Source organism: Brachyistius frenatus, unplaced genomic scaffold (genome assembly GCF_029030835.1).
Source record: "Brachyistius frenatus isolate BFR_SWC_R1_liver_20210118 unplaced genomic scaffold, ASM2903083v1 Contig_59, whole genome shotgun sequence".
NCBI classification, from domain to species: Eukaryota; Metazoa; Chordata; class Actinopteri; family Embiotocidae; genus Brachyistius; species Brachyistius frenatus.
The window spans coordinates 371,529-515,707 of NW_027210658.1; the positions used below are offsets into that span (position 1 = coordinate 371,529).

At 42.0% G+C, this 144,179-nt stretch overlaps 5 protein-coding genes across 13 annotated transcripts in view; 1 reads left to right on the forward strand and 4 right to left on the reverse strand.

Annotated features, from left to right (window-relative positions):
• Positions 1 to 7,973, reverse strand: part of fynb (FYN proto-oncogene, Src family tyrosine kinase b) — a 74,225-nt gene extending 66,252 nt beyond the window's left edge. For 2 of the 5 annotated variants that reach the window (XM_069705804.1, XM_069705801.1), the window contains exon 1: positions 7,820 to 7,969. The gene's annotated coding sequence lies outside the window, so the exon portion shown is untranslated. Of the gene's footprint in view, positions 1 to 7,542; positions 7,677 to 7,819 lie in introns of those variants that run through there. The other 3 variants (XM_069705807.1, XM_069705806.1, XM_069705802.1) reach the window with 3 other exon arrangements.
• Positions 7,974 to 12,289: 4,316 nt separating this feature from the next.
• On the reverse strand, positions 12,290 to 27,942 carry LOC138625091 (organic cation transporter protein). Of its 2 annotated transcripts, XM_069705780.1 has the most exons (10): positions 27,010 to 27,942; positions 26,249 to 26,352; positions 25,198 to 25,352; positions 24,284 to 24,452; positions 22,128 to 22,251; positions 19,266 to 19,372; positions 17,167 to 17,378; positions 15,698 to 15,806; positions 13,733 to 13,945; positions 12,290 to 13,464 (listed from the first exon to the last, which is right to left on the reverse strand). In XM_069705780.1, the coding sequence occupies exons 1-10, from the start codon at positions 27,355 to 27,357 to the stop codon at positions 13,383 to 13,385; spliced, it is 1,623 nt and encodes a 540-aa protein (XP_069561881.1). In that variant the 5' UTR covers positions 27,358 to 27,942; the 3' UTR covers positions 12,290 to 13,382. The 2 variants fall into 2 exon arrangements, with proteins under 2 accessions (XP_069561881.1, XP_069561880.1); XM_069705779.1 differs by having other exon boundaries at positions 13,372 to 13,945.
• Positions 27,250 to 50,360, reverse strand: tube1 (tubulin, epsilon 1). 3 transcript variants are annotated; one of them, XM_069705784.1, is made up of 13 exons: positions 50,272 to 50,360; positions 49,982 to 50,055; positions 48,403 to 48,455; positions 48,246 to 48,303; positions 46,834 to 46,949; positions 44,165 to 44,286; positions 43,619 to 43,806; positions 43,337 to 43,509; positions 41,783 to 41,923; positions 40,667 to 40,807; positions 39,915 to 40,089; positions 38,487 to 38,647; positions 27,250 to 27,273 (listed from the first exon to the last, which is right to left on the reverse strand). In XM_069705784.1, exons 1-12 carry the CDS (start codon positions 50,294 to 50,296, stop codon positions 38,489 to 38,491), a joined length of 1,425 nt encoding a protein of 474 aa, XP_069561885.1. In that variant the 5' UTR covers positions 50,297 to 50,360; the 3' UTR covers positions 27,250 to 27,273; positions 38,487 to 38,488. The 3 variants fall into 3 exon arrangements, with proteins under 3 accessions (XP_069561885.1, XP_069561884.1, XP_069561882.1); XM_069705783.1 differs by lacking the exon at positions 27,250 to 27,273 and adding an exon at positions 36,898 to 38,048; XM_069705781.1 differs by lacking the exon at positions 27,250 to 27,273 and having other exon boundaries at positions 36,898 to 38,647.
• ccn6 (cellular communication network factor 6) lies at positions 31,669 to 38,008 on the forward strand. The gene is made up of 5 exons (XM_069705785.1): positions 31,669 to 31,733; positions 34,743 to 35,022; positions 36,115 to 36,351; positions 37,433 to 37,626; positions 37,727 to 38,008. The coding sequence occupies exons 1-5, from the start codon at positions 31,686 to 31,688 to the stop codon at positions 38,006 to 38,008; spliced, it is 1,041 nt and encodes a 346-aa protein (XP_069561886.1). The 5' UTR covers positions 31,669 to 31,685.
• Positions 50,361 to 51,425: 1,065 nt separating the features above from the next.
• Positions 51,426 to 87,698, reverse strand: lama4 (laminin, alpha 4). Of its 2 annotated transcripts, none has more exons than XM_069705791.1 (40): positions 87,426 to 87,698; positions 80,403 to 80,504; positions 80,193 to 80,320; positions 80,017 to 80,097; positions 77,223 to 77,437; positions 76,550 to 76,650; positions 74,219 to 74,399; positions 73,700 to 73,783; positions 73,471 to 73,622; positions 72,733 to 72,843; positions 72,353 to 72,464; positions 71,397 to 71,561; positions 70,377 to 70,570; positions 66,150 to 66,266; positions 65,467 to 65,615; positions 65,060 to 65,201; positions 64,872 to 64,965; positions 64,657 to 64,773; positions 63,799 to 63,984; positions 63,511 to 63,650; positions 62,391 to 62,555; positions 61,681 to 61,826; positions 60,679 to 60,841; positions 60,436 to 60,573; positions 60,115 to 60,282; positions 59,655 to 59,786; positions 59,423 to 59,565; positions 58,079 to 58,208; positions 57,611 to 57,748; positions 57,334 to 57,467; positions 56,669 to 56,833; positions 56,259 to 56,412; positions 55,951 to 56,144; positions 55,657 to 55,846; positions 55,404 to 55,559; positions 54,136 to 54,295; positions 53,570 to 53,697; positions 52,642 to 52,735; positions 52,017 to 52,136; positions 51,426 to 51,930 (listed from the first exon to the last, which is right to left on the reverse strand). In XM_069705791.1, exons 1-40 carry the CDS (start codon positions 87,531 to 87,533, stop codon positions 51,785 to 51,787), a joined length of 5,643 nt encoding a protein of 1,880 aa, XP_069561892.1. In that variant the 5' UTR covers positions 87,534 to 87,698; the 3' UTR covers positions 51,426 to 51,784. The 2 variants fall into 2 exon arrangements, with proteins under 2 accessions (XP_069561892.1, XP_069561891.1); XM_069705790.1 differs by having other exon boundaries at positions 55,942 to 56,144.
• Between the last annotated feature and the right edge of the window lie 56,481 nt (positions 87,699 to 144,179).

Here is a 144,179-nt window from a genome sequence, read left to right on the forward strand (position 1 = left end):
TTCTGTTCAACATGAAAATCAAGTTACAGGGATGTGAAACCGAACAGAAGATTCTCAGAGCCGAGTCATTGTTTATTGATCTGATGATTAGTGTTGATTCATCCAGGGAAAACTAAATGTCAGAAAATAGCAACAGAGATATTTAATTTTCAATCACAAAAAGATTTCTAAAAGCATGAAATATTCACATTTTTTAAAGGCATTGATTTTTAAGCATTTTTAATTTAGAAAACATGCGGACAATAAATTACAATAAAATACTCTCATTGTAATTTTGTCTGTTGCCTTTCCATCTGCTTTTACTTTTTCCAAAAGCACAGCATTCAAAAAGTCTGAACACATAATCGTGCAGTGAAATAACTGCAAAGCAAACGCAGCTGGAAAGATGGAGCAGATTTCAAAAAGCACTAAATGCTCCTTCATGCTTCGTCAGTAGTGATCACGGAGTCCGTTGGACCGCTGGCCGCTCGGTTGCCCGTTTAATGGCTGAAAAGTGTCACAGGAACCTCCCGTTTGTATTCCTCGACTTGTGCAGCAGTATAAACTTTCAGGTCGGGGCGGTGGAATTAAAAGATTTCTGCTGGATTTATTCAGCGGTGAGGTTTTTAAATATAGACGAGGCGCTCCAGTGCACTGTTGAACTCCTGAATAAAGGCTAAATGGACTCGAGAGCTAAATGGAATTGGAGAGATTAAGAAAAAAAAAAAAAAAAAAAAAAAAAGTGAGGGAGATTAAAAATGGAAAATGTGGAGCAGGATGTGAGAGGCTGGCTGGGCTCTCGTCGCCTGCACTCCACATGTAAATGAGCAACTGATTCCTTTCAGAGGAAATGTAGCCACGCGACCGCTGACTGACTTCGCGCCGTTGTGAGCAAAACACAAAGACGGTCAGCGGCAGGAAGTGGAGGCCGTACGGGATTGTACGCGATGCGATCGGCGTGATAGGACGCGCATTACCCCGCCTGCTTGAAACGGCACAAACAACTCCTCCTAATTGAATTCCTCGGCAGAGGCACCCTCAGACGGACGTCTCCACCGGCCCTGCTTTGACACGCTTTCATGCGAGTGTCACACATCACTTCCTGCCTTCACTGCTGCAGCGACCCGGTGGCATCGCCCGGTAACCGACCCCCTCCTTATTCTAAATGAGGCTGATGTATGCAATGTGAGAAAGAAGTCCATCCTCTGTTTTTAACGAGCGGCTGGGGAGATGCTGGAGGGACTGCAGCCGCTCGGAGGTGATCACATGATGTGGAGCTGTAGTACGTCCTCACCGGCTCCGTCACACTGCATTCATCCGCGGCTCAACATGTACTCATCTGGAACAATAACTTCGTTTGAGCCCGCGAGAACGTCACGACTCAGCTACCGAAGCAGGGAAAAAAAAAAAAAAAAAAAGGCAGAGAGAGAAAAGAGAGATTTCATCTCTGGACTGGAAGTGGGACTGAAAGGGCAGCATTGTTGAAGGGTCCTCCTGACCTCGGAGGGTTCGGCTGACTGAACCCGCGGTCCAAAACGTACGAGCCGGGTCATCTGACCCACCGCCGGCTTCCAGTGACGACATCACCTCCGGGACGCCACACACATCGGGCGCAGCTACATTTCATCACTTGTGGGTTTTTTTCAATGTAATTAAATGCATGTAGCACCAAATCACAACACCAATGGCATTTAACAAATCAAGTCCTTACAACTGAATTTTCCAGCATTATACAGAGAAACCCAACGATTCCTTTTGAACAGGAAGACGATTTTACTTTGTGCTCAACAAGTCTGGAAAGCTCTAATATATACTGAGTCTGTACAGTAGATGGACATAAACCACATTACATACAAGACAAGCTCGACCTTTACAGAACAAGACCAATGCAGACCACAGCGTTGCAGACACGCCGCTCATATATGTTATATGTACAACAGGTGCTTTATGTACCAACGCATTCACTCAGCGTTCAAGTCTGTGAGAGAGCCACATGGATTTCTGTATTTTAATAAGTCCATATAAATTCAATCCAAACTGGTGATGTATTTCTAAACCTTCCCAGTAGTTTGTTCCCAAAACTAACTGCGTGGTTCTGGTGGCGAAAACCTAAAGCTGCTCTTCCATGTCGCGGCCAAACGTCACACCGACACGGCATCCTGACTGACGGGTGGATGACGAGCTTTCACAGGATTTTGGTATAAAAATCATACTTGTGGAACCATAATAATAATGTTTGACCCATAAAACATTATCGTTAACAGTCAACTAGTTTAGAACAATTTCCAAATAGTATTTTAGTACGATTTCAACATGAGAACTGTGACAAAATGTTTGACACCACTTGTCAAAGAATACTAAAATAATTGACGAACCTCTAAGATGAACAAATGGGCCGAACATCGAAATCATATTTCAGTGCGTCTTCGGTGAGCTGCAGCATCTCCTCCGTCATTCGAACTATCTTTTGTCTAGAAGCAGATTCGGCTGCTTCACCTGTTGTACTGCTGATAATAAGATCAAATTCAGAAACACAGAATCAGCGGAAACAGAACAGCTGATACCAACGAGGTGCTCAGTGAGCAGCTCTGTTCGAACAGCCACCGAGTGGAAGTCAGAAGGTTCAGATCAGAGACCTGGGACAGTGTGTGTGTGTGTGTGTGTGTGTGTGTGTGTGTGTGTGTGTGTGTGTGTGTGTGTGTGTGTGTGTGTGTGTGTGTGTGTGTGTGTGTGTGTGTGTGTCAACAAGTAAACTGCACTTTACTCGTAAACAGAATAGAATAACGCCTGTAACCATGGCAACCCTGCATAAAAATGCAGACAGCTTTTGCTTCAAAATGCTTCAAACACCTAAATATAAAAAATGAAGCAAAAAAATTGTATGTCCATTTTTAGGAAGTGAAAGCAGCAAAAGTCAAATGCCTCCAATTTAAAAACATTTTTTTAAATGAAATCAACATCAGGTGGCGAAACTAACAGGTTGAAAGGTCGTGCCAAGCAGAAGTCCAACCAGTTCTGATAGAACACAAATATAATGACCAGAAAAGTGTTTTTACAGAATGTTGTGATGTCACAGGGACGTTGACCTTCGACTTCAAGGATATAAAATCCCATCATGTGTGAAATATTGTCATAATCTGCACACGTCCTCTTGAGTTCTGTTCACGAAAGTGTTTCGTGAGGTCACGGTCACCTTTGACCTTTGGTCACCATAATCTAATCACTTCATCTTTGAGTCCAACACGTTCATAAGAATGAGACGGACGGACGGACAGACGGGCCACCTGAAGACAAACCGCCTTCAGACACGGCGTCGAGGTGACGACTGACTCGTTTCTTTTTCAAGCTCTCTTAGTTACCGAGTATCAATATATTGATCACGACTGACAGCCACAGACACATTTCTTGACATATTTGGTGAATCAACTGGTGTTTCTGCTGAAACTCTGAAACCACTGAGTCCTGCTCACTGCAAAAACATTAGTTTGATTATAAGGCTGCGACTAATGATTATATCCATCACGCAGAATATTTTCCCAATTAGTCCTTCGGTAAAAGAAAATGTCAAATAAAATCCCATTTTACACTTGCGACTGTGGGGATGTGAAAAATTCATATTCTCAACAATCCAAATTGCCGACAGGACGAAGAGAAGCAGCGCATAAGAAAGACAAACAGAGAGAAGAGAGCAGAGACAGAAAGTTCCAGAAACCTCGCAGGGCTTAATATTTTGTTGTTGATGTGCTTTTCCAAAAAGGTTTTAAGATTGAACCTCCATATTTAGTTTCAGTCTGACAGCAACCAACACTTCCTCATGCAAGTCATTTATCTAACAAACATGGACTAACAAACCAGGAGAACCGAAGACAGCATTTTTCTCTACTCTTCTGAAGATAAATATTATTTCCAGCTGCAGATCTCGTTGCCACGTGTCTGAGGTGGACTATTAAATAGCGTTTCCAGGCAGGAAGGTGTGTAAGTGTCGAGTTAGAGAGACGAGCGGCTACGCAGGGTTACAGAAGGAGGATTAGAGCGGTAGGACGGCTGCTGCCTCTCCGCCGACGACCAAAACCTGCTCCGAACGGTTCAAAACCACGGGTGAGCGGTGACAAGGCGGCCAGCGACAGGACTGATGTAACCACGGCGATAGCACCCCGCCGGGCCAGCAGCTGTTTGCTACCTCCGTCTCAGCTTGGGCACGCTGCACAATGGGACCACATCATCAGCGTACAGTAGAGAACACGGCGGCGCCGTGAGCTCCAGAACCGGGATGAGTGATTCGGAGTGGATCCGGCGGCGGACGCTTTCCAGGTCCAGGCGAGTCTAAAGTGGGTCAAACAACGCAGAGCCGGGCCGAGGCGCAGCGCTCGGACAATACACCTCATCTGCATCTGGATTCTGATACTTACACACAGTGACGCACGTTGTTTTCATTAAACACAGAGAAATACATATATATTTTTTAAAACATCTCACACCAAACACAAGGTGGACCTTCAGCTGCTAAAGCTGTGGTTCCAAAGCTCGGGCTCTCGACCCTTGAATTGGTCATAAGATAGAAAAAAACCTCAAATCAGTCCCATAAAATAATGATTCTTCTTTTCTAATGTGCACTCAAAAAGCTGCGTCATACAGACATATCTATGATATGTCCAGCTTCTGAAGCCTGTGAGATGCTTCACAATCAATCTGAGAAGAGAATGTTGCAGCCTCATGTTTGTCCTGATGATGAGGGAAAAAAAGGCCTTTCTACAATAAGATCAATTCTACTAAATTTTGAAGGGATCTGAATAGTTTCTGAATTCACGGTGGAACTGAAAGCAAAACGTCCTCAGCAAGAGAAAACAACACTAAAACAGACACGGGGGTGGGCATGATAATTCAAAAGTATGTGATGTTGAAAATGACATTTTCAAATTTGCTTTTTAAAAATATAACTTTTTGGAAAATATATATTTTAGGAGCAACAAAGGAAACAAGTCAAAAGAAAAAATAAGCTGATATTTTCCACAATAAACAACTTTTTTTTGTTATATATTTGGAGTTGATGCCTCCGCTGAGCTGAACATTATTTCCTCACTGAGCTGACTGACATATCGATCACGCTCTACTTCTATGTGTATTGTCTACCACCCAGTAACAAGGCTTATGACTGGATGAGAGAGAGCCAACGTGGCTGCCAGCAATTTCACTCACCAGAACAATAAAGAGCTATTTGTAGAGTTGACATTAGATGAAGAGTTACAACTGTCTCTTTTACAATAAAAAAAAAAAAAAAAAGAAGAAAGAAAAAAAGATGAAGATAATAAGAAAGAGTTGAATCTCATGGTCGCTCTGTTTGTTCTGTGAGACAACCACATCATGTTCACAAAAACGCCTCCACGCAAACATGTCAACACGGTGGGACGATTCTCATCAAGAGGAGGAACTATACGGCTACGACATGCTGTGCTGTATGTTAACAACATGTTAAAGGGAGACGTTCACCAGTGCAGAGAAGCTTCTTCACCATTAAACTAAAGCAAGTTGATGGTTTTGACTAATAATTCGACAAAGGTCCGAGGAACAGTGAAGTTCTGGTACAGAAGGTTGGAGGAGAAAAACCTTTGGGGGGAGTTGAGTCGAGTACAAAGACGACCACAAAGCAGGGAACTGAGCTCCAATCGTACTGTTGGAACTAATAGTCACTGTTAAACAACATTAGGGGCGGAGCTTATGGCCCTGAAGGTGGTCCCGTTATGTTTCAGAGTCCTCTGTCTGGAAGAAGGTTCATATCAAGGGACAATATTTCTATCATCAAACCCGTGTTGTGTATATGTACATACACTATTTGAAGTTCATTTAAAAATTCAACATGGCAACAGTGATGGGCAACCCAGTATCACGCCTTCACAGCGAAAAGCGTGGCTATCTCACGTGTCGTCTCCATTTCACACGTTGCCGTGGTACCGGGTTGTAATGGGGGCTGCTTAGTAAGCAATCCACAAATAAAAAAAAAAAAAACTAAACGAAACCATGAGATCAGAAACTGACTGCAGACTAAAATTGTCCAAGTTTATATTTATGAACATGACACCTTTACCAGCGTCAGATTTCCTGTGTTCTTTACTTCCCGTGTCTGATCAGGTCTGTCAGCCGGTGACGGAGCTTCGGCAGCGTTTCACCACCGTCTAGAAGACGAGAGGCGGTTTTAAGATGTCCGTCTTAAATGGGCCTCCACACTGAAGGGACTCTGGCTGGTGATGCTCTCAGTGCTTCGCCCTATTGTATGCGAGAAGAAAAAGGAGCAGCCCTGAACTCATAACTCATCCTGACAACACAAGGCTTTTTCTCTGCAAAAGCCACGAGTCAGAGGAGGACATCTGCAGAACAGAACTTCACCGCAAAAACGCCAGATTAAACACGCTCTCTTTCGACATCTGTCATTTCATAGGATAAACTCTGACTTCCATACAACAAATGATTGAGATTTCTGTGTCGCTGCTACAACATTTTATGTTTCTTAATAAACCGCCGTGCTTCCTGAGCTTGGTTTCCACGACTACTACCTCTGCACAGACGTTAGGCCTGCAGCCTGGGGACAGATCCATCCACAGATGAATATACTGCACCTGCAGCACCTGAACTCAGCATCACATGGTTGGAAAACAAGCAGCTTCTTCTTCTTCTTGCTGTAGAAATCTTCCACTGAAAGGAACCGCTCAAAACCTGAGCAAGCTGGATTTCTGAAAACATGGCGATAATAGTCCTTCAAGACGGCCTGCGAAGTTCCAGCTCTGCATTTCAGGTCGTGAGTCTCGCTGTCTGTTGTAAACAGAAGCGGCTTCATTCACAAACACTTCTTGGTCGGTTGATGGATGAGAGGAAGTGTTGGGCGCCTAATGACATAATCAATTACAGTCATTTTGCAGACACAACACGCGGAACAAATGGCGGGCCGGGTGTACGGGCCGAGGGAATAGATGGAGGGGTGCCCATCATTGTCTTCTAAAGGAAACCAAGGTGATGAGAGCATTTAACCTCAATTACAGACGCAAAGAACGGAGCAACTTCCCCTGCGGGAGGAGGAAAAGAGCCGAGGTAAACACATCCTCGCGAAGCCGGAGCTGTTATGTGAACCCTGCCACAGGCTGGACTCCTTGAGAAGAACGCAAAGTGAAGAAAGAAGAGTTTAATGTTATTGTCCAGAAATCATCACAGCCGCATATTCAGAAGGATGCAGTCAGGACAAGACTGATACTGTCATCACAGCTTCTTTTTTTTTTTTTTTAATGTCCGTGAACGCACCCTTGATGCTCAAAGTTAACAGAGAACCATGGTGTGTCTCTCCCCCCCCCCCCCCCCCCCCACACACACACAGAGAGCCTCTGAATCATGAGGTTGTGTCCTTCATCTGACTCCGCTAAGCAGCAATAGGAGATGCTGATGATGATGATGATGATGATGATGAAGAAGGGGGGGGTTATTGTAAACAACCGCGCAGAGAGGATCAGAAACGACTGCGTCAAGATGCTTTGAGGGCTGAAATGTGATGAGAAACACATTCTGCAGCCGGTAACCTACTTTCATTCGCGTTTCTTGGTTCCGGTGACCGGGCTGGACGGGAGCTGCCGTGAAAGCCTTCATATTTCTATTTCACTCAGCACACACAAAGTAAAACCAGCCGACGCCTCGCCGACAGCCTCCCCACAACAGAGGAGCCAGCAGGGCACGTTACGTTCAACAAACGGCAATAATAGTGAAATCTGGGGGGAAAAAAATCAAAGTAATTCATTCGGCTTCGGAGAAAGCAGCGAGCTCAATGAAGAGTAACATAAAAAGAGAAACCGGTGTCACTTACCGGTTCCAACGCGCCTAATAATCCGCAGCAGAGTATTCCATGTCCGGCGGAGAGCAACGATGTGACCGATCCGGACTCGCGCTGCGGTGGCCTGATGTCGCCGTGCTGCTGCTGCTGCTCGTAGCCGCTGCTGTGTGATGGCGTTACTTCTGCAGGGCCACAATGAAGCTGATGCCGCATTCAGGGGCTGTCGGAAATATGATAATAACAACCCCAACGAACACGTAGCCTACCCAACAGAAGGGGCGGAGGCCTACACAGGAGATTACTGTAATATAGGGGGGGGGGACAACAATAAAAAATAAGGAAAGCCCGTGTTTAATTTTTGAAACAGAGCTGTCAGGTGTTATATTTAAAGTACAGATGGCACAAAACAAAACAAAAAACAACAACAACAAAAAAATTCATCACAATGATTTCTTTTATTGTGAGTTAATTTAATTAAACTGCTGCCAACATTAGTAGCAGGCTATGTCTTGTAACTAGCATTAATATTGTTAAATATCAGCTCGGGTATCTTTTTGAAAATGTTTAAAAATGTCCGCTCTTATTAATGAACTTTGTTTCCTCTATTCGATACTTTGTTTTTAGTTTTCTAAATTTTCTGACAACTCAAAAATCTGAGTTTTTCAGAAGCAATCGAAGAGCACCTAACAGACCGAGTCCTTTGACTGACAGGACGCCCGACCAATCAGATGAGAGCGATGTGGGGAGGCGGGGCGGGGGAGGTGGAAATGTGTATGTGTCTATAAACAAATGTATTTGATGAAGATATCTGTTGAATGACGAAGTCCCGGGAGGATTTTAACCATAGATCACAGCAGTAGTAGTGAGTCATAGACTTTGAATAGCTTTAAAAAGGTTTTGAAGATGGAAAAAAAATAAAGTATGACAACGGCTCAGTCGAAATAAAGTTCCTCAGAGTTGAGATGTTTTTTATTTCTAAAAGGTGCAGTTTTTTTTTTTTTTTAGGAGAGAACCTGCTGTGTTTCCATGAACTGTTGGGCATCTTTAAAGTGATTAACAGCTGGATGAGCTGCAGTGCAGCTTTGGTTTGAGCGCCATCTTCTGTCTACACGCAGAAACGCACTTTGGTGGTAAACAGCAGCATTCAGACGGATCACATGTTTAAACGACACTATTGCTGGAAGCGAGCAAAGTGCGTCCTTACTAAAATATTCCAAAATATAGCCTATTTCTTCAACGATTATGCTTCATTCAAAACAGCATAAAGGGTAATTCAGTTGTTCTTAAGATCTACTTGCTTAAAAAGTCATTTATACGCTACAAAATTGTTAAGTCTGGGTTTCTATATTGTTCTAATATATTTTATAATATATCTTATAATATCTCAGCATCTTAACAGTTTTATAGAGGCCACAGTACAGAATATAATACTGCTGAAAACACGAGTGCAGATTCTGACAGGACTCGGATGTGAAGACCTTTTTCACGGCTTCCGTTTAGTCTCATGAGAGCAGAGACACAGCAGAAGCTGAAACACTGAGTGTTGCACTGAGGTGAGTCCATCTCCAGTCTGTTGGTGTCCAGATGTTCACTATAATGACTTATTGAAACTATGATTGAAGTGACCACAGTTAATGCTGTCACAGTCCTTTTCCTGCTTTGAGAATTATCGTAAGAGCTGCTCAACTTTACACCGAGGTGTCTTAGAAACCTCTCGACAAAACTGAAGGCAGTTGAAAACATTTCAACAACAATGTCATGATTTCATTTGAGTTTTTATTGCTGCTGAAAGTAAAATATGGTTTCTGAAATTTGAAGTCACACATTTTTTACATTTTGTGTTCTGAAAATACAAACATACAAAATACAAACAGTCCAATCGGTACAGTTTTTATGTTTACAGCTGCCTAGTCACACTAAATGGCAGCTACTTTGAAAAAATATATTTTATGAATTTATTTAAGCAGTGGTTGTGTTTGGCATTAACCACAGTTAATAAACCCAATCAATCATGGTTCCCCTACCCTGTAACACAGGATAGATGGTGTCTGAAGTGTTGTTCCAGCCTCTGCTGCCCCGCTGGACTCTTGAGTCGACGTGCCAGTTGCTGTGTGATGTCTGCCGGCCGGCCTCAGTGATGACAGCCATGCTGCCCTCTGCCAGCTTCCCACGGATCATCTCCTACAGCTGCTCCTGCAGGATCACCATGACCCAGGACTCACATGCTCACATGTAAGACGCTCTGTCATCATCCTAAACTCAGCGTCTTCACTCAGGGTGAAAGGATGGAGTTAAAACAGGTTCAGAGTGTCTGCATGGTCAGACCACATGATGAAGTTGGAAATGAATATTGTGAAATCAAAATTAAGGTATCTTCACACGTACAGCTGGTGTGTTTAATATTTTGTGTACATTATTGTAATTCGGTGTGAACCCAGTGTAACAGATATACTCTCAGTCCCTCAATCTCTCCATTGAAACACCTGATGTAACCCAGTTTCACTCCCAAGTGTGAATCACCCGTTAATCTATCAGATACCGTATCGGCATCACGTTTTTCCTCGCCAAGGTGTGAAAAGTAGCCTACAAGCATGTCAAAGTAGGGTTGAAGAAGGTGGTCATGTGACAGTGAGAGTTTGGATGGATGGAACATCCAGGAGACCACAGCTTCCAGTCTGAGATTCTTTCCTCCCCCTAACCACATGGTTTTGGGTGGTTTAACCTCGGGCACTTTACTTTTTTGAGGCAACAGGTGAGACTGACGTGGTATTCTGGGGTGGACTGATGGGAAACAGGTGGCTACGTGCTTTGGCAGGATTTTGGGTCGCAGCATTGAAATAACAATGAAAAATACGTTACATTTTGCCAAGTTGAAAAGTAGTAATGTTACTGTTGTTAAAAAATGTCATGAAACTATTTGAATATACAGCAGTTTTACACCTTATTTCCTCTCTGATCAAAATAATGGTATCAGTTACACCTGGTTTGAAAAGTTTACAATTAGCGAATGTTGTTGGTTACTCTTGTGTTTTGTCTGTGAAGTGCTGCGTTTAAATGTTGTCGTGTTTACCACGTACAGAGAAGAGTCCGTGTAAACGGCGCCCTCTTGTGGTATTGACAAGAAATCTCAATCTTCTATCGGTCTCGAGTTCACGAGTTGTGTAGTATTTGCTGACGTTTACAGAAAGGTCAGAGGTCATGGAAGTTCATGTTTGGTTGGATACTAAGTAATTAAAGTTATACAAATTGTTAAATTTTAGTCATGAAGAGTTTGTCTCCATAACTTAGATAAAAGTCTACGTCTGAAGAAAATGTTGATCTTCCCAACGGCCTCATCTTTTCCCTCTTTGCCTTTGCACTTCCTGCTTTACGTTACCCCCCCCCCCCCCCCCCCCCCACACACACACTGAAGGTTCAGCCTCAACCTGACTTTCACTCAGATTCTCTTCAATTATTTTAGGCCACTTCTCAAAAAACACATCCTCTTAACAAAACTTTATTGTTCAAATAAAGTCGGTAAAAACAGAATATGAACAGCTGGAGTCACAGACTTTGGTTCACACAATGTGTAAAAGTAAAAGTAAATATATATATATATATGCATGTAAAAGTCATGTAAAACATTTAAATGACGCCACATACAGTTTAATATTCCAAGTATTTGTCTGAGCTGTGAGGAAAGACGCGCTGCTCGCCGTCCACCAGCGAGTGTCAGCATTTCCCTAAACACAGCGTCTGTGGACTGATATTACTGTAAACATGCAGTTTAACACAGTTACACTTCATCTCACCACACTGGCATCCTCTGTGAAGAGACATGAGCCATAAACCAACACCAGACCCTCAGAGAGCAGAGACTCACTGCGTCAAAAGAACCGGAGGACTGTCAGTCATCTTTTGCTTCTGTTCAGTGGACATGAATGTTTCTAAATGTTACATCAGAGATTTATACGAGTACACTGCTACAACAATAGTGAGGTCCGTTGGTTAATAAGTCCTGGTTCACTGCTCAGTGTTCCAATTCATCTTCCTAAAGGAACCTGATGTGGTTGAAGTCAGCGCTCGACTTCTTTCCCTGAAGATACTACGTCCCGCCCACCGATAGCTGTAACCTGACTGCACCTCAGGCCTGTCAATCAAACAGACACGCCCCCAAAAACAGGTCTTTTTGAATCTTCTTTTCTAATGAATGAGGGATTATTTTCAGATGGACCTCCAGAAAGCTAATAAGAAGGAGTGACTTTAGCTAACAACACCGAGATAACTAATGGACACACTTGATTGACTTTGGATTTGATGAGAGAAGTTGAATGGGAGTCTATGGAGCCGGAGGCTTTTTGGAGCTGACCTCTAGTGGCACTCGCTGGTATTGCAGCTGAAGGCACTTCCGCATCGGAACCATTTTACAGACCTGAAGCTACGAACACTTTCATATCCAGTCTGTGTGATGGAGCAGTGGGAAACAATCAGCATCATGAGTAAGTACTACAAGTTCTGCAGCACACGCTGTTAGACAGTCGTAGCTTTCATCTGCTCCGTGCACGTCATGGTGCTGTACTCCATTTGCGCTCTACAGGAGCAGTCTCAGAACCTTTTGATCGCCTGTCGCGTGGTGTGTCGGGAAAGTTAAAGAAGCAGAAATCAATAGTTTCATGTCAGCAATAGATAAAATACATATAACATTAAAAGGTATTTATTATAAGGTGTGATGTATTGCACTCCTCATGAATGTAACACTCTGTATTGTCATTTCGGGTATTGTATGCATCATATGGGATTCTTGTGTGACTCCACTTCCTGCAGCTTCATGGGTGTTTGGACCGCTGAAAGTGGACCTTTTAATATGCGTTTTCTTTAATTAGATCTTGCACGTCTGTCATGACACCAGTTTCTATTTACATGGACTCATGGTGCGTTCATAAGCAACAGGGAAGTAGGAAAGTTCTGTCCTCCGAGTGGGAGGAATCCCCTGAACGCCTGTTGAACTGAGAAGTTCCAGCCAGGAAAGCCGGATGTTTTTGAGAGCCCAGAGAAGAAGAAGGTGTGACGTCACTCGACGTGGCAACGTTTGTGTGAAAGGTAGAGATATCCTTTGGCAAGCTCAAAAACAAGTCACTTCATGGTTAATTCAGGTGGTACTAAGTAGAGCAGGGTGTCGTGCCGTTAAACAAGACTAATAACTAGACTGACGGACAACGACGGTCACAGCCCTCCCGCACGGACGCTACTTTGCTGCCGTTAGTTCGCTGTTTAAACGATATCTGCTAAAAACGACACGTAGAAATGAAGTGTAGAAGTAATAATGACTCCATTTGGTCCCTGTCATGGAGGTTGTTTGTCACTTTTCTGTATTCACACAGCAGATAGAGCAGATATCCATGAGGCCGCCGTGTTGCCTCTTTGTTGTTGTTATGGGAACGCTCTCAACTGGGATTACCGAAGTTACCAAGTCTGAGCTTTCCCACTTCCCAGCTCCCTGAACGCACCATCATTAGTGTTTAGACTTCCACAAAAACAGTTGAATGGTGACTTCCACTGGAAGCAAAGACTTTCATCCTGAAACTACTGCCTGCTTCACTCCTGCTGCAACTGCTCGTCAGTCCATCCTGCTGCTGCCGACATTAACGTTCTTCAAGGAGGTGTCGTAGATGACTGGCTTCACTCCGCCGTCCTCCTCACTGACCAAGAACAAACAACAACAGCCGATCACATTTCAGTCACTACTTTTTCGCCACCACAGTGGGGTCGGCGCTTTGAACACGGATGTCAGTCACTGAGCATAGATTCACTGTTGGTCAGACAAATGCAGAGTCACCGAGTGCAGTTACATGAATCCTTTGTAAATATTCCCCGCGTCTCCGTGGAGTCGTCACTGGTTCCACAGGCACTAACGAATCAGCAGACGTAGTTCTGGACTTTGAATATTTAATAACAGCTGAGTCAGACCTGAGGTTGGATCCCTCCACGTCCTCGATGGTGTCAGGCAGAGGCTTGTCGACTGTCTCGGGCAGCAGTAGTGTGAGGGCGGAGCCTAGCAGGGGACAGAGACCGCACAGAACCATGGGAGCCTGTGGACTGATGGCCCTCAGCAGATACATCATGGGAGCCAGGACTCCCCCGAACCGAGCACACATGGAGCCCATCCCGATCCCATTTTGTCTGAAAATGAAGAGAGATGAGTAGAAAAAGGCCGCAGTGACCCGGGACCTGTGTGTGGAAGTGTTATCTGGATAATGACATCTAATCCTTCTCATTTACTGTGCTGCTTAAAGAATTTCAACACAAATAAAACATCTCATTTGATATGCTACAAAATATCATGAATAAATAAACAAATAGATAGATAATACATTTTGATGAGCAGAGGTACGTTTTTAAAAAGGTTTAATCAATGCCAGAAGGAGTCCTTGGATGGCTGGATGCAGTCAGAAGCTCTGCACCGTGTTCTGGGTCTGACGCGGCCACCGGAGCGGATCGCTGCCGTTCGGGACGCTGCTCGTGACTCCACCGTCAGGCCATCCAACCAGCTCCACCAGTTTACCAGCTGGGTTCTGCTGGTCAGTCCAAACAGCCACCTGGCCAATCAGCTGGACCAGCAGACACCAGCTCGGCCCAGCTGGGTGACCGGCAATACCAAGCTGGCCAATTCCGCTGACAGACCAGCAACACCAGCTCGACCAGTCCGGTGACCCAACCAGACCAGCAACACCAGCTAAAACCAGAAACCATCTCAGGCTGGTTTTAGCTGCACAAACCAGGCAAAAAAAAAAGAAACAATTCAACCAAGTAGACGACTTTCCCATATTTTGTGCTATATTGCAGCGCAGTGCATTTCCTGATTGCTCCTGTCCACATTACAGTGTCCTTGGGCAAGATGCTGAACCCCACGTTACAGCTTGCATGGCGGGGTTGGTGTGAGTGTGTGGGTCAGTAGTGGACAAAAATTGTAAAGTGCTTGTAGATCTCTAAGGTGAAAAGGCACGATGAAAGTGCACACAGTTTACCATTTGTTTTGTCAACAAAAACTACAACAAAATATATGAATTGCTTAATTTTTCACAGAAAAAACAACTAAAACATAAAGTAGTATTTTAATACGAGACTTTTTGTCAATAAAAAGTGACTGAACAAAAATGTTCAAGACAGACAAATGGACAAACGAACTGATCACTGTTTTAATGCCAAGTATTCTTCAGTGACCCGCAGCAACTGTGGAATCACATCCTGAGAAGTAAGAGTTTCTTCAGCAAAGACAAATATCTTCTGTTCAGATGTAGATTTAGCTGCTAAACCTGTTGTATTGATGTGGATATGAAGAAGTTCACATTCAGTAAAGATCATGTGTCTGTTAGTAAGTTTGTCCGATGTTACAGTTCTTGGAAAAAAAATATTTGTGAACTTAACTCATGAAAATGTCAGTAAGAATATGTCATGAAACACCAAGAGAACAGCTCAGAAAGCTACGAGCATGCAGGCAGCACCCAGACATTTATTAAAAGGTAATCAACCCTGTGATATAAATATACTGTAACGTTACATGTCACATGTTACAGTCAACCTGAGTCATCAAGACATACACTAAAGAAACATCAGTTACTAATGATTCAGCATCTCTTCTCAAGCGGGTACATGTCTTTTTTTGTGTAATGACAAAATCAAGCCAGAAACAGGTTGCCAACGTGTTATCTGGCTGACTGCCCAATCAAATGGCTTTTTTGGCATCATATTTCATTTACAACACAATCACAGCTGACCGGTTTTCAAAATGAACTCCAAACACAGTCATAATACCATGAAAATCCAATATCCTGCTACAAAGTCAATCATCACCAGCAAGAACAGGTTTGGTTTTTATCAAAGCTGGCACAGGAAGGTTTTGTTTGGTAATCTGTTTGGGAGAGGAGCACTCACCTGATAACGGTGGGGAACACTTCAGCTGAGTAGACGTAAATAATGGAGAGGGAAGCTGTGATGCCGAACTTTCCAATCATGGCCAGGACTGTTTTGATGATGTACAAATCTATAAGAAAGATCACAGAAAGGTGAAGTAACAGGTTTTGAGAAAACCTGAAAGCATTGAACATGAAAACCAGCCATGGATATTTTACATTACAGACATAGAGCAAAGATCTGCCACCGTTTTACAGCAGCAGTTACAGTTCATTTCACATTTTGTACAAAAAAGTGTAAAATGTAAATAAAAACAGAATGTGATGCTTTGCAAATCCCATAAACACATATCTAATTAAAAATAGACCAAAGACAACATAGCAAATATTGAAACGGAGAAATGTTATTGTTTTATAAAAAAAATGTATGCCTATTTTAAATTTAATGGCAGCAACATGTCTCCAAAAAGTTGGTCCAGGATAATGTTGACCACTGTGCTGCATCACCTCTTCTAACAGCACTGGAAACATCTAGGTTTAAGAAGGAACCTGTTTCTGGAGTTTTGAAAGTGAAATGTAGTCCCATTCTTGCCTGGTAGAGGATTTGAGCTGCTCAACAGTTCAGGGTCTCCTTTGTTGTATTGTTCATGTCCTGATGCTCCAGATGTTTTCAATGATTGACAGGTCTGGACTGCAGGAGGCCAGTTTATCAGCGGACTCTTCTACTACGGAGCCATGCTGTTGGAATACGTGCAGAATGTGGTTGGACGTTGTTCTGCTGAAATAAACAAGACCTTCCCTGAAAGAGACGTTGTCTGGATGGCAGCATATGTTGCTCCAAAACCTGAATATATCATTCAGCATTAATGCTTCCTTCCAGATGTTCAAGCTACCCATGCCATGTGCACTCCCTGTACCATCACAGATGCTGGCTTTAGGACTGAGCTGATAACAAGCTGATCCTCTTTAACCTGGAGGATGCAGCGTCCATGATTTCCAAACAGAATCTCAGATTGTGATCCATCAGACCTCAGGACAGTTTTCCACTTCACCTCAGTCCATCTTCAATGATCTCAGTCCAGAGAAGGCGGCGGTGTTTCTGGATCATGTTTATATTTGGTTTCTTCTTTGGAGAGTTTTAACAGCATTTGTGGATGCAGCGATGAACTGTGTTCACAGACGATGGTTTTCACAAGTGTTCCTGAGCCCATGCAGTGATTTCCACTCCAGAATAGTGTGTTTTTAATGCAGTGCTGCCTGAGGGCCCGAAGATCACCACCATCCAATATTGGTTTCCAGCCTTGTCCCTTGTGTTCAGAGATTTCTCCAGATTCTCTGAATCTTTTAATGATATTATGACCCATAGACGATGAAACCCACCAATTCTTAGATCTTATTCTGTTTCTATTTACATTTTACACATTTTTGGAAGCAGGGTTGTGTATGAGGATGTCTGCAGCCTGCAGTTGAGTTGTACATGTGTGTCCATACCGCTGGGGATGAAGATGGTCAACAGGCAGGCAGTTCCACCCACCGCTAGGAAAGCTAGCTGGGAGATCTTTCGGGAGTGGTTAAGGGTGAACAGGGTAATGGTGCGCGCAGGCATCTCTACCAGACCAAAGATCAACTGCGTCAGATAGATGTTCATTCCGAAGTCAGAAATGTTGAGGGACAGACCGTAGTACACGAGGACATTGACGAACCTGAAACGTACGCCGAAGAAAGACAGAGAAGATTGCATCATCATTGAGGAATGCTTAATTCCTTGTGCAACTTGGCTGTTATGACTGGCTGACTCTCACGTTCTACATAAAAACACTTGTTTTGATGGAGTATATTTTTGTTTGTGAAAAACTGAGACAATCTTGGTGCAAATGACACAAAAATGAAAACAAATGCATTGCTGTTTGCTGTGTCATTCTTGATGCAACCACAGGAGGACGCCAGACGAAGGAATTTTCAAATGCTAAACACTGAGCCTTTACCAACCTTATACTATGATAAATGAACAGATCTTTCCTGTTTAATATTCAGTAACTATAAGTAACTATAACTATATTAAACAGCTGTATTTTTTTTTTTTTTTTGGTCTGTTCTTCTTTTTCTCTGGTTTTGAAAAACTCTTGATGTAAAAACTTTTCTTTTTAATAAGCCCATTTTCAAAGTTGTACTCACAAGCTAATTCACTGTAAACTGTTTGCTGTGCAGTAAACATACAAAGTCATCACAAATCCATAAAACATCCATAAAAAAAAGAGCATATTGTGTCTTCATTAACTAACACTATATTGTTATGACTATACTGCTGCAATGAAACCACTTTTACAGACCCCAGAGCAGCCAAAGGTTGTATCACTAAACTAAAGTTTGTGGTACGTAGGGAAGCTTCAGGCTGCACAAGGACAAGAACACTTTGATAACAACCTCTGAATATCAATGAATAATATAGAATCCCCAACACGGCTGACTCCTCTTCAGTGTCTATAAAAATCAAACAGCCCTCTTTGACTGTTTTACTATTTTATAACATCACGTCATTGTAGTTTCAAATCCTGAGCAGAAAGTATCAAAGTTCTTCAGTCAGCATTACATCAGCTTTTTGGTTTAAACACAATCATCATCTTCATCTTCATCATCATCATCATCATCATCATCATCATCATCATCATCATCATCATCATCATCATCATCATCATCACTGCCGTATCTCAGGCAGCCTGATATACTTAAATCCAGTGTCGGAAGAAGCATTGACTGGTAGCGGTGCCCCACAGCACACACATTTACTTGTGGCTGTGACTTCTGTTTTTAGTGTTTTACAATGACAAACCCAAACAGCAGAACTTCTCTGGCTCCTCTATAAAACTGAACAATTCAAGTCCAACATTCCTGACAGTCTGTGCCCTCCCGTTTCCATTTCACTCTTTGTGGCCAAGCGTTTTAAAAAAACTCAACATGTTTACGATAATCCATTGAAAATGGCCATAAACCAGACAGGAGGTTTTTAATACACCTTCACAAAAACAGAGAGAAAAAGAAATGAGAGAAATCCTCTGAGCGCCACTATGATAAATGTAACACTCTGAGGGGTGATTTTACATAATGAGCACTCACGTATGTTTTTCTGCTAATACTTATAATGGGGTGTTTCTCCAGTGTTTCTCCAGTCAATTCTTCTTCCAACACTGGATGTTACCATGGAGATGTGTTCTGTGCAGCGGTTCCGGACCAGGACAACCGCCAGGCCTGATTAATCAGTTATTAATAACCCTAACCCACGCAGTCAGCAGTCACTCCAATCAGAAACCAATCTCGTAAAGATTTATCGTGACTTAATGTTAGGCTATTTGAGCCTCCATCAAAATAAGTTCATATTTATAAAGACTGCTGTTCATATTGTTGTTTGAGGTTTGATGAATATTTTGTTGCAATTGTTGAGATGATTAAAAACGACAGATGAAGTCAGAAAGTTCTTTAAATAACTTTACTGATGAAGACAATAAATAAAGTACATGGAAACGTGTGTTGTAAAGAGAAGTTCAAAATAAAAGACATAAAAATGATAGAAAAGGAGTTCTGCTAATACTCACCAGAGATAAAAGACAATCAGAGACTGCTTCCTCATTTTGGGGGTTCGAACGAGGTCAAAGAACGAGTGATTTTTCTTCAACACAGTTTTCTCTTCAGTTTTATAGACCTGGTGGAACATGAGTGGGACAGTTAACAGTCAAGTTCTCCAAAAACAGTTACGCAAAGTAATAATGGCTGCTTCCGAGTGAGTATTTCATATTTATTTATCATCAGATATATTTGTTGTTTCCAACGTGTTTACAAGATATGCTCCAAGAAGTTAGCATGCTCAGCTAACGAGCTGACTGCGGCTGATTGTAACGCCCTGTCTCCCATCAGGCTCGGCACGAGGAGCAGAGCCGCTCCAGAGCTGTCTGTGCACTCAGCACCGATGTCAGCAGCATTCCTGCAACATTTTTAGGCCCATAAAACCCCCCAAAAACAATAAGAACAGTCTTTTGGGTTGATGTGGAAGTTATTTGGTGGAAGAGTGCTTGGTTCTGATGTTGATTGTGATGTTGGTTCTGTTGTTGTTCTGAACCTCCAGTTTGCAGCACGTGTTGTGTGAAACAATGTTCAGTTGAATCCAACTAGATTAAACCTGATAAACCTGATAGTTTATATAAATAGTGTTTTATGTAAATAATGAAAGTCTGATTTCTTGGATTGTAATAACAGCCCAGAACAGAAAGTACATGCAAACAACACGACGCTCTGTTGTGTGTAAGCTTGTTTTTTTTTACATCATAACCTGTGTTTGAAACTGAAATAAAAACTACATTTCCAATAATGTACAAAATGTCTTCTGGATAAATATCTTACCAAAAAAACACGAGATCCTTGAACTGTATGTTTCAGTGTTAAATTCAGGGATATCTGTGAGCTGCCAGCACAGTAATTCAAGTTATTTCAGTACTGAGAGACAGACGACTGAAGATCAGTTCCTGTAAAGAATCTGATACCTCGAAGGCCACAGAGCTCATCCTTCACTAACAACATTAGTTTATTTGTTTAAAGATGAGAAGAAAGGTCTGGTTTCCTACTTTGAGCTGTAGGCTACAGACAAAGTTAATAAAGTTTGTTGTCTTTCAAAAAAACATTGATGTGGTGTTGTTGTATATGATCAGGAGTCTGCACAGGATGTTTTATTGTGAAAATACACCAGATTCTTTATGGCGTTCCTCTGAACATCCTCAAATATAGACTGGAAGCATATTTCTATCTTCTGGGATGCTGATAAAAACGCAGCACAGCACATCTGGTGGAATCACAAGGCTTATGTGGAAAGGCAGTGATCAGCTGTGGTGGTCGTGTCGGAGCTGGAGGGCAACACAACCAGTTCCAGTACAACGCAGCCAGATGTCCGACGCGTGTCTATAAACGCAGACTTGTGGTGAAATCTGGAAAGTTCTGTTTCGGAGGGTGAACGTCCTGAACTGGAGGACCAGGCTGCTTCTGAAGACAGTTCTCTGGTATTCAGATGAAGCGTTGCTGTGCTTTGTCTCTGGTGCATCACATTTGGTCGTGCAGTCACTGACTCGTTGTTATACTTTTTAAATTCTCTCTCTGGCCCGGTGATGGGGACAGGGGCATTTACTCTATTTTAAATTCCTCCCCAGCGTCTCTCATGCAGTCTGAGGTGGTTCATTTGTGGATGTTGTTTTCAAGTGGACATTTCAAAAAAGAACCGAGCGCTTCAGGTTCAAAAATAGACGTTTTTGAAATCTTTACTTCAATGACAGCTGTGAACTTTTGACTGACCAAGGATATGATCAAAATTTTAGCTATTAAACAGCTACTGAATGGATCTTTTGTTGAGATGTTTTTGTCAATAAAAAAACAAAAACTTCAAGTTGTAATTTCTTCCTAATTCTTGGTATCACTCATGGACACGTGAGCAGCATGTTAATGCTGCCATTGGGGAGCTATTTTTAACACATGACACTGTTGAAGCATCTAATCTATGTATATTAATGCATATATAAAAACTGATCATATATTTTAGGCATTAAATATTGATCTGAAAAGTAGTAACTATAGCTGTCAGAAATATTTGGTGGAGTAGAAAGTAAGAAATATTTCTTTCAAATAAAGTGCAGTGGAAGTATAAAGTAGTATCACATGGTAAAACTGAAGTGAAGTACAAGTACCTCACTTGAATTCTACGACTACAGTACTTCAGTAAATGTACTGAGTTACTTCACAGTTACTTTCACTTTCATTTTGTGGTAACAGCAATATGTTTGCAGAATGTTTTGTTTTATGAGTCCAGGTTTTGGTCTGACGCCTCCCTGCTGGTATTGTGTGAATGAAAAGAATCTAAACCTCGTCGATCATTTGCAGGTTTGTGTGACAGTGAGGCCGAACATGCAGCGACAGATGGGATAGTTTTCAACAGAAGCCTCCGTTTACCATGTGTGCCGCCACCAAGAGAACATTTCAGGACATTTTATGGAGTTCTCGTTTACAAGCCCGTCAAGAACATTAACATGTCAAACAGTTAAAAGGGGGTTTTCAAAAAATTCTAAGATCTGATATGAATTCATAATTAATTAAAAATTAGCTATAGCGGATCAAATCTACAAGCCACATTTCATTTCAGACGGCTGACTTGCAGGCTCAAAATATAAATCAGCCTTTATCCACCCAGCTGTTCAAAAATTAGTTTGAGTCTCTGGTGATAAAGCTGCCTCCATTACTGTTAACTGGATTACTGTGCAGAGGCGGAACACTTGCAACAAAGGTGACGACAACCAACAGGGAATTAATAGCACTGGTTTTGAGTATAATGAGTGTTTGTTGTTATTGTTGACATTTTAAAGATTTTACTCATTAAATAAATCAACATATCTGTAAGCTGATAAACAATGAAAGAAACACACCTGACACATGGGCAGGTCTTCAGTGAGCGGCTTCTCGTTCATCCGTGCTGCCTTCCGGATCAGTTCCCATGCTTCTTCTTTCCTGTCATTGGCCATCAACCAGCGAGCGGACTTTGGCAAAACCCTAAAAATGTCGGGACCATTTAATAATCAATAATAATAATAATAATGTGAAAATCTTACAGACACATGCACTCCCTCCAATGTGATTCATGGAGACACTTTGTTTGACAAACTGAGGTGTTCCATCATTAGGGCAGGAAATCATTTTATACCAAAACTGATAGCTCAACATTTGATACATGTTCCTGAATAATATTTTTTTCCATATTGATTTTATGAAATCCATTAAACACATTGCACATTATGGTACAAAACTTTAGTTTACATGCGATTTAGAAAGGTAGTTCAGGTTGTTTTATGCAGATATAAATAACAGGTGTCCCCAAAACGCCTCGCATGCAAGTTATCACTAGACACTATAATTTACCAACGTTCCCTTAATGTCTCTCGCGGAAGCTATAATTTAAATGTCCTCTTTAGGCTTCAAATTCTCTGAGTAGATGTAAAGTTACCGCAGCAACTCAAACAGGTATGCAGAAATAATTTGTCCTCGTGGAAGATTTACTTACATTACCTCCAACCCAGTTTCCAAAATTGGGATGCTGTGCAAAATGTGAATCAGAACAGAATGTGATGATTTGCAAATCATGTAAAACCAAATATTTAACAAAAATAGACCAAAGACAAAATATCAAATGTTGACATTTTATTGTTTTTTGAAAAACAGGTTTATTTTGAATTGGTGTTTCTGGATCATGTTTCTATCTATCTGGTTTTAACCTGCATTTGTGGACAAAGCGATGAACTGTGTTCACAGATGATGGTTTTCACAAGTGTTCCTGAGCCCATGCAGTGATTTCCACTCCAGAATTGTTTCTGTTTTTAATGCAGTGCTGCCTGAGGGACCGAAGAGCTAGTCCATGCCATCCAATATCGGCTTCTTCCTTGAATAAAGAGATTTCTCCGGATTCTGTGAATATTTTAATGATATTATGGGCAAGGCGATGAAATCTCCAAATTCTTTGCAATTTTACATTGACGAACATTATTCTTAATTTTTGCACCATTTTCCCAAACAGTCTTTCACAGAGTGTTGAACCTCTCCCCATCGTCACTGCTGAGAGACTCTGCCTCTCTGCGATGCTCTCTGTATCCCAATCATGTTACTGACCTGTTAACCAGATTAGTTAACCTAATTAGTTGTGGGACGTTCATGCAGGTGTTTTTTTTTTAATTTTTTTTTTAGCAATTCACAAGTTTTCCAGTCTTTTGTTGCCCCTGTCCCAACTGTGTTGCTGCCATCAAATTCAAAATGAGCATATATTTTCAGCTTTGATGCAGCTTTAAGTTTCAGTTTTTGATATATTGTCTTTGTTCTATTTTCAATTAAATAAGGGTTTGCATGATTTGCAAATCATTACCTTTTCTTTTTATTTACGTTTTACTCAGCGTCCCAAATTTTTTTGGAAACAGGGTCTTATGTTGAAACAAAGGGATTTTATCTAAGTGGACGTCCCGCTGAAATAGAGGGAGCATTTGTTAAACGCTGTGTCTCACTGATGCTGAGGAGATTTACTGCTGTGTTAACAGACAAAAAGTAGAGTTTTAAAAGGAAAACGTGTTAGCGTGGATGCAGCCAAGGTCTCGAAATCTGCTACCGAATGGCATTTTGTGGTACTCGACAGTGTAATAAACGTATGAAAGTTTAAAATGCAGCCCTAAACATCAGCTGATACTGGAACACCTAAATGGCCTGCAGCCAGTATTCATGTTACTAGTTCTATTTTGCTGTTAAAAATGAGTGTGATAAACGCAAGAGACAAACACTGATCTCAAGAGAGGTCAGCAAGTTTCACTGCAGTGCGACACTAAAAGTTTGAGAGGAATTTGGCATCAATTGTGCTTGACACTGGGCATTTGCTAGACTTTGTTTTTTACACAGAGGAGATGCATCTCCTTAATCACAGAATTGAACAAGTAAAATTGATATCAGTCTGTTGATGATTTGTTTAACAGTAGTGTCAGAGCCGGTTTTTTTTTTTGGAAAGAAATTAACTCTGTCTGTTTTTCTGGTCAGACTGCCGCTCGCTCACCAGATGTAGCAGATGAAGAGGAACCCAGGTGCTGATATAGCCAGCTGCAGCTTACGCCAGTCTCTAATGAGGTACGCAACTCCAGCCAGAAGAATGTAGCCAAAGCCAAAGAAGTAGTCGGTGATAATACCCGCCAGCATCCGCTGTTTGGATCCCGTCCATTCTGTGCCTGCGTGTCAGGGACATACGAATACACAGCAGAAGGTACACACAATGACAAACACATGAGTGGGTGGATTAAGGTGTCAAATCAACATATAATGCTGTTTTTAACCTGACATTTCATAATACTGCAAACAGTAGCATCTGTGTGATAACCAGCTCTGCTTGGTTGAAACAATTGTAGTCTCCAAGCTCAAGATTTTTCAAACTTGCTATAACTTGTGTGGAGCCACAGAGGTCAATGAATAAACATTTTAGTGCTTCTCTTGACAAAAATGACTAATATGTAAAACTGGTTTAGTGTCTCTTTAAGACCAGTTTATTTTAAGTTGACAGGGAACTGGGAATATTATCACACTTCTAAAATCTTAGAAATAGGTTTCCTTTCCAACCTCTAGTTGTGTCTACTAGTGCAGATAGTTGTTGTTTATTATGTGACGTTTTTGTAATATAAGAATCAATTCAACTCTAATGTATGATCATATCATATTAAATCAATCTGCCAAGATTTTATTCATAACTTTAGTAAACTTTCCCTTTAAATCAAAATAAATGATGGAATTTGACATAATTTCTTTAATTGCAAAAATGACACTAATAATGAAGATTATTAAATAAAATCCTTACAATGTTAATAAGACCTTGCAAAGAAGACAAATTGTTTGTCAGTTATCTGCCAGTTTTCTTTCTCTATTTATGTCATCATGGATTTTATGTTTCATTGCAGAGCTGAGCTCCAGGAGGCCACTGACCGAGGACAAAGGCGTTCATGATAACACCAGAGATGGATGTTCCAACCAGAAAGCGAAGGGCTGTGTAGACGTAGAAATTAGGAGCGAAAGCAGCAGCGACCCCAAAGACAGCCTGTATAGCGAGGTTGATGAGGATGATGATCCTGCGACCGTATCTGGAACAAGATAAAAGTTTCAGGACCTGATTATTGCATGCAAACTACAAGGTTGTTAAATGAGGTCTCCTGTTGCGTGTTAACGATGCGCAGCACCGTGATGTGCTCGGAGCAGGTGGAAGGTACGACCCTCATAAGTACGTGTTATAAAATCAGTAGCTTTATTAAAATCAGCACGTTTTTGTCAGCACTGATTTCTGATTTCTCCGATGGCATGACCAGAGGTCAAACTCAGGAAGCCCACAGCAATGAAGCCCAGAGCCTGCAGAGGTGTTTTGAGTGACATTCACGTTTCTTAGGGGCGGGACGTTGCAGTCCAGAACCCAAAATGATGCTTCAGGTCAGGCACACAACCAGGTGGGTCTTCTTTGACATTTGCAGGATTAAGCACCATGAGTTCGTCTCACAGGGTCCGACTGGCGACACCGAGTTCTACTGTGATGTTCTGACCTGAACTGTGGCGTCATGGCACTTTGCTTTTCAAACACAGTACAGCTTACAGTGCGTTGAAAACCCACAAGTTTCTTGCCCCCAATAAGACAATTGTCTCTCCTCACCACCTCGACTCCCCGGATTGAGTTCCCTACTCCTTCTTTCTGTTGCCCAAATAGCTTGTCACAAACTTTGATGTGCGCTCTCTGCTCAAGTTTCAGGTTAAACGTCACAGATGCACCTGAACTACTGTTTACCAAACTCGGGTGCTGATTTTCATCAGGTGACAAAACTTGGATTCTGTACTGACGAGGTTACAGCCTCTCTGGGCTCCGAGTACTCATGGTGCTGCGCCGCATCGTTCGCGCGCAACAGGAGCAGTCTCAGAACTTATTGATCCTCCCTCTCAAGAATATAATCACTTCAATAGTGTTTGGGAGATGGATGAACAATTTTTAACTTACTTATCAGCTGAGCTTCCAAACACACCAGCTCCAACAAGGAGGCCAAACATGTAGATGGAAGAAGCCACATTGTTCATGCTGGCGTTATCACAAACCAAGTCCCACTGGAAGGGAAGAAGACAGGAAGTTAGATGGAACATTTGGTGAACCTGCTCTCTGAGTCCGACGACTCTCTCAAACAGCTGAAGTACATCCTTAGATATAAAGTCCCTATTCATTCAGCTCTAGAGCTCAGAAAAATAATCATATATCTCCATATATCTATATTTATCTATATATAAATGTAAAAAAATACCACTAAGGTCCTTCATATTATCCACAGCTGGAATATTACAAAGCCTGAGACAGCTTCCTGTAACTTCCTGTCTCAAAAATCAACTGCAGATCTCTTGCCTGCTGCCCAGTTTCTGTGCTCGCTGCCACATGTGACATGGCCTTGTCCAATCACATCATTTTGGTCATGTAAAAGCTCCTGCTGCCCAGCCCTCATGTAATGTGTTACAAAACCTGGCAGGGTATGTGGAGGAGGCCTAAAAAAAAAAATACCTGCACTGCAGGAGTCCATCTGTGAACCGCCATCCTGTTCAACTGTGTCTCAGATGTCGCCAGAGCTCACTGTAAAAAACCTGCTAGGGCCCTCAACATACCGTAGTAGTAGCCTGGAGTCCTCGTGTTGGACTCATTAGAAGAAATGTCAATATTTAGTCCATTCAAATCCTGACTTCAGAGTGTGTCAGAGAGGCTGCTGGTTTTCCACTCACCTCAGTTACAATGGTGTTTTGGAATACCTCTGTGCTGTACTCCCAGCCGCCCTGGCAATGCACAGTTGGGTGTCCAGCGCCAATAGAAGCCCCGCTGAGATTCAGGGGGACTCTGCAGGACAGCTTAGGCGGGCCCTCGGGGGAGGTCAGAAGGCTGAAGTTTGAAGAGCCCGGAGCGCCTGCTGAGGGCCACGTGGAGCGGCATAAATGAGGAGGGACGGCCCCGGTGAAGACAGAGACGAGCATGTGGAATGCCAGGAAGATCTGCGGTAGACAGATCCACACATACAGGATCTTCTGGAACTTCCCAAAGCCTCCGATAAGGCAGAGAATTTCATCAAAATTCATTTCTCTAGTTGTTTGTAACTGTAACTGCTTAGGTCTGATTCAGAAGGTCCAGAAGTGCTCCTAAAATTCAGCTGCCATGGATGCACCAGTGGATAAAGGAAGAGCCCAGCGTCAGTCAAATGTCTGTGATAGAAGGTGCAGGTAGTGTCTGCGCCAGGCTGATGATTAACAGGTGGAGAAGAAAGTGTCCTCACACAGATGTAGTCACACCTGTGTTGTGCTCCACGCTGAGAGCAACCTGAGTCTATCTGGAGTGAAGTGTGGAGCTGTCTGAGAGTGATCTAACCTCCGAGTGATGGGAGTGAACCAGAGCATGAGGGAGGTGTTTTCCTGTTGTGGGAGGAGTCGCTGTGTTGGTGGCTGAGCTGCTCTGCTTTTGTCTCCCCTCCCTACTCAAAAAGTTTCATAAGATTAAATTAGGTAACTGATTTTGACTTGGTTCCAAAAGTTTGTGGACACAAACAAACCTGCTTCAGTGAAATGTTAAGGCCTGCTACAGCAGCGAGAGAATTAAACCACCGCTGCATAAAAAAAAAAAAAAAAAAAAGACTTCATAGGGCTGCTGTCTTTCTTTCTTGAATTTCAGCTGTCAAACTTCAATGTTCAGTTGTTCGGGCTGTTCAATTGTTCCCAGGGAGACTGAAAGACAGGCACATTCTTAGTGCTGTTCAGTAATTCTTCTACTATTGGATGCCGTGTGGGTGGAGTGAGTGTCTGAGCCTGTGACACAGAAGAAGCAGATAGATAGCAGGGAGAGATGAAGGCTGCTCCGAGTACTCTGCACTCACTCCCCTCATCAATAGCTCCTAATCAGGTCCTGGCTGCTGCTGCTTGAAGCACAGTTCAAACACAGGGGTTATACTCACTGGACATCACTACCAGAACCATTCACAGAACTGGAGCGCAGCTCTCGGGGGGGGGGTAATCTGAGAGGATGAGCATTCTTCCACGAGGCGTGGGGCTCCTGTGTTCACGTCTCTGTGCTAGTAGCAGTCAATGCATACAGTCTCATTCAGAGAGTTTAAACTGATAAAGCAAAAGCACAGCAGTAAAAGGGAGGGAGCTGAAGACTAGTTTCATTAAAACAGTCAAGTCGGGACAAGTCGCAACTCAAGACCGGCTCTACAATGCAACACGGGAAATATAGAGTGAGTGCAGCATGTTTCAAATCAAGAGTCCCCTGAGACCAGTCGGGTCGACGTCATCGGCCCTCATTGAAATACAGTCAAACTTGCTCTCGTCAAAAACAAACAGGAATAATGGGTTGAAAACAACTTTGAATTCATTTTCAAACCCATTAAAAGGCGTCTCCCAGTTCCATTCATCACTCGGGCCACTGTCTGTGTCACCTGCCTCCGCTCTTTAAAATTGCAGCACCATCACAATTCTTGTGGTTACATCAAACAAATCAAAGCAGCCAAAAGAAGAAAGAAGTTCCAGTTGTCCAATTGACGAGTGTTTAATCTACACGTAAATTCAAAATGCTTTTCAGGTAGATCCAGATTGCCTCCTCAACCCTGACATTTCACTTCCTCAAGGCCCCGAAACTGTAGAAGGGGAAAATTATATGTTAACAACCCCGCTGCTCTCCCAATACATCCATTTACATTCCTGAGTCCTGAAAAGGGATGCCTGGATTCTTTGTGTTTTTTTAATGCGCACATGGAAAACAAAAAACAATCAGGGACGTTTTTCCTGGAAACTCTGCAACAACTTCCTTAAAATCTGAAGAGACTCTTTCATGAGAACTGGGGTGTAAAACTAGAGGTTGACATACATGAATGCATTCTGCTTGATCTCTGTCTGGCCGTGTTGTGAGGGCAATCTGTCTATTGGAAATTGTAACGCCGAGCTAGAGAGGTTGAAATCCACAGCTTTAATCTCAAAATGCCTCTCAGACGAGCAACAGCTTCACGATCTATAAAACTAACTTAGATCACAATGTTTTTTCAGGTTCATGATGGAATTGCTTGACATTAAGACACCTTGTCTGCACTGAACAAGCTTGGGACGTCTGATAGATTTATAGGGTCGGTCAGAAAAATATCAATACATTTGGAAACATCTCCAAAAAGCATGTGGTCATTTCATAAATCACACTGGCCATAATTCATACTACAAGTTTAAGGAGCAGTGTGCTTGAAACCAACTGAACACCCCCCCACCCCTCCACCCGGCCCACCCAAGAGGGAGAATCTACGGTTAAGATGAAACATGAAAGTCCCTCTCTAAATCCGGTGGAAGGTTAATCCCTCCTGGGTTTCTATAGCAATATGACAGTGCCACTTGGCGTGCTCCATGGGAGACGACCTGCTCCCTGTGTAGATATCAAGGGCTTATCTAAAGAAAACAGCGACTCTTCGTTTGAGGCGATTAAACACTGATAAAACCATAACTATGAATGTTATATTTCATTATTTCATTTCTGCCACTAGATCAGCTAAATCCTCCACACTGAACCACTAAGGAACTCAAATGCTGCATGTTGTCGATGCTGTCAACCAAGCGTCCTTTGTTTCAGGGTTGGGACTCATTATACTCTACGTACTGTTGGACCTCTGGTTACTCTGCTAACTGTCACACAAGTACTGAAGGTAATCCGAATGTCTGAATCCAATTCCATGGCCATCCATCCAATAGTTGATGACGTTTCATTCAAAACCGCAAATTTCTGCCTCATGGCTTTACAGTGGGACTTTCTGTGCAAAGACATATCCATCTCATAGGTGTTGAAATATGTCCCACCAGTATCATATTTTGGTTTTGACCCGATGGTGCTGCCAATGGAAAAGTCAGGGATTGTATTCCATGAATGTTTAAGCCAAATTTCATAGACATTTATCCAACAGTCAATTCATTTCACTCAAAACTACCAGTGTCAGCCTCATAACGGCACTACACATAAAGCTGGGGAACCTCCAACGTGGTTGGGATTCATCCTCTGGAGACAATGAATGTCTGTTCAAAATGTCGTGCCTAACCATCTCATACATGTTGAGATATTTCCAACCATAGCACCACATGATAAGTCAACCATCAGCAAAGTGAGATGGACTCATCCTCTGGGTCCCATGAATGTCTGAGATACATTTCACAGTCACTCATCCAAAAATCAATACATTTCACCCAAAACTACCAGTGTCAGCCTCATGGTGGCAGTACAGGAAAAGCTGGGGGCTTTCAAAGGTTTTTAGGATTCATCTTCTGGGGACAATGAAAGTTTGTACAAAGACCAACCTATCTTGTAGATGTGGAGATATTTCCCACCAGGAGCACATTTTGACTTTAACATAATGGTGCTGCCACAAGAAAAGTCAATGATCGGACAAGTTATAAGGATTCATCCTCTGCAGACCATGAATGTCGGTAAAAAAAAAACCAATCAATCTCATGGATAATGAGATATTTCCCACGAGCAGCACATGATACTTCCACAGGGAAAAGCAAGGTTCGGCAGAGACACGAGGATTCATCCTCTGGGGACCAGGAAAGATCTCATAGCAACACTTTTGTCTGGCAATCCAATTATCTGCCACGCCAACACTGTCATGCTGCTATCGTGACTAAAAGTTCAACACTGGTTGATCTATTCTTCCCAGATCTTTACACTGTCTTACTGTTGGTAGGACAGTAGCCAGCAGCAGCACAATGAGGATAACTGTGTAAATAAGCGTCTTTTGTGAAGTCTTTCAATGTCAATTCTCAAGAGGACGTTGGCTTTTCAAGGATGAGGTGGAGCGTTAGCTCTGAGAAGGACCCCTTTACTCCGTGTAAATAATAAAGGAATGTGAACTCAAATACATGCGAGTCCACGTTATGTGGGGCCATGAAGCCTCAGCGCCCCATTAAACAAACAGCATACAGTGAATGTATTTACTGAGAAGAGCTCCAGTCATGAATTCAGGTTTTGTTCAACAATTCAACGATTAACTGGACATTATTTCTTGTAAAAAAAAAAAAAAAAAAAAAAAAGAAGGTACTTTTGGTGGATTTTGTGTAGCAGCCTGTCACGGACAGATTTAACTCTTGGTTACACCAGATAGATGTGAGCTCGACTTGGAATAAACACGTGGGCAGAACTTGAAAGTCTTGAAGCTGCCCAGCAGTTATAAAGACAAACATTCCCCCCTTCTGGATCAGTAAGGCGGGGAGAGGTGGTTTAGAGAGGAGACAGAGGGGTGCTTTGTCCCCGACTCCAACAGGTCAGCTCTCCCAATCTTTCTCCAGCCCACCCCTTCCTCTCCACCTCCCCTCAACCCCACCTTCCTGCTCCCTCGTCCCCCCGTGCGCTCACTCCTGGAGCTCACACAAGCCTTCACACTCAAGAGATGCTATCGCTCCTCTGCCGTTCCCTGCTGCTCATCCTTGCTCAACAGGTAAGAGGAGCGTTATCAACTTCTATTCTCACTCTGCACACAGACTGTCTCTGATAGACAACACTCGATATACCTGATATGAACCGGGACAAATGCCGGCTGAGATGCTTGGATGCTCCAGTAGCAGGAGACTGACTTGGATTTAGAATCTGCCTTTCATCAATGGGGTTTGAGGATGATTTGTATAGACTGGTTTTTACTGTGCTTGAGGTTCAGTCTTTCAAAAGTACGAGCGAGAAAAAGAAGAGCACATTCTGACGTCTTTGTATTTGAAGCTCCCACGGACCCGTTTTCACACCATGAAATGAGCTCATTCAGTAAACCTGGCAGACAGGCTTCAGATTTTTGGCATAACCCTCCGTGACCCTTGGAAGCACTGAGTTCTGAAGGGAACTGGAGCTAAAGTGGCACCATGGACGGGTTTCATCATAGCAAAGACTTCAGAGCTCACATTTCAAAACTGTTTCCACTGCTTCCAGCTACAGTCTTCCCAATTTTAGAGATAAATCTTCACTGCTGTCAGCTGGGTGCTTCAAGAAGAGTTATCGTCAGGATGTTTTTTTTGGGGGGGGTTTTAAATGTTCCTTAATCATCATGTAGATTGTGAAAAATACGAGTTGAGAAACACTGGATTGACACGAGACATCACAGGTGTAATTGTACTGTAAATTACACCCGTGATGTGGTTAGATATGTCAGAGCAGCCAAAGTGACACGAAGAAAAGAACAAATACCCACACTGAGCACAAGACACAACCTTCATACTCGGGCTGAAATTCTCCAAATCCTGCTCGAAATGAAAGTCAGAAAATAGGAGTCAAACTGAGTAAAATTAAGTTGCAAAACTTTAATTTTAAGCATTTTAGTCTGATGATTAATCACTGCTCTGGGCCTTACAAACATTACTGAAAAAAATACTTTAGCTAGACCACACTATGTTCGGACGATGTAATAAATGAAAGGGAAACAACGTGCCCTCGGTCCTTCTTCAGCGTTTGTGGTCCATGTGAACTAATGAGCTAGATTCATAGCTTAATCATTAAATACATAAAACAGATGTTTGATTTAATAGGGCTTTGCTAAGCTAGGCTAGATACCTTTTAGCAGGATTTCTCAACTGGCACTTCTTTTTTCTCCAATAAGATTTAGTCTGTTTTATTTATGAGGTAGAAAATTCTTTTTTTTTTTTAGGGTGTCAGAAAAGTTGAGTTTTCAAAAGTCAGGAAAACAGGAAAATGTGTCTAAATGACATTCCTGAGACTCAACTCTACTTTCTTTAGTGTTAATTAACAGATGTGACCATCCTACTGCGCTAAAATAAACTAGTGGTCGTTATACCTGCTAAACTTTAGCATGTTAGAATGTCATTGTGAGCGTGTCTTTACAGTTTACATCAAAACAAAGCAAATTACAGTCACTATTCAAAATGTTAGTGATTATAAAGGGTTTAGATCTGAATATAGTCTTTGTGGTAAAAGACTAAATGTAGATTATAACATTAATTCTGCTGCTTCGCATCTCTTCGCTGGGCAGGAACGTCTTCCGTCTGCATCTCGACGGGCTCCATCTATGTTGATGTGTTTTTATTCACACCACCTCTGGTCTTGCAATCAAATCAATGTGCACTGCTCTGAGCGACCACGCCAAGGCGGTTGGTCATCGTCGTGACGACATGTTTACGTTCAGGAATCAGTGTTGTGCAGCTATTAACAATTTCCAGGCCGGTTGATGGTCCTATCATCACTCAGCATGGAGCGCATCTGAACGCAGACGTGGTTTGAGGTTATGGGAACATTTGTCCTTAACTGCAGTCAGCTGATCGACACACTTGTGATCTGTTTCGCTGGTTGTGCTTTAAAATCCAATAACGCCAATCTTAATTCAAGTTATATCAAATAACTTTTCATAAAGTGTGTAATCAGAGCAATCAGCATGGAGTGGTGTTCGGGGTACACTGCCTAGTTTACATTTGTTTTACATATTTTTTTAGTGTGGGCAAACATAATACAATTAAATAATAAATACAATCCCATGTAAAGTTAATGAAGTAACTAAAGTAGTTACATTACTTATTACAACTTCAACAGGGGACCTGGTAATCTGTGACATCACATTTTAAAACTAACCGGTGGGAATGAGGAGACACAGACGCACATTCATTCTTAGTTTGGGTCTTAAGATGGGTTTTTGCTGATCAGGACTATCAGGACTCAGAGAGCAGAGCTTCTCGAACACTGTCCAGTTCTCCAAACTACCAAACTCTGCCACGTTTACAGGCATCTTTGCAAATTATTTTCATACAATTGATATTATTCATATATACAGATTGTAGAAATGATAGAAAATGCAGGTAATTCACAATTTATAAATCTTACATTGCCATTTCCTAGAAGGTCCACTGACATCAAGAAATGAGGAAATTCATTTCTCAAAGTGCCAGAAGGTTATTTTTTTTCCACTCATGGCGGAAAAGCAAACAAAAGGAACTTCTCGCTGTCCTCTCTCTCTCGCGGGCCAAAAAATATTTGACACAAAATATTGACCTTGGCTGGCAGAAGGTACCAGAGTGAAGAACAAACTCTGTTTCCCATTAAGGTGTCTGCATGAAACTAACTTCCTCACATGTGGCAGGCTCTCGCCCTCCTACTCCAACATTTTCCGCAGGAGGTAAACCTGGAGGTTCGACAAGAGTCTGTCCATCAGAAAGAGAAAGAAAAAACAAATTAGTTCGTAACCAAGCGACTACCGAGCAGTGAGGTCACCCGTCGGTTTGTGAACGGCCGTGATCAAGCCTCCAGTTCGGAATTTGACCGGCGACCTCTCGCTAGTTCGGAGGCGGTAGTGACCATATTTGGCCGTGCTGTCAATACTACGTCCCGCCCATCGATAGCTGTAACCTGACTGTCAATCAAACAGACCAGCTCAGAACAGCTGACATTTTAAAAATCCATCCCATCCCTGAGAGAAGTGGTGAGACCACCTGTCTTTGTTTTCTGTGTTTGGCCGCAGTGCTTCAGCAGGGCTCAGAACAATGGGCAGCTGCTGGGTCCTGGAGGCGGGCGGGCTGCGGCCGAGAGGCGGCAGCTCTGCCAGTGGCCCTGCAAGTGTCGGGAGAGACCTCGCTGCTCGCCGGGCGTGAGCTCCGTCCTGGACGGCTGCGGCTGCTGCAAGAGCTGCGCCCGACAGATCGGACAGCCGTGCAACGAGAGGGACGTGTGCGACCCGCACAAGGGCATGTACTGCGACTTCTCCGCGGACCAGCCCAGATACGAGGTCGGACTGTGTGCATGTGAGTCTGTCTGCTCTTCTTCTACACTTCGACACAACGACCTCATCGGGACAGTTTCTCTTTCTTACTTTGGACTTGGACAGCGTGATGAAGTGTTCAGACTCCATGTGCTGTAAACACACGAGGGTTGTTGTAGTTTTTTGTCAAACAGTGGAATATGCCATTTACTTTACAAAGTAATCTAAAGTCAAATTAATCTCCACATTTTCACAATTTCATTCCTTCAGTCCAAAAACATTTGGAAAGTCTGGAAGAGCCGTATGATGGCAACTTCATTTGTTTTTTTGTTTTTGTGCTGTCAACAAGTTGGCTGGAAATAGATTCAAAAACATGAACGTGAGGAAACCTGAAGGGTTCTGAGATGCACAGCTATAAACATCGCCAGCAAATATTCCAAGTTGGGTTGATTTATCAGAATCTGCAGTTGAGGTACAGTTGAAATATGCACATTTAAGATGTCGCCATTGACTTGAGCAAAGAGCACACAAAACATTTCTTTATGTAAAAACAGAGAAATAATCAATGGAGGCGGTCGAAATGTTTCAGGAAGCCTTCAGCGGTGAAGCAGTGAGCCAGCTGAGCTGCTCCGAGTGGCTTGTTGGGCTCTCTGCTTCTCTTTTCCCAAAAAGATTTACACAAAATTGAATGTGCGCTCTCTCTGCGCACGTTTTAGTTCCACGCTGACGTCCCAAATGCACACAAACCAGTCACAAAAAAAGTGTGTAAATCAAGTGTTATGGAGACATAACTTTGAATATGAAAGTCCCGAAAGGCTGTGCTCCATCCACGCACAACAGGAGCGGTCTCCGGAGAATCGAGGCATATTTTTACATTTCATTTATTTTCCTTCGGGCTTGTGTGTAACTACACGGACCGGTAACTACACTGTTATACAACAGCACTACAAAAGAGTTGTTATGAAAGGTTTTCAGTGAATTCTGACTCCAATGCCAGAACTGTTTGTACGCCGGTGAAAATAAGTGTGGTAAACCTCATGGGTCACCAGGAAAATAAAAAAATAGCACATAAAAAACAGTAACCTCATCAGGAGAAATTCATCAAGACTCCTGACATGTTTGCTCTACTCCTCAGACATGATGGCGGTGGGCTGTGACCTGAATGGGGCCCACTATGAGAACGGAGAAGCCTTCCAGCCCAGCCCCCTCTACAAGTGCACATGCATTGCCGGGGCCATCGGCTGCACCCCCGCTTTCATCCAGAAGCCCGCGGGTCTCTTAGGCCCCGCCCCCTTGATGGGCAGCATGCCAGCTGGCCTCCGCAGTGGCCAGAGCCCAAACAAGCAGCAGCAGGACACTACCTACATGTCAGGTGTGTGTTTAGAGAGTAAACGTGTGGTGAAGGCCGGCCTGCCTGGCCTGGAATGCTAATTGCTGTCCAGGTCAGATGGAGGGTGGGGGGGGGTGGTGGTGGGGCTTCATTAGTTCAGCAGTGTGAGGTGTGACTACCTGTGGTTAGATGGCCTCACGGAGCAAAACAAACTGATGGATTGTTCCGGTTACATGAGGAGGAGGAGGAGGAGGAGGAGGAGGAGAAGGAGGAACGAGCCTGTTTTCATTAAAAGCAGCAGTAATGTCACTTTGATGTACGGCTGGTGTTTCCAGCCTGACATGTACCTCTGCAGGAACTTATCTGGAACATGATCCGTCTGATTCACGGAGGCTCATTTTTTAGTCGAAATATATCGTTTCCAGTTTTATTGCTGTTGCACATTGTTCAAATTTAATATTTAAGAGCTGACATCCACATGTGGCAACTGAAAGCTTTTTGGAATATGTACAACAAAAAAATCGTGGCAATTCAGCTGAGGGGGAAAACGACAAATCTCAGTCCCACCAGGAAATCGCAATCTTGCAATTGATTTTTAAAAATTTTTTTATTCCCACTATTTTTCTGCAAAAAAGGTCATCAATAGAAGTTGCGCTAAAGGTAAAACAGCATAAAGTCATCTACTCAGACAAAACTGGCGTTTTTTTTCCTCGACTTGACATTTTTTCAATTCTACTGCAAAAACTCACAAAACGCTGCAAATTACATCACAAAACTGTAGAAATACTAGAAAATCTGAACAAAATCAAACATTTTGGATTGCAATGATCATAAAAAAAAAAAAACAACAACTCTGAATTCCTGGAGGGACAGAAATCTGTTGCTGCAATGTAGGCGTTCACTGAAAAGCAAACGTCTCCGTGGTGTCGGCTGAGTTGCGCGAGAAGAAGCTCAGAGGAAGCGTTTCAAGTTACGAACCGAACTCCCTCCCTCGCGGCGAGTCAAGACTTGGCGTCGGGAGGTTACGGGGTTGATTGTGATCTGTGCTCTGCTTGGCAGCACACAGGCTCGGCTCTGTGCGGGGTGTTGTTGACACGGTACCCTTTAACTGTAACACTGAAAGCTTACAGGGATCCTCCTTTAGCCTGGAAGAAGAACTGTTTGGTCCAGACCACCCCGTGGAGTCCCTGCTCCAAGACCTGCGGCCTGGGCATCTCCGCGCGCGTCAACAACGACAACAGCAAATGCGAGATGAGGAAGGACCGCCGCCTGTGTCTGCTGCGACCGTGCGAGAAAAGCGTGCTGAGGAGCGTTAAGGTGACGACTCCAATCTGTTTAAGTATCGGCGCACTTTGATGTTCACAATCAAAAACAGAAAAAAAAAAAAAAGTTACCGACCGCCGCGTCTGCCTTTCAGGTGCCAAAGGGAAAGACGTGCCGGCCCAAGTTCCAGGCAAAGAAAGCGGAGAAGCTGTCGCTGTCCGGCTGCACCAGCACCAAGAAGTTCAAGCCCACGTACTGCGGCCTGTGCAACGACAAGCGCTGCTGCGTCCCCAACAAGTCTCGCATGATCAAGGTCAACTTCACCTGCAAAGGCGGCTCCGGCACTCAGTGGAAGATGCAGTGGATATCGTCGTGCGTGTGCCAGAGGAAGTGCAGCGATCCGGGCGACATGTTCTCTGACCTGCGGTTGCTCTGATGGGTTCGTCGAAGAAGCGGAGACCCGCGGGGAACGGGTCCTGCTGGGGAAAACACTTGATCAGGTTCTCCTCGGCAGCGGCGACGTGGCGCAAGAATTCTCATAGACGGCCAAAACTTATGGCGGTGATCGTTAAATAAATGAAGAAAATTGTAGTTATGATAAGAGCTTTTGAAAAGCACGTGTTCAGGATATGTATGTGCAATAGAGACGAGGAACATGGCCAGAGAACGAGCTGCAACACCATTAATCTCACTGTGCTGCGATCAGGGAGCCTCTAAAGGCAAATCCGGTCAGACTACAGAGCTGCACTTACATGTTGTTCCTGTTTATTTTTTCACACATGGAACATTATGATCAGGTCATAAATTAGACAGTGTTGATATATGGTTTATAAAAATATGTACAAGACATTTGGCCGTGTGAAGTCGTTGCTGAAAAAGGCAAAGAAGCGGACGGCTGCACAAACAGAGCGGACCTTCATGTGGCGACGCGGAGTCGGGCTGCGTCCGGCACCAGTCGGGCTTTGGTGCGATCCAGATGATCGTATTCTTCAATCAACCAGCTGAGGGAGGCGGCAGCCTCGGAGAAGAAGCTCTGCTCTATCCCCTCGACCTGCAGGTAGTGATGCAAGTGAGCCTAAAATAAACAACAACAAAAAAGACCAAAGTTAGAGTCACTCAGTCTGAAATCAAACCAAAGCATTTTAATTTAGATTCAGTCTCTTCCCTTCTGCCAGAGGACTTTTTACTACTTTTGAGATGTGGTCTGTTCTGGCCACCGATACTGTGACACGAAGCCAAAAATGAAGGCATTCATTTTAGTCTTGGGATTAAAACGATTCCAGCTCTGCTCCCATTTCAAAATACAAAAAATAAAATACAAAAAATAGCTTACAATCATTGATATGAATGGGATGGACCAAATAAAGGAACCATCAGTCAGAGTACTGTAGTACAGTCCTACAGATCCACAAACTGCACAATCAGCACATCTTTAACAGAATTACAACAAAACCTCAAAAACCTTTTGACCTTCATGAACTGCAGGACTGTTGTATCAGTTAGTTTGAACATGATGGATGGTGTAAAGTGAGAGTGGAGAAACACAAGAAGCATTGCATTGAGTATCATGTTCATACGAGAGCTTTAAAAGAGCTTTCAGTAGTTACATACAATACATATGCACTTATCAATTCATGTATTTATCTTTTTCAATTAACTATTTAATCCATAAAATGTGAACAGCCACACAATCACCTCTTTGGGTCTGTAATTGCAATCACAATATTCGCACTAATTCAAGCAATCTCACCAATATTTGTGGGATATTTGTTGCAATTTTGCAAAGTTCCTTCAACTCTTCCATTAAAAAAAGGCATTTAAAAGCTCTGCTGAAGGTAAAACAGCTACAAGTCAGACTTTTCAAACAAAATGCTTAATCAGCAAAAATAACTCCTCATGTAAAGTTAACAAGGCGCTTCAACCTGTCATCATCAAAACCAACCACACGCCGGAAAAACCTGAAGTAACCGGGTTTATGGGAAATATGGTCTAATCACGGTAATGACGAAGATGTTAAATTAGTTTCATACTTTCACTTTGTTTTTTCACATATAGTAGGCCCATGTGTTGAAGTATTATTATTTAAAAAGGATTTAAAGCCCTTATCTTTAACAAAAGTTGATCCTTTGTATTTTATTTTAGTCAGCTACATGACTTCTATGACTGACACTTAAAAACTCCACAAATGATCTTCATCACAAGGTAGTACAGCCCAAAGCTTTAGGATCAAATTATTGTCTTACTGACTGTTAAAAACTGCCAAAGTTTCCAAAAATAGATCCAATAATAATAAATCCATTTGTTGCATCTTGTAAAAGTGTAAGAACATCGAGGTGATGCACCTTCTTCCTGTAGAGCTTGCTGAAGCGCTCTCTCAGCTCCATGAACGTGGGCTTCACACAGGTGTTGTTGGCCAGAGCCAGCAGGGAGTGGGCGTGTCCCACCGGAGGCACCGAGCACAGGCCCGTCTTCCAGCCTTCCCGGTTCCACGAGACGAAGGGCAGCGACGGCCTCAATCTGGAGCGACAAAAAGATTCGGACAATTCGATATTTAATGCAAGAGAAGGGGACTGAAAATGAAAATGTCTTGAAGTTTACGTGGCGCCAAAGAGCTGATGTCACTTCTGTTGCTGTTGTTCCTTTCACTGTGTTGTGAAGAAATTCTCTGTAATAAAATTCCCAAAGCAAACAATAAGGTCCAAAACTCAAGAGTGCTAACTTCACTGGCTTCTGTTCAGTTTTAATTGTTTTATAAAATACACACTGATGTAATCAACAGCAAAATATGAAGAGTGCCTTTGCTTTTCCTCCTGCTGCCCTCTGGTCCTCCTTCTCTTTGACACCGTGGTCACACAAACATGTGCTCTGACACCAGCTTCTGTTTCAGTTTCTCTTGACAACGTGCCGACGAAAACAAGGTCCGGGAGGAGAGGAGGGAGCTGAATGGAGCAGTCATGAATCATGCTGCCGGCTGTACTATTATAAAGGGGGTACTATTGGGAGGAGGGAGTGCGAAGGTCACTGGCTGGGCCTGTCGGTGGAGGTGAACTAACTCCCCTCCTGGTTTTAGTGCAGAAGGAGACGGAGCTCTGACCTCTCGATGTTCCTGCGGAGGTCGGACAGCTGCACGTCGCCCCTCACCATGAGGGCGCAGGCCAGGTACAGGCTGTGCTTCGGGTCGGCCCGGATCAGCTGGTGGTCTTTACTGAAGGCGTCGCTGAACATCTGATCCAGTCTGTCGGTTACAGGAGACGTAGAAAGTCAAACATGTTCACATCACACTTCGCAAGAGATGTGAGCAGCAAATTCATCTAAAATAATTAAGATTTCATCCAGCACACGATATTTAAAGGGCATTCATATCTTAACTGAAAGGCTCAAGTTCAGTCTGACAAGGGGCAACAAGATGGAGGAGAATGTTGGGACCTTTATTTATGCAGGCAAGTCCTGCCGAACAGGCAAGGTATTTTGAAGCAACGCCCCGCTCTGCATTCATTTATATTTTTACCTCTGGGAGTCACCACCCTTTCTAACCAATGAGCACATCCGCTGCAGCTCCTGAGGCCACTGTGGCTCACACAAGGCCACTTTTCAGCCAGCTGTGTTTGGGAGGAGTGCCAGGAGCACGAAACTTACCACCTTCTCACATCATTTCATGAAAGCTGGCTTTGTGGTATTTGGAAGTCATATGGCCCTTTTTTATTTTATTTATGTGACTGATTAGATTAAAAAAAAGCTACATTTTAAGTTATCAGAAGAAAAATGCATAAAATAACTTAAAAAATAAAATTGATTTTAATTAATAAAACATTTTTGGGTGTAAGATCCGGTGAGCTCATGGAAATGATATCCAGCATGTTTAAAAACTTGATTAGAGATAAGAATTCTATTCATTATGAAAAGATGAGCTGCTGAAGTTTTTCACACTAAACATCCCTTTGATAGTTGCATCAAAGTCATTTTACATTCATTCGCCATATCCTGCAGATATCCAAAACGTACTATTCACACAGTGACACCAGGCCTGTCTGTCCCACGAGGCCGCTGCCGTTTCCTCATCATCATGTTTCAAAGGGGGCAGTTTAAGTAACAGAGTAATTTAAGGAAGCAAACTTCTAATCAGTGAGGTCATCGGCAGAGTTCATGAGAGACACCGGAGCTCAGCGGGGGTCAGAACAACTGTGAGGTAAAAATAGCTGCACTGACAGACCTCCTGGTGGGGACGCTGACATCTGCCAGAGTGTAGAGAGGGGTGAGGCTGGGCACCAGGTAGTGCAGACGGGGGAAGGGCACCAGGTTCATGGCGATCTCGTTCAGGTCCATGTTGAGAGAACCCTCGAAACGGGCTGAGCTGCAACACAGAAAACTTCGGGTGATGCAACGAAAAAAAAAAAAACAGGCTGAGAAAAGAACTGTTGACTGTGTTGACCAAGGCTTCTTTCATACTCAGTCTTAAGGTCAAAGGTTTTAGGCACTTAAAAAAGGAGAGGATTTTGTAGGAATAACGAATTTATCGCCAAATTTCCTGCAAAGTGCAGAACACAGGAAATTATCAGAAATAAGTTCAGAGAAAGCTCCTGTTGTGGGCGAAAGGAGCACATCACGGGGATGTGTATGGACCAAGCGGAAACCAGCAGTGAGGTCATCAACCATCAGTTAGGTCATCAACCAGCAGTGAGGTCATCAACCAGCAGTGATGTCATCGTTGGTTTGTCAACGTTATGAAGCCTCCAGTTCAGATTCTGTCAGATCTGATTGGAAACCTGACGATACTACGTCCCGCCCACCAATCGCTGTAACCTGACTGCACCACAGGCCTGTCAATCAAACAGACACGCCCCCAGAAACAGGTCTTTTTGAATCTTCTTTTCTAATGAATGAGGGATTATTTTCAGATGGACCTCCAGAAAACTAATAAGAAGGAGTGACTTTAGCTCACAACACCGAGATAACTGATGGACACATTTTATTCACTTTGGATTTGATGAGAGAAGTTGAATGGGAGTCTACGGAGCCGGAGGCTTTTTGGAGCCGACCTCTAGTGGTACTGGGTGGTATTGCAGCTGAAGACACTTCTGCATCGGAACCATTTTATAGACCTGGAAACTACGAACTCTTTTATATCCAGTCTGTGAGTACACACAGAAAACCAGTTTGGTGCGACCACCCTTTGCCTTTTCTTCTCAAAACACTTGCACACGTTTTAGCTTCTTTGAAGGTAGGTTGTTCTGAGCATCTTGGAAAAGCTGCCTCAGTTCTTTGGTGGATTTAGTCTGAGTGTGAACTGATTGACTCCATGATGTTGACATCAGGGCTGTGTGGAAGATAGAGCATCTGTTAAAGGACTTCTTGTGGCTGAAGATTGTTCTTTTAGACCCAGACGGGACGTTTAGCTCGTTGTCATGAATTCAAGTATCGCCTGGTGTCACCGGACATTAATGGATATATGGGTCTGGCAGTGCTCCATTGGGGATCGTTTCCAGACGTTGCAACTCGTTGTGCAAGGACCTAAATATAATTGATTTTCCTCAACCTGGAATTTCTCTGTTTTTCCAAAAATAAATAAATAAATCAATAACTTTTGATCACACAATAATCCCCCCAAAATCCTGAAATCCTAGAGGGACTGTATTATATCATCATTTAGTCAATTTCCAGAGTGAATTGAAGAAGCTTCAGACTTCAGTAAACATTGCGAGCTCTGTTGCCTCTACACACAGAGGCCCTTCTGTATACGGTTGATGTGCAAACAGCAATGCTATACCTGGTGATGTTGAGCAGCAGGTTAGCCACGATGTTATTCATGGCATCAAAGGGCTTCTCGGCCCCACTCAGCCCGCCCTGCCCAGAGATCACGCTGCTGTCTCTCTTGATCATCGACCCGGGCTTCGCGCTGTGAGACATCACTTTAATCTTGTTCACAATGTCGACCAGCGACTGGAGGAGGAGAGGTGAGGGGAAACAGAAAGCCGGTCAAAGTCTCAGTTTGGATTTCTGCATTCTGCAAAGACCTCTGCAGAGATGAAATGTTTTCAGATGCACCAACCTGGTTTTCCACAGGAAGGACACAGTCAGCGTGTTCGGTGAGCTCCTTCATGGCCAGCACACTGTTGTAGGGAGACGTGATGACGTCGTCTTCCGCAGACGGATAGATGGAGGTGACGATGCGACACACGTCAGGGAACTCCTCCTCCAACAGGCTGAGCACCCTGGTCCCCAGGCCGGAGCCCGTACCTCAAAAAAACCAGTCAGGCGTTAACAGGCAGAAACGGAGGGGCTGTCGGATTACCACTGAAGCCGAATTTATTTAACGCCATGTTTCCAGAAATTAGAGAGGCCTAATGTGTTGGTTTCCACAGCTGAGCGTTACAAGAAGCATCTCCCTTGCATCATTAATACTCGAGCGTACAATCTATAAACAGTTATTGCTCAAGATAAAGAGGCTTATTGGGCTGCACTTCAGATTCAGTGTAGAAATACAGGAAAATCATCTGCTCTCCATGCGTTATTCATGAATTGAGGAACAGTGTAAGTAAGGGATCTTATTGAAGCCTGCATGGATGGATGTGATCCAGCTGTTTCCGTAGCGTACCTCCTCCCATGGAGTGAATGAGGAAGAAGCACTGCAGACAGTCACAGTGTTCTGCTGCCTTCCTCAGCTTCTCCACGATCTGCTCCCTGTAGACCGAGCCGTACGTCAGGTGTCCGACCGCCCTGCAAGAGGAGGAGGCTTCATGACGTGGCACCGGAAACGGTTATTGTAAAAAAATAATCGTTATCAATACATTCAGTGATGAATTCTCTTATTTGGGTCAGATAGGAATAGTAGAACATTTTTGATATTTCACAAGTGATGGAAAATTAAGAGGCCATCTAAAGTCTGTGTAGTATGAAGGGTTTCCAGCCTGGAAGCAACAGATTATGAAAAAGATTTTCAGAGAAAGTGTGGGATGAAAAAAACCACCATTTTCAAAAGGGATTCCAACTCTGAGTCAAACGTCAAATTCACCGACTAAAAAGCTGAAATCCCATGACCTCTAATGAACAGAAAAACATGCTGCTGTGGTGCCAAAAGACAAGAAACAGACACGTTTCTGCTAAAAACACGCCGACATGCCCCTCCGTTGGCACTGGTATCAGAATAAAATAAAAATAAAAAGTCTAAATACTGGCTGCAGAGGAAAATTATTTATCTAACAATAACTAATTAGCTTGCAAACTAATAAACTACGTGTTCAATTTCTGTCAGTGAGCACCAATGCTATCAAACACACACACACTGACAACAACTGGCTAACTAACATTAGAGATACATACATGGAAAATATTACATTTTAATAAATGGCAACTAAAATTTAAACATGCAAATACAATTTCCTGATATTCCAGGACTTGGTCTGAAAAAAAATTATGAAATTCCCTGACTGGAAAAGAGTTTTTAAAATCCCTGATATTCCCTGATCGTGGGAACCCTGCCTCATGTCGGCACTGGATGTATATTATTCACTGATGGCTCATAGTGAATGCCACAGTGTCAGAATGTAGATAGAAAGAAGGTGGAATATTAATATAATATAACGTGTCTGCAAATGTTGTGTGACGGAAGATAGAGATTATTATAAAAATTGTTAAAAGTCAGCTCTGCTTCACATTTTTCTAAACTTCAGGATTAAAGGCTGAAGGAGGATATTGTGACAGTTCTAACATTACTAAACAACATTGCTTGACATGCAGAGAGGATTTTTTTTTTTTTCTTTTTCACAACCCCATAAAGGGATTATTCACAGCGGCGCTGTCCAGTTCACCCAAAGGATACGATGCAGATGTGAGGAAAACAACACCTGACGGTTCAGGTCAGGTGTTCCCTTGTTTCTTTGCCCTTTTATATTCAACCCTGTTTCTGGAAAAGTTGGGACGCTGTGTAAAATATAAATAAAAACAGAATGCAATGATTTGCAAATCACATAAAACCTTATTTAATTGCAAATAGACTAAAGACAACATATCAAATGTTGAAGCGGAGACATTTTTACTATTTTATGAAAAATGTGTTTATTTAGAATTTGATGAGAGCAGCACGTCTCAAAAAAGTTGTGATAGGATGAACAAAAGACTGAAAAAGTTGTATAAAGATTAAAACAAACAACAACAACACCTTGTGGAACATCTCAACACTAATTAGGTTACCACGGCAACAGATCAGTAACATGATTGGGGGAAAAAAATGTGTTTTCAGAGAGGCAGAGTCTCTCAGCAATGAAGATGGGGAGAGGTTCACCACTCTGTGAAAGACTGTGTTGGAAAATAGTGCAACAATCTGAGAATAATGTTCCTCAACGTAAAACTACAAAGAATTAGTGGATTTCATCGTCTACGGGTCATAATATCATTAAAAGATTCAGAGACTCTGGAGACAAGGGACAAGGCTGGAAACCAATATTGGATGGTGGTGATCTTCGGGCCCTCAGGCAGCACTGCATTAAAAACACTATTCTGGAGTGGAAATCACTGCATGGGCTCAGGAACACGTGTGAAAACCATCGTCTGTGAACACAGTTCATCGCTGCGTCCACAAATGCAGGTTAAAACTCTCCAAAGAAGAAACCAGAAAGAAACATGATCCAGAAACACCGCCGCCTTCTCTGGACCGAGATCATTGAAGATGGACTGAGGTGAAGTGGAAAACTGTCCTGAGGTCTGATGGATCACCATCTGAGATTCTGTTTGGAAATCATGGACGCTGCATCCTCCAGGTTAAAGAGGAGAGGGACCATCCAGCTGCTTCACTTTCAAAACTCCAGAAACTGGTCTCCTCAGTTCCCAAACGTTTCCAAAGTGTTGTTAGAAGAGGTGATGCAGCTCGGTGGTGAACATGATCCTGTCAAAACCTTTTGGAGACATGTTGCTGGTATCAAATTCAAAATAAGCATATATATTATTTTAACATTTTCAACATTTGATATGTCTTTAATTTATCTGCAATTAAATATGGGTTTAATGTCATTGCGGATGAGAGATGTCATTGCATTCTGTTTTTATTTACATTTTGCACAGCGTCCCAACTTTTTTTGGAACTTGGGAAGTTGAAATAAATAATGAGCTGCGATAATCCAGTCGAGGGTCCCTGAACACATCAGACTGCTGTTTGACGTAACGGCGCGTGTGAACGAGTGAACAACAGCTACCGTGTGAAAGACGACGCCGTGCAACAGCTGCTGCCACCGTGAGCTGGAGGCGTCCTGCGACACGTCCGTCTCTTACCAGTTGTTGCCCGAACCCGACACGTCTGTGAGGAGCTGAGCGCTGTCGAACACGTCTCTCAGCGGGCCCTGCAGGATCTCGTTGACTACACCCTCCTCCATGTCGATCAGGACCGCCTGCCAATTCAGACACGGAAATCGGTGCCGTCATGTACGGAAGCACGTTCCTGCAAACCATCGCTCCATAACGGACCTTTGGGACTCGAGAAATGACAAAACTTTCATCACGCAGAATTTGACCCCGACTCTAAAATAAGATGCGAAAAGAATGTACACTTCAATCAGTCCAAGCATGTTGTTGTCCTTTTTAAAAGTCGTTTATCGTCTTCATTGGGTGGAAGTCGACCCCCGAGAGGTTAACCCGAGCAGAGGTCAAGCTGACGAGGCAGCTTCTAGTCCTGAAGGCGTCATTCATCTAACTGGAATGACTCTTAACCCCCCTCCCCCCTTCCCACACACACACACACACACACATTATGGATTATGTACAAGAACCTGTTCCTATCAAGAGATCTAAACCTCATTCTTTACCTGCTGGTCACCATTTTAAGATGTCATTCATTCAACCTTTATTTAAACTGCTAATTGAGGTTGACTCTCATCTGCAATGACATTAAGTCAAAGACAAAGCAAAAAAATTAATTCAAACAGTATCATTAAAGAAGCAATAAGACAAGCTGACAGATGAGGTTGTACCACAGTTTATCTGATAAATAACCGTTTAACCGTCAGATTATGGAAGATGAACCTGAAAGAGGAATTAGAATCAACAAAAAATATAAAAAACAAAAGCTATAAGAAGCCCTAAAATATAAAATAGGTAGTTTGAGTAGATAAAACTGAGGAAAATACAGTTTATATAAAACAATTACAAGTGTGGGTTTGGAGATTTAAAATCAATTTTCAGAAATGTGTAAATACAATAAGTGTATTGATCTTCAGGTGGTGCTGGATGTTGTTCTAGGAGTCACGCGCACTATAGCTAAAGGAAGACTTTCCCTGCCGAGTCCTGACGTGCTGAACAGGAAGTGAGGCGGTTCTGATGAGGCCCAGCCCGTCTGTGTGTGCGAGTGTTTGAGATGTAACGGAGCCGTTATCCAATCAGAGCTTCATGGATGAAGACTGTTGAAGAGGACCATCCGAGGAGGTAATGATGGGTAATGTAGTCATTACTTGTAATAAATCAGTAAATGAATGATTTGTAAAAAGAATATGGAAACTGGAGAGATGAATGTACACTATTTTTGATTTGACGCAGAATGAGTCTCCCCTGTTGGTTTCTACGCGTTTGTTTGGTGAGGACCGAGAGGCGATTCACGTCGCTCAGTTTGTTTTACGAGCAGGTTTAGATTTGGTGAACGACGTCACAGTTTTCCGTCTTTAACCCTCTGTGCTCCGCAGAGTAAAACGTACCCTGGCCTTCAAGTGTTGGATTCTCCCACCGACACCACAGAGTCCTCCGTCACCTTTCCTGGAAAACAAAAACACCAAATATAAAAAAAAATACAAAAAGGCTTCATTTGGAGCACGAGGCCCGTTTGAGCTTCTGGATGAAAGCGAGTGTCGTTACCGCGAATCCACGTTCCGGAAGAAGCTGCCGAGGGCGTCATCATACAGTCCTCTCTGAGGGGGGGGGAGGGGACACACAGAGTATCAGGTGGCTGATCAACATGGCTGCTTCACTTACAGGACAACACCAACAGGTTCACCTCAAAGAGAAAGTCAGGTTTCATTTTCAGAGTTTTGGCCATTTTTCCTGTTTGTCAGCCTTCGTGCAGGAAGTGAATCTGTTCCCACGTCTCGCTCATGATGTTGGTTGGTACCGTTTCACTAGAACTAATGGGAGTAACGGCCGGAACCAAATTCACCGGGAATTATCCTTTAAATTATGCGCTGTGGGGGTTTAACTGATTGGGCAAGAAAAACTAGATTTGACTAAATTCTCTTTTTATTTTTGTCCGTGGTTCAAATAAGAAGCAATTTTTTGATTTTCAACACATTTTACACAACATTTTCTAACAGTCTAAAACACAAAATATATTCAATTTACTCCAAAAATCAATTAGACACAATGCACAAAGGTTCACATTTGAGATACTGAGGTAATTAAAGATGAGTCAATGAAATGACTAATCAATGATCAAAATATTAAAGCACGTCCACTTTATGGGTGTTCGGATTTTATCCATCGATATTGACCCATCACAGATACATCTGTGTTTATGTTGGCCAGCATCTGCTGATAGGGGACATTTTTTTTCCCCAGAACATAATACAGGAAAAGAGACTTTAGTTAAATTGGAAATTGTTCTTTTTATGTTTTTTTGTTTTTGTTTTAATTATAAATTCCCGGTGAAATTGACTGTTTCAGTGCACTGATGGCGGTGTGGACTAAAAGCTGTAAAAAAAAAAAATTCTGCCTCCATTACATACTGTAGTCACTGGTGTCAAAAAGGGTTCAGAAACACACTTGACGGGATCATTGCAGAACATTAAAACCAATGATGGTGGAAATAATACAACAGCTAAGCAGTAAATCCTCCCTTCATATTATTATTATAATTATCACAGATTATAATATCACAGTCTCACTGCGGGAGGTTTATCTATTCAAGTGGTCATTGTGGAGAGCTGTTGAACAGGACTGGGTTACACCGAGAGGTGTTACCGATTATTTGTCCCTCTAATTCAAGGTGACTAAACTATTTGTGTTTTGCTGAAGCGTTTGTGAGGTCAGCGATGTGAGAATGTCTGAAGGGAGTCGTACAAATAGCATCGGGTGTAAGTAGGAAATATATTTTTTTATGCTTCCTTCATCCCATTCGGGTGAGGAGGCGAGTAACCCTAACCCCTGTCATATTATGGGATGTTAGCCTCCATCCTAAACCAACCCGTTTTCTCCGCCACGTCTTTTCAACCATCACCAGCTGTGTTTGGTTTAGTTCAGCAGACTGGTTTGTGATGGCAGGACAAGCACGTGTGGTGGTGGTGGTGATGATGATGATGATGATGATGGTGGTGGTGGTGGTGGTGATGATGATGATGATGATGATCCTCGTATTGTGCAGGTCGTGTGAACTCTTGAGTGAAATCTGCATCCAGTTCTTTTTTCTACGATGACAAAGTTAAAATGTGGCTCGTTAACTTACTTTATTGACGTGCGCGTGCTCTCGTAAAGCCAGATCCCAAAACCTGCAGCCCACCTGGTTGCCACACTGACCAACTGAGGAAGAGGAGGTTAAAGGTTAAAGGTTAAAGGTGAACGCTTCCAAGAAAAACATATCCCACGTTTCAACCGTGAGGAGCTTCTTTTTTTTTTTTTTTTTTTTTTAACTTTACAGGTTATAAAGCGAACTGAACACGAAACGGCTTCTTGAACGCAACGTTTAACGTAGAAAGCTTTCTGAAAGTTAAACACGTCACGTTGAGTTTTACTCACCTTGAACAACAACTGACTGCGTCATGGCAGCTGCAACGCAAACACCGACATCTCCCCGTTAACGCTTCTTTTCCCTCCTGCAGTTTATTTCTTCTTCTTCTTGTTTATTTTATTGGCGGTAGGCGAACAGCTTCCGGACCCGTCAGCGCCCCCCTCTGGTCTGGAGGCTGCAGCGTCGCTCTCTCGTGCCTCGACCGAACAATGACATACGCTCATAACAATAAACACAATTTACACAACTTAAAGAATCGATTGATTAAATGGACACAAATATATGAATCAATAAAATTACTCAAATTCTATTTATTGCTCTTGTTGACCTCAAAAACTGTCGGAGTTTCCAACACTTTTTTTTTTTTAAAAGATGATTATGAATATTTTGCCAGACTGTCTTCGTTCTGCATCTCTCTGATTTTCCCCTGATTTCCACTTTAGCTTTTGACTTTGATTAATTTAACTATTCCTACTTTTCAACGCCCTTTTTTCACACTCATCAGTTCCAATATGTATCAACACAAAACTAAGAGACACATAAATGAATACTAAATAGTGATTATAATTCAAATAATAAATCTGGTCTCCTCCATGATTTGCCTTTTTTTTTTTTAAACTCATTAAATCTGATTATTGTACGTCTCTGTTCAGCTTGCTGTCCTCTACCGGTCATTATTTCATGTACAAACACAGATAATGCTTAAATCTCTTCTTTTACTCGACCTTAAATTCAGGGACTACTGTTGCTGCTGTTCTTCTACATGTCTTAATGTCCTGAAAACGATCTGTACAAATCTGTAGTTATTTCCTCTAATGTAGGAATTAAAGATTTTTCCATTTCTCCTAGATTCATCTCTCATTAATTCAAGAAGGTTAAGCTCTTCTCTGATCTCCATCTTGACAAAAACTAACAAAGTAAGAAAACATAAAATAGTTTTTTTTGTTGGAAAATATACTTAACAGACAGTAGAGGGCACTAGTTCCATATTTTTCCTCCAAAAGAACAGGAATAAAATGTCATTTTTTAAAGTAGGTAGAAGTAGTTTTCTTTGTTAGCACAGAGACAAATACAGAAACGTGCTTCTCAGTTTTTCTTCATTTTCTAAAACATTGAAGGTGAAAAGGTCCACACTTATAATAATTTGAAAGCCAAGTGCATGTTGATGTAAAATATGATTTATTTTCAGAAATAAAACAGTCAGTACAAAAAAAAAAAACCTTTTGAACTTTTGTATAAAAACAATGTGCCTTTAAGATTATAAAGTGGGGTGATGGTACATAGGACACCGTAGAGTGCATTCAGGTCATGTTGGAGTGACTGTAAGTTAAGCAAGAAGGTTCTGTTTGGACTCGTATTTTCTTACAACTGAGGTTTCTTCTCTGATTATTTAAAGTTGGATGTTTCGGTCATATTCTTGCTGTGAGACAGAAAACAAGAAGCACCAGACAAGAACCAGGTCCGAACAGGAGGATGACGTTGTCAGCGTGTTTGTCTCGGTGGTGTGTTGGTGATGAAGAGTTATGCTGCTGGACACGTTCCCACGCTGACTGCTCCGCTCACCAGAGCAGCTTTGCTGAAGCTGGCGCGGCTGCTGTTGATGGTCAGGTTCCTCACGCAGCCCACGTAGGCCTTCTTGGTGGCGAGGCGCTCTGGGAGGAACAGATCTGGGACCAGAGAGAACAAAGACCGGGATGAGAAAGATGTGGCTTCATGGTAAAAGAGGATGATGGGAGGGTTGCTGCTGGCTTACCTGGAGCTCCGCCCACGAACACCGGGTTCCTGCTGTCGGAGGCCCCGGGGTGCAGAGGGCCCACCACATGGTTGATCTCTGAGTCCACGTCCAGCTGGACCACGTTGGCGTCCCGAATCACTGAGACCGAGTAGCACAGAATGAGTTCATCTCACCTGAAGGTCCTCTCATTTTATAACGAAAGCAGAGCACTGTGTCTAAATCATGTGAGTCTTTATTGTTTTCATCTTCTTCTCCAGTGATGAAAAAAGCATTTATACTTTACTTTAGGAATGTTGCAACAAGATAATATATTAAGTAACAATTAGCACATAATTATCTGTAAATCAATGGGCTGAAACTTCTGGCACCTCCAACAGTTTAATGTCTTGGATCACTATGCTGTATGTAGACATGATGATAAGTTAAAATATCACGTCTTAACTCAGTTTGGACCAAAAATGTAGTTAACTGTGTTCTGGTTTTGTGGGACATTATAGGTCCATTCAGCAGAAGGACTTGTTCAGACATTAAATATTAACATCTGAGCCAATAAATCCAGACTGTTTATTTTTATTACACTTTCCAAATCACAAAGTGTTTTACATGACAAGTGGTCTTGAAGTGCTGATGAGGAAACTCTCACCTGTAATTCTGTGCCAGGTTCCGTCACACACGTCCTGTCTGGGTTTCACCTTCGTAAAGAACTCGTGAGTCCCATCGTTCACAAGAACCACCACCTAAAAACACACACCAGTATCATATACTTCCTTTTTGTGTCAGATGTCGGATACTTGTATACATGCTATATCAAATTTAATATATCATATTTAACAGAATATTTGTACTGCTAACTCACAATATGCATGCCGCATACTAAAAAAAGATATGCTTCATACATTGTATACTATATTTCTTCCGTAGAATTATACTATACTGGTTATATATATATATATATATATATATATATATATATATATATATATATATATATATATATATATATATATATATACAGACACACCCTATGCACATCACTTATAGAGCCATCCATATCACTGATGTGTAATAACTATGCCATACACAATATATCCTGAGTGATTTTAATTAATTAAAATCTGTTGTTCTTTATTCAGAAATATTTTATACTAACATTTTACTGTATAGGTCAAAGTTGAATTTATTTATTTCATGCATATAACTTGTGTGTGTGTGTGTATTCATACACTGGTCAAAACATGTATTTTATTCTATTATATTCTAATCTATTTTTATTGTATGTGTATTTTTTCTTTCTGTGTACTTATCTTTCCTTCCTGTATTCTTAAACTCCTGTGACGACTACATTTCCCCACATCAGGATTAATGAAGTCTTATTGTATCTTTCCTTTCCTTTCCTTTCCTTTCCTTTCTTTTCTTTTCTTTTCTTTTCTTTTCTTTTCTTTTCTTTTCTTTTCTTTTCTTTTCTTTTCTTTTCTTTTCTTTTAGCTGCGTAGAGGAGATCTGTGCTTTTGAACATTATGTGAATCTCAGTTGACCTGAATGTGTATGTTATTTCTGTGTTGAAGTCTTACCGCTCCCCGGTGAATGTACAAGGTGAAATAGCCCTCGGCTGCACGCACATGCAGTAGCACCCCCGATGCCACACGAGGGCGCACCTCCATCGCCAGCTCAAACCTGAGCCCCAGGTCAAAGGACTCATCTGAGGGGGAGGAAGCAGACAGAGATGAAGTGACTTCTGGGTTCCTTATCTTCCCCACCTTCCCACATGAATCTGTTTCTCTACGGTGGCAACATGTGTGAAATCACTTTACTCATCCAACAGCTGCAGCGCAGTTCAGTAGTTCATTCCTTCGCCCCTCCCTCCACCCCCCCAACAACGCTAACACACTTTCACCACAGCTGCACTGCAAGTATCATGTTCCCTCACCCAGCCACACTTTCCACGCACACAGGATGGAGGGAGACGGAGAGGCTTGTGAAGCTAATGAGCCGTGTAATAGAACAGATGCTCGGTTTGTACACAGTTGCAGATACTGTCATAATGTATGTGCTGTTAGTTTTTAGGAGGAAGGCTGCACAGAATCAAGGGATTTAACATTCTTCATGAATGTGGAGGAAACACGTGACACTAACATACCCAGGACAACATATCCTCCTTCCTCTGAGAAGTACGTTCCTGCCTCAGAGAGTCCCTCGAAGCACGGAGTGACGCCATATGTCTCCGCCACAGAGGACAGCCGCTGTCCATCAAGCTGAAGGTTCTTCAAACAGCCAGTGAAGCTGTACGCAGAGTTTCTCTAAAGAGAAGCACAAGAAAATGGTCAGAAGACTTAAATAAAGAGCAGAAGACCGTCTGATAAATCACAGAAAGGAAGAAAAGCCCTCCATTGCTCAGTTCACTAATCTGGTCTGGTGTGTCCAGTAGCTGATGAAGGCTACTGTTAGCAAAGTTTAAGTAGATATTTTATGACATATGTACTTTTGTTATGTTGCGCTTCAGCAGTTACCAGTAAGTGCCACTTGTGGCCGCGACTTAGACTCCATTTAAACCTGCACTTATCAATATTTTCACATAAACAATGAGTCATCTGACTTTGTGCATTATAAAAGGGCTACCCGTAATGTCATACCGACTGAGCTGTAACGTGTCTTTCAGCATTGTTTTGATTTTATGGCTTGCAGCTTTAGTGTGGTTTACTCATGTTGATCTCTCAATAAACTGTCATCAAAAATCACTTTCAGTTGGATGCGTTTATGTAACTTGAGCTTAAGTTTATGATGAGTCATAAAGAATATCTGCTATGTTTACAGGAAGAGACGACAGAGCGATGTGATACAAAAATACACAAAAATAATTGAATGCATCGCATGTAACAGGAAATGAACTAAGATTAACTCAGGGACACGGGATTGAAACGTCTCTGTCTTAAAGAGCAGAATAATGTTGATGATGGTGGAGCCCAAAACATGATAAGAGGAGAGGGAATACATTCATTAGGTTGCCAGAAACACATCTCCACTACTGTCTGTGTAAATACTGTAGTTAGCAATAAGTTAATCGTAGAAACCTCATAACGTGAACGATATGTCAATGTTGTGTCTACAGCTTGTTTCGATGCCTCCAAGTGGCCAAAAAAGAGAATAACACCACGTTATGAACTCGAGGATGATCTTCTCTTGAGATCTGAGTCAAAAAGGTCACAGTGGTGGTTTCCTGTAGTTCGTGGGAAAGACTGAGCACAGCTGGATGTCTGCTACAGTGACCACATCTGTTCTAGACAAGCACCACACAGCTATCAATAAAGTCCTCGGTAGAATATTCACATTATTTCAATAGATACCTGCCCATATCATGTTTTAATTTTTTTTTTTAATCGCTTTCACAATAAAAACTTTGACGCGTACCTGAATGTTCTTCACGGCCGTCCCTGGAGGAACTCCTCCGATATAGACGGGGCTGCTGACGTGCCAGGAGACGTTGCTTCCCTGAGCTCTGTCTTCCAGCACTGCGAGTCCATCAATTATTAATTTCCCTGTACTCCCATCACGGATAAAAATAACCTTCAGGAGAAGAGAAGAGGTTGTCACATTAATGCATAACTAAGTGAAAATACATGCATCCTCTCATCTGTACTAACCAACCCTGAGATGAACTTACGTTGTGCCAGGCTCCGTCATTGTATTTCTCCTCGCTCCTGATTTTGACTCTTTGGTCGGCTACGTTGAAGGTGTACACAAGCTTCCCGTGGGCCAGGAAGAGAGCCATGAAGTGGTCCTCCTTGACATCAGATACATAAAAGATGAGGCCAAAGGACGACTGGGTCTTCAGGGACAAGGAGAAGTGGGACCTGGAAGGAGGAAGATGCATGCAGATGCAAAGACAAGCATGAAGTACATTTTCAGGAGCGTTGACATTGAGGTTGCTGTTAAAAGGGTTGTTGGCCTGAGCGACCTCTCAGAGAGGGAGTCTGGGAGGTCAGCGTAGTGCTGCCGGCTGTTGGCGATGCCCCCGTAGTGGAAGGCTTGGCGGGCTGCCCTTGGACTGGAGGAGAGGTAGCAGGGTTGGAGGTTTGGCTCCGGTTGCCCCTGGTGATCACTCTTCAGCTCCATCAGGCCCATAGGGAGGCTGGACTTATCTCTGGTAACCTAGGAGAGCATTTATTTAATCGATTTAGCATTGATTGCAGCTAAATTAAATAAACAGAACCCTACAAAGTCAGGATTCACTAAGCTCCCCTCCTGGCACTACTTTCATGTTACCTTCTTTGACTGGCTCTGTTTGGCTCTGGTGGTGTTGTCCCGGTGCTGTGACAGCAGGGCAGCGGGGGGGCGCTGTAATGGACAGTCCTGCAGAGAAGTCTGGACCTTCTCCGTGTACCTCTGGAAGTCCTCGGGCTCAATGTCCCGGTCTTGCCTACCAAAACACAAATAAGAGTGACAGGGCGAGAGTAACAATAACCTTAACATAGCATGTATCCGTGGCAACTCCATGTCCTCCTCACCCCCCAGCCAGCAGCTCGTTTTGTGAGTTTCTTCCTCACACAGTGTAGAGGGAGAGAAAGAAGAGGCCTCTGCAGTCATCAGCATCGAGCCAAAGCCGAGAGCTCATTTGCAAATCAATTGCAGCGTCTCAGACTGGAGGCTGCTGGTGTTGTTCACAAGGGATTTACCTGTTGATGTAGGCGTAGCTGATGCAGCCGCTGAAGTTCCTGAAGCTGCTGCTGGGAGACCCGCCATAATAAAAGCTCTTCACAGCAGAATCTGAGGAGGATCTTGTGGCTGATGACGGACGCTTCTTCTCCTGCTTGTCTTTGTCATCCACCAACAGTGAATATCTGAGGTGAACAGTTTCACACGTCAGTCAGGAACTTCAGTCATGAAACCAAAACACAGTCACGCAAGTATTCAGTTGACTGAAAACTGAATTTGTGATATTTTACCTTACCATAAAAATATCATCATGCAATAGAAAAGTATAATTTAGGAAAAAGAAAAGAGAAAAAAAGCATTTGAAAAAACAGCACTGCAGTTAAAAAAAAAAAAAAGATTTTTATATTTCACAAATAATGCAGCTGTAATATAGTAATACCCGAATCAGTAGTGCTGCTAAAGGCTACACAGCCGAGCATAATCTATAGCCGATAATCTGATTAAATCTTTGGTGGTATGAAAGCAAACTGTTCATCTCATCTGATTATAGGTTCAATAACAAACAGAAGAATCCTTCACATGGGAGTTAGAAGTTCATATGTGGAGGGTCGACCTCTCTGATCCGTCTTTGTATGAAGCTCTGCTTTATTTAAATGTCTACAATGAATGTGAAGATAAATCGTACTTCTGGTTGTTCACTGAAGCCATGACGAAGTGCATCCTTCCATCGTTGTATTGTTTCTTGTGTGATTTGACTCTGGAGCCTCTGTTGTTCAGAACCACTGCTCCGTTCTCTAGAGACAAGCTGAACTCGTCTGCCTGGAGACGCACAAAATAAATCAGCAACATGAGATCTTTAAGGTCCAAAGAAAATCCTCCTTTAATATTGGAAACAAATTGAGGAATTGCATGAAACTGCTTGCTAAAACAACATGATTGTAGGAAGACATGGAGGTGTTCACCCCTTCACTGTGGTAGAACAAGAGGCCGCTGGGCTGCAGAGTTTTGAAGTTCAGTCCTCCTTCAAAGTTGTCGAAGGGTGAAATCTTTGCTGTGGATCCCAGGTAGCTTTCTCCCGTGAAATAAGCGCGACGAGACATCTGTCAATAAACAATAAACAAAATAAACAATAAAAAACACATCTCACTTTCAGCACATATTCCTCTTCTGACAGTTCAGTGACCTTCAGAGGGAACATCTGAGCCATGAAGCTGTTGAACTACAACCAACAGTTAAAGTTAGTGTGTGTGTGTGTGTGTGTGTGTGTGTGTGTGTGTGTGTGTGTGTGTGTGTGTGTGTGTGTGTGTGTGTGTGTGTGTGTGTGTGTGTGTGTGTGTGTGTGTGTGTGTGTGTGTGTGTGTGTGTTTGACTGTTTGTGAGAGTCACACAGCGCCAGTGCTGCTGATGGTGTGTGAGGTGGAGGAACTTACGAAGGAGTCCTCGGGGCAGCCGCTGCTGATCCCGATGGTTCCCGGCTCCTCCAGCAGGTTGAAGTCCTTCTTCTGGAACTGGAAGCCTTTCACGCAGCCCTTCAGGCCGACCACAGAGGACAGCTCCGGCCTGCGGCGACATGCATGTAGTCCAATTTAAAGCTACACACGTGGTATCTATGTAAACTAAAACCCTTCTGAAAATCAAAGAGGTTCCATGTTTGCCTGCAGAATTGTGCTGTTAGTTTCAATCACAACAAGCCAAAAGGACTTTATTGATGCCACAAGGCAAAAACTATAAACCTCTAATTTATTGTTATCTTATACTGGGAAGCTGTTTCAGGTTAGCAAATATTTTCACTTTTTCACATTTGATTTGGAGTCTTCTTTCTGGACTCCTGATGAATCAAACTCTAATATGAAGCTCCCTCTCTGCTCTAGGCTGGTTTCCACTAACTCCTGAGAAAAATATCATGATGTCAGCTGCTAGCTGTTTGACATCTGGTTTGCCAGCGAGCTTGATAATTGCTGTTGTTGAGGATAAATGTTTCCTTTGCAGCACAAAGATAACGCAACTAGCCAGAGAACATCGTGAAGCATTTTTCTGTTAAAGAACAAGATATTTTTCTCAGACGTTGGTGGAAACTGTAAAAAAAACCTCATTTGAAACATGCATTTGTCACATGTCCAGACACACCTGATAAAACTGGTGCTCACAATGTTTTTTGGGTCATGGTTCGATATGGTTTTCTTACAGCAGAGAAAATACAGAAAACAATATTTTTTCTATTTATTTTGAAAGCAGAGCAATTGTAGCATCAAAAAAAAAAAAAAAATCAACAAAATGACGCTGCCTTTTTCTCTTCATGCCGTTGATCATAGTCTGCCAGCTACTTATTCCTTGTTTGAAAGACACGGACTCACGTGTCAAGTTTCCATCCTGTTAATGCAGCTATGTAGTTAGAAGGAGTTTTCTGACACAAGTAGAAACTGAACGACAAGATGTTGCAACCAGGCGTGAAAAAACATCAACCAAACGCTTTTTACTGAACAGTTTAATACAAACACACGTACAACCACAGGCTGAACTTTCTCTGAGCTTCCTTTTGCTAAAACCAAAACAACTTTTAAAGGTGACAATACGTCAGTGCTGTGGTCACCTGCAGAGATGCTCTCCACCCGACCAGCCATCCCAGTTTAAATGTGCAATTTGTTGTCATCATATGTGATTTTTCTGAAGTGAAAACCCTAAAAAAAAATGTTCTTCATAATTCCTCTCTTCGCTTCCAAGTGTTTCAGTTTCAGTGTTTTCTGTCAATTTCAATTATGTTTTGTTGAACTCACCTGGATTTGAGGATGGCGGAGGGAGCGCCGCCTATGTAGATATCTGAGAAGGGCAGTGTGATTTTTGGGTTCTCCATAGATTTAACGTGGCTCTTGTCCACCAGTAGAATAACCTTCTTCGACTGATGGTAGATCACTGACACCTGTGGAAATGTCCCAACAGTTATGGCAATACAGTTACACGTGCAAGTTGGGAGAATTTACACAACTGAATCCAGAGAGAGAAAGCTACCTCGTGGTATCTGGCGTCATTTATTTGCAGCTTTGGTAAATTATTCTCCAAACGTTTTGGACCGTTGCTGAAGCCAAAGTCGTACATTAGATGCAGGAAGCCGTTCTTTATCTCTAAAAGGAAGAACTTGTCCTGGAAATAAGAAAAGAAACATGTTACAACTTGGTAATGTGAAACAAATTACTGTCTATGTAATGTACCAACCCAGAATCACGGCAAAGTGTGAAATGGCCACGCTTTGGCCCGTCTAGGTGGGACAGTCTGTTTCAGGTGTTGCCGCGATACTGGGTTGAATGTAGAATATATGGGCCAGATTTCTACTGAGAACCTGCTCAATTCTTTTTACTACCAATGAATCAAATACTAAATCACACTGACAAAACTACAAAAACAGTGTACATTTTAAGATGTTAGACTCCTGCTAAGTGTTGCAGGAGGATAACGAAGTCTTTAGACCTACCCCATTGACCATTAGGAAAAGGACGCCATTGTTTGCGACTGTCCGTACTGCAATATCAAATCTAGTGACAACACCAAACTTTCCCCTCCTCTCGATATTGTTGATGAGTGCGTAGCCCATTCCATCAAACAGGTAGCTTGCAATGCGACTCTGGGAGAACGCCAACTTGTACCTGAGAGCACAAAGACAGTTGGGATTTGGTGCTTTGGACCACTTCGCATTGTTAGTGTGATAAATTCAGTTCAGAAGAATCCATTACACAGGACTTAAACTCAAAAAGGAACATCCAACAGGAGGGTTGGTCAGGCAGAGGGCAGAAAGGTACCTGGGGCACGGGGGAGATGTCAGTACATCTATTTTGTGAGTCTCTTTGAAGTTGTACAGACTGATCACGTCGTTGTTCAGCGAGGCCAACTCAATGCAGCCCACAAAAGGAGCCAGACTGAGAGGAGGTGGCAGCTAGTTTGTAAATGAGAGGAGTCACGTCATACTTTCAGAAAAAAAACCAACAACCACTGATTACATAAGGATTTATTTATGAGGGGAAACCATAAAATCTATTACCTTGACATCTGGTGGGACACCACCAACGAAGAAGACTATGTCGTCAGGATCGATGTCAAACAGCGAGTCAGTGCCGGGAGCTTCGCCTTTCTGGATGAACTTCTGCTCATCTGTGTAGGTCTGGCTGGGGATGGTCAGAAAGACTTTCCCATGTCTGCCCAGCCTGCAGGAAAATAACCACGAGTAACCAAGGGAACCTGAATTTATTCTTTAACCTTGACGAAGGCCACATGGTCTCAAGTGTGCAATCAAGAGAGTAGCATAACTGATACCCTTAATTTGTACATAAGGCTAACTGTTTCCTCCATTTATGTTACATGCCCTGCTGTTGATAACAGAAACACATTAAAACTTCTCACAGAGACGAGTCATCTGTCATCTGCTTCTGGATTTTGGCCAAAATAAAGTGAGAATGGTTTGACATGAAGCTAGATGATTAAAAATGTCTTGCTAAAGCTAAGGGATTGTGACAGATGAGAACAGAGGAAGTCCTGCGGGACTCCTTTTAGTCTTCTTGAACTGAATTAGATACCTTTTTAAGTCTCAAACCCCCCCTCCCAAAAAAAACAAACTCTGTAAATTGGCAAGCCATGATCATTATATGGTTGATAATACATACAACAAAAGTATATTAAAGGTGCCCTGTGAAGTTTTATTGTAAACAAACAAAATGTATGTTTGCAATCAGTGTCAGTGACCTAACGTAGTGTTTCTATCCACATGGTCTAAAAAATATAGAACCTGTAAAACATTTGGTTTCTTGCTATCATCTGTAGTTTGTCGGGGACCCAGTTGTATCAATATTGCTCCACAGTGCCACTAGTGGTCAGAAACTCCACGGGGCACTATTACGTTTATTTTAGTTTTTGTTTAAGTTGAACGCAGTAACAATTGAAATTCTAGTTATTTGATTTTTTGATAATTTGTGAACGTGACAAAGTCTATTAAACCACTTATATATGTGTGACATAGACAAATGTTTTATCCGTAAATCTTTTTTACCTCTCTACTTTGATGTAGTTAAAGACGGCAGGCCATTGGCTGACGGGCTTTGAACCCAGCGGGATCTCAACGTCTTCACCCCCAAGGTTGTACACAAACACCAGGTTGTCATTCTTGATGGCCAGACCCATGTAGTCTTTCTTACCCTGCAGGCAGAAACAGACGGAAACAGGTCAGTGTTCATTTTCCCATCATAGCTTTTGTTGTGTCATTTTAAAACGGTTAAACACATTAAAACTGTGGTACACGTTCCCCACGGGGATCTGTTATTTTAAATTGATCTCGAGCAGTTTTAAAAGCATAACCCGCCTTCATTTCTGGCTGAGGCTCTTATTTCACACTGAATTACCGTGGACAAACATCACTGCATAGATTACGGTTGCAGTGAAATCACCAAGGTGAAGTGGCATAAAGAGAACAGAGAGGCCTAACATTGGGTAGCTGCTCTGTTCTTTGTGCCGTGGTGGGCGGGGAAAGCAGTATTCATGCAAATGATGTCCAACTTCGAAGGCACACACATGTACTATTGTCTGAGGCATCTCTTAGAAACCTTTCCAAAGGGGCAACTGCACACTTTCAAAGACTTCTGCTCCAAAGATCACATCCAACTATTCATGTCCACAAGCTGCACCCTTCTTTTCTCTTCACTGTAAGCCTCTGGGAACTTCATAACTGATGAGCAACAACTTTACTCTGCCTGGATTCCTCACATTTCTGTCTCCCAAGTATAAGATGAATCGGTCCTCGATGGGATCCTTGTCCGGGTCCACCCGCATGAACAAGCTGATGGACGTCACTGTCTTCAGCTCTTCCAGGTTGCTGTGAGGATGAACCTGCACCGAGGACTGTCCGTTGAACTTCATGGACACCTGGACCTGAGGACAAAAAAAACAAAAACAAAGACTGTAAACTTCCTGTGAGATCAAGTTATTTTTGTTCCATAAACTGCATAAATACAAAAAAATAACTTGTGAAAACATATTCTACAATGGAAACTTTCTTTTTCTGTATCAACAACTCGCTATCTTGTGTGAAGACTAGTTTTTAATTGGGTTTAATATATATGTGTAATAAATAGTGCTAGATCATAACAGTGATCACAGTTTAATGGTTTGTTGTGGCTTTAAATGGAAAATGTGAAACACAGTTATGCTTGTTCTTTCACAGTTTCTTATTATATTCTCAGAGAAACTATACTGTAAAAACAGTTTCCGTCTTACTGTAAGTTCTGCCTGCACAGGCCTTTTGCTTGAATATGAACGGTTGAAAAGCCTTGATGACTGTAAATGAGGAGTCATTTTTGTTGATAGAGTTGTTTCGAAAGGCAAAATTTCATACTTTTGTGGAAAAATCGTAGAAATTTTGCAAAATGATGATGACTATGCTGAATGCCACAAGCTGAAACACGTTTAACATTAAAGTTCTTCTGTATATGACAAGTGTTGCTGGAGTTTTGCTCTCTGGATTCTTCTTCCTGCTCCGTGCAGCTTGGCAGTAGGTGAAGTTGTGCTGCAACGTTGCAAACGACCACTAATATTGGGAAGATTAGTTAAATTGGTACAAATATTTAGAATGAGCCGGCCCAGATATATTTCATGCATTACTTTCTATGCTAACATACATTTTGTGAGGGAGGGCTTCAATGCTCCTAATCTGTGCTATGAGATTAACAACATGTCAAATAACATGAGTTTTTGTAAAGTCTCCTCGTACTTCTTTTGCTGAACATCGAATGTTTAGCTCCATGACAGAAAAGGAAGGTAATAAATGTCATGAGAGGCACTAAGTAGGTCTATCGTACACTAAGCATGTCAAAACGAATAGACTAACTTTCTTGGCCACGCTCCTGGCCTGGGCTATGAGTTCTCTGATCCTCAGGATATTGGTGGTCACGTTGTTCACAGGCTTCTTGTCCTCGACCACCTTCAGCCTGTCCAGCAGCTCCGGGACCAGAACATTCAGGTTCTCCACTGCAAACAGGATCATACAAATCAAACACCAATTCAGATGTGATACATACAGAAATAAATGATGAGGAGAACACATTATTAGTTCTGATAGCACACTGAAAATCTCTGGAATATCCAAGATACAAATGTGTTGCTCTGAATCGTGTACCTGCTTCCCCTGCAGACACAACGGCCTGTTCGTATGCAGTTGTGGAGTATTGGTTGTTGTTCATGTTGTTAGCCCACTCCTCCACTTTGCTGCTGATAGGGAGGATAGTCTGAAGCACTTCCGCTGAGCGGTTCAGAGTCCCTTCGGACACTTTTAAGGTAAACTCCAGACGCTGTCCTGTTCGGTCTGGAAATGGATGCAGGGAAATTAAAACCCAGTGTAAGCCTAATTGGTTGGTTCACCAAAATGACAAAAGATTGTTATCCTGCGATTAGAGTTTTAGGGAACACATTGTGAAAAAGGGAGGAACGGATTGCGGGAGAATATGTCTACACCAAGGGAATGAATTACCAAACCATGAGACTATACTGCTGAACTGTGGTGATAGATTTTGAAACTGGACTGCGAGACCTTGGGAAAGGATTGTTAAATTGTGGGACCACACTGGGAATAGACTGCTAAACCATGGAAGCATAGCAGTGGAAAGGATCACTAAACTGTGCCGGTGGACTTAAATCTAATGTTCCAGAGATGGAAAGCTGTGCACATGCAAAATTATCCTCCAACATTAGCATTTCAAGATGCAGTCAAATAAAACCAATCCTATTTGCATTGCTCGATGCCACTAAAGCAATGAACCAATGAACCAACCAAACCTTTACTTTTAGCATTAAATAAACAGGTTAACATTCAAACCATCCTTGACAGGAAACGCCAGCAAGGTTTGCCGAGTTAGCAGGTCCTTTTTCTTCCAGTCTCTCTGCTAACGTAAGCTAAATACAAGTTGAATGAAATTTTTCTGAACTGGACACACAGAAAGGACATTTGGTCCTTTAAAATAAGCAAGTAAATTCTTACCTGTCTGAATTTCACTGATGTCCTTCACAATTTCTGAAAGTTTTTTGGTGTTTTTATCCATCGTCTCTTTGGTCTCCTCGATGTAATTGAGTTTGTCAGCCACCTCAGTTTCTACCTCTGTGACAACAAAATGCATTAAATCATAGAAGCACACTAAATAGTTTACCCATCAACAATGATGGATAAGTAATATGTCATTTTGTGAAGATCCACACCATTTTGTTCTGAACGTAAAGAAACAGATTCCTTGAAAGCGTTGCCGCTCTGTGTGACCAGGAATCCGAGCTGCATGTTGATGCCAGCGATGGCCTGAAAGACAGACATATGTCGAGAGCAGTGTTGGAGGCTGATGGAAAATGAGTCACAGTAAATGAAGGCTGCAGATTTGCATGATCCGACGTACATCTTCGGCTCTTTGGGACAAGTTGCGGGTGGTCAGCGAGGTGATGTTGGCGTCGTCGATGTATTTCACTATGTTGTTGTAGACATTGGCAGCGCTTATAGCCCTCTGGACGAAGCCGTTGGCATCTCCCTCTTTCAGATCTCTGGAGGACACAGGTGGATACATAATACAGTAAATTCGAGTACCTCAATACTGCATATAATAGCATCAAATATCCCCACGGCTAATGGAAATCATATTAAATTAAAGCTGATCATTCCCACAAACACAATGTCAACTACTGCACTAAGGTGTATAATTTCCAGATGAAAATAGTCCCCAACAATCCTCTAAAAACTACAGTCCAGCTCAATGACTGATCCTCAGATAGGTTTATTGTAGGGGAGGATGGGGGGGGGGGGGCTCACTCCTCCAGTTCATTGGCCTGTCTGTCCATCTCCTCAGCGTGATCATCAGCCTTCTGAACCAGATCTCTGTCAGCCAGCGACAGACGCTCCGTCTTCTCCGTCAGCTTCTGGCTGGCGCCATCGATCGCTGCGTGATATTGAGTCACGTTCTGCAAGAATAGACGCATATGCGCGCGCGTGCACACACACACACACACACACACACACACACACACACACACACACACACACACACACACACACACACACACACACACACACACACACACACACACACACACACACACACACACACACACACACACACACACACACACACACACACAACTGTGATTATTTTTGTAATTCCCCACAGAGTAACTCAATAAAGAGCTACTTGACTAAAAAAGGAAAGCTGTTTGAGAACGCCGCTTATTCAATCTCTGCTAATCCACAAATGGCTTCCAAATCCAATTGGCCATCTCCAGAATGGGACATAGACCACATCTCAGGAATCAATTTTATAAATAAAGGTAATGCAGTCCAAAGATAATGTAATTCCATATCATCGTCTATTAGATTATAAAACATCCCTCACTCAGTGAGCCTTAAAGAGAACCTGGGCATCTTCCAGTCTGTAGATTTTTCCAGTCTCACATTTTGAAAGGGCCTGACAATCATTGTCACCGCGATGTCGGCCTCACCTGCACCAGTGCATCCACCTCAGCCACAGTCCTCTCCGTCTCAGAGATGAAGCCTCCGGCTGTTTCCAGTGTTTCATTGACAGCAGCGTGGTTCTCGCTCAGCCTCCTCTGCTTCAGCTGGGAGACGGGGAAATAATCAGGGTAATATTTAGCCACCTGTGCTTATATAGTACGATATTTTTAGTTTTTGTTTTTGTTAGTCAGGATACAGAAGAGACAGATATGAAATGAGAACGGGGTCCTTGTCTGGACTCAATGTGGGGACATGATCAGCATACTAAACCTTTCTTGCTGAGAGATAAAAAAAAAAAAAAAAAGATCCTTTCTTATGTTTGTGTGTTAGTTTTGGATCTGGTGAGCTATGAGCTGAGCTTCGTCTGGAACAGCTCGCCTGGCTTCATCTGAAGTTCAAAAATATGCCCCTTGAAGCTCATAAACATGTTTTATCTTATTATTTAAATTTGACCAGAAAATTGTAAAATTATGTTTTGTGGTTAGAAAGAAAGGCACATGCTGGAGCTATTTACTGGTTTATCCATGTCAGGTCTTCTGAGTAGCATCTCTGCTGGTTGCCTGGCAACCTCATGAAGACAACAAGACCTGGGAAGTCACCTCTGCTGGCTGTTCTTCAGAAACAAACTGTTTCTTTAAGTAAACTGATGCTCACTTGTTTCTGTGTTTCTCCATCATTTCTTGTTTGTTGCATACAATTTTATCTTGTTTAATTTTTTAATTCCTACGATGTGACGAGATTACTTAGCCTATTTATTTCATTGTGGCATCCTGGTCAGCTTCCCCTGTTTGATTGTAGCCTTGAACATGTCATCCCCCTGCGACAACTGTGCAATAAAGGCAAATACACATCCGGTAACGTACAGCTAAGTAATTTAACTGGAACAGGAAGGTGTGCATTCTTTAAACTATTCAATAAATACATTGATTTATAAAGGTGTCATGTAGTTATTGAAGATAAAGTGTTACAGTGCCCCACCCTGCCTTTAATTTGTCTGCATGACTGAGTGTGGCACAGTGATGAGATCATTTGATTGGCCGGGCTACCCAGCAGTGTGCGCTCTGTGTTGACGGGTCGGTGCCGAGGCGAGGAAGAGCCCCAGATTAGGAGAGGCTGCGTGTTTGGTTAGCACACCATTCAGACCCTGATCATGGAGATCCCACTGTGATAACAGCCGCGCACACAAATACACAAACACAGACGCACACGCACACACACACACACACACACACACACACACACACACACACACACACACACACACACACACACACACACACACACACACACACACACACACACACACACACACACACGCACACAGTTCAACAGCAGCTGTTCACAATTTCCTGCATTCAGATTTCAACCATATGTGTAATATATAGTTGTTAATCAACAAATCCAGGAACATGACATTAAAATACAGGATATGAACTCCAGAAATGGAAGACTCATTTTAATGCTTTAGCATGTTTCAACACATTTATCAAAAATGTATACGTATTTATATTTCTGCCAGACATTTATCATGGGATATATTAAAACATTTTATGGTTGTTTATTTTATATCATTGATTACTTTCAAGCTGACAGACATACAATGGATTCTACATTTCACTACAATATGAATAAATTAACATTTTTACCAATAAGATTCCTATGAATAATATTTAATGAAAATAAAAGCTAACAAGATAATTATATGTGCAACAGTCACTCTATTTGAGCTCTATTTCAGTTGCAGCCGTCGTCTGTGACATCTATCAGGCTTTTTAGCTTCTAAATGCTCCACCAAGTTTACCAGCTAGTCTCTAATTTTGTCTTTCTGTTTGGTGCTGGGCAGGTGAGCGCTCTGTGCAGTCGGCCCACCATATTAAAGCTGTACATTTGTGGTCCGCAAAACCCAAATAACAACTTGAAAGATACAAAGAGTCTGACAGGTTGAAGGGAACTGCTGAGACGGCCGATAATTCTCTGTGGCTTCGTCACTGTGAGATCCCCTTTCACTTTACACAAAGTTATTTGACCAACTGTCGACAGCATATTGAAAAGGACAGCTGGAAACCTCAGCAGCTGCTGAGTTAATGGAGGTCTGAGCTGTAACGATCAGCGATATCAGCAGTGCTGTACTGTCATCGAGAAATGTTACAGTAGTAAAGTTGGACAGTTTTTAAGATGAGCTTCAGTAATGTGCTCTAGTGTTTGCTTCATATTTGTAACATTGAAGCTGCACAGTTTGCTAGATAGCAGCTTAAGAATTGCAGCAAGGGACAGTAATTTGTTCCCAAAGATTATCTTGCAAACGTAACTAAGGTTTGTTACAGAACACAGTAGGAGACTTTGCCTTGGATGTATGGAGAACTGGATCCTGTACTCAGGGATGGCAGCCACTCGCTTTAATGAAAATGTTTGCCTCTGTGTTTTGCCGCCCTCGTCACACGCTCATTTGAGTTTCTCCCAACTGACCTGCCCGCACGTTCCCACTCAACTCATTGACGTCATGATGACGGTAAAACTCCCTTTTGGGCACTGGGGAAATTCTGCAAACATTAAAGCTCCATAAAATAACAATTCATAATAAAAAATTTAAAAAAAATCACAAATTGTTTGAAGTTGGTGGTTTCCTGTCAAAACTATTACAGATGCCTTTTTGACAATGGTGTTTTATGGGGGAAATGTTTTTAGGTCTGTAGGCCATTCTTTTTTTTTTTTTTTTTTTTTACAAAAATACATTTGGCTACTGGAACAAATTAGCAGCAGGACTGAAGGGCAGAAATATTTCCAGCCATAGACTGGATATAAAAGTGTTCGTAGCTTCTGGGTCTGAAAAATAGTTCCAATGCAGAAATGTCTTCAGCTGCAATACCAGCGAGTGCCACTAGAGGTCGGCTCCAAAAAGCCTCCGGCTCCATAGACTCCCATTCAACTTCTCTCATCAAATCCAAAGTGAATAAAATGTGTCCATCAGTTATCTCGGTGTTGTTAGCTAAAGTCACTCCTTCTTATTAGTTTTCTGGAGGTCCATCTGAAAATAATCCCTCATTCATCTGTTTGATTGACAGGCCTGTGGTGCAGTCAGGTTACAGCTATCGGTGGGCGGGACATAGTATCTTCTGACCCCTCCCCCAGCTCATCCAAATATGGTCACTTCCTGCTCCAAACTGCTCCGAACTGACAAGATGGTGACGGACAGAATCTGAACTGGAGGATTCATAACGTTCACAAACCAACGATAACATCACTGATGGATGATGACATCACTGATGGACGCAGCTTATATTCAGCTCTTGTAATGTTTTTATGTAGAATATAGTGATCTGCTCACAACATTAATATTCAGTGCCAATGACATTACAGAAGTGAAAGATCTCTGTTTCTCCACTGTAACTTTAATACAGCTTTACTCCTCCATGGCCACACAACTGCTGAAGCTGGGGAGAAAGCTGGGGGCAATAAGAGCTCTCCAAGCTTGCTGGGTATCAGACAGTTTGTTTTCTTGGTCACAGAGAGAACAGGAAGTGAAAATAAAAGCAGAGCAGTGTTGGTGTTTCACGTTCACATCTACGACTGCAGCATATCTGTCTGGTTATTTAAGGTAGATGCATGGTGAACAGCTCTGTCAGGACACCTCCACCATGCCCCCACCACCTCTCCATCCATCTGTTAGATACACAGCACAATGTTTGCAGTGTTTGTCATTGTGGGTTTTCTTCCTCTGTACAGTGAGGATTCTGTGAATTGGCTGGCTCAACCATGGGAACATAAAGTCATGTTTGTATGTGTAGGCTCTGGATATTATCATGGGAAAGAAATGCAGCGCTGCTTCTCCCCCTCGCCAGCCTCCTTCTAATGTAACAATCCAAAAGTCCACAGATGGTTTTGCGTTTCTGTTCTCAGCACTTAAATACCACAAACAGACTTCACTGACATGTCTGGCTAACAACAAGCAGGTCTCTCTCTCACGGCCATGTTGCAACTCTGAGTGCAGATGAAGGATGAGCTCCTCTGGTGTCTTTAAGGCCAGTCAGAGTCAGAAAGCATAACTCAACACTATTAGAAACATAGTGAGTGGAGATAAAGCACAGAGCACTTTGAGACTCAGCCAGCAGGTGGGAAGAGCTGCGAGTTCTTCAACAGAGCTGTATACTAATGCATCCATACTGACAAACACAGCCGGGGAGGAGGAGCAGCAGAGGAGGATCATGGGAAGTCACCTCATTCCTCTGGAATTTTAGGACGCTGGCTCGGTTCTTGTCCTCCATCTCCTGCACGGTGCCGGCTGCTTTCAGGAGAAATCCCCGAGCGTCCGACAGCCTGGTGGACAGACGGGACAGGACGTCTCTGACCGAAGGAAGGCGACCCTCCGTCATCATCAACTTCTTGTCCAGCTGACGGATGCGTCTCAGCACTGGAAACACAAGCACAAGCACCAGCCATGACTTCATCATCATCATACTGTATATCATCATCATATATCATTAGTGCTGCACTGGAGTGATGTGGTCCAAGATGCTGTGCTTCTTAGAGCAGTTGCTATGATGTGATCTTAATCACTGTCTCCATGTTTGAATATGTAACTATGGATCACAGAAATGTTTCCTCGTTCTTAGTGCTAATTAGCGACCGTTAGCTTTCTAACGTGCTAAACTAAGATGTTACCATGATGAATATTACCTGCCACCTCATCATGTTAACATTTTTAATCAGGGTCAGAAAGCATTTGGGTCAAAACACTGCTGTGCTTAAGTCCTCAGTAACCTGCTGACATGGCAGAAAGGCTCAGTGTGTTTTTGCTTTCAGGACAGACATATTTCTACTTCTGTTCCACACGATAAAAAGATGAATTCAAGAAAATGAAAACTCATCCTTGTTCAGAGTTTTGTTGCTCTGGCCTCTTTCGGTCTGGTGAGATCACAATGAGCAAAACATTAACTAAACAAGTAAAAGTAGTTCTAAGATATAACTTTAAAACTGAGTCTGTTTGCTGACTTCTAGCTGCAGGTACATTTACTGTATTTTATGTGAATGTTCAAAGTACATAATCGAGTTTGACCAATTCATCTAAAGCCACCAATCTGTTTCTTCTGATGTTTCCATGACGCATCATTTATTAATAGTAAAAATAATAGAAGAAACGTTTCTATTTGTGCCACGTTAAGCTAAACCCAGATGACTGCGATGAGGACCGAAGGCAGTAATCAGTGTGTCGTTGCCCTGTTTGTGTTTCTGCTCACAGTCGTGTGCCTCGGTGGACTCGTCGGTGGCGGTGGGCTCTCGTGGCGACAGGTCCAGCGTTCTCATCCAGCTCACCATCTCATGAGCCGCCTCGGTGTTCTGTCGGACCACCTCCGGGTCCACTTCCTGTTGGACACTGTACAGCTCCCAGTCGTGGATCATCTCTGCACACACACACACACACACACACACACACACACACACACACACACACACACACACACACACACACACACACACACACACACACACACACACACACACACACACACACACACACACACACACACACATATCATCATTATACAGTTGAGCAGCCAGTGTTTCGGTTGGTTGGTAAAGTTTACACTCATATGACTTGAAACAGAATCTGCATATTTTACCAATTTGTCCATTATATTATTTTTTACTTAAACAATTTTTTCATTAACGGTACTTCAACAATTTAATCAACATTTCAGGTCTTTTAATGTTTTTTTTTTTTCACATAACCATCAGCTAATAACTATTGTTCATTACTTTTAGCTATTCATTTACCTTTATTTAGCTGTCATTAACTTTATTTATCCAATATTAAGCTTTTAATCACTAACTATTTGTCATTTTTAACTTTTCTGTTTCAATCTTTTGCTTTTATTAGTTGAGATCATCTTCACATCCTTCTGAAACTGTGTCTGATATGCTGAATCACTGTCTTACTCTACATGTCTGTCTATATGACTAATGTATACATTCAGTGGTCTACTGTAAGATATGATTAGTATCATTTTAGGATGAAGATATCATTTTATTTCATCAGTGTTTTGCGTCTTGAGTGGGTTTTTTTACACATGTTGATGACTTGAGCGTGTTTCAATCACTGAATGCTATTTTTATAATCAAACGTCAGTCAAGCTGGTTGGTCAAGTTACTCAGAGACAACATCAAGTTGCACGTTAGCACAGCTGTTTGCTACCTTCAATGCGTGCGTTGAGATCCGTGAGATTCGTGCCGAGCTGCTCAGCCAGTGTAAGAGTCTCCAGTGTCACGTTATCCACCTTGTTGCCCAGAGTTTTCACAACACTCTCCTGCAAAACCACAAAAACTCATCAGTGGCTGAAGATAAATGCTTATAATGTCCAGTGGGGGACCCTAAAATTTCGTAAACACAGATTACAATGAGTATAAACAAGTGGGACATCTCAGGTCCAACTTTGCCTTCTGTGTTATTTTGTCCATTCAAAGGATTTGAAGCCTTTGCTGTCGCTTTGCAGCAAAGCGGTTTAAAGTTCAACATTCAGTGTAGTTTTTATCTTCAGGGTATCAGACTAAATGAAAGGTGATGACTTTGCTGACCGATTCCTGCAGCTGTCTGATGTCCAGCACCACAGCGTCAGTGGTCTCCTCCAGCTCTCCAGTCTGGGCCTTCATCACAGAAGACTTGTTTTTCCAGCCTTGAAACTGAGTCTGAAAGCAAAGCAGTACAACTCATTTATCGGACCGCAATCCAGTGAGTTAGAAGTGGTGAAAAAGTCATTGTAGCATAAATAAGACAAACCGTTGTTTGGGCTGTGATATTCACTGCTTTTTCCCTTTTGGAGAACCCACTTTTCATGAACCAGCATCATCTATGTCTGCTTTCACTATAGATTTATTTTTATTTCACACATTTTACGATGCCTACATGGCTTTAAACCTTTTGAACCTTTTCAAATATAATAATATAATAAACTATTGCCTATTTAAACATAAAGCACACACATTCATTTAGAACCAGTAAAATATTCTGGGTCCAAATGAATCTATAGGAAAACATGTGATTCTTTAGCTGCAGGCATTTTGACCTCTAGCTTGCATGCTAGTTGCGAATTTTGTCCACTGTTTGCTGCTGAGCAGGTTGTGTAGCCAGTTGGTTTATTAGAGCTCCATCACTGAACATACCTGAAAATATCTGCCTGCTGCTGGAAACAAGCTTGATGAGAAAAGTCAGACCAAACCAAGCGCTAAAGTAGGCTAAGATTCCCTCACTTCTTTGTTTCTGTATTCATATAAAAATGCATTTGCACTGCATTCCTTCTTGGTGTGTGCAGGTACCTTCAGCCGGTGAGCAGTGTAGTTGTAGTATTTGAGTCTGTCGTTAGCAGCAGCACCAGTAGAGATGTTCAGCACTCCGACCTTCAGCTGGTCCAGTGTCTTATTAGACATCTGCAGGTCCCCGATCAGATGCCAAATACACTCATCACAACCTAAAAACAGGAAATAAAACCTGAACATTGTCCTCTTCTTTTGTTGAATCTCTGATGCTGCTACTTGCTCCACTTACTAATGTTACACAGGTTGACTGTTGTAGCCTCAGCCAGACATTCTCCTGTATGCATGTCGCAGAAGCCACTCTCACAGTCACACTCTGGAAAAAACACAAAAAACTTCATCACACGGTGTCAGACAGAAAGTTCTGCATATCAGTTTAAATTCTTGATCAGGTCAGTGCAGTTATCAAACTATATATAAAGAGCCGCAGATGGTCATTTGGCTTGAGGCCTGCACATCTGTCTTGAGGCCTCTCTTGTGGGACTGATTGCTTCAGCAACTGTGTAATATCAGAGATGTGGGTTGCACGGTGATGTAATCCAACTCTCTGCAGAGAGAAGGACTGCAGAGTCACTCTTCTCAGCAGATGCTTTTCTGACATCACAAGCACTACTGCAGGAGTGGGTGTGGGAACGTGAGCATGCGGCGCAGCCTGTTCCTCTGGGAATCTGCGCTAATGTTTCGACAAATGGTCTTTATTTCAGGAGACTTAGAGAACATTTGACATGTTGTATACGGACATATGACTTACTCTGGCAGCCGGAGGGGCTGTAGTCCCAGTACCCTGGGAGGCAGCGCTCGCAGTAACGACCTCCGGCCCCCGGGCGGCAGGGACAGCTGTGCGTGAGCGGATGGCAGGTGGGACGGACGGAAGCCGGCCCACATTCACACCTCCGACAGCCCTGACAGCTGGAGAAACCAGAGTAGCCCTCCTAAGTTACATGAATGAGAAGCACGGTTAGATTGTCGTCATCGGGCTGTTCAAGTTCATCTTGAAACATATTGTTGTGTATTATTCAAAAGATACTTCTGCTATAATACAGGTGGGGTCTCATTTTTCTTATTCTATTAGTTATGGCTGAGATGTGAAAACAAGGCGACTGGTGGTGAAAGACGTTCGGTCCTGATCCCGGAGATCAGCCTTTCACATGCATGGTCACAACAAACAGCTTTTTTACAGTTTATTTTTTAGTTTTCTTTTACAAACAGCTACAGTTTAACTGCTTTGATGGGAGGTCAACTACTTCCAGCTCTTCCATTTAAAGCACGTGGGATGCGTGGTGATGTAGGCCAACTGTCTTTCAGCTTTAACAGACACTTCAACTGCTTTCACGCATCATATGTTAGTTCCAACTTAAACTTCTTTCATCACTTAGTTTTCCTGCCATTTTAACCACATCCATCCCCTCATTACCTGACAGTTTGACTTCTTTTATCTCACACAGTAAACCTCCTCAACAGTTTGTTTTCAACACTCCTCAACAAAAACTTCACCTCATAGCAGTGATTATTCTTTAACTGACATTTAACATCTTGAACTGACACATGAACTCCTTTCAACACTTTTACTGAAGCTCTGTCTCAAGTCTAATGGTAATTACCTGCTGAACTCTTGTTTGAACTGTAGTTCAAATGTTCAAAATGTTCAGCAGTGAGCAAATATTAAATTTCTTTAAAAAAAAAAAAGGAATTATTTGAGTTTCATTTTGAACCTTTCTCTTTTGAAAAGGTTTTGATTGTGTTTCCTTTCTTCCAAATCAAACTCTTTATAATGGTGTTGCCACCTTTCCACATGTGGAGAACAGTTGTAAATATTACAGTCTCTTCAAAAAATATTGAGACACTGGAAATGTAATTTTGAATGAGTAAAATTGATATTTTCTTCCAACAATGTACATTCAATAATCCATAATGATAAAGAAAACAGGCAAGTATTCAGATCATGAATTCAGTACTTTGTAGACACCCATACTGCAGCAGCTACAGCTTTATGTCTTCTTGGGAAAGTCTCTGAGCTTTGCACAGCTGGATTTGGGCAGTTTATTCCATTTTTCCTGGCAGATCCTCTCAAGCTCCATCAGATTGGAGGGGAAACGTCTGTGAACTGAATCTTTGTCTCTCCACAGATGTTCTGTGGGGTTAAAGTGAGCTTTTGGCTGATCGTCTATGCTTCTGGTCGCTGTGGTGCTGAAAGGTGAACCGTTGCGTCAATGTTCTTTATGCACCTCTCTGTATGTGGCTGCATTCACCTTTCCCTCAACTCTGACCAGTCTCTGTGTCCCTGCTGCTGATAACCAACCCCATAGCATGACGCTGCCACCACCGTGCTTCACTGTTGGGCTGGTATTACCCAGACGATGAGGAGCGTTTGCAAGATATCATGCTCTGGTTTTTTTCTCAAGGGTTCTTTAAATACCGGAAGGAAACTCAAAGTAGGCTGTGGCTTCAAACTATCTGCCTAAAGGCCTGATAGATATGGTCGGCCCCCAACAGGTAAAGAAGCTACAGCTAAAGCTCTGTTAGAGGGACTGTTGGGTTCTCGGTGAGCTCCCTGACCGAGGCCCTTCTTACTCAGTTGGGCAAACCTCTTGGTTTCATTAATTTCACAGTTATTGAGGCCACAGTTTTATTGTGGTGGTCTCCAGATGCCCACTTCTAAAGCCTTTATGGCACATCTGCATCTTTGAAAATGTTGTTCAATGTTCAATCAGTTAAATTTTCCACGGGTGGATTCCAATTATGTTCTAAACACATCCACATATTAGTGAATCTAAACACAGCATGGAGCAAATGATCTGAATACTTTTTTTCTTTTAAGAAATTTTCTAACGTTTCTAAAAACATATATTCACTTTATAATAATGGGTTATTGAGTGTGGATTTAATTGGAAAATGCCAATGTTATTTATCTGAAATTTACTTACAGCACAATAATGCAACTGTAGCTTATGATGGCAGAAAGTTATGAAAAGGAAACCCAGTAATTCTTATAAACACGGTGTGATACACGTTGAATATCGACACCTCAGCCTCCCAGAAGAAACACCAGTTGGCCTGAGAAGAGTCTGGTGGTTTGTCTCACCTCACACTGGTCACAGAGTCGTCCAGTGACTCCCGGCTTGCAGTGACACACTCCTGTCCTGTCGTCGCATGAAGAGGTCCCACATTTGTTGCACTCGCACTCTGAGGCAGAAGCAGGAAACATGCAGGCATGAAACATCAGAGGTCAGATGATGTCACAGCACGGTGGGAAGGGTTATTTTTGGACGTGCAGGGCCTCGTAAGGCGAATGGTAATCCTCGATCGGGAGCTGTGACCTCGTCTTGTTTTTCCACAGAGCAGCTTTGACGTACTTCAAAGCTGAAAACTAAACTTTTATTGCGTTTGTTTCAAACAGCTGAGACGAAATTAAATTAGTAAATATGTCGTAAAAACAAAACAATCTCTCTAAACTCTGCTGACTTCAACATGGTGTGACTCAATACTGCAGGTCGTTTTGTGCTGTACAACAATGACCTTGAGAAACGCTCCTCTGCTGTCACTGAGTGTAAGACAGGAATGTACGAGACAGGCAGAGCGACTGCGTCGACAAACTTCATTGATCTTCCTGCTTCTCTTATTATTCAGCTATGTGACAGGCTCAAGTTGAATTATTGGAGATTCACAGAACATTAAGCAACAACAATACGCTCATGGATCAAATATCTCATGCATGAAGGTTAGGGATGTGTGGGAGTTCACTGTTCGGGCCCCACCTCTGCAGTTCTTGGCGCTGATGGCGTCGCCGTAGAAACCTGGGGCACACCTCTCACAGTTGGCGCCGGCAGTGTTTCCCCAGCAGTGCTGGCAGTGGCCCGTCACATTGTGGCACTCATTGAAGATCAGGTTGGGGTCGGAGTTGCCGTTACAATCGCACCGCTTGCAGGACTCACCGATGGCCATGGGGTTGCCATAGTAACCGGGAGCACACCTGGATGGGGGAAAACTGCTGATGACTGACGGTATCACTGACTGTTATGTGGAAATAACTTAAAAATAAAAATTCCCCTTTGAATACTCTTTGGTCTTTGATGTGCAGCCTACCAGTTCTTTTGTCTTAATGACATAACCTACAGACAATGGGACATAGGCGGGGTGGGGAGTGGTTATGTTGATGATGTCACAGCAGAGAATCTAATGATGTCACAGCAGAGAATCTGATGATGTCACAGCAGAGAATCTGATGATGTCACAGAAGAGAATCCGATGATGTCACAGAAGAGAATCTGATGATGTCACAGCAGAACAGTAGAAGTTGGGCTTCAGAAGCGTCAGGAAACATTTCCAACTGGTCTGAACAACATCTCCCAACAACAGGTTCATGGTGAAGACAGCATGAAGAGCAACGCAACCAAACACGCAGCAGAAAGCTGCATCTAAGAAAAGAGAGCTGCAGTTTGTGGACACTGAACAAACTGCAGGTATGACGTGCTGCCTTCTACTGCAGGATCTCCAGTTCAATGCTGCTGAAGACGATGGAGCCACAGCACAGAAAGAAAACTATATAGAAAACTAACAAGAAGGAGTGACTTCACTGAATGATACAATCATGACTTGTGGAAAAAAATGTATTACCTTTGTATTTCATGAGAAATGTTAAATGGGAGTCTGTGGAGCCAGAGCCTTTTGAAGCGAGCCCCTAGTGGGTATCGGTGGTATTGCACTTCCACATTGGCCTCACTTTTCATACCCAGAAGCTACGTCCACTTCTAGATAAAGTTTGTGACATACACCAGCTTTGCATCGGTACAAAAAAGGACCCATGAGGTTCCAGCAATTAGTGAGATCAGTTTGATGTAGGTTTATTATTAACAATATTGGTTTTTGCACAGCTGCATCAATGAGATATTCTGTGGGTTTACTTGAACTGGCCTCTCCTGCAGCACTAATAAGTGGACCGAGCATTAAAAGAGAGAATGGGCTGTCCACATCTTCACCTTTACATGAAGTAAAGATAACTAAAAATGATCACACAGGCTTCTGTGGAAAATCTGAAGCAACCAGTGCCAGTTCATCCTTTTCTGCGCTCATGTTTTGGATGCTTGTGTTCGCTCCATGTTTGTTCCTGCTTGTGTTTTGGACTCATCCCCGGTCCAGTGTGTGTTTGTGTGCCAGATTTGTAAACTCCTGCCAGAGTGAGTAAAGCCTATGTTTGCTTGAACCTCCTGCCTCCCCTGTCTTGAAGAAACAGAACAACCTGTTTGCCAAAAGTGGAAGGACCTATGTACACACTCATTGAGCTGATGTCCCTAATGCAGGAAGTGTATTCACACAGAAAGTTAACTTACACTTTAAAAACTACTTTTAATGCTCACATGCACACCAGGAAAATAGTACAACTAAGAAGTTTTAGTTCAAGCAGTGAAGTAGAGAAAATAATGATGGCAGTATAGTGCATAAAGCAGCTGGGCATTCCTTTAGTTATGCACTTAACGTTGTCCTGAGTTTTCAATGGCAGGACCAATCAGAAATCTCCATAAAACATTCATAAGTCTGTCTGCACGTACATGTGACCTGCAACTGTTTGGATTGCAGAGAGGACATGATTGCACTGCTACTGAAATCAGCTTTTCATGTTTCCATTTGGAACATCTCATCTTTTGTGTCTGTATTTGACGTCTATCTTTGTGCTGCACACGTCTTGTCCAGTCAGATGTGTTTGTCAGTTCTCTTGTGTTTTAGATCCTTGCAGCTTATTGGTAAAAGCTACAGTCATGTGGCTAAATTGAAATTATTGTTATTTTTTTTTACATCTTTGGACAAGCAGACTTTAGATCTTCTTTAAAATAGTTCCTTCAGATAAAGGTGGTATACTTGGTAAAACTACAAGGAACATTATAAGTGAAGTTAGATACTGCATGTAGGGATTCTACAGTTATAGTATGAATACTGTGGACTTTAACATGGATGTTGCAGCACAACCCAGGATCACAGCAAAACGTGAAATAGACACGCTTTGGCCTGTGTAGGTGTGAAAGACACATGTTCTGAAAGCATGAAACTGACTTATTTCTTCCTATTCTCAACCATGTTGTTTATTAAACCACAACCATGTTGTTCATTAAACCCCAACCATGTTGTTTATTAAAGCTTATTAAACCCCAACCATGTTGTTTATTAAAGCTTATTAAACCCCAACTATGTGGTTTATTAAAGCTTATTAAGCCCCAACCATGTGTTTATTAAACCCCAACCATGTTGTTTATTTAGTAAGCCAACCATGTTGTTTTATTTAGTAAGCCAACCATGTGTTGTATCTATAAGTTTCATTTTCCTGTAAATCACATGGCTCCATACATGCAGTAGGTTTCATTTTTGTCCACGACGGGAAAACCTGTAACTTTCATGCCTAGACAGGCCAAAGCGTGACTATTTCACGTTTTGCCATGATACTGGGTTGTGCACTGACATGAAGCTCCGCTTACATCAGTCAGTAATGCGTATTTTTTTTTACTGAATGAAACACCACTGTTTGGTTCTGCTGGATTTGCATAAACTTTCAGCACTGACCTCTCACATAAGTGTCCAGCGTAGTTCTCTTTGCACTTGCACCGCAGACTGGAACCTCCTCTGTCACAGTGCACTGCAAAGCTGGCCGCGGACACAGGGGAAAGTATTTCAGAGATTACACACTGCTCGCCAACACTCAGCCTTGTTGCTGCACAAACAAGAGAGAAGCAGCTTACTTATTGGAGGCGACAGAGAGGGGGCAGGCGCAGGGCCGACAGGTGTGCCGTCCGTCCCGGCTCGGAGTCAGCAAGTAGCCGTCATCACACATTTCACAGAAGTCACCTGTGCTGTTGTCCCTGCAGTTCTGAAAGAGGAAACATTACATTTAATGCAGGATTAGTTTACTTGCATACTTTACTGAGCAAAAAACAAAGTGGGAAACTTACTATGCAAACACCAGTGATGTCTTCACAGTAGTCAGCGTGGCCTTTGCAGTTACATGGCAGGCATATGCTTTTCTCACTGAGGAAAAATCCTTTTTTACAAACCTGCGGTGGGAACAGAAATGCAAATTCTGAGTAAAGTATGAAGGAATAGAGCAGAGAAGATGGAACGAGTAGCTGATAGTCAACCTGCACAAATCTAAACAACTCACTGTGACCCTGTGTTCAAGCCTTCTGATTGACTGGTTCAACAAGTGTCAGGGTGTGGCTTTAAAGCAGAGATAGAAACAAAACATAAACATATTACATATTTTAAAGAACCTGACATGTAAATGCAACTGAGTGACCCCTGCATGGAGGAATATTCCATCTTTAGCCACATGGACTGTATGCTGCTGCTTTTGTGTATGTTTTTCTGTCCCATTAGACCTTTTAAGTACACTACATATACTCTTTCTCTAATCACTTAGTTACTATAGATGACATTGTCCTGGCCTCCAGCACCACTGTGAGGAACCGTGGCCTCCAGCACCACTGTGAGGAACCTTGGCCTCCAGCACCACTGAGAGGAACCCTGGCCTCCAGCACCACTGTGAGGAACCTTGGAGTCATATTTGATGAGGATTTGTCCTTTAGCCACCATATAAAGCAAATCTCCAGAACTGCCTTCTTTCATCTACGTAATATTAATAAAATCAGGAAAATCCTTCCTCAGCGTGACTCAGAAAAACTCATTCATGCATTTGTTACTTCTAGGCTATATTATTGTAATTCCTTGCTGTTAGGATGTCCAAATTACTCATTAAAAACTCTGCAGCTGATCCAAAATGCTGCAGCAAGAGTACTGACGGGATTTAGCAAGAGAGATCATATTTCCCCAGTTTTAGCTTCTCTTCACTGGCTTCCTGTGAAATCAAGAATAGAATTTAAAATTCTCTTGATGACTTACAAAGCTCTACATGACCAGGTTCCATCATATCTTAGAGATCTTATAGAACCATATAATCCTAGCAGAGCACTTCGCTCTCAGTACGCTGGTCTACTTGTGGTTCCTAGAGTTTCCAGAAGTAGAATAGGAGGCGGAGCTTCAGTTTTCAGGCTCCTCCCCTGTGGAACCAACCAGCTCCCAGTTTGTAGTCGAGGGGCAGAAACCCTCTCTAGCTTTAAGATTAGACTCAAAACATTCCTTTTTGATAAAGCCTATAGTTAGGGCTGGCTCAGGTAGACCTGAACCAACCCTTAGTTATGCTGTTATAGGCCGAGACTGCTGGGGGACCTTGTTACACGCTGAGCTTCTTTTCTTTCCTCCTACTCTTTAACTGACTCATACCTCACCATCTTTTTCTCTCCCATAGTTTCTTCTTATTATCTGTTGTCTCCATTCAGTTCCTTCGCTCGTGTAGTTTCTGTTCTTTCTTTTCCAGATGTCCCGTCATGGAGCTGCATGTCTCTGCTCTGCGCTTGTCGTCTCCACCAACAGTTCTTCTCTTATATCTCTATGCTGTCCTTTTCTCTCTCTGCTCTCCTCTCACCCCAACCGGTCGAGGCAGATGCTCCGCCCACCACTGAGCCTGGTTCTGTTAACAGATGCTCCGCCCACCTCTGAGCCTGGTTCTGTTAACAGATGCTCCGCCCACCTCTGAGCCTGGTTCTGTCGGAGGTTTCTTCCTGTTCAGAAGGAGGTTTTCCTTCCCTTTGTTGGGTTTCTCTGTATAATATTGTCAAGTCTTGCTGTAAAGACTTTAATGTGTTAAGTGCCATGAAATAACCTGTGTTGTGATTTGGTGCTATATATATAAAATTGAATTGAATTGAACAATGCTGCCTTTGCACCCTTTAAAAACAAGGATTGAAAGCAGCACTTTCTGTACAAGGTTGACATTTTGTCCTGAGGCTCATATGGTGAACTGGTGTATACTGTATGTGATCACAACCTGCCAGTTAGGTTTGAATATTTTTCATGCCAAAGTAAAGATTTTGTTGGCTTCACACAAATTTGTGGCCTCTTTTGGACTACACGATATCCATTTTATTGTGACAGAAAGCTTGGTGAAGTTGCCCTTTAATTTAAAATCAAAAATGTTTCTTGGGTCAGTCTGAGCTCTGTAAACAGACCAGAAAGTAACCCTCAAATAAGGAGAGACACTCAAAAATCATTTTTAAGCAGACTGAGATCCAAAATGAAACAAAACACATACTCTACCATCCATGATCAAAGTGTGCGTTCACATTGAAGATACACAATACACCAAAGTAAACTGAGGGTCCCATTGACAAGTGAATCTGCTAAACTTGTACAAGACGGATTTATATGGAAGTAGATTTGGGTCAAAATATCCAAACAAATGTGCTTCAATCTCTAATCTAAATTTGAGAGAAAATAAAACTCAATCAAGCAAAACAAATGTCGTATCAAAAGTATAACTTATAACGGGAAATCTTACCCATATTAATCAGTGACAAAGACTGTTGTTTGACTATACGAGGGAGGGTCAAAAAGTTCAGAGACTGCTCCTGTTGCCTTCATGAGTAACACGCTTGATCAACATCAGCACCTGAGTTACATGTTTTTATGAGGGCTGTTCTGGATGCATACTGATTTAATTCTTGACATTAGCAGAGGGCACACACCAAATTTTGGATCAAACTGGAAACAGAGATGCTTGAAATGCGTCGGAAACCAACAGGAATGAAGCAATGAGCCGAGCGAGGTGGTGAGTCAAGAGAGCTGAATGTTACTGTCCAAGACCGAAGACGCCGTCAGGTCGGGAGCACATCCAGGTGGGCTGTCTGACCTTTGCAGGGTTGTGCACCCTGAATATCACCTTCAGGGTCAGACTGTCAACACCAAGTTAGACTGGGAGGTTTTCAAGTTTCTCACCTCGAAAATCACAATCATTGCACAGCGTTCATCTTGTCCAAGAAAGATAATATACATTATCTGTAATATTCCTTACGATTGCATAGTTTTGCAGTTAAATATTGACATTAAATGAACTTTTGAATAAAGCATTGACCCAAACGTTTTGGGGAAAAACATTTATTCCTTAAAACTTGTTGTTGGGAGGAAACTCTGCATCCTGCCTTCAACAGCATGTCATTTAAAACCCTGCATCCTGTCTGATATCCTGACACACACACACACACACACACACACACACACACACACACACACACACACACACACACACACACACACACACACACACACACACACACACACACACACACACACACACACACACACACACACACACACACACACACACACACACCCCTTTGAACATCGTTGAACTTTTGAAGCAGCACCATTCAGTGAGGCGTACAATAGTACTTTGTTTGCAGTCGTCTGTCAGAGTTCCATAGTTTGACCTCCTTGTTCGATGGCGTCCGCTGCATGTTGATACATTCAGAGCGGTCAGAAGATGGAACACTCAGACATACTGTGGCCTCTGCCCACATGTGATTCATACTTTCCTTTCATTTATTTGCAGATGGGCTATGAGACAAAGGCATACTTATATAGCCAGAAACATGCTGCAAACAGCAGCTTGAATTCTTCCCACCGAGCCTTTTCCTGCGGGGTTCCCTGACCCACAGTGCACAAACACTGATAGGAGAGCTGTCCGTCATTCCCATATAAACACTCAGCGTGTCACACTGAAATTCAAACAACCTACCAAATACAATGAATGATTCCATTGGGTTTGATACTCTCAGAAAAAAAAAGAAGATACAATGGCTCCAAATGGTAGTCAAAGCCATGAGGAGTAATAAACCACAAGTTTATGGGAAAACCACTGAGACCCCGGCCACTTCCCATTTGTAAAGCCAATTTAGAGAGTTCAAAAGTGGTTCAGACCGACTAGCTGTGTGACAGTCTGTGACGGTTCAAACAGCTGCAGTGCTTATACACAGGATATACTCAAGCCGGGGGGTTGAGGGCTGGAGGAGGGAGCGGGGGTGGGGGGAGGGGCAGATGTAGTACATGGATGTCTTTAGACTACTCTCAAATGAGAGGAATGTATTTCTTTATACAAGCAAGATAAAATATAAAAAATGAGAAGCAAATATCGACACACATCAGAAGTCTGTGTGAACTCCTTTCTGCAGAACTCCCCAGCTTGTGGACAACAGCATGCTTTTTATCATGCACATAACCATTTTAGCAGGCTAACTGTAAAACAAACAGCATTCATAAAAAGGCTGTGTATTAAATACATTTTCTCCATTTTCATGGAAAAAAACAAATTAAGCTATTTATGCTTTCAAATGATGAAGTATTAAAAATAGAGGAACATAAACGTCATTTGGATGAAGTACCAACACAGTGATTGACAAACCACACGTTTGTAAATGTCTGACCTCAGTTCAGTAAGTTTGTAATTCACAATGTGAACCGTCAGGACCTGATTCTGGTCACAAAATTGTATTATTTCAGCTGCTGTGGATTAATGGACTGTGCAGGCGGGCATCTCCACAGCTCTTGGTCTGATGTATGTTGGAAGTTACACGAGATAAAAAAAACAAAAAAAACCCTGAGGAGGCTTTTGTGAAACAAGCGCCTCGTACAGTCTGTGTGTTAAATCATTAAACAGTTGCTTTATAAAACGAGTTTGCAGGTAAATCTCATCTGCTTTCTGTACAGTTCAGCTGCATTCTGCAAAATCAGACGGGAGTTTTTCAGGTTAAAAATCAAAAGAAGAGCAGACAGAGGTCTTCTGGTGTAAGAACTGTTGGAGTGTGAAGGAAGTGGAGGAAAAATAAAACGTTCAAAACTAACGACCATGCTTTCATGTGATATGGTCACATGAAAGCACCAAATCAGCTATGAACACAAGAAGGAGGCACTGAGAGCTGCATTTATTTTTCTATTGCTTATTCAGAGGACATGGTTGTTTTCTAATGAGACCACCTCTGAATGTGGCCCGAGCAGATCGGATGTCAGTTTGTCCTGAGCGGATGCACACCTGGACCTTCAGCCGACAACTTGTGATGATCCCCGGCTGGATCGTATTGTATTTTGGTGCCAGACATGCCGAGGGCCAGAAACTCATTTCTCTTGCAATAATCTTTTAATGGTGAATCTGGAAGTTGGAACATGAATTTCAAACTGATGAACTTATAAATGGAAATCAGAACCATTAACATTTGCAGCTCTCCGTCAGCTATGAGCACTCTCTGTAATGTGAACTATTTCTGTGGCTCTCCCACTGCTGGGGAGAACAAAGCTGACATTCAACATGTTATATAGCCTCTCTCTGTTTTCAAGTGAAGCTGTGTTTTCCAGTGATTCAATCACGTTGCTGCTCTGGCATTTCATTATTTATCAGTTTATTATTATTATTATTTCCTATGTGTTGACTGTCGGCTTTTCGTGTAAACCGTGAGAATCTATCTTGACAATAGAGAGCTGGTATCGAGCTCCATAGAAGAGTTCAGTCCAAAGTCAACACCACCTTTCCACCCAAAACTTTTCGCGGAAAATGCTTATATTCTGTGTTCATCTGCTGTTTGAGTTCTCCCAGAGCGGTGTAATCAAGCGGATTAAATGTTATAGCTCAAAGTTTGAATCTAATTTCCGCTTTGCCTCCCAGCTGGGCCTGGCTGCTCATACGGACTATGAGGAGGAGGTCATACACTCCAAACATCCTCAGGATGAGTCAGATCGCGGGTCATGAGAATCTCCTCCGAACTCAATAACTGTGCACAGACAGTCTGGTTGCCGGAGCCGGAGCCGGACCTCCTATCGATGGGACCTCAGGCCAGAAAAAACTCAAGGAACAAGAAAAAAGCCTCTATGAAATAAATGAGAAAGAAATGCTCATTCGTTGCGGTTTAGCTTCGCCATTGGGTGTTTGAACACACATTCTCTTGGATATTTTGGACCTCCAGCCCATTTTACATGTTGGTTGGTGAGAATCTTGGCTCACCTCCTCTATTGAACCAAACAGCATCCGAAGTGACCACATAGTGACAGCTACAGGGCAACTGGACATTTCTGTAAAAGGATAAAGTTTCAGCTCATCTGTGCCTTGATCGAGTAAATGTACCCAGAGATGACATCCAGACTGCACAAGATGGTGTTTTAACCCATCAGTTTCATCATAGACGAAGATGGGTTGGTTCTGGCAGACTTGCATTGGCATATTAGGACTGTTTTAAAATCCACACAGTGTGACTGGCCTGAACAAAGACTTTAGGATGGCTTTTGTTAGAAGGAGCAAACACAACTTGAGCTGCTTTTCAGTTGGAAGTGCAACAACTGGTGCATCGTTTCACAGCGCTGCCACACAAACAGCAGCCTGAGTCCCATCAGAACATAAAGAGGTCCTATGACCAAACTCATGGTCCTGCTTCCCTGCATTGTCTTTTGCATCCTATGTAAAGTGCACATGCGGCAACTTCTATCTATCTATCTCCTGCATCACCTTCGATATCCAAGAGCAGTTTAAATGTTGGCATTGACTAGATGCTGTCAGCAGGAAAAACTGTCAAAGATTTGATCATAACTGGAGGTGGATTCCATTAAAAAGCTACATGTTGATATGTTGAGCCTGTTTGCCAGTAATCATTAATGGCTTCTCGTGCCCTGACTGCCTATTGTGCTCCTTCTCTCTCTGGCCTGTTGCTCAACATTTGGCAGCTGGTTTCCATTAGGGAGCTGTCAGGGAGGGGCAGGAGGGGCATGACAGTGGTGGAGACAGTAACTCGGAGCCCATCTGAGCTTTAGCCTCGAGGTGCCTCTGATGATATAAACACACATGGGTGAACACAGAGCAACACCGTGAAGTTTTGGTGTCCAGACACACACAAGTCCTCAGAGAGCTCTCCAGACAGCCCAAACTCCCCAAACACATAGAAATCTGCCTCAGGATTTACTGTTGTCACCAAAAAAGGTGCAAACCTGATCTTTAGCCTCATCGTGGACAGACACAGCAGATATAGAAAGTCAGAGACCAAACATAGCTGGGCCTAGCATTCACAGTATACCAGCAAAAGAAGGGAAAACCAAACATGTCTTACTTTCAGCACTGACTGTTGCTGTTCCCCAAGCCTGGCGGCACAAGCTGGATAGGCAATCCCTGAGAGGATGCAGAGAAAGCAGAGGCAGGACAGAGATTTAGCAGCCATGTTTGTGTTCGCCCAGTGATCCCCCTTCTCCGTCTGTCTCCTGACTATAGGGAAGTCTCCACTCGGCTTCACTTTTCCACTGCTGTCGAAGTCCAGATGCGGCACGGCCCCTACTCCCGGCCCAGGCTGAGTCCTGTTAAACAAACTTGTATGGACTTCCTCCCTCTCTCTCTCTTTCTCTCCCTCCCTCCCTCCCTGCCCTGATTTCTCTCCCCTAGCGGACTTGCCTCTCCCCTGAGCCTGTGACTAAATCACATGCAGATGGCAAGGCTGGAAAATGAGAGAAAGAGTGAGAGAAAGGACAGCAGACAGTGAGGCAAATAAGCAACAGAGGGCTTCTGTCTCTGGAGCAAGCTCGAGGCAGACGGTGCGTCCATCCAAGCTGCCCCCCCTCCAACCCCACCACCCCCACTCCACTCCCACTGACCCGACCCAACTGGCAGAGTCAGATTGAGTGTTAGCCCCTCGTCTCCATTTGCAGACTGTGGCACCCTTTTCACCTTGAGCTCAACAGGCAGCACCACTCCTACTGCGCCCCCCCTTCCCCTTCCCCTTCCTTTCCCCTCTGTTCAGCCGGGGTGGGCAGAGGGTCTAAAGCTTCAACACTCACTCTGCACTCCACAGGCAGAAAGGGAACAGCTGCTCTGATATTGCCCTGCAGTCTCAGGCATTCAGCATTGTTTGTTTTTCAAGGTCAGACCATCAAAAGCTGTTAAATTTACAGATACTACGTGAGGCTCTTAACAGGAAGAGCCTGAGCATGACACTTCCAACACAAAGGACAACATTATTCCCTGAAGATTTGAACAAATGGATACGGTGCAGATCACTTCAGTGTTTGCTTTTGCACGTGCTGCAAGTCATGACTCTCCAAGTCACAGGGTTTGTTTCTTTTTCTCTAAAAAAGACCATGTCGTACACAGTTCCAAATGCGGCCAAGTTATGCAGCACCAGCCTGTAGGAACATGTGAAACTTCTATGTCTCAAGTGACTAATAAACAGGTTGTCACATTCCAGTTATGTGTGGTCAAGATGTCATCCTCACAAGAGCAGGACGAGGCTTCGGGCACCCGTACGCTCCCATTAAATACCATTTAAGCTTCAAGTCAGGGAGTGAGTTCCATGGAACAGGTGACTGACATCTGAGAGCTGGTGATACAGTAGGAGGGGCCTTATAGAACATATATATATATATATATGTATATACAAGCCTATTTCCAAAAATGTTGGGACACTGTGTAAAATGTAAATAAAAAACTAATGTGATGTTTTGCAAATCCTGTAAAACGACATGTTCCCATATTTAATTGAAAATAGACCAAACATAACATTACATTTGATATGTTGTCAGTTGAAACTGAGAACATTTTATTGTTTTATAAAAATATATGCTCATTTGGACTTCGATGACAGCAACACATTGTGTAATGCTAAAAAGAGAAACACCTAGTCGAACATCTCAGGTCAGTAACATTACAATTTAGGAATAATGTTCCTCAACGTAAAATTGCAAAGAATTTGAGGATTTCATCATTCTGGGTAAATAATATAATGAAAAGATTCAGAGAATCTGGAGAAATCTCTATGCAATGGTCAAGGCCAAAAAAACAATGTTGGATGGCTGTGAATTTTGGGCCCTCAAGCGGCACTCCATGAAAAATAGCCATGATTGTGAAGTGGAAATCTCTGCGTAGGCTCAAAGACGCCTCTGAAAACCATCATCTGTGAACACAGTTCAAATGCAGGTTAAAACTCGACCATGCAAAGATGAAACCAGATATAAACATGATCCAGAAACGCCGCTGCCTTCTCTGGACCCGGGCTCATCTAAGATGATGAGGCAAAGTGGAAAACTGTCCTGTGGTCTGATGAATCAAGAATTTGAAATCCTTTTTGGAAAGTATGGAAGCTGTGTCCTCCGGTCTAAAGAGGAGAGGGACCACCAAGCTTCTCATCAGCGCACAGTTCAAAGGCCAGCATCTGTGATGGTGCAGGGGTGCATTAGAGCACATGGCATAGGTAGCTTGAACACATGTCCCAACTTATGAAACGTGTTGCTGGCATCGAATTCAAAATGAGCACATATTTGACATTAAACAGTTAAATTTCTTAGTATCAATGTCTGATTTGTTGTCTCTGGTTGTTTTCAATTAAATATGAGTTTACCTGATATAATGTGGAGGTTAAGAGTCCAAAGTTTGCTTGACATACAGAGACAATAGCCGAGTCTCGTCATTATTTTTTCGTGAGACATGATCTCGGGCAGCTGGGGCTGAGATGGAAATGAGACATCCACTATTCGTAGGGTAGGCGGTTCAATCCCTGGTTCCTCCTGTCCAAATGCTGAAGTGTCCTTGGGCACGACGCCGAACCGCTCCCGGTGGCAAGCCAGCACCTTTTAATGGCAGCGTGTGTGTGTGTGAGTGAATGGATAATTGAGAGGCTAAAAATGTAAAGCACTTTGTAAACTGCTATGGTAAAAAAAAACAAAAAAACTCCATAATAGCGAGCAGTCCATTCCCATCTAGAAAGATTATATTTTCATGGATTTTTAATGGCGTACTTTGAGAGAAAAAGAGAAATTGAAATTAAATCACTTGAAATGTAAATAGACTGTATTACAGTTTAAATTCCTAAATTACCAACTGTTGTATTTGTTTTATAAAAAGTGAAAAAAAATATGATTTTTTTTCCTTCTTTAGTTATAGGGAGAGTTAAAAATACAACGCTAAGCGATAGCGACCTCAACCCCCACAAATGATGGCCAATTTATTCCAATTACATTCTATACTTCCAGTTTGATTTTGATTAAAGTCCCTTATATTACTTTCTTATGAAAAGGATGTCTAACTATAACAGACTTATTAGATGTCCTTGGAGGAACTGTATAATCCAGTTTTGCTCTTTTGAGTCCAGTTTCATTTATAAAACACTTGTAGTGTAAAATGCACTAACAGCTCTAACTACTACAAAGGTAGTAGAACCACACAGAGACTCACTGAGACCGAAACAACTTTTGCTTCTTTAGTTTTCTGCACATTGGTATTCTCAGCACAGGCACGGTACATACACACCCCGGATCACACAGGCAGCGCTCGTATTTAGTCATCGAGGAGGTTTTCACAGAAGCAGCACAGTATTCTTAAGTTCTCCACAAAGGGATGACTTTGTCCTGGGTGGTCTTATTTGCCAACCGATTCAGCTAAGGCCACTCGTGTGATAAAAGGCCACTGCTGGGTCTGTCAGCTGAGTGATAGCACAGTCTGCCCTCTCAGCCAAAAACAACAGGGAGAAATTCGTCTGCAGCGCTGCAGAGTGAACATCTGACAGATTACAACTGGTAACGCTTTGCCACACCACACGGTGTCAATGACAGGAGAATATGTGTGTACGTACTCTTTGGTTGTCTGTCAGAAATATTTAGCTAATTTCATGTAAATTCCAGCTTATTACTACTTTTAATAGCAGTAGTAACCTTGCTGAGTGCTGGGAAACACAAGTCAGATAATCAGGTTTTAAACAGATCAAACAAAGTTATCCAAACTTACGTGGAAGAGAAAACAAAGGTGGATGGTCAAAATAAAAAAGAATAAAATCACAGTACAGAGAGCAAAATAACCCTCTAATGACTTCTTTCCCCAACAAGAAAAGAAAGAAATCAATTAACATTTTGTAAGCAGACTGGTGCATGCTGTAGCCTCTAGCTCAAGTCTGGAGACAGGAGGCATGGCAGCTTGAACTGGGAAGGCTGGGAGGTCAGAGAGTCATGGAGGTCAGCCCTCACCCCTCAGCCAGCGGTGTCTCCTTACACTCTCCACACATACCAGAGAAAACTAGAACCTCTAACACACTGAACACCTCCTCACTTTAATGCTACACTCACTGGTAGTGCTGAATGCTACCCAGGCAGGGCCCAAACATAATTTTCCAAAAATAGATTTTTTTTTTTACAGGAAGTATTATGTATGGAAATAGAAAGATTTGCATTCTCATTAATACTTTAGAGATTTAGCTCACATGCATAACAGGATTGACTATAATGACGGCAAATGCATTATTGGTTTCATTTTCTACATCACCAGAATCTTTAAGAAACTTTTAGTTATAGGTGCAAATTTAATGCCCTGCAAAGTTCAAGGTTTTGGCCATCATTTCTCTTGGTTATGATTGTACTCGCAAAATGAACAGCTGGGATCTTGGAAAGCAATGACGCCGCTTCCAATTTTGGTTGGGACGAGAAGCATTCAGGCAAACACATGTTGTACAAAAGCCAACAGTGTAGCCAGATCCTCTTATTCAGTGGCCAAAATAACAGTGATCATTCTCTGAATTTAGTAAAAACCCTACACAGCATTTCACTGATCTTAGAATGTTTCAGGTAAACCAGACTGTCAGTGTTTAAAGGTAAAAGTGTGACCTTTTATGGAGGGAGGAGTGAAAAACGCCTGCTGCCATAAGTGGGATTCAGGTTTAGTCCGGAGGACCTAAATCCTTCTGACGCTGGGAGGACCCTTTGCTGCAATAGCAATGCGGTTAATGTCCAGCTGTGTGGAGGGGTGAGAGAGGAATGAGGCATCGCACTCTTTCCAGATCCCTTTTTTCCCTTTTTCACTTGATTCTTCAATTTGTAAAACTTCTCATGTGTACAACCCAGTGCAACACAACACTTTTAAATGACATTGCATCTCCTGGCTCTTTACCACAGCCAACCTTTCACTCTGCCTTTTGGTGTCACCGAACTACTATGAACACTTGATGTGCATAGTTGGACAGCAGATTTTAGAAGACAATTCTGGGTTCAACCTTCGACATCGAGTGTTTTCTGTTTTTGGTGGCTCTGTTGTAACCTCGATGGGTCATGCTAAATTTACACTCTCCGCCGCTGTTGTAGACGAGTCGCACCAAACAGCATATAAACAGCATATACCAACATTTCACCTATGTGTATGTCAGTTGCAGGGTCTCACCCATTTAACATGTTGGCTCGCCGACATTGTTTACTTGATCACCAAAATGGAACAAAACCATCATTACATCATTATTAGTTTAGCTTTTTTCAAACTGTCCACTGTGGATAGGGCCGATTAGAGGTCATGAATAAGATGATGTTTGATGTTATACATCTGACTGTGTTAACATACTGTGGAATCTCTATTCAGAAGTATTGTAAAAAAATGTAGAGATTCAGGAGTCCATGTTTTATAAATGCTGCTTTCCTGTGGGATATTGCTCTTACTGTCCAGTTTACAGACTGCTTCTTGATTTCTGTCAGTGTGTGAGTTGCCTCCTCAGGCGTAAGTGTATCTTGGTCTTGGCAGTGACTGTTGATTAGAAACAGATGGAGGCAGGAGGGAGTGTGTGAGAGAGTGATTTAAAAAATGTAGAGCAGAGGTCTTACTCGGTGGGAAAATGGAATGATTCAATCTCCGCTCACGTAAACAGTCTGCACTGAAAACGGAAATTACCCAACAGATTACACTGCTGCAGATCTCATGCATAGAAATTGTCAGTGTAAGCGTGATTTGCTGTGCATTTCTTCATATGTAAGTTTAGTCCAAGTGCTTCAGGTTCTTCCCCAAAACAGCGAGTGGAAAAAAAGGAACCTGAGACTGAACAATTAAATAAGCAGACTTCAGTTGCTTGGATTCCTCAGATAGAGAAAACAGAACATTTTATTCATGTTCAAATCCACTAAAACTTGTTTTAAGGTCTAGTGAGTATGCCAATTTTTCAGACTAAATTTAAAAGTTAATTAAGTAGACATCTACTTATATCAATGTAATGGTGCCAACAAAAAAAAAGGATCTTGATTGACTAATTTACTCAACAATTAACCAATGGACCAATGACAAAGGAACAGTCTGACATTAAATTTTTTTTTTAATTTCTATTCCCTTTCTTGCTTAGACTTAAAAGAGACAATTGATACCATTCGTATAGCTGTAAAGTATATGTAACTGGAGCCAATAGCCAGCTAGCTTAACTTAGAATAAAGTTGGAAAAAAAGAGGCAAACAGCAGTGCACAGAAAGCGTAATTCACAGTTTTAATGCAGTTATTTATCAGATCTTTTCTTGACCAGGAGCAGCAACTTCCTGGATTCTCTTTTCTTATCTCATGCTAGGCAAGAAGGTGGATGAACGTTTCCCAAAATGAGGAATGATTTCTTTACAAGCTACTAACCCAAAGTTAGAAAACAGATGTTTTAGAAATGTTAAATTCTCATCTGAGTCAGGGAATCCCAAAACTCCCATCCATACATCCATTATCTAAACCAGCTGAACAGGGTCACAGGGGGGCTGGACCCTATCACAGCATGACATGCATGTTTTTTGAATGGTGGGAAGAAGCTGGAGTGCCTGAGGCCCCAACCTTCATGCTGTTAGGCGACAGTGCTAACCACTGCACCACCATGCCGCCCAAAAAAGTTAAGTAAATAATTAAAAACTATGCACTTAAAAGCGAAAAAAAAATTCCCCTTGTGGGATTAATAAAGTAACTATCTATCTATCTATCTATCTATCTATCTATCTATCTATCTATCTATCTATCTATCTATCTATCTATCTATCTATCTATCTATCTATCTATCTATCTATCTATCTATCTATCTATCTATCTATCTATCTATCTATCTATCTATCTATCTATCTATCTATCTATCTATCTATAACTAAAATAACTTTTGTTTTGCTGTAATTTATTTGCAGAAAACTAACCAGGCACTGATGTTGCATAACACCATCATTTAAAGTAGCCAACTGTAGAAAATCCATGTTCAATGTGGTCAGGATTGCAATGAATGCCACAACAATGGTAATATACCCCAATGGACGCATGCAGAGGGGGAATAACAGCTGAAGTATGCTCAAATGTTGCTTGTGTGCACTTGAGAAACATATGGAGCGTGAAAAGACATTGAGAGAGAATGTCAAATTAGTCTGTCAGCGCTCCACACCCGGCCAATCACTGAGTGAAGTGGGCGTCTGTTGTCTGTGAAAAGTTACAAAAATGGTCTGATGCTGCCTCCCTACTTCAGATGTTGGAGGATTGATCATGTGCTTTATTTGGAGCACACCAAGGTCTTAAGATGGATCCATGGATTGACCCTTGAGAAACCCCACACGTTAGAGGACCACAGCAAATACTTTGTCAACAGGGAAACAAAGAACCTTTGGAAAAGTATGCAAGTGGTAAAGTATGTAGTACCCACATGGATACTGTATGATGAGAATCAGAAATTCTGTTAATCCCCAATTATTCGATTGAGAGCATCACAGATTACGTCGCATGGTTACAATGTTTGAAGGACCAAATGGTTTCTTACAGGCTTGAGGTGAACTCATTAGCTTGGTTTATCTGCATTCAGGATAATAAACAGATGATGTAGTTGAGACTGCAAAAACCAATATTGAATGGCTGTGATATTTGGACCCTATCATGGCACTGCATTAAAACCAGACACAATTCCATGGTGGAAATCAATGCATGGGCTCAGTAACACTTCTGAAAACCATACAAAGAAGAAACCATGTATAAACTTTATCAAAACAATGCTGCCACCTTCTCTGGGCTCAAGTTCATTTAAGATGGATGAAGTGAAAACCTGTCCTATGGTGTAATGAATTGAAATTTGAGATACTTTTTTTCTAAAGGGGGAGAGGGACCATCCAGCTTGCTATCAGTGCACAGTTTCAAAACCCAGTATGCGTGATGGTATGAGATGCATTTGTGCACATGGCATGGTTAGCTTGCACATCTGGAATGGAACCAGTATTGTTGAAGGTTTTGGAGTAATATATGCACCCATCCAGACAACATCTTTTCCAGAGAAGTCTTGCTTATTTAATCAAAACAATGTCAAACCGCCAAACGTATTCTGCACGTATTCCAACAGCATGGCTCAGTATAAAGATTATGGGTGCTAAACTGGCCTCCTGCAGTCCAGACCTGTCACCCATTGAAATCCCTGGCACATCATGAAACAAAAAATACGGCAAAAAGACCCTGAACTGTTGAGAAGCGGAAATTCTATAAAAGGCAAGAATGGGACAACTTTCTCTGTTGATTGATATGTTGTCTTTGGTCTATTTTCAATAAATATGGGTTTACGTGATATGCAACTCCCCGCATTCTGTTTGTATTTATATTTTTCATAGTTTCCCAACTTTTTTGGAGAATGGGTTTGATGATATATACTCCAAATCACATCAGAATCACATGCTAAAATGTGTAGAGATTGTAAACTTTTGTATTTGATCCAGTTCCTGTTATTTTCTGACATACAACATAGGGTATAAGCAAAGAAATTAACTATTTAATACAACAACAAAAGCAAAACAATTAAAATTACTAAATTCTTACTTTAAAATCAACAGAAGAGATGTGGTCCATGAGATGGAACCCAAAAACTAGAGTACAATTAAACACTGTATGTCTGTAATTCCAGAAATATTTGGGTTACCAGGATCCAAAAGGAATCTCTTCACTTTTTAAGTAACATATATAGAACTTTTAAGCATAATTCACTTGGAGGGCTCCTCACGTTTCAAGAATCGTCCATACTATCAGAACTTTTACTTGTTACAATCACCAAAATTAGAGCCCTTAATTCTAGTTGATATTGAACTATTTTGCTGTGTTGGGAAAAAAAAATAGCTCCAGAGCTAAGATTGAAACCCTGAACATCACTTGTAATAATTTCACAATGTGTCATCATATCCTTAATTTACAATTAACCTCAGAAGTCTTGGATTTCTGATAATGAGCATGATGAGCCACATTTTCAATCCAAACCACCGAGGTAATAAACACCCCCTCCTCCCCCCAAACAGTCAACACCTGCACAGAACAACAAAGCTCTGAATTAGACCCAGTGGGACTGAAACCATCTGATTTTCACCAGTCTCATGCCCGGAAGCTGCAGTTGCAGCAGCAGACACTCTAGAGGGCAGTGTTGCTTTCATATTGAAGCAAAGTGTGCTGCAATGTCTCCTCGTTTACCACCCCCCCCCTCCCAACACGGAGGAAGGAGGCTCTCTTCCTCTTTTGTTTCCCAGTTGCTGCATGACAGGACCCCTGCAAACCTCCCACTCAAATACTGAGAGAGAGAGAAAAAAAACTCTGACGAAAGGGTCCGGTCTCAGGTCGGCCCTGATTGAGTGTTGTGTCTGTAGCTCTACAGTAATCACAGTCCTGGTCGGTCAGCAGAGGAGCATTTCATTTCCTCTCAGGGTGTCTCAGGGTAAAGGTGTGCTAACTGTCATGTTACTACTTTACATACAAATGAGATATGCATAAAAAAAGAAAAGAAAAAGTGTTGCTTTACAGGAAGGATAACTTTGAATGTATTCAACCAGCTGAGTGTTGCCTATTCTTTAAGAAGTCCTTTTTATTTTCCATGTAGGGGGAGGAAGTGAGAGCCGATCTCAAGTGGTCACCTAGGAGGCTTATGGAGACCAGTTGGAAACAGGCAGTTTATAGCTGGCTTCTTGTGATCCAATCTGGCCCGGAGGCATGTTGAGGCAAGGTGGAAACGGGGTAATAAATATACTGCCACACTTCCACATGGACCTGAGAGGATCGTAGAGGTCTACTCACCACTCTGGACATCTCTAAAGGGGTATTTTACATTCAGGAAGGTGGAAGGGTGTCAGAGTTGGAGCACTATACTGGTTGCCTCTGCCAAGGAGGTCATGTGTTTGGCTGACCACAGAAATCCTGACATGGGTGGAGCAGCATTTCGGCTCTCTGAGGGCCCGCCATGTTACGTGGACCTTTAGTGTGGGATGTCCAGGGAGGGCCCGCTGAAAAATGAGGCATCTCTCAGGACGTGGCCCCAGGCGACACTTACCCTCTGGGGATCAGAGTGGCTCCCTGGGCTGCTGTATGCATTTCCTTGCTGAAGGTGATGGTGGCGCTGTTTCAGAGGATTTGAGTGCTTGTCAGTAATTGTGATGTTTCAGGTAGTGTTCGTTAAATTACAAAGGGAGATGAGCAGCAGGGTTTCTGGGGTTTTATAGCAGTGAGGGCTGTTTGAGGGCTACCTCCTGATTGGCTGGTGAGTACTGGTTATATATATATATATATATATATATATACACACACATACCTAACCCTTCTCTCACTGAACAAAAAAAATAAATAACTGAAAAGCAATTACACTACAAACAAAATATCAATAGCACTTACTACATTTTTGTCTAAAGTTAATTTAATGCTGGTCTTTGAAATACTGCAAAAATATGCCCATTTTCAAAATCTTTTTTGTGAATGTTGATTGAGTAGTGATATAATGTTGATGTTTTTAAAATGCTTGCACCACATTTTAATAGCTTCATTGTAACATCTACTACTACCAATAGCAGCTAATATAAACCATACAATTTACTGATTTTCATAAAGAGATAAAATTAATATTGAGCAGAATTGAGTTCAGCCTATTGGTCCGGCCCTCCACAACAGTCCCAGTTACTCATGGGCCCCTTGGGAAAATGAATTGCCCACCCCTGTCTTAGACCCTCCCCTGAAGAAACCGTCCTTCCAAAATATCTGAGCAAGTGATTATAAGTCTGAAACTCTGATTTATTCAATAAACAGTCAAATTGGCAATTAAGGTGGACATTTTTTTTGCACTGTCCAACTGCTTCTGACATCCATCTGTGACATGTAATGACAAAGACATCCCTCAATGTCACTTCTGCCTAATCTGTAGTCGAGCACATTGAAAGGAGGATGGGAGAAGGTCAAGGGTGACTTAAAAGCAAGAGTTACAAAGTATTGACTGTGGTCTTCAAATATTCTTCCATTAAGCTCAGTCATGCCAAATGAGTTGAAGACCATGAGTGCAAAAAACAACAATGTTGTAGGAATAAATGCTCATCGCTCACACCCATAAAAAATGTCTGTGTATTTTTGTACTTCCTGTGTCGGACATGTGAGAGGAGATGTAATCTTTTCCCTGGAGCGACTCCTCCCCTGTGACTGCCGGGGTCATGGGTGCAAATCAGCCCCGCTGGTCTTTGTAACAGAGTTGCTGCCATCATATTTCCTGCCGCTCACACAGGCAGACAGAAACTCTCACTCTCCAACATCCATCCAATTTTTCATCATTCGGAGTTTAAGAGAAACAAAAACATGTAAACCCTGAAAAAGCAGGAACCATATTTTAGTATTAGCTGGAATCATTGCCCGAGCGGCACTCTTCCTGTGAAAAAGCAAAGTAATCAAAGTCCTCAAACAAGCAGCTTTGTTTTCCAGTTTCTGAACCTCACACTCTGTTTTTGTTTAAATCCATCTGGAACATTTCCAGGATATTCGAGCTGCAGAGTTTATTTTTCAAAGAGGGAGAAATAGTTGTTTTCTCTCTGAGGGACTGAGGTGTTCCCTCCACTACGACTGTTAAGACTGTCTGCCACGTTGTAGTGTTACACAACTGTCACCTCTTGTTAATGTGAGGATACTGTATGTGTCATGTAATGCACATACAGGTATGGCTACATGAAACACACTGAAGGCACAAACACAAAACATTTGCTTCTTTTATTTTCTATGTAAATTCCAGACTCTTCACGCCACTCTCTTTTTTACAGCGTCGTAAAAAAAACAAACTACTTTTTTTTTTCTCCCAGAGAAAAGCCTTTTTGGTACTTCGGGGCTCCTGTAGAAGTTCACCTTCTACTCTGCTCCCGTTCCTTCATTCTTTCTGTTGCAGTCTCACAGTGGATGAGGAGAGATTAGTTATGGAAGTCATGAAATATCCCGAGTGTACGACCAACGATGCAGATATCACCAGGACATTTGGCAACTTATCCATCATATCTTTTTCTTCCATGCTCGGTTCGGTGTTAACGCGTTGCTGCACGACGTGGACGTTGATGCGCAACACGAGGCGCCGCGTCACCTGTGGATTCAACTAAAGAGTTCGAACGTGCACGTACACACATCAACATAGATGTTGAATCCAAATCTAGAATCAGCTGTAGGATGTGGTGTGTTGTGTTTTGGTGCTTCACACATGCTTTCACACCAGATGTGTAATTCAGTGCCACAATGGTATGTTTAGAGTTGGACATTTACACCGGAGATGGGGCATATTTTCCCACTCTCTGCTGGTCCAAATGGAAAATCCAAACACTTAACTCGTATTCATGTTAAGAACCCCTTTGGCGGACGAGGTCATGAAATCACTGAACTCATACACTCAAAGCACCTTTTCAATTTGAAACATGGAGTTGGGAAAAAACCTCAAGTACAGGTCGGTCCAATATGGTGAGATTTAAGACTCCTACTCAATGTTTTTTTTTACTTAATTACTGATCACACACTCCATAGTGGAGCTCGATCAACGCATATACAGCTGTTTCTGGTTATAACCTCTCATTTCCTGAACAAATATTAACGCTGTTTTATGTTGTGACTCATGATAAAAAAAAAATTAAAAAAAAAGGAGAAAGAAGGAGAATTCTACTGACTTACCTTTCTGGACTGTAAACATGCTGCTACAGGTTTCATGACAACACCAGGATCAAATAATACTGAACCATGGCTGACTAGAGTGAAATGACATCACTGCATTAAACAGAAGATCATCAACATGCCTCATCTGTCACATTTGTCACAGTATGGACTCAAATGCACGACCAGAAAACAAAAGTAATGGAAATCTTTTAATGATGCAAGTGCAGAAAACAAAACTAATTCTTCCAAAGGCGGCTCCAAAAAATGCTCCGTCCAAACGCAGTCCAGAGTCCATCAGCCCGGTCAGCAAAAACCCCAACAGAGGTACCGGAGGAAGAGGAAGAGAAGAGTCCAGAAGGCAAAAGGGTCAAACACCAACACTTACTGAAAACTCGTTTGACGAGCCAGCTTGACACCGTGGAAGACACAACGGTTGCCGCGACGACGATCTGACAAAGGAGGTCGGGAGCACACAGACTTTATACATAGCAGGTCAGACGATAAATTAACACAGCTGGAAACAATCAAGACGGGGAAGACAATCAGACACAGGTGGGAAGACGAGAGGACAAGAAGTGCAGACAACAGAGGTGAGACAGGAAGGTGAGCTGTCAAAATAAAACAGGAAGTGAACAGGAAAGACTGAGACATGGAATGGAAGTGATTATATAATACTGTACACAAAAATAATTATCCACACGTCCAGTTGTCAGAGACGTCTCTTTGTTTGTTTCATCCAGCAGGTGTATGTGTTGAATGAACATGAATTAAACAGCATCTAAAGCTCTTATTTTGACAGCTGATGTGGTCCTTGTTTCTATATTCCAGTTACAGACGGTCTGTTCTGGAAACATACGCAGCTTTTAGGACCTTTTAGGACCTTTTAGGAACTTTTATCTCCACGGTTCTCTAAGTTCAATAAATACATCAGTACACAGGAAGTGATCACATATTTATTCCTTTATCAGGTAGTGCTTAAAAAAAAAAAAAAAAAAAAAATTCTTTCTCAAATTCCTGCAATTTTCTGCAAAAAAGTCACTTAAACTCTGTAATTATGCAGCAATTTTTCAGAAGATCCACTGCAAAATCAAACATTTTTGATCTCAGCAATCACAAAATCCTGGAGGGACTTTAATAAGACCAAACTAAACAACAAGGATGAGCTGGGACAACGTCTGAGATTAGACATTCACTGGTCCTGTAATAAAATGATTTTAGAAGTACGCTCAGATAAACTGGATCCCTGTTTGACACTGGAATGAAATCTGAGGTTAATATCCTGAGCTCAAGTGCAGAGAGAGATAGTGGTCATTAGCCCAGATTTAATGTCATGTCCTCACACTTGAGCGTTAATCAGCCAACCAGGAGGACAAGTGAGTGCCGCTGTACCACAGACAGGAAGAGCAGCAGGCCGCCACTGGAATCAGCAGCTGTGCAGTAGATGATGGTGCAGCTGGGTCCCGGCTTGGAAAGCTGCGCTGTTGTGTAACGGACAATACAGAGATGCGGTCTATTTTAAAAAAAAAATCCTTGGAATCACAATCATTCAGGTGATTTTCATCTTACACACCAGGCTTAGCTGCACAGGAACAATACAAGGACGAGGACTGGTTCATGACTTCTAGAGGAATCCATGGTCATTATATACACTGATAGACAAACGTGTCTGATGGAGACTCTGGTATTGTTAAAGCTACATTGATTAATATTTCTTATTTAAGTAATTAGTGAAGTGTAATTTGAAAAGGGTCACTAGTGGTCCACTCAAACAGAATTTAAACTGGACTCTGCAGTTTTTCATAGCTATATGACACAGTGTAGTGGACGACTGGTAACCTCCGCTGCTAACAAGCTAAACTTAAACACTTGGAAGAGCACCCTGCCAGCTACAGGGAGTACATGACCGACGCCGGTCCACAATCACCGGAAAAGTGATCCACGGGCTGCCACACACACACACGGCAAGGTGGCAACCTCCCCCAGGCTTTTACACTCTGGCCCTCATGAGAAATCACAATAAGGTGCAGCTGAGAGGAGGAAGTACTTGGAGAGAAGAGCCCTGCTCCTTCCTGCTGTTTCTTGCTGTTTCCTGTTGTTTCCTTCTGTTTCCTTTTTAAGGCATTCAGCAGCGATGTGACCAAGAAACACAGCTTGTCATTCTTAATACCGAAGATGCAGTAGCCGGAGTTACGTCAGGGATTTCAGGTCTGTTGGACGATTCACAGACAAATCACAACTCATCTACCGGAGTACTGTAGCAGCTTGGAAAGTGGTGTCACCTTCTGTTCTTTTAAATTAACAACAATGCGCTCGGGCAAACAGGTTTTAAATTCTTCTAGCAGCTTTAATTCACTAGAAGTCTTCATTTCTGACATTCACAGTTTTATGAATTCATGTTTGCATTGAACTTCCAACATGAATGTTGTCTTCAAAGCTAAAAACACTGTCAATCCCCACAAGACTTAATAGTTAGCAGTGATTTAATAATCACTCTTTTATTTTTGAACCATTTTTTCAGAAAAGTTCTCAGCCCCATAGGAATTTACACACATCTCTACAAAGAAAGTAAAGGTATCGGCTCTCATCTTCACCATCAACACTTATAAATTACACACTGTCTGCTTTGACAACATCTTTCTCATCTCTTTCAAACACTTGATAGGCATGACGCTCACTGAAATGGTCAACTACAGGCTTGTCCACTAGGAAGTAGATGACATTGTGAACTACAAGTCTCGCTTTTGTTCCGCAAAACACTTTCATTTCCTGTTTAATCTCCCTGCCGGTGATCGGTCCTGCCCTGAACTCTGGCCCGCTGATCTAAACCCAGTTAATGGAGAAGTTGTCTTCGGTACACCGGCATGCAGAGCTCGGCAAACATGTCACTATTCGCCTTCAGGAACAGCGTCACCGAAAACTAGAGGAATGTTTCTTACAAGACAAACAGTCTGAATGGAATTGAGTCCCATATTATTGCCACTACTGTCCGTGTTAATCCTTCTAGCGTTCCAAAAGCACAAATCCTCGATAACAGATCCGGTTTTGACAAAACATTTTCGGAGAGATACTTGAACAATAACTTGATCTTGTACTGAACCACACCTTCAAGAATGTCGAGCATTTGTCGGAAGAAAAAATGTGGCAAACATGAAAGAAAATGAAGGTTGTTAAGAGTTGAATTCTGCTTTAAACCAAACACTGATAACGCCTGTGGGTCTGATTGCAACTGTTTGCAGTGCATTTCAAAAAGCTCTTTTCCACACAAAATTATCTTGGAATCCTCGCTGGAAACATTCTGGACATCAAACGATCAAACCAGCAAACCAGCAGAACTGATGTCCACTAAAACCCCAGAATGCTCTGCATGCCTAAGTTGTCCCCAGTGAGTGCCATGAACTTCTTCAGTGGAGAAAGGTAAATCGAGGCCATGACTCTCCAGTGTTTTCATGTTATTAATCATTTATAGGATCAAAGCCAACCTGAATATGTTGAAACCTGACTCCTACAACGTTCTTGCGCACAAACTAACCTGAACCTGGTGCTGAGATGGAAACTGTGAACAATTCTTAAATGTGTTACTCAGGAGTGGCAGACCTCACGTAAAGCCTGACAAATGAAACACTGCTTCTTATTAGAATGGTCATACTTTTATTCAGTAAAATCCTTTTATCCTTATTGTTGCATTATTGGAAAGAACAGAGGATATTTGGATATATCTTATGGTAATTATAAACATCCACAACAAATTTAAGGAAAATTTCAAGTTGATATTGTGACTTGAAAATTAAACTAGAAAGGAAAGTTTCAACCTCTGAGGAAAGGACGGTGAACGTCCACCTCAACATGGAGTTTACTTTGGCCAAACTATGAACTTTGAGTATCACACCAAGAAACTCATTCCGTCGTGTTTCTTTCACCTAAAAACACGTAAAAAAATCAAGGCTTTGGTGTCTTTAAAAGACCAGCAGAAAATCATTCATGTTTTTATTTTCATCCCGCTTTGACTACTGCAACTCACTGTTCACCTCCCCAAGCCATTCCTCTCCTTCCCGGCTTCAGTTGGTCCAGAATGCCGCTGCTAGACTTTCAACAAACACAAGACGTAGTTCACACGTCACACTGGTCCTATTCAACCTGCACTGCCTGTCAGTTGGGCAGAGAATTGATTTTGAAATTGTTTTAATTATATATAAGGCACTACATGGATTGGCCCCACCATACATTACAGAGCTGTTGTGTCCCATGGCCTCAACAAGATCACTGAGGTCTACTGACCAAGGCCTATTGGCTGTCCCCAAATCCAGAAAGAAAACAAAAAGTGACAGAGCCTTTTCAGTTCTGCCCTCCCCCCTCCCTCTGGAACCATCTTCTCCCAGTTATTACAAAGGCAGATTCCCCTTCGGCTGATCGTTTTAAGAAGCTTTGAAAAACTCTCTTGTTTCATAAGCACTTTGCACTCCAATGAATGCTTGCCTGTCACTGAGATTTCTGGCACTGCATCAAAGTATTAGGGCGCATAGATGTACAAAGGCATCAACAACATCATACATGGCTATTATCTCTATTAGGCATTTGCGACAACTTTTTGCACTGAATGACATAACAAGGAGAGTATCTGTTGATTAAGATCTCAGTAAAATCCTCTGCATTCAGTGAAACAGCATCATTACTCTAACAGTACAGTAATGTGGTTGTCTTTCAGGATTCTTGGCAGTAAACCCTCCCATCCACTCCCTGCCCGCTCCTTCGCTGTGTCCTTCCACAGACTTGATTGTACATTTAGTGGCAGTTGGTGCAGCACCCCCAGCGCAGCAGTGTATCGCTAGTGCCAGGACCCCACATGAATAATGGGAACCCTGTGCAGTAGCCCAGCTGCTTCCGTCCGGCCCGGCGCAGCCACAGTGAAACAGCAGGCCCCTCACACTTTGCACTGATAACACACTCTCGTCATCCAGCCACACAGGAACGTGGCCAATCACAGCTGACCGCAGCATGTGATGATATCTTAGACTCCTGCCCATCTGCTTCCTGGCCCGGTGACCTTGGAGGTCACTCTGACAACAGATGTAAGGCCGGGGATTAGGCCAGTGGTGGCCACAGTGGATGACCTCTGAGTGAATGATAGGCCTCTGCTGATCCTTGTCTGACCTGCATTCACAACCAAAGGAAAATAAATGCACAACTTGCGTTGATTATTTTATGTAACTCTTTTTGATAAGGTCGATACACAATTGAGACACAACAACGTTTCCAAAAAGTTGGGGCGCTGTGTAAAATGTAAGTAAAAGCAGAATGCGATGATTTGCCAATAATGTAAACTCATATTTAATGGAAAATAGACCAAAGACAACATATCAGATGTCAAAACTGAAAATTTTTATTGTTTTATGAAAAATATATGCTCATTTTAAATTTAATGTCAGCAACACATTTAAAAAACGTTGGTACAAGGACATGTTTACTAGCCTGACATACAGTATAGCTCAACAATCACAATAAATACAGCAACTTCTATAAAAACAAAACTTGTTCTGTAAATAGTTCTCGTACTCGTGGTCAAAAACTTTGCTCTGAGCTCAATTCTGGGGCTGTTCTGTAAACAGTTTTCTGATAAATAATACATTTAGCACATTCTGATCAACCCATATCAATCTCAGGCCTTAATGAACAACTTCCAGATACTTACCACCTACTGCCACATCTGGATTAAGCCCCGGCCCCCTCAGAGCACAGATACAGGTAATTCAGTTGGTTTACAGATACAGATACAGATAATGGTGTACTCACCCATCCCTAATGTTTACTACTGTGTTGCATCACTCAGGCATGTCGTCATGTTGGAGAAGCTGTCCCACCCCAGTTCAGGTCGTTTGCACCAAATGTTTTCTGTCTGATGCTTCAGAATCCAACTCGGCGCTGACCGCCTGGAGGACGAAGTCATGGTGCAACTGACCGTGCTCCTGACCTGACGTGACCTCTTTGGTGTTGGACTTTGACATTCTGACCCTCTTGAAACACGAGTGGCGTTAAAAAATACCTCCCGTGATTCATTGCTTCATCGCTATACGCTTTTTGATGCATTTCAAGCATCTCTATTGCAGATTTATAGAGTTTAACACAACATTTTAAGTGAACTCTCTGATTGAAGTGCCCTTTGGATTCATAATACTTATTGGTCAATTAGTCTAACAGTGCAAATTTTTGTTCTGGTATAAATCCCAATGAGAGTTGGTACAGTTTAGGTGTCAATATTACCAAAAGTTATCGCTAACGTCAGAATGATACTCCAATGGCTCCGGGAACGGAGAGAATTTACCATCGACTGTGTTTAAAAACCAACGTACTCTGCGGGTCTGAAAACTGAAGCCAATGAGAAAGTGCCTTTAAGTGCAAAACAACTGAGGGCCACTAGGGGCGTTCTACAAAAAATGTCTGGTTTCCACTTACCTCAAAAATACAAAGCCAATAAAGTTTTTCTCAATGTCATTGTGGTGTCATTAGCTAAATGCACTCCTGATCAGTGTTCTGGTGCGTTTCTGAAAATAAGTTCATCATGAATTAGTTATGTTTGGGGGTGTAGCTGGTTTAATTGATGTGTCTAATATGCAGTGGGGTTTCCGGTATAGATGGGTGAGCCCTCTTGTCCTTGTGTTCTCAGTCAGTCTTCCTCTTGTCTGCTTCATGCTGTACTGTTGTAACTTGGTGATCCAGTAAGATTTCATCTGGTAGCGTCACCAGGTCGAAAACATTGGTTTATGATCAAATAAACTAATGTGCCTAAGTGAAGCCAAAGTGATGTTAGCATGGACATGGACTCTGAGTTTGACTTTTGCTTATTTAAATTTTGGTATTTAGATTTCACATGTACTCAAAAGTTCTGTTCCGCTACTTTGGTAAAATTATCAGCCGATACAGTGTGAAGAACAGCTGTATTTTTATGAGTTTATTTGTTTTGCCTTTTCCAGAAAACTGCCTGCAGCAACTTTACATTGTGTGTTTAACGAGGATGTAAATATTACATTAACTGTGACAAAAGAGGTTTTATTCCGCTTATTTAAAGACGTAATGGCAAAAGCAAGTACGCTTTCAGCAATTTTCTTTCCCACAGATGCACACAAAGGACCTCGTCCTTCCAGCTGAGTGGACGCCTCCAACTCAGTCACGTGTCAAAATGTTATGGTATCACAATTTTTGGAGGATTACAGGATTTTATGGCAGGTGAAGGTTATGTTCTGTTTTGCTGAAGACCACAAATCAGCCTTCGCATTGTAATTGGAGCACAAATATGTCAAGGTCAGAGGCAAAATGAGAGGAGGGAGCAGCAACCTTAAACTTTCTGATTAAATTATCCTTTCTAATCAACAATGTGATTCTTTCTTTAACGAATTACTTTCGCCATCCAACTCAGGTCTCGTAAACATCCTATCTAATGGGCAGAGGGGTTTGGCATTAAAGTGTTTTTTTTCCCTGAAAAGTTCCTGCTGACACTGGAAGTAAGGTTGATGTTGGAGGTTGAGGAAACCAAAACAGTAAATTTAAAAAACTAAAAAAATCTCCATAGCTTTAAGGAGACGAGTCGGGTTGCCTCAACACCAAGAGAACCACCTTCACATTCGTACCACTCTGCAGCTTTACAGACAGGAAGAGAGCCCTCTGTGTGTCCCCACATTCCTTCAACAGATGTTTGACAGGGAAAATATTTTTGCAGCTGGAGAGGGAGGGGAGGGAAAATATATGTTTTACAATACATCACACTGAAGGTGGCGAAAACTGAGGAAAAATGTCCATGTGATTTTTACATTTAAATTATTATTATTTTTTTTATAACAGTATTGGAGTCCCTGACACCTCCTCCTCAAAATTTCCCATAATTCCCACAGTTCATGTCCTTGTGTTGATGACAAGCAATGAATCCAGTAATCAATTACATTACCTGTCTAATGATTAGTGTCACAAAACAGCGCCTAGTGTCCATTACATATATACATGGTACTAACATGCTGTTAAAATGTAAAGAGAGTGATGATGATGATGGTGTGGGTGATGATGGCTGTTGGAACTACAGAGTGGATTGCGTGGTTAAGCAATACAAACAGAAATCTGGAGTAGGAATAACACGATTGAAAGCATGAGCCGACCTCAGATCCAAAACAGAGGGAAACTGTTTATACTGTATTGCAGCACTGTGCCAAAAGTGTTGTCGAGAAGATGTGCAGTTTCACATCTCTCTTTTTTTTTTTTGGGCCAAGTCTGCTGTTACAAAGTGGGAAGTGGTCTCCATCGGCTGACAGCACAGAGACTTCCAGCTGTAGCCGAGTCCGTGAGCCACCATCTCCCAGGAGAGACACTTCCCGGCTGTCTAAGCTCTAAAACAAGAATAACCAGAGAGAAATTATTCTTTGCTTCATGGGCTCCTTCTGAGCTGTTTGGACACAACTGAATCTATTAAGATGACAATTTATCACTTTCCTGCCATCCTCAATTCAGGAGCATCTCAAAAGCCTGGCTCAAGGTCAAGAAGGTCATCCACAGGATTTTATTTAGTCTTGTATTTTAGTGTATTCAGGGTTAAGCAAAAAAAAAAAAAAAGTTAATTCGTTTTCGACTGATACAAAACACAGATGCTCAGCTTTTTACAAATACCAGAAGACAAAATCCCATGATCCCTCTCTTAAAACCTTATCACCAGTTGCCAGTCATTTTTTGAATTGATTTTAAGATTCTGTTGATCACATTTAAAGCGCTTAATGGTTCAGTTCCCAGCCACATTGCTGAGTTACTGCTCCCCTGTGAGCCTGAATGCAGCCTCAGATCTAATGTGGTATTTCCAGACCCAAATTTACTGCATGAATATACTGTATGGGTCTCCAACGAGGATAGTTTCCAGTTGTTTCAACCTAAAGTGCATAGACTTCAGGTTCATTTTGAAGCTTTTGGAGCAGGCTCCAGCACAGCTATCATTTTGTTACAATTATGAAGTCTGGTTGCAGCTGCTCCAGTATGTTGAGACGTCCCACTGTTGTCTTGTGCTGTGGCTCCATCATCTTCAGCAGCATTGAACTGGAGATCCTGCGGTAGGAGGCAGCACGTCGTACCTGCAGTTTGTTCAGTGTCCACAAACTGCAGCTCTCTTTTCTTAGATGCAGCTTTCTGCTGCGTGTTTGGTTGTGTTGCTCTTCATGCTGTCTTCACCATGAACCTGCTGTTGGGAGATGTTGTTCAGACCAGTTGGAAATGTTTCCTGACGCTTCTGAAGCCCAACTTCTACTGTTCTGCTGTGACATCATCAGATTCTCTCCTGTGACATCATCAGATTCTCTTCTATGACATCATCAGATTCTCTTCCTTTAATCTCAGATCAACATTTTATTACAGAATGCTTCAGATGCTCTTTAGAGTTTCAGAATTTCTTCAACACTTCAATAACAACTGATGGTGTGACTTCACTGTGGATTACAATGTGTTTACATTGTGGTAACCATGGAGACAGGTGGAGACATACAACCCTTCATGTTCACATTCACACCTACAGACAGTTTAGAGTCTCCAGTGAATCCACCCTGCAGGTGATTGGACAGTTGGGTGCCTTTGGCTCCGCCTCCATCTCCTCCTGTGGCTCCGCCTCCATCTCCTCCTGTCCACAACACCTCAAAGTTTCTTTGTGTGAAATTCTGAACCTTAAAAGATGAGTAGACGCTCCAGAAATCAACGTCAGAGTTTGAAAGTCCAACTGGATTTAATAGAAACACCTTGACGACGTTCACTCTTCACAGAGTTTTTCTTTCCCAATGAACCAAATTTTGGTACATTTGAAAAAAATAGGATTAATACAGTTGCAATTATTATTATTTTTTGTTTGTTTGTGTCCTTTATTATGTATTTAAAGGTTCCCAGTGCATGTGCTTGTAATATGCTCTCCTGGTTTCCGTGTGTGTTTGGCATAAAAATGCATACAAATGCTGCGCAGTCGCACATAAATTGGGACACCCGGCCACTCTACTGTCAGATAGTGTAGATTCTGGCGCTGTGGAAGACAACAGCAGTTGGCAGACAGAAGTTAATAGCTTCCGAGTTAGAAAGCCGCATCACCAGCGTTATCACAGCAAGCCCCGCGGGATGGTTGATAACATCTGGACACATCAAATCCAATCTGCTCACCTGCAAATAACAGTGTGGACAGTCTCTCCGAAACATCTGATTTTATAAACAAATCCTCTTTGCCCTCAGTCTGAACATAGCCTTAGAGTACCATGCAGCACCCATGAAACCTTCAGTCTGGCCATTATTTTTGCTCAGAATAACAATCTGACTTCGGACTCTTTCACCGTCCCCGTAGTTGTTTATTGTCTTTTCCAGTTTAAAAATGTCTCCTTTGAATAAGAGGAAAATAAAAGGTTTTACTATGTCATATTGTTGAGGCAGCATCCACACCAATCAGCTGAGATCCAGGCCTTTCCCATCTACCCGGAGAACATGCAGTTGGAGGAGAGCAACTGCGGCGCCTGGCTTCAAAAACTGTGGCTGCCTTGATCTCACAACATGATCGTCGGCTATTTTCAATGACTGTGTGGGGAAATTGGGGTTAGGTGGACTCAGAGTCCAACAGTAATTGAACCAGCATGCATTGCGTTCTCAAGTGAGCCTAATGTTTGTCGGTGCCCTCTAAAATGACCTATATGGGGTCTTATTCCACGGTTAAGGTGTGGCTACATTTGCATGTTTTTCTAAATGTAGTTGCAGAGTTTTGGTACATATAGTGTTAAATGTCGATTAGTAAAAGACTGCTTCAAAATGAACCTGAGGTCTACGCCCATTAGGATGCAACAACTGGAAGCAATTCCCCATGGAGGGCAGCCAGACCCATATATATTCACAGTGGATTTGGGTGTGCTTGCACCAGATTACTACATTTAAAAAAAAGAAAAGTGGGTATTCTGATATCCGAGTAGTTTGGGTGTTTATGGTTTGATTTCTGGCTGGTTAAATCTTTACTGCATATCGTTTCTCTGCTTTATTTCCCCTCATTTACTGTTTGTTTTCTTTCTTTCTTTTTTTTTTTTTTTTAAATAACAGTTGAGCTCATCTCCATTTTCTGCTGGAAAGCTCAGACTTTTTTCTTTTCAGTCAAATGTCCAAAACATCTTTCATGCACAACTTTTAACACATAACACAGGATATCAAACTACACCAAAACATGAGGATTAGTTAACTTGATCAACCAAAGAAAGACTGTAAGAAGAGAAGCAGTTTGAAAACTTTGGAATGAATTGTAAGTGGACACTGAGAACTTTTTTTTATTTTGGCAAAGCACTTCTTTTAAGGCACAAAATAAACACTCATGCAGAACATCTAAGCCAACGCAGGTGTAAGAAAAGAAAGCTGCTCAGAAAAGGGAAAACCTTTCAATTGAGCAAACTGGTTTTCTCGAAGTGTTGGCAAAAGTTCATGAAAAAGGCTCATGGGTGAACTTTGAGGGGATTTTTTTTTCTCACTACTCTTTTCGAGGTAGAGAATGAACTTTCAAGATTTCATGACAGATTGAAATTATTTTATAATACAGTGACGTATCATAATGAACTACCATGTCAGCTTGAACTGATTTACCCTGCTTCCCATCACAAGTATATCAAAAAACAGTGTTGAAATAATATTTGCATGAAAGATAATGAGGCTGAATTTATGTCAAACAAGGATACAAGTAAGTGATGAAGGCAATAACTAAAGATCCCAGCACCGATTCACCTGATAGCTTACTCATTGTGAGAACGTGCAGATAAGTGCATTCTGAACTTGCTCGGGCGCCCTGTCCAGTCTCTGGTTACACGGTTATTGCTTACACAGGTGCATGAACGACAACAACATCCATCTGTGCCACTACAATGACTTTGAACAGAATACTTCTCAGAGAACAGGAGAACTTTGCCCAGTTTGGGTTTGATTCAATTCAGCCGAGAAATGAGCTTCCTGCTGCATCCAGCTGGCCACATTGTTTGGCCGGAGTCCCGGCTACCAGGGCGGCTCTGGCTCGGCTCTTGCTCAGTCTGGCCATATCGACTACTGGAGCAGCACAGGGCTCTGACCCTGTGACCGCACAGCCCCCCCCAGTCAAACAGCGCAGCACCAAGCAGAGGTGCTGTATATTAATGGACTTGCAAGTCAAAGCTTAACTATTACGTTGGCCATTTCAAATGTTTGTCTAAAGGACCCCCTATCTGCCTCTACCAAGGACAAGGAGCAGAGGGAACTAAAAGAAGAGTGATGCTTCACACACAGGGCATATCCCTGTAACAGTCAAGTCAAGTTACTTTTATTTGTTCAACGCAACAGGAGCCGATCCAAAGTGCTTATTTCATCCCTGTTAGATAATAACTCATGAGACCCTATTTTCTTCCGCCTAAGAGCAGCGCAGTCGCAGCCAGTCGCACCCGTGATTGGCTGCGTCGGGAGCACAAGTAGGTGTGGCCAACTTGTTTGGTATTTTGGTGAACATAAGCACAGGCATTGAATAAATGTCAAAGTGACCAATAAACACTCATTCAATAGTGAAATGAAGTGCTGGAATAATGTTAAGGAGAAAGTAAATTGGGCACACTGAGCGCTCCCAGCGTTTTGAGTGTGCCCAATTTACTTTCCAATCATATATTAGATGGCCGATAGGCTGCTGCACATACAGTTACCTAGTTTTATGTGTGTAAATGACTCAGTGTCACACTCTGACTAGATTACAAAACCAGATGAGTAGATAAAAAAACTGTAGAAAGTGTATGAATATGCTTAACATAAAGATTTCGGAGCCAGGAACTGATACTTTCCACCCAAATTTATAATGCACAACCTTATTTTGGCATATATTTGGAGGCAACCCCTTAAAATCCAACAGTATAGAGTCAAAAACACAATCAAATTAAATTAGTGGCAGCCATTGTTGGGTGGCCTGCTCGGAAAGGAAAAACAAAGCAAGATAATGAAAGCTTGTCAAATTGGAATAATATTTATTATATTATTATTAATAATATCATTCCATTCCAACATATTTTAACTACGTACAAGTAATAGTAAACATCAGATTAGTAAACATATGTATTGGTTCTGTATTAGTACTCAGGTATTCTGCAGGTCAAATGAAGTCGGGAGTATATCTTCAGTTATTATGTTACAACACATTCTCTGGCCACTCCGGGCAACATGGTGTATTTCCCTTCTTGCCAGGATATTCCTCAGAACAAACTCAGGGAACCTCAGACCCTCAGACTTGCCTGAGCTTGTTTAACATCTTAGTTGTTTGTTCAAGTTTGGATTTCTGCAGGTGATTGGTACTGTGTTGTTGGAAAGAGAAGTTTTAATTTACTTCCTGTTAATGTTCCAGTTATGCTAAGGACTTTACCACATGTACAGAAGCTTAAAAAGACACTGCACACCAGCATATATGTTTGCAGTACAAGCTCTCGTGTGTGAAAGCATTTCAACATGAACACAATTTTATAGAAAACATTTGTGAGACTTTCCCACACTTTTCATGTAAGATGTTAATGTACCTGTTGAACCGGACCGCCAAGCTGCTCACAAAGCTTATACACTGTTTTGTGATGAAACAAAAAACTGCCCGTGGCTAAATATTGTCTTTACACATGTACAATAAAGTAGTCCCTTGGCTTTTGACAATGTCAGTTTAACGGTACAATAATGGTTAATGATACATTATGAATCCAAGCAGACTCCTATGTAAGTACAGGAACTTGTTAGAGCAGGTTCTTCACCTGACCTGAGGCCAAACTGTCACACTGCCAAGAAAGCTACTTTATTATGGCATATAATCTCCCACCGGAGAAGGGAAGAATCTGCTGTACAATGTAATTCGGGGGAGAGTTTGAGATGAAATTCAGGTTGGCTCAGTTTCAAAAGACAAATACATGAAAGCAGAGGCCATAACAGGGAGTGGGAGTCAGTCTGCTAACTCTCAGGCTTTTTTCGCTGCCACATGGACCCAGCCTGGACTGCAGCCTCCCTGTGAAAGAGCAAGGATTAAGACAGTTGGAGATAATAACAAAGGGGACACATCGCCTCTCTTCCCCTCTTCCCCCACCCACCCACCCCTACCACACAATGATAGTGTACAATGGGATGATGTGTTCTTTTGGCTCACACCGGATGTGTCATCTCACTGCTGTGTAGAACTTCCTATCATTGTGTGCGGGCCTCTGCCATTGTGGCTGAGCAATACTAATACCTTGCAGATATTTCACAGTGGGTGACTGCTTTCTTTTCGCCCAGGCGGCCTAGAGCTCCCTAACTCCCAGGGTCAGAAGGAAGGGAGGCCCTGGGACCAACAGGCCTACAGAGGCAAAACTACAGCTGTACGGGAGAAAGAGGAACAACTTCCTGTCACTATCTCTGTCACTCTACTATGCTTGGAAAAATTATTGAACTTGTTTAACACTGAATTCCTCTCTTTCCTCTTCATCTTTCTTAAACTGGATTGCTTAATCTTGACAACAAATCTTGAAAGTCAATATATATTTAGTGTCAAGTCAATATATTTTTTTACTAGGGTGTTCCACAAGGAGCCTTTTTAGGTTCACCTTCTTTGCAGTTATTATAAGTGATATTTGCTTTCTTTGCAGCATTTATAAAATTAAAATTCTCCCTGTTGTATTCCACAAACTACAAACTACTTTATTTATAAAGCACCTTTAAAAAACAAGGCTACAAGGTGCTGTACAACAAGTTAAAAAACATATAAAACATTATAAAACAATTTCAAAATGATATAAAAACCATAAAACACACAATGGATATCACGGGATCAGACACAGAATCAATAAAACTACACAGGAGGATGACTGCTTCACTTGGGTGCAAAGGTATTATGAAACAAGTGAGTTTTTAAAAGCTTCTTAAGAGTATAAACCAAATCTGCCTTTCTAATAACTGGGGGAAGATGGTTTCAGAGAGGGGTAATGATGCTGTTTCACTGAATGCAGAGGATTTTACTGAGATCTTAATCAACAGATACTCTCCTTGTTATGTCATTCAGTGCAAAAAGTTGTTGCAAATGCCTGATAGAGATAATAGCTATGTATGATGTTGTTGATGCCTTTGTACATCTATGCACCCTAATACTTTGATGCAGTGCCAGAAATCTTAGTGGCAGGCAAGCATTCATTGGAGTGCAAAGTGCTTATGAAACAAGAGAGTTTTTCAAAGATTTTTAAAACGATCAGCCGAAGGGGAATCTGCCTTTGTAATAACTGGGAGAAGATGGTTCCAGAGGGAGGGGGGAGGGCAGAACTGAAAAGGCTCTGTCACTTTTTGTTTTCTTTCTGGATTTGGGGACAGCCAATAGGTCTTGGTCAGTAGACCTCAGTGATCTTGTTGAGGCCATGGGACACAACAGCTCTGTAATGTATGGTGGGGCCAATCCATGTAGTGCCTTATATATAATTAAAACAATTTCAAAATCAATTCTCTGCCCAACTGACAGGCAGTGCAGGTTGAATAGGACCAGTGTGACGTGTGAACTACATCTTGTGTTTGTTGAAAGTCTAGCAGCGGCATTCTGGACCAACTGAAGCCGGGAAGGAGAGGAATGGCTTGGGGAGGTGAACAGTGAGTTGCAGTAGTCAAAGCGGGATGAAAATAAAAACATGAATCATTTTCTGCTGGTCTTTTAAAGACACCGAAGCCTTGATTTTTTACGTGTTTTTAGGTGAAAGAAACACGACGGTGTTAGGTTTGTCTAACGTTTGCTGCCACGGGGCCAAAACGCTGTTTCATATTGTTTGTGATGTTATCAGGACCTATGATGAGTATTTCCGTTTTGTCTGGGTTTAACTGGAGGAAGTTATCTGACATCCAGTCATTAATAGGCGTTAGGGATGCTTGCAAAGTAGATAAGTAACTGGGATCATCTGACCTGAAAGAAAAATAAAGCTGTGTATCATCTGCATAACAGAGGAAAGACATACCTTTCAAACGGCTGAGTAAAAAACGAAGGGGGAGCATGCAAATGGCGAAGAGAATCGGGCCCAAGATGGATCCCTGAGGAACACCACATGTCAGCAGTGCAAAAGAGAAGACAAAGTTATCAATGACCACAGAAAAGCTCCAGTCTGAAAGATAGAAAGCGAAGCAATGAAGAACTGTTCCTGTTGTACCTGCACAATGTTGGAGCCCACTGAGGAGGATGGAGCGGTCGACAGTGTCAAATGCTGCACTTAGATCAAGCAGTAAAAGAATTAAACATTTGGCAACATCAGCCCACATTAAGACATCATTAGAGACCCTGAGCAGGGTCGTTTACGTACTTAAGCCAGAAACATGACATGAACTGTTATCTTCTGCCCAAATTTATAACATATAATTTCCTTTTTGCATACATTTTTACACACCTTAAAAACCCAGGTTATAAAGTCAAAAACATATTTCAATTAAATTACATTGTTACAGTGACATTATGTCATTGTTATAGAACACCTGTCCGTCTTGGCTGACTTCATACACTAGTTTTAGGGTTTTTTCAGATTTTAATGCTGATTCTGGTCCTGAATGAGACTTGAGGTCAGATGACTGGAAAAAGCTAATTCTGCAAATGCTACAGTCCAGCAATCGTTTGTAGTGCACACAATGAAAGCCAAACCAGGAACTATGGATATGCAGATGTGATATTTGTCAGGACCACTTTGTGCCGTCTGCTGAGATGAAACGAGAGAGGAAGTGAAAGGGTGGACAGAGGAACTGTCTGTGGGAGAGCAGTCAAAAGGAACATTGCCCTTGGGCCAATGAAAGCACATTTTTCTCCCATGTCATGGAGATTTCTTTTGCTAATGAGTTGTATCCATGGGCTTTCAAGTCCTGCCAAACGCAAAGAGGAGTTGCTTCTCTGCTTAATTAAATCATGGATGATTTTGTGGCCTTAATACTTGGGATATAAGCCCACATGTTGGTGCAAACCTAGAGCCACCTCTTTTGATCTGAAACCTGAAAATTAAATAGTTCTTTGGCAGTGGGAACACATGATGAGATGGTTTGTTGTGACAGTATTAGCAATATTTCAGGTTACGTGGATGTGTGGATATTGTTTCACACACACACACACACACACACACACACACACACACACACACACACACACACACACACACACACACACACACACACACACACACACACACACACACACACACACACACACACACGGCAACTAGAAAGCACATCACAAAAGACATGTTGATCCTATGGGAGCCTTTAGAAAAATACCAATGAAAGCAAAAAACAAAACAAAACAAACAAAACAAAACAAAAAAATCTAACTATATTTGTCATTTTATCAAAAATTTACCAAAATTAGGTTCATTGGGAAAGAAAAACTTTATGAAGCGTGAATGTGTTTCATTTATTTGTATTTGTACACACTCAGACATTGATGTCTGGAGCGACCACGTCAGGCCCTCGTCTACTCGATGAGAAAGGCCTGAATCTCAGCTGATCAGCTGATTGGTGTAAATGCTGCCTCAACAATATGACCAATTACACACAATGAAACTTTGACATGATGTGGACAGGAAGAGATGGAGATGGAGGCGGAGCCACAGACACCCATCCCTCCAATCACATGCAGGGTGGAATCAGTGGAGACTCTAAACTGTCTGTAGGTGTGAATGTGAACATTGTTGTATGTCTCCACCTGTCTCCATGGTTACCACAATGTAAACACATTGTAATCAACAGTGAAGTCACACAATCAGTTGTTATTGAAGTGTTGAAGAAATTCTGAAACTCTAAAAAGCATCTGAAGCATTCTGTAGTAGAATGTTGATCTGAGATTAAAGGAAGAGAATCTGATGATGTCATAGAAGAGAATCTGGTGATGTCACAGAAGAGAATCTGATGATGATCACAGAAGAGAATCTGATGATGTCACAGCAGAACAGTAGAAGTTGGGCTTCAGAAGCGTCAGGAAACATTTCCAACTGGTCTGAACAACATCTCCCAACAGCAGGTTCATGGTGAAGACAGCGTGAAGAGCAACGCAACCAAACACGCAGCAGAAAGCTGCATCTAAGAAAAGAGAGCTGAAGTTTGTGGACACTGAACAAACTGCAGGTACGACGTGCTGCCTCCTACCGCAGGATCTCCAGTTCAATGCTGCTGAAGATGATGGAGCCACAGCACAATACAACAGTGGGACGTCTCAACATACTGGAGCAGCTGGAATAAATGCAACGGGTCCAGGTGAGACAAAATGTCCTCTGATTAACAGCAACAGTGATGACTCAGCAGATGGACACCTTCTAGGTCTGTTATTAGTGTCCATAATAAGGATCCAGATGCAGTCCAGTGTTTTTTAACCATCAGTCCTTTGTGACTTTCAGATCTTTTCCTGGTTTTAGAGTTTGTTAACAACAGAGTAACTCACCTCTTTCTGTCCATCTCAGTCCCTCCCTCTTCCTCCCCTCTTCCACCTGTGGGACCAGGTGTCCCACTTTATGTGGACTGCACAGAATTTTTACATCTTGTCCCACGTATGAAGACGATGTCCCACGTTGTGATTGTTTCTTATTTCTAGTAAACACTGCAGGACAGAAGCTTTTCTAACATCTGTCTTGTGTCTGAAGGCTGTGAAGAAAGCAGGAAGGCTGTTATCATGGGCTGTTGGATGTCAATCAGACTGTGTATACGTGGCTCCAGTGCAGGTTAGTCTGTCTCCATCTTTGCTGCAAATCATTGCGAACACAGAGGCACAAGCTGAGCAGCAGAATATGAAGGAAACTACCAGAAAGAAAAGGAAATGCAGCGGCTGGGACACTTTATAACCGGGTGAAGACAGTAGATGGACATTTTCAGAGACCAGAGTTAGGTCTCAAATTTACATCATGAAGTGACGCAGTACAAGTGAGTTTCACAATGAATATGAGGCTAAAAAAGAGATTGTACCAAACTGTATATTGAAAGCTAAAAATGATTCCCAGAAATAAACTATACAGGTCAGCAGACTGTGGTGGTGAGCTGCACCACAGAAAACCGTTTACTGTCAAACTTCTTCCTGTATTTCCTCTGTGTGGGAGTTTGGAAAGTTTCTTATATACTCTACTTGTATCCATATCTTTATCTGAAGATATGAATAGATTGTCTTGACCCTGCACGTTTCGTTTCAGTTTCATTTTCTTTCTTCCAAAATCCCCCAGAATTCCATTCTCCTACTTTCCGCCTGCCGTGGACGAGACAGAAGTGACTATTAGCAATTACTATGCTTGGATAACAATGCTGGAAAGAAACATATTTCACAGATAATGCAGAAAGAGACTTTGCCTTCTTTGCCCATTTTTTTTTGTTTTGTTCAGAATTCATTTCTACAGAGATTTAGACCTACATATATGCTACATGTACAGTATAGTCTTATGTATTTCATTGGGCGGCCAATACTTCAGAAGTCAAATGTATGCCCTTGAGAGAATCTTATAAGTGGATGTAAAAGAGGATGTATTTAGGGATTTCCTGAATTGTCTAATATCTCCGTCCCTGTCTGGCTATACTGTAATGTTAAAATAAGTTTGAAAGGCTTCCAATGAGAAGCAGGAGAGGCTACAGTTTCTCTTCATCCAAAACAGTCAAAATCATTTCAGCTGCTGCTTTTAGAACAACACCTGAGCAGAGATTCCAAACAGAGATTAGCCCATGGCCCTTAACATGATACATGATCCATGAACAATGCCTTAGTAAATGTATACACCTTAAAGAGCTTAGGCGATGTCATCTATGGCCTGCAGGTGATATCTTTAGTCAGCTGAATGGAATCCAGGGAGGAACCACAGATACAGTAGGCATGGGGAGGAAGGTGGGGTTCTTTATCCTGGAGGGCAAACCACAAGAGTGGGACTAATCTCTCATTTAACCGCCAAAGAGATGTGAGAATTAGGTATTATCATCTTTCATTCACTTGTCTAATTCTCCAAATCTTCACTGGACTGATGATGTTCACTGAAGAGATCACATCAAGCTTTTAAACTACACTCCAAAAGATTGTACATTTCATGCTCTCTTAATGGGAAACCAGGGCAGATTAACAGAAGAAAGAAGAGGATTTGGGAGTGCTCAGCTCAATAGTTTTCTCTCTACCACATGTCCTCAATAAAGGATAAGTTTTGTCTTACAGCTTTGAGGTGCTAAAAAGAGGCTCCTCACATCACAAAAGCATAACTTAACAGCTGTTTTAGCAATGCACAGAAGTGCAACGGCTACTTTTTAATGTTCAAGACGGGTCCTGCAGATGAAAGGTTCCTTTCATGAGCCTTGTGTGCAATAAAAATGGCCACTTGCTTTTTCTACTGGAACTCCGGAGAAAAAGAAAGAGTTGTTGCAGTGTTTTCTTATTGTGAGTGGAAACTTTTCAAATGCTAAATCAGAAATTAATAATTGCAATAGCTTATAAGTGTTGGAAGTTTGGCCTAAGTAAAAACAAGCTCCAAAGAGTGCTTGCACTATTACAAATGCATTTCTCAATAAATAATATTTTTCTTATATGTGGTTTCAAGTGTTTGAAGCAAAATAAAAGAGGAGACTGTGCCAGAGAAGGCAGCATTGTGTTGTCACACTGGAACTCCACTCGACATCAGTTCTCTCAAGTTCCCAGACTTATCTCACTCTTGCCACAAGGGACCAAGTTTATGAAATTCTGAAGCCTAGCGGGCCTGAATTCAACCATCCAAATTTTCAAAGGGCAAGAAAATTTATTTTTCTTGCATTTTCAGACTCCAGAAACACTTCAATGCTGCCACTACTGTATATTACTTGGCACAAATTTCACTCTCAACCACATCTGTTCAGTCTGAAAGAACACACACACACACACACACACACACACACACACACACACACACACACACACACACACACACACACACACACACACACACACACACACAAACATATGCATTCATTCTTTAGATCTGGTGGAAATGGTAATGGAGAACATGTAAAGTGGTGAGGAAGTTGAAAAAGGGGTTTCATGAATCCAGAAGTATAACAGTCTGGAGCGAGCTGAATGGGAAATCAGGATATGTGTTCTGTAGCTCTGGATCTGATCGCTGCTCAGAAGCTGACTGCCAGAGGTGGACCGTGCTAACATAGAGGTTATTGGTGTATGCGTTTCTATGGCAGCAGAGCATCTTTCAAGGAGATGCTGATGCTGTCAGATAAACTACTCATTCAACTTAATGTTGGATTTTCTCTGAAAACCCTCCAAATGGTAATTACGAGCTTGTGAGAGGCTCCACCAGGGATGTCCAGGATGATAATAATGCAATTAATTTGACTCTTCATTTATCTTTTAAAGTTTATTTTACTCTCTTGGCTAGACGTTTGGATATGGACACCCCGCAACACAAATAAATCCTTCTTCCTACATGTATCGAAGATTTCAGAAGTAGGAGTAGACAAAAAAAACCTATCTAAATCAAGTGCTCCTATATTTATCAAAAACACAATATTTGCTGCCTGTATGAAAACACTGAATCAATTAAAGAAATAAGATAAACAACACTTTCCTCAGTGGCTGCCACAAGTAGCAAGTTTTGTGTGGCTCCAAACAGCAAACAACTTTCCCCAGAATCCTGCCTAAAATAAACTGTACCTACCTACAGTATCTTCTGGAGCGTACCAGGCTTAAGGCGACTTCAGAGGCTGAACTTCGGCGGCAACAGCCCTGAAAAGCCTACCCCCATCGGAAATTGAATCTCCGCCTCGGATAACTAATTGTTGGGTTTCTCTGTATAATATTGTAATGTCTTGCTGTAAGGACTTTAATGTATTAAGTGCCATGAAATAACCTATGTTGTGATTTGGCGCCATATAAATAAAGTTGAATTGAATTGAATTGAATTGAATCACTCAGAAAATAAAAAAGGCAAAATAATAAAAGAGTGTCCGACGGAAAGGCTGAACCAGCCCAGCTGAACACTCACCTGTCTAGATCCGGGGAAGCCGTTACATTTCATGAGGCCAGACAATGCTCACTCTGGTCAGCCACTTGAGAAGTGAGGCTACAAAAATACTACAAACTTAGCCTATTTTAAACAGTTTTTCGATCTCTTTTTATCTTTTCCTGGACGAGCCCCCAAATATGTTACATCCCCCAGAGTGGCTTTAGGAGTTGTGGGGAGCAACACAGTAAAAAGAAAACACGGAAATAAAAAGCAGCTGAAAAATAAATCATATAAGTAAACTCAGTAATTTATTTACAAAAAGGATAACTTAAAGACAAGCAGTAGGATTGTTCAACAAAGGAGCTGATTGACAAACCAAAGAGGACAACCGATCGGCTACTGCTACAACCCAAAGCACCAAGAAGAACAGCCTCTCAATACCCACCACCCTTCTACCCATACCTTTTATCAATCACCGTCATCTCCACCCTTCCTCACCTACTCATAAAGGTAGGGTTAAGAGAAAGTGTGGGGGTGACTGAGGAAGGGCAGAGAGGACATGTGGGGATTAGGGTTAGCAATATCAATCTTCCTCTTTTACCCCTCCCTTTCCTCACTCACCCTCACCCTCACCCCCACCCTTATCTACTACCCCTGCCTTTCCTATGTAACCCCACCCCATCCTTCCTCTACTACCCTTATCTGTCCTCAATCATCCTATCCTGCACCCTTCCTGAACTACTTCTACCTTTCCCAGATCACCCTCACCCCTTTCTTCTCTACCCTTCCTCTATTACCCCTCTACCTCTATCAACCACATCCTTCCTCTCTTCCCCCACCTTTCCTCAATCACCCCTAGTCTTCCTGTCTTACCCTACTTTTCCTCACCCTCACCCAACCCTTGCTCTACTACCCCTCTTTCCTCACCCTCACCCCGACCGTTCCTCTAGTACCCCTACCTTTCACTGTTCACCGATCACCCCCGAACTTCCTCTAATAAACACACTAGTCCTTGATTACCCCACCCTACACCTTCATCTACTACCCCTACCAGTCCTGGAAGGGTGGGGGTGATCTTGATGTTGATCGTGATAGCGATCGAGGAAAGGTACGGGTAAGAGATTAAGAGCGGGGGGGGGGGGGGGGCTTAGAGCAGACCTGGGCATTGTACGGCCCGCGGGCCACATCCGGCCCTTTGGCTGTCCCTGACCGGCCCACGTGAGGTCAATGGTAAATTAGGAATCACACGTAAATAAGTGTACATCATGCATGTGTAACCCAGTTCAGTACCCCAATTTACAGATGTTCCCTAAACGTCTCACCATGCGAGCAGAGCCCTTAGCCATCCGTCCCACTCTGAATCACGCACTCACCTACCAGAGACCCTGCAGCTGAGACAGGTGGATGAGGCAGACAAGGTTTGGAGCAAAGTACGACATTTTGAGATTCCCAAGAGATATCGAGTGCTTGTTAACCAAGTTGTGTCTGAGAATTGTGATTCATTTACATTGAGGAACATAACAAAGTAAAAACCAGTCAGGATAACAACGTTTTGTATGATGTGAATTAATTATGGTCATTGTTAGGAGCTGTTTAGCCTCCACCGGCTGGCGGCTAATGAAACCTAATAATAATTTTTTCTAATCATTTTTTTTTAAGTTACCGTACATGTTGTAAAAGTATGTTGATTGCCAAGTGTTTGAAATTGAGGCAAAATGAGACCTGTCAGTGGAACAAAATCTGAGGAATTTATTTGCACTTCGTTTTCTGAGATCTGAGTTTTTTGGGATTCAAACAAACAACCGAAAATACCCAACCCTTCTCTCACTGAACAAAAACAAATAACTGAAAAACAGCAAATGAGGTAATTACACTACAAACAAAATATCAATAGCACTTATTACATTTTTGTTTAGTCAATTTAATGCTGGTCTTTGAAATACTGCAAAAATATGCTCATTTTCAAAATCTTTTTCGTGAATGTTGATAGTGATATAATGTTGACGTTTTTACAATGCTTGCACCACATTTTAATAGCCTAATTGCAACATCTACTACTACCAGTAGCAGCTAATAAAAAAAACATACAATTTACTGCTTTTTATAAAGAGATAAAATTAATATTGAGCAGAATTGAGTTCAGCCTGTTGGCCCTCCACAACAGTCCCAGTTTCTCATGAGGCCCCTTGGGAAAATGAATTGCCCACCCCTGGGTTAGAGGGTAAGAGGCGCAAACAACTGTTCCAAGATTCTAGAACGTCTTAAAGAATTAAAAAAAAGGAATAAAAAAGGAAAAAACAAACAAACAAACGTTGTCGTCGGGGTTGTAGTACGTTTTGTCGTTGGTGTTATTGTACTGGTTGTAGTCGGTGTTGTCATCGGTGTTGTAGTAGGGGTTGTAGTCGGTGTTGTAGTACAGATTGTTGCCTGTGTTGTCATCGGTGTTGTAGTCGGTGTTGTAGTACGGATTGTTGTCGGTGTTGTCGTCGGTGTTGCAGTACGGGTTGTTGTCGGTGTTGTCGTCGGTGTTGTAGTACGGATTGTTGTCAGTGTTGTCGTCGGTGTTGTAGTACGGGTTGTTGTCAGTGTTGTCGTCTGTGTTGTAGTACGGGTTGCCGTATGGGTTGTAGTCAGTGTTGTTATCGGTGTTGTAGTCGGTGTTGTAGTACGAATTGTAGTCAGTGTTGTAGTACAGGTTGTTGTTGGTGTTGTAGTAGGGGCTGTAGTCTTGTTGTTGTCGGTATTGTTGTCGGTGTAGTACGGATTGTTGTCGGTGTTGTAGCAAGGGTTGTTGTCGGTATTGTTGTTGGTGTTATAGTGAGGGTTGTAGTCGGTGTTGTAGTCAGTATTGTCGTCATTGTTGTAGTGTGGGTTGTTGTCTGTGTTGTAGTACGGGTGGTAGCAAGGCAAGGCAAGGCAAGGCAAGGCAAGGCAAGGCAAGGCAAGGCAAGGCAAGGCAAGGCAAGGCAAGGCAAGGCAAGGCAAGGCAAGGCAAGGCAAGGCAAGGCAAGGCAAGGCAAGGCAAGGCAAGGCAAGGCAAGGCAAAGGCAAGGCAAGGCAAGGCAAGGCAAGGCAAGGCAAGGCAAGGCAAGGCAAGGCAAGGCAAGGCAAGGCAAGGCAAGGCAAGGCAAGGCAAGGCAAGGCAAGGCAAGGCAAGGCAAGGCAAGGCAAGGCAAGGCAAGGCAAGGCAAGGCAAGGCAAGGCAAGGCAAGGCAAGGCAAGGCAAGGCAAGGCAAGGCAAGGCAAGGCAAGGCAAGGCAAGGCAAGGCAAGGCAAGGCAAGGCAAGGCAAGGCAAGGCAAGGCAAGGCAAGGCAAGGCAAGGCAAGGCAAGGCAAGGCAAGGCAAGGCAAGGCAAGGCAAGGCAAGGCAAGGCAATTTGTAAAGCACATTTCAACAACAAGGCTGCTTCACATAAAACCATTGAAAGCATCAAAACATCAGGCAAAGGAAAAGCAAATTTAAAAACAATTAAGAACATTGATCGAAACATTAAAAACAATAATTAAAACATTAAACAAGCTAAAAATAGAACGAAAGTTGCAGTGCAGTTTAAGAAATAAAACACAGTCATAAAATGCAGAAATGCAGGAAATTGATCAACATTCTTGAACAGAAAAGTCTTCAATCTTGATTTGAAGCAGCCGAGAGTCTCAGCAGACCTGCAGCTTTCTGGGAGTTTGTTCCAGATATGTGGTCCATAGAAACTGAACGCTGCTTCTCCATGTTTAGTTCTGACTCTGGGGGCAGAAAGGAGACCAGCAGACGACCTGAGGGGTCGGGATGGTTCATAAGGTTGCAGCAGATCACAAATGTATTTTGGCCCTAAACCATTCAGTGCTTTATAAACCAACAACAGGATTTTAAAGTCAATTCTTTGTTGGACAGGAAGCCGGTGTAAAGACCTCAGAACTGGAGTGATGTGATCCACTTTCCTGGTCTTAGTGAGGACTCGAGCTGCAGCGTTCTGAATCAGCTGCAGCTGTCTGATTGACTTTTTACAGAGACCCTTAAACACACCGTTACAATAGCAGTCTACTGAAGATGAATGCATGGACATGTTTTTCCAAATCCTGTTGAGACACAAGTCCTTGATATATTCTTCAGGTGATAGTAGGCTGATTTAGTAATTGTCTTGATATGGCTGTTCAGATTGAGGTCTGAATCTATAACTACACCTAGATTTCTGGCTTTGTTTGTGGTTTTTAACATCAGTGATTGAAGCTGAGTGCTGACTTTCAATCGTTCTTCCTTGGCCCCAAAAACAATTACTTCTGTTTTATCTTTGTTTAATTGAAGAACATTTTGGCACATCCAGTTGTTGATTTGCTCAATGCATTTACAACCCTTGTATGGGATTATAGTCCCCTGGCGATATAGTTATGTAGATTTGTGTGTCGTCTGCATCATTATGATAACACACTTTGTTTCTTTCCATAATCTGAGCCAGTGGAAGCATGTAGATGTTGAACAGAAGAGGCCCCAGAATTGAACCTTGGGGAACACCACATGTCATTTTAGTCCGCTCTGATGTGTAATTAGCTACAGACACAAAGTATTCTCGGTCCTTCAAGTAGGATTCAAACCAGTTTAGTGCCAGAGAGTCCCACCCAGATTTTTAGTCTGTCTAGTAGTATGTCGTGGTCGACCGTGTCAAATGCAGCACTGAGATCCAGTAATAGTAAGACTGAAATTCTGCCACTGTCTGTGTTTAAGTGGATGTCGTTGAAAACCTTAACAAGAGCAGTTTCAGAACTGTGTTGCTGTCAAAAGCCTGACTGGAAGACATCAAAACACTTATTTACGGCCAATAACTTATTCAGCTGTTGAAAAACAATTCAATTATCAATTATTTTACTTAAAAATGGGAGGTTTGATATTGGCCTATAATTTTTCATTGTTGCGGATTCTAAATGAGCCTTTTTTAGGAATGGTTTGATTACTGCAGTTTTTAGGGCCTGAGGAAAGACACCTGTGAGAAGGGATGAGTTTACAATTCGTAAAAGATCAGTGGTCATGCAGTTTGAAATATTTTTGAAAAAGGGTGTTGGTATAATATCCAAGCTGCAGGAGGAGGACTTCAGATGTTGTATAATGTCTTTTAGACTTCCATGGTTGATTGGATGAAATTGTGTCATGATATTTGAATGGATATTATTTAGAGATGGGGACAACACATATCCTGTGGTTGGTGTGGAGGCACTTACTGCTTGTCTAATTTTCTGTATTTTGTCAGTAAAAAAGGTGGCAAATTGATTGCATGCCCAGGTGGATTGGAGCTCAGCAGCTACTGACTGGAGGTTTGTTAGCTGGCCGACAGGAGCAAATAAGGTGCTTGTATTGTTATTGTTTTTGGTTATGATGTCAGAGAAGAAGGACTGCCTTGCATTTCTCAGTTCCAAATTATAATTGCGAAGTCTTTCTTTATAGATGTCACAGTGAACCTGGAGATTTGTTTTTCGCCTGCGTTCAGCTTTTCAACTCTCTTTTCTCTATTCTGACCAGTGTGGCATTTCTCCAACGAGATCTTTGCTTACCAGAGACAACCTTCACTTTAGTGGGTACAATAGCATCAACACATTTTTTTACTTTAGAATTGAAGCCATCTATAAGCTCATTGACTGAGATGCCAGAGAGGGCTGGTGTGGAGGAGAACCTCTGACTAAATAGTTTACTAGTGTTTTCAGAGATGTAACACTTTGTCACAACCTCAGTTTGGACATTTGTGTGCCAGGAGATTGAACTCTCAAAGAAAACACAGGAATGATCAGAGAGTGCAACATCAGTCACAGCAACCTTGGAGATGTTTAGACCTTTGGTGATGATGAGGTCCAGAGTGTGTCCTCTGTTGTGGGGGGGTTGTAGTACGGGTTGTTATTGGTGTTGTAGTAGGGGTTGTATTATGGGTCGTTATCGGTGTTGTCATTGGTGTTGTAGTACGGGTCATTGCCTGTGTTGTAATAGGGGTTGTAGTACGGGTCGTTATCGGTGTTGTCGTTGGTGTTGTACTACGGATTGTTATCGGTGTTGTAGTAGGGGTTTTAGTACGGGTCGCTATCGGTGTTGTCATTGGTGTTGTAGTACGGGTCATTGTCGGTGTTGTAGCAGGGGTTGTAGTACGGGTCGTTATTGGTGTTGTAGTAGGGGTTGTAGTATGGGTCGTTATCGGTGTTGTAGTAGGGGTTGTAGTACGGGTTGTTATTGGTGTTGTCGTTGGTCTTGTAGTACGGGTCATTGTCGGTGTTGTCGTCGGTGTTGTATTAGGGGTTGTAGTACGGGTCGTTATCGTCTGTGTTGTAGTACGGGTCATTGTCAGTGTTGTAGCAGGGGTTGTAGTATGGGTCGTTATCGGTGTTGTCGTTGGTGTTGTAGTACGGGTCATTGTCGGTGTTGTAGTAGGGGTTGTAGTACGGGTCGTTATTGGTGTTGTAGTAGGGGTTGTAGTACAGGTCGTTGTCTGTGTTGTTGTCGGTGTTGTAGTCAGGGTTGTAGTATAGGTTGTCGTCGGTGTTGTGGTACAGGTGACCCTGAACAGAACCGGTTCTGCTTTGGTTGAAATGCCCCCCAGGACAGCTTAAATCCACAAAAGAATTGTAGCAAGTTTTCTATGATATTTGGGAAAACTGCAGGTGGGAGAACTGTTTTTTTTTGCATGGGGTGAACTGATAACCTGATAGCCTCATTTAGTGCATATCTTTATCCCCTCCCCTCCCCCATTATTATCTATGAGCTGAGTCATGGGTTCACGTTTATAGTTTTTGTTGTGCTTTTTTCTGTGACACTTACACGTGCCTCATAAGTCAAAGGCTTCTTTCAAAGTCTCGACTTATATCTAATAAATAAATAGGAACTTAAAAATATCCACTGCTAATGGAACAATTGCAAGGTATTTCATCATTGTTCTGAATCAAAAGTAAATAGGGAGCTAGGACTTACCATGTTATTCAAACACAGTTCTTATATTTACATTTTTAAAACAGCATGTTTAAAATATTTGCTTTTCATTTCCTTTCTGTTAAGAAAAAGACAACATCTGGAAAAGATATGTTCCACTTCCTTTGCTTTGACATGTAGTTCCTGTGACCATGGCAACAGGGGTCTGGGCAAAGGCAGCGTTGAACAGGAGGAGTTCAGCTACATCTCTACTGAGAGCCTTGAAATAAAAGCCGACCGTTCATGAAAGGAAGCTGCGTCCAAACTTGATTCATCAATAGATCTTTAAACAAAAAGGAAACTGGGCTTCATATCCTGCCACCGTCTGAAGAATGCACCAAAAATAAAAAATAAATGTTTGTTGTAATCCTTCTGCAGACGGTCTTGTCATTCCGTCATCATAGTGAATGAAAGCCGAGTCAGATCTCTCTGACAGCCATCTTAAATTCACCCTGAGATCTCAGGGGACCAGTTTCCTGCATACTCAATATGCTCACAAACCCTTCAGCCCACACTGTTGCCCTGGCAACCATGGACCACCTCTGGTTGGTAGTGCATCTGTCAGCCAGTAACCCCCCCCCCCCACACACACACACACACCTATACACAGCCATCTTGCTTTTTACGAGCATGAATCGGCATGGAAATCCTTTTTATATGTACTTTTATAAAGATGTAAACCAATTCAGGGTTTTTTTGTTTTTTTCAAATAAAATACATATCACTATTGAGCAAAAGTCTTCCATGTTGATTTTTTTTCTCCACCATTTCTTCACATATCTCTGCACACTTAGCACAGTAGAGGGAAGAAGAATGCTGAGATGGCAATGTAGAACTACATTTTGTTTCCCTCACTTTTTATCTGAAGAGGGCAACCTTGAGCCTGTTCTCGTGCAGCCCTGTTGATACTTTTTCATCACAAAAAAAAATCCACGCAAACCTGCTGTGTCACAATCCACACTATAAATGCAGGACCACCCATCCAACACTAAAAGTCTCTTGCTGGGATTTAAACCTTTCTGACCCCCACCCCCACTTGTCAAATCACCTACAGACAAAAATGTACCGTGTGTGTGTGTGTGTGTGTGTGTGTGTGTGTGTGTGTGTGTGTGTGTGTGTGTGTGTGTGTGTGTGTGTGTGTGTGTGTGTGTGTGTTCTGGTATGCATGCATGAATGCATGTGTGCAGCAGCAAGAGGGGGAAGTAAAGCAAAGGAGGAGGAGGAGGAGGAGGATGGAGAGCAGCTGAGTGGAACAGCTCTCGCTCATCACAGAGTAATGTTTTGTGCCGCCTTTTTATTTTCTCTTTCAGAAAAGAGTGAAACAGCATTGTGTGTTCAGCTGCGCCGAATGTGTCTATTCTCTTCTGGACCTCTTCTCTTTCACTGGAGATCTTTCTCTTTTGTCACCCTAAACCCTCCCCGCCTCTCTAAAGCCCCCCCCTCACCCTTCATGCCCCACCCCTCCTAAACCCTTCTTAAGTCCCCACACTTCATCTAAAAGGGCAGTGAAGGAGGGGAGAGTTCAGAGGAGTGGGGGGTGTATGTTGGGGGAGGGGCGTAGTACTGTTGTAATCTGCAATTGTTACAGTCTGGAGCCGTGCTACGCTGTCACCATCCCAAATTGATTTAACCATCAATGGCAGCATCCATTTAAGGGCTGCTGGTGCTCCGGCCCCGGCTGCCCGGATTCAGCTGAATGTGCAATGTGCCCCTTTTGCGCTCTTTCCCACCATTGGGTATCAAAGGCTATTGTGTCCAGAGAAAGTGGAGGGGTCACCCATTTACCCCCCGTGGGTCAACCACGAGCTGGGACTGAAGGGAAAGTGAAATAGCAGAGGAAGGAGAGCAGTCAGGAAAAGGAGGCAGTGTTGAAGTTCTCTGTCCTGATGTTGCACTTCACGTCATCCATGCAGGAGGAGATAAATGTATGTGTGTGTGGCCATGACGTCAATGGAGTCATTTAACACGGCATAAAGAAAACATTGGGAATCTGAGGCATCTTTCTGCTGTTATCATCAGGATGGATGTTCCTGTCTGGGCCGGCACTTTCTCTCCACAGTTGTATCCCTGCTTGAGGCTGTTTAGAGTCCACTTACTGACGTTTTTAACAACTAAACACCTACGGCCATATTCTCAAAGATTTCTCAGAATAAAAGTTACTCCTAGTTACAACATTTTAAGAAAATTCTTCAAATTGTAATGTTTTCAAAGAACTTTCCCTCAAAGTTAAGAGTAGATCCTTGTAAAAATATAGGTCATTCATAAAGCAACTTAGCCCTTAAAAGAGCTCCTAAGATGAACTGTTAGCAGCAGGGAGGACGACTTTTAAGAAGCTTAAGAGCTTCTCAAGCAGAGGAGAAAGTTGTGGAAGTACAGTGAGGTAACAATAATATTCTTCAAACATTTAATGACCGCACATTAATGAAACGCTTCAAATTACAGTGTGCACGACGTTTGTGGTTGATCTCATTTAAGACGCTCACATCTCCCTCTCAACGCAAACAACTACAGTGATCGCAGCGCGAAGACATTTCACGATGGTAGAAGCAATGATCACACAAACAGTTACTGAGCTTTCGCAGCCTCGTATTGGGACACAGTTCATTTCATTTCCACTGGATGACATTGTCCATTCTGTGGCCATTATCACAAAGAGAACATTTTTTATTATTATTATCAACTAATCACATCTTTTAAAAGGATTTGTCAAAGTTAGGAGCTCTTTGAGTGTTTGTGAATCCAGCCCCTGGACTTGTTTTGCCTTTATATTTGCAGTTGAAGAAATCCCAGGTGCGTTTTTGGTGAATTTGTAAGTGGTTTGCAGCACAGATGGATCACATGACGCGCCTTCAGACCTGGACAATTGCTGGCTTCAAGTGGCTCCAATTCCTGTTTATTTTGGCTTATTACATGTTACCATATTCGCAGAGCGACCTTAGTCTCCAGCTTTGCTTTTGTTTGCACACAGATGCCAGGGAAGAAATAAAATATGAAAATAAATAGTGTTTTTACAGAAGCATCAGTAAACCTTGGTGGTGTACAGTAAGGAGAGAACAGGCAGCATAGTGGTGACGTTATAAGGAGAGAGGGGTAATTTGATTCATGTAATTAGGTATGAGGTAATACTCTGCTGCTCTTCCTGTGTTCGGTCTACTGATGCACAGTCCACAATTAAGAGAGGTTTGTATTTCTACTCATGAGGAGCTGTGAAAAGAGAAATCTGTCTGGCCTTAAGCATTTGAGCTGCTGTGTTAAAATGCTTTAATCACAAATTCTTAGAGGTTTATCTATCTGGCTTCACCAATAGTTTTGTGTTTAAATAGCAAAGTTTTAAGGGTGCTGAGATTTCTGCCTCTAAATGGAAATTAAGTTCACACAAAGTTCCACAATAAAAGGTCGAATGACTCAATATTATTATCTTCAAACGTCTCAAAGGATTCTCTGCTAACACTGTGCATTCTAAACTCATACACCAAAGTCAGAAACTACCAAGTACGAGGCCTCAGCAACACGGTGACACGGTGTGTAGTAACCAGTGTGTGTAGTATCGTAACGAGTGTGTGTAGTATCGTAACCAGTGTGTGTAGTATAGTAACCAGTGTGGGTAGTATAGTAACCAGTGTGTGTAGTAACCAGTGTGTATAGTAACCAGTGTGTGTAGTATAGTAACCAGTGTTTGTAGTATAGTAACCAGTGTGTGCAGTATAGTAACCAGTGTTTGTAGTGTAGTAACCAGTGTTTGTAGTATAGTAACCCGTGTTGGTAGTATAGTAACCACTGTGTGCAGTATAGTAACCAGTGTGTGTAGTAACCAGTGTGTATAGTAACCAGTGTGTGTAGTATAGTAACCAGTGTTTGTAGTATAGTAACCAGTGTTTGTAGTGTAGTAAGCAGTGTTTGTAGTATAGTAACTAGTATTTGTAGTATAGTAACTAATGTGTGTAGTATAGTAACCAATGTGTGTAGTATAGTAACCAGTGTGTGTAGTAGCCAGTGTGTAGTATAGTAACCAGTGTTTGTAGTAAAGTAACCAGTGTTTGTAGTATAGTAACTAGTGTTTGTAGTATAGTAACCAGTGTTTGTGGTATAATAACTAGTGTTTGTAGTATAGTAACCAATGTGTGTAGTAGCCAGTGTGTGTAGTATAGTATCCAGTGTGTGTAGTATGGTAACCAGTGTTTGTAGTATAATAACTAGTGTTTGTAGTATAGTAACCAATGTGTGTAGTAGCCAGTGTGTGTAGTATAGTATCCAGTGTGTGTAGTATAGTAACCAGTGTTTGTAGTATAGTAACCAGTGTTTGTAGTATAGTAACTAGTATTTGTAGTACAGTAACCAATGTGTGTAGTATAGTAACCAATGTGTGTAGTATAGTAACCAGTGTTTGTAGTATAGTAACCAGTGTTTGTAGTATAGTAACTAGTGTTTTTAGTATAGTAACCAGTGTTTGTAGTATAATAACTAGTGTTTGTAGTATAGTAACCAATGTGTGTAGTAGCCAGTGTGTGTAGTATAGTAGCCAGTGTGTGTAGTATAGTAACCAGTGTTTGTAGTATAGTAACCAGTGTTTGTAGTATAGTAACCAATGTGTGTAGTATACCAACAACTTCTCCCCTCAACCTCCCCCCCTAAAAAAAAATAATTTAAACAGAAAACAATATTAAATTGACAGATTCAATTAAAACGACCTAATTGAAAAGGAGCAGTGAGCTTTTTGTTGCTGTCAACTGTTGAAGAACCCAATTGTTGATTTGGTGTGGCTATAACATGCTAACATGTTAATGGTTAGTTCATCAGCTTCATAGCAACAAGTCCTGCAACTAGTCACTGCTTCACTATGTATATTATGAGAAAGTGTGAATAAATATCGCTGTCCTGCTATTTGATGTAACTAAGTGTAATACGGTGAACAGCATAAATTATATTCTGTTTACTCGCATTGTATTTGCAAAGAGGCAGAAATCACAGCGACATCTCTAAACCTGTTAGAATTAAGCCAAAACTATTAAAAAGGCTCCTTAATAGAGGAAAGTGAGTAAAGCAAACGTCTGAAAGGCTCGCTGGATTACACTGAAATAAGGTAAAAATATTCGGCATCTGTACAGTCACAGTCATGTAAATTACATAAAAAAGCACAGTTTCTTAGCATAGCAAGATGTTTTCACTTCAGTGTTGCAGATGTGAGCCAACAGTGCAATTCAAGTGATGCAGCTCAGCGTCCAATCAGATCACTCCTTTTGGGCTCCGGGTCTCCACAGGGCTGAGATGAAGTTGACAGATCCAGCTAACAACGGCACTGGTTCGCGATAATGTTCCAATTAGCCACACAGGCACCGCTGAGCACAGTTCAGGACTGTGACTACATTTTGTCAGCTAAATGGGCGAGACTCTGGGGAGGCACTGAGGCACTTCATTATTCCACTCAGTGGCTCGTATCTGGGATGTCTTGAAAAGCCAGTTTTTCGCTGCGGACCAGTTTCAGGTTCATGTGCGGGGCTGTTACTCTATCTGCTAATTGTCCAGGAAGAGCTCTATTGGAAAAATAACTTGAGATGGAGTGTTGAAGTTTTAAATGGAGCAGAAGGAAAGCAGAGAATCCCTCTACCTCCAAAGTAGCCCCAGGTGACAGCCACTATGCATATGATAGCTTTGGCTCAGTTAATGCACCAGAATGCAGATGAAGCTGCCTTTCACATTCCTCTTCTCTATAGAGTATCACTCCCTTGTCACCCAGAAAAGGGCTGCTGCTCTCACTCCCTTTATTTCGGTTTTGCTCACGATGTTTCCATGGTAACCTAAATACTGTTCAGCCCTTAGAAGCAAAGCAGTCTTTGCAGGTGCCTGTTATTTAGAGAAAAGAATGCCACAAATGCAACTCCGTACAAACAACTGTTGAGCGAGGGCGGTTTAGAATTTGTCCATTTTGGATGCTCAGTGCTGCCAGTTTATCTAAAGCTGCCAAAAAAGACAAATGAGCTGGATTCTGTGGGAGTAGTAATGGAAGGATGATTTGTTTATAGCTGTGTATGTGTGCAAAGACATAAGAAATGTCAGAAGAAATGAGGGTCATTAACGTTACTCCTATAATGAGTCATTATCATTTTGCTTACTAAAACAGCTCTCAGTTAGATTTGATGGGGGAGGGAAGCGGTGGGGTAATGAAACTGATGTAACATGAGTGTATTTCTATTGTGAGCTTGTCGCCGAGTTACCAGTTGCCGTGGTAACCCTCTCCTTCCCACTACTCCACCAGCTCTATTCCCCAGCCATCCCCCTTCAGTGTTGTGTGATCTCCATTATGGGAGGAGGATATTAAAGTGTTATTATCGAGGCTTCAGATAACAACAAGGCAACATAATGCACAGGTCCAGATAAATGACACGGGCCCGGTGTCATCTGCCATATGGTCCTGAGTGGATCTCAGGGGTAGTCTCTGCCACGTGAGCTAATAGCACTGCACAGACAAATTATCCCTGAGGGCAGGATGGTGTACGCCGCGTTGTGCCACATGGAGATTCAAATTTATGAAAACAATCCTTCCACTGTCAATACATGCTCAGTTATTACTTTACTAAAATGTATGTTTTGTGACCTGGTAAAATTTGTGCTTTTCTAAAATTCTTAACATATAAACGTACAGAAGCAAGTGTACAAAGCAGTTTTTGAGGAACACCATGATATTAAAGGGTCAGATCTCCCTGGACTCTCAGGCAGCCGCAGTTCTTAGTTTTTCAGATTTGTCACCACCTCACCAGGCTGGATTCAGATCTGATGACTGCAGAGAACTCACAGTCATGTTCATGAAACCAGTATGAGACCACTTTTACGATGTGACATGGCACATTATCATGCTGGAGGGAGCCATTAGAAGATGGTAAACTGTGCCTATAAAGGGATGCACATGGTCCACATCAATACTCAGATAAGCTGTGGTATTCAAACCATGATTGATTTGTATGTAAGGGCCCATTGCATCACTACCAGCAGCCTTCTCTTACCTGGAGCCTGTTTGTAATGGCTGAAGAAGGAACAGACCGGCACTGCCAGTCAAACTTTATGTAGAAGGAAACTGATAATCTTGTCCAGGAGGTTCATGCTTGTAATCACCAAATTTATGGTACTTGAAGGCTCCACAGGATGGTGGTGTTTAAAGGCTTGGGAAGAGTTTACTGATATTATAAATACATATTTCCTTGGTATTATGAGAACCTCTGCCTATTACCAGGGAGGGTGGGATGGGGAGCATCGACAACCAAGGTACCCCAGGGGAGGATGAGCATTGAGGGTTTTTGAGACACTGACGTCGGATGTCAGGTGATGCATTGGAAAAGTGGATCATTTTATCTGAAAACTAGATTGGTATTTTAACATTGATTAAATGTCAGAGTGAATTTAAATATACTGAAATCAGGTGCAGGAATGATGTTTAGGAGCAAGCATAAGTAAATTACACACACTCAAAACTCCGGATGCAATTCATTTATTAGCAACACTGATGAAGCCCAATGAGCTCAAAATGTCACTGATGCTGTGGTGGTAATACATGAATTGTGTGCATAATTTACTTTTGCTAACTCCTCAAAATTCATTTCAAATAGTTTGTAGTTAAACTGATCACAGCTGATTTAACAGACAAGAGACATTTTGTCTCACCTGGACCCGTTGCATTTATTCCAGCTGCTCCAGTATGTTGAGACGTCCCACTGTTGTCTTGTGCTGTGGCTCCATCATCTTCAGCAGCATTGAACTGGAGATCCTGCGGTAGGAGGCAGCACGTTGTACCTGCAGTTTGTTCAGTGTCCACAAACTTCAGCTCTCTTTTCTTAGATGCAGCTTTCTGCTGCGTGTTTGGTTGCGTTGCTCTTCACGCTGTCTTCACCATGAACCTGCTGTTGGGAGATGTTGTTCAGACCAGTAGGAAATGTTTCCTGACGCTTCTGAAGCCCAACTTCTACTGTTCTGCTGTGACATCATCAGATTCTCTTCTGACATCATCAAATTCTCTTCTGTGACATCATCAGATTCTCTTCTGTGACATCATCAGATTCTCTTCTATGACATCATCAGATTCTCTTCCTTTAATCTCAGATCAACATTCTACTACAGAAAGCTTCAGATGCTCTTCAGAGTTTCAGAGTTTATTCAATACTTCAATAATAACTGATGTGGTGTGACTTCACTGTGAATTACAATGTGTTTACATTGTGGTAACCATGGAGACAGGTGGAGACATACGACCCTTCATATTCACATTCACACGTACAGACAGTTTAGAGTCTCAATCCATCCTTCACGTGTTTGGACAGTTGAGATTCTGTGGCTCCGCCTCCATCTCCTCCCAATAAATCCCAATAAAGTTTAAAAGTAAACTTTTCCAATAAACCTACATTCGGTAAATTTTTGATAAAATGATAAATATAGTTAACATTTCTTTTAATTTGGCTTTCATTGGTATGTGTCTATAGGTTCCTACTGGATCAACATGTGATTTGTAATGTCTTTTTCTGGTTTTCCCGTGTGTGTGTGTGTGTGTGTGTGTGTGTGTGTGTGTGTGTGTGTGTGTGTGTGTGTGTGTGTGTGTGTGTGTGTGTGTGTGTGTGTGTGTGTGTGTTGTCAGTTATGTGATGCATAACAGATAAAGATCAGTTTCATCTGTAACTAGAGCTAATGAAAATGTGGGACATTATGAGCATACCATATATGGTCTCATCAGAAATGAAGATCCATTAGACCTGGTTATGTTTTTCTGGTCTTCAGCGGTGCAGTTTTGTTGAACTTGTGCCCACTGCAGCCTCGGATGGCTGAAACCAGTGAACCCTGCAGGCTCTCCTGCTGTTACCCATCCCTCTCAGTGGGGTTACTATCAGCTCAAACCAGACCTGTCCTTCTTCTCTGACCTCTCTCATCATCAAAGTGTTTCTGTCTAGAGAACTGATGTTCACTGGACATTATTTGTTTTTTGCACATTCAGCTCTAATGACTGTTTCAGTAGTTTGAAGTACTCTGATCAGCCCATCCGGCCACTGAAAATCACTGATATCACATTTTTTTTTCTCAATTTTAATGTTTAATGCCAACGTTAATTGAGGCTCCTGTCCTTCGTCTGTCAGATTTCATACACTGCTCTGCTGCCACATAAACGTGTGATTGGATAATTGTATGCAGGTGTTCTGAATAGACAGACGTTGTCTTTGTCACAGGGTAAAAAAGGTTGGACACATTAACATTATCTAAAACTGTCACTGTCTGATTGTCTACTCATCTTCATCACGATATTTTTATTCTCCTTATATGATGAAGTAGGATTTATTTGTGGGTTGATCATCCTCAGAGTACTTAAGTACAGTACATGTGCACTCTGGCCCTTTTATGTGCATTGCTGACGCCATATATAAGCTAAAGATTCCTGCAAATGCATTGTTCAATCTAATTGGTTGATGTTGTGGGTCTTTGACTAAATCATTCACTAACTATGTTGTGATGTTTTGTTCCCAATGCTGTGACAAAAATAAATGTTAAAGTTCTGATTAGCAGCTGTGGTCTCAGAGTAATTTACCAAACTGATGGAAACAAAAAAGCTTCAACAACTTGAAGTCATGGACATAACCAAAACACATATTGATTACTTATCATGGTGACTTTAATTTTGAGGGACAGTGAGAAAGTCATTTAAATAAAAATAAATAAATAATATTGGCCCCTCACACATCACAACTAAATAGGTGAAAATTTAAAAGAGCACACAATGTCTTTTTATTCCACGGATGATTCTTCCACATTAGCCAAAGCCACTGCAATGCTATTGCAAATAGTTCACTCAGAGATTTGGGTAAGTTATGCTACTGGTGGCTCATGCAGCCTTGAACCGTTAGCCTGTAACAGAAGTCAGTAGTGGGCTACAGAGACTCCACTCTCCCATACATATATATATTTTCTTATTCAAAACAACATGTACTTTCTACATATATTTGTAGCAGAGATATTTACTTTAGGCTGCAGGTTTGGGGTAAAATCTGCTCCATATTTTTTGGCTCAAAATACATTGGAAACTATTTATGTTTGAGGTGGGAATGCAAATGAACAGGGTAAAAGAAGAATACATTTGGTACCTCTAATTATAGAGAGGATTTCCTTCCACTGGTTTGTACTGTTTTAGTCATTTTATGGATTTTATAGTGCAGATTTGCCCCTCCCTCTGTCTAACACATAAAAGATGATAACGGACAGCAGCTGTGTCTCAGAACACGTTGTGGTCTCAACTGTGGGGTGAACAGTGGTTTGGTTTACCACAGTGTCAGTGGTTTATACCAAATATCCACTTGTTTTTACACACAGCCTTTAACCAAGGTCAGTGGTGATCCAGTCAATATGATAGATAGGCAGAACATTATAGTTTCTTACTCTAATATCATATTTTAGAAATTAATATGAATGTAAACAAATATTTTATTGAAGCATTCTGTATCTTTAACCCTTTCTCTATGAACTAATACCATGTTTGTCACCTACAAAATACATTTAAAACTAATTCGCTTTGTTAAATTCATTTGGGAGGAAAATATTATTTAGCATTCAACACATCCTGTTAATGTTCAGTATGTTTCCACCTGACGTCATTAAAAAAAATAATTTGGTCACGTAATCAGTTGTACATGCTCTTCGGAAACAGAGTTGGCGATGCCAAGATAAGCACAAGAATAGACGTGTTTCAGAAGATTAGTAGAGACTGTTAGAGTTGTCTGTCTTCTCTGTGACTGGTATGTTAAGTGTGATGTGGATTTCTTCCTGACGATCCAGTGGAAACGCATTGAACCCCTCTGAGCCCTGTCCTCAGGAGTCACGCAGCACTGAGTAGTTCTGATTCATTTATTCTGCTTCTGAAACAACTCCCAACACAACTCCCAGTGAGCAGGCGGAGAACTGCCCTTGGGCTTTCTGGTCAATAAGGGAACTCCATGAAAAACAAGTGTGTGAGTTTTGTTTCTGTCCATTTTCTTAGCTTTCTCTCACAAGAAATTCATTTTAAATCAGCTCCAGCACCTCGACAATACGGATTCCACTGGGCTCGGTTCCTGGACTCAACCAACCACTATTTCTACACCGATGATACACAATTATATTTGTCCTTTGACACCATTTACACTAATGAACTAAACAACCTCCACTTGTGCATCACAGAAATAAAAAAAATAGATAACAACAAATTTGTCACATTAAATTTCTGCTAATTACTGCTAATTCACACTGAACTGATCATCATCATAAATAAACTCTAACGTATTCAAAATTTGGCAGCCAAACTCAACCATGTCTAACAGGAGCGAGCACTTTACACGGTTTTTAAAATCATTTGATTGGCTTTTTATCCATTTCAGAATAGATTTGATCCTAAATGCAATCTGAGACCCTCTGGCAGGTCATTCCTGGCCAACCATAAAACTTAGCAAGTGACCGGGTCTTTTCTGTTTGAGCCCCTCGGTTGCTGTTTTATTTCCAGCGGTATTTTATTGTAATATTTTACTTACTGTTGTATATTGTGTTTTAAATGTATGTAAAGTGCTTTGAAACTTGTTTTTCAAAAGCGCTATATAAATAAAGATTATACTATTATTATTATTATTATTATAATGCTTATATCTGGCACACTGCAGGGTAACTCAGGTGTGTTGTTTCATGTACCAGTGATACATGAAATACAGTACATCTACAACATCCATTCTGAGTAACAGATCTATGATTTTGAAGATTTATCAGATGCCAAAAAACCAGTTTATAATACTGTGACCGACTTCCGAGAACTTAACACAACAGCAGTGATTTTATATTTCATTGCAGCAGGTTAATAGCAGAAACAGTGGTATCAGGAATGTGTGCTAGGCACATATTTGATTGGCCACCACAGCACTATGACATCAAACTGTGGTTCAGAAAAAGTTTAGTCTGGTTTGATGTTTTGTTGGCCAACCTTGCAGTGTGTTGCAACAGCCTTCTGTGTTGGTACCCATGTTGCTTCACTGCAATACATGATGGAAGTGTGATTTTACACAGGGCCGAACTTGGTATTAAGGTGGACTCAGAGTCTATAATGATTTGAAAACAAAGTGCAGTTAAAGATCTGCGGTCACTGGGACCACCAACCTACCCAAAGTTTCCCTGTGCTGTTCTCTCTCTCCCCAACTGGTTGAGGCAGATGGCCGCCGACCGCTGAGTCTGGTTCTTACTGTTAAAAGGGAGGTTTTTCCTTCCAGCTTACTCATTTGGGAATTTTTAAATTGTTGATTTTTTCCTCTGCAATATTATATACACTTTATTTTCATTCCATTACCACCACCACCATTGTCTAGACCCCAAGGGGATGGGAGAGAGGGGGGGGGGCACTCCCTCTCCCCCATCCCCCTTTAAAATCTGATGAAATCACAATGTGGTCTAATGGCCAAAGGCTCTCACATCTCTCACGCTTCTATCTGTTTCTTAGCTCATCAATAAACATTTCTATCCATTCACTCAAATCGAGTCTCTCCTGATTGAAATACAATCATTTTTCAATACCTGCTGGATCTATAATGCTCCAAACTAAATGAGTAAGAGACGACAGAAATTCAATGATGGTAATATAAGTTTTTTCGTAATGGAGCACACGCCTGCTTCCATTCAGAAGCACTTTGCATTTGGCCTTTAGTTTTTAATTGGTAACATTCCTTCAGATGAGGTAGACATATTATTTCAGTTAAGGAAAAAATGGGACTTTATGGATATGAATGGACAAGATACTCTTCTACCGCGTGTTTGATCAGATTGGTGCATTTCGTTGTATTGAAAAAACATCTTGCATTGATTTACTTTGTGCTGGATGTTGTCCCTGTGGTATGATGATGGAGATGTAATAAGTGGGTGGGTAATGGGGGGTGTTTACAATCTGGGAACATACGTTGATATTCTGCCAAATAGATTTAACGCAAATCCAAACAAAATCAGGCAGCTCTGAATAACTATTTATCCAGCTGAAAAATTATACAAATAAACGTGGGATGAGAGGAGCTGCAGCAAGAGTTTATCATTTTAGACTTGTGGTTTCCTGGTTTGGTTTTACATAATAAACACAGGATTATGTGCAACAGCAGAAAAAAAATGCTTCACTGAGCAGCAGTATGAAGACTACATCTGTAACTGTGAGAAAATAATCTTTGGTTGTTTATTATTTTTAGGTTTGTGGTATGTACAGAGGTTACAAAAGGGAGAAAGATAACCAGTTATTTGAAAATTACCAACCTTTATGCACATGGAAATCTGTATACTGTCCAAGGGATTAAGGGGAATGCAGTGATCACTGTTTAAAAAGTGTACTAAGAAGCAAGTTCAACAAAGCCAGGCTTTCTTGGTCTGAGCTGTGTGAACAAAGTCAGATATATTTGGTACCACAACGGTGGTTATTAGCTTGCTTTGTCAACCCAGGGTTTTTGTTTTAGTCCCGGAGCATGTTCACATAAAAGGGGAGGTGCTTGCAGTGTCTGACCAATCACAAACATGGACAAATGTACTTTTATATTCAACATTCAGATGTATTCTCATGACGTGTATGTCTTCTTATAAATTCAAGTGCAATGCTTTTGTGCTTCATTAAATCTTTGTTGGAGGATGATATCAGTAAAAAACAGAATAGCACAGAATCTCTACCTCATATAAAAGACAGAGATTTGTGAATCTCTGAACACTCTGATCCACCTCAGAGGACTCTCTGACTCCGCCCACCGAGCTCCACGTGACCTTCTACGACTGGTGATGACATTTTTTTCCAATAGAATTGACTGGTCAGTAGGTGGTACTTTAGTTGGTTGTGATGCAATATCTCAAACAACCTGCTCTGGACCAGGTTAGGTTTGCATCATAAGTTACCATGGTGATCTCGCCAAGTTAAAAGAGAGCCACCTTCATGACATTAAGAAACCTGATTTTAGTCTCAACATGCCTCATCGCAGTACATCCTTCAGGAGAGGGGAACCAAAAGCTGCCCTTTGTCATAAGATTCAACTAATGACAGCTGAAAAAACGAAATCACAAGAACAATGGAATAAGTGGACCTGGACTTGAGAATACTTTTGAATTATCCTCAACCTTTAAGCCAACATTGACAGACCGCCATGGTGCTCAGAGTCATGGAACGTTTGACAGATCCATGACAACTGAGCAAAATCTCCAAAAAGGAGTGTTTGTAAAACTTGAGTCGTGAAATTTCTGTCAACCACACCTCTTCAGTTTGAATATTTATCAGGTACGAAAAAGACGACGATCGCAATCCAACATCTTTATCCTGCCTTATTCTGTAATGTGTAGGTGCATGCCCCATGATAAAAATAAATAAATAAATAAGAGATAATTCTTTTGGACACCTGCTATGATTAACTCACCTCTCTGTATTGGTATCTCCAGGATGTATAACTCATTACACGTCGGAGAAAATCGATCCAGCTCGAGCATGCACCAGAGAAGAGCCAAACCCGTGTGTTCATCACCCTGGAGAATCAGTTAGAGACACTCTACAAAAGCCTGCTTGTCCTGCAGTTGATCCGGAGTGCAGCTGGGATCCATGATTTACAGCGACTGCACCCACAAGTCCTTGCAGAGCTCTTTACATGGAAGTGGAAGATACTGAGGCTCACCGCTGAGACCAGGGCTCGGTGGGATTACCGAGGAATGAGAACCCCACATAAGGATCCAACCTTAAAACCCCGGGAACAACTGGCTTCTGAGGACGGTGGACTCAAAAGATCTCTCTGTTTCCAGGAGATTGTGAATATGACAAAACCATACATTGCAAAAGTTGCAACATCACAATGTTTGACCACATTGACTTAATTTGTTGAAGTTAACATTAATAATGTCCTCTTCATGTTCTTTATACCTTTAAAATCTGAATTGTTTACAGTTTTTATCTCTGTAAATTTGTGCAAATTAAAGACAATATTCAAAATACTTTACAAAAATACAACAACTGCTGTTGGTGCATCACTACTTTATCTTATCACTTAATAGGATATAGACCCCCATACAAAAATGTCATAATAGCTGGGTGGCAAAAGTACATTGTATTATATTAAACTATAATCTTTCAACTAATACACAATGAAACATGCAAAAAAGCTAAAATAATTGGCACCTATGTCCCTGACATATATCTGGAAGTTTGATTCCGTCTCCTTTGCTTTTGATATGGTCAGCTCCCAGAGGAAGAAGCCTGTAACTAAGCCTATGGATGACACAGACAGGAAGTGTATTGATAGTAACTATCATTCCCCTAGTGGGTGTGTACACGTGAATACTAGGCATGTCTAAATATAAC

Coding starts and splice junctions, on each gene's coding strand:
- tube1 (XM_069705784.1), bottom strand. CDS start 50,296: ATGACGCAGTCAGTTGTTGTTCAAG. Junction 50,056..50,271: donor GCAGTCAGTTGTTGTTCAAG/GTGAGTAAAACT, acceptor CCTCTTCCTCAG/TTGGTCAGTGTGGCAACCAG. Junction 43,807..44,164: donor CATTCACTCCATGGGAGGAG/GTACGCTACGGA, acceptor GGTTTTTTTGAG/GTACGGGCTCCGGCCTGGGG.
- LOC138625091 (XM_069705779.1), bottom strand. CDS start 27,357: ATGAATTTTGATGAAATTCTCTGCCTTATCGGAGGCTTTGGGAAGTTC. Junction 15,807..17,166: donor GACCATCTTCATCCCCAGCG/GTATGGACACAC, acceptor TCTTTCTTATAG/ATTTGTACATCATCAAAACA. Junction 13,946..15,697: donor GTGTTCCCCACCGTTATCAG/GTGAGTGCTCCT, acceptor CTTCATTTTCAG/ACAAAATGGGATCGGGATGG.
- ccn6 (XM_069705785.1), top strand. CDS start 31,686: ATGCTATCGCTCCTCTGCCGTTCCCTGCTGCTCATCCTTGCTCAACAG. Junction 36,352..37,432: donor GGACACTACCTACATGTCAG/GTGTGTGTTTAG, acceptor TAACACTGAAAG/CTTACAGGGATCCTCCTTTA. Junction 37,627..37,726: donor GCGTGCTGAGGAGCGTTAAG/GTGACGACTCCA, acceptor TCTGCCTTTCAG/GTGCCAAAGGGAAAGACGTG.
- lama4 (XM_069705790.1), bottom strand. CDS start 87,533: ATGGCTGCTAAATCTCTGTCCTGCCTCTGCTTTCTCTGCATCCTCTCA. Junction 72,465..72,732: donor TCAGACAGCTGCAGGAATCG/GTCAGCAAAGTC, acceptor GTGGTTTTGCAG/GAGAGTGTTGTGAAAACTCT. Junction 51,931..52,016: donor GTTCGTGGGCGGAGCTCCAG/GTAAGCCAGCAG, acceptor CTCTGGTCCCAG/ATCTGTTCCTCCCAGAGCGC.